Raw genomic sequence first — 138,265 nt, forward strand, 5'->3', positions numbered from 1 at the left:
CAACTCTCAGTACCTCCCGGCCTTACCTTTCCTTCTTGGAGACACTACCGGGTTTTGCAAGGTGGTGACCTGGTTGTGATGACCAGCCACAGTGAGCAATCTTAGCTTTGTCTTCTCAACAATACCGGTAATGCTAGTGTTTGGGGAGCCAATGTTTGACACTAATATGGGAGATTCCCGTAGATGGGGAGGGGGTAGAACCCCACCCCCAAAAACCCGTGTTAAGTGCCAGCGAGAGGGTTGCCTTGAGATCCGTCCCAGGTCCAGAGAGCGCAGCGGGTGGCTCAGCGTGACAGCAGCAGGGAAGGAAGAGCCCTCATGCTCCCTTCCTTTCTTCCTTGAGCCCTGGCCCTGGACAGTCCAGAGCCTCTGCCAGCAGAAGCGGAGAGGTGGGGAGGGCTTCCCAGGGTAGCTTCTCCGGAAGCAGACGCCGTGTGGGAGTTTGGCCTGCAGGACATTTCTTAGAGACATTTATCAGGGAAGGATGCCTGAACAAGGCCAAGGGCAGGAGCCAGAGTGGGCAGAGGGGCCAGGTGAGGTGTGATGTCTCCCAGGGGGCCTGCGGGCCTCTGGCCGGTCACTGGATGTGGGGACGAGCTGCAGCGGAGGCAGAACTTTGCAGTGGGGCAGCCCCTGCGGGAAAGGACCACGCTCCCAGCACCTGGGCCGCAAGTCCCTTCGGGAGCAGAAGCTGGTGGCGGGCCTCCGTCCCCTCCCGGCTTTCTCCAGGTTGGGGCCCCAGCTGGGAGAGCAGTGTCCTCCAAAGGCAGATCCATATTTCCACTATTTTGTGGAATTTGCTGTTTAATGACTAGCGTGACACTGTTTTGTGACTTGAAGGGGCTGGAGAAGGGGATGACCAGAGTTGCCAGGGGGCCCGAGTGGGTTTTCAGCCAAGGCAGGACAGAGAGGCAGTGGAAACCACTATAAAGCTGCTTTAGAATGGTGGTTCCATGGGCACCCCCACTTATTCGGTTTAAAAGGTAAACCTGTGATGAGTGAGAGGCCCTTGGATCAAAACCCACAGTGCCCTTAGGGAACCATGCTGGAGCCAGCCCACCAGTCCCTGCCTGCAAGACAGCTCACCCCACAGAGATCCAGTGAGGGGCTGCGCCTGTGACTGGAGCAGGTATAAGAGGAAGGAGGGAGGGGAGAACCTGATTTTGTATTTGCACACCTGGGTGCCTGGGTGGCTCAGTCGGTTAAGCGTCTGCCTTCGGCTCGGGTCATGATCCCAGGGTCCTGGAATCGAGCCCTGTGTCAGGTTCCCTGCTCAGCAGGGAGCCTGCTTCTCTCTCTCCTTCTCTCTCTGTCTCTCATGAAGAAATAAATAAAATCTTAAAAAAAAAAAAAAAAACACAACAGCCCCCACCCCCACCCACCAACAATGAAAGAGAAAAGGCGTCATCCCCTCAGCAAGATCGAGGGGCCTGTGGGGACAACCCCTAAGTGTTGTCTGCCTGGTACGGGACCAGATCTAAGTACTGTCCTTGTTGTGGGTTTTAAATTCCTTCTGCTGCTTAATTAGGGTGGGGTTTCTGTTATTTCCAACTGGAAGCGGCATTGGCGTGGGGATGAACTGAATGGAATCCATCCAGAAACTCCTGAGCTGGGACTGCGGAGAGCTACATCCCACTGCAATGTCAGGGGACAATCATGTGAAGGCCCCTCAATTCCTCAGGGGCCCGCCGCATCACCACATCGAATTGGGGGGCCGAATGTTTCCCGGCCACCTCTTCTGAGGATGTCAGGAGGAACTCTTTTTGACTGGCTTTCAGGAACGGAGAGGGGGTGGACATGGGGAGGGAAGGCACACAATATAACTTCTACTTTCTAGAAGAAAGTGGGGGGAGGGATCCCTTAAATCTAAAATCTTCCTTTAAAAAAATCTATTAATAGTAGGAAGCACAACAGGGGATTTTTAGGGCAGTGAAACTATTCTGTTTGCTATTAGAGTGGTGGACTGACGTCATTATACATTTGCCAAAAGCCATAGAACGTACAACACGCAGAGTGATCTCTAATGTAAATACGGACTGTAGTTAATAATGACACATCAATATTGGCTCAACTGTAACAAATTTACCACACTAATGCAAGAGAGCAATAAAAGGGGAAAGTGGGTGTGAGGGGAGCAGGGTATGGGGGAAGTCGGTATTTTCCGTTACATGTTTCTGTAAACCTAAAACTGCTCTAAAAAAATAAAGTCTATTAATTGAAACAAAACAGATCTACTAGCACAAAGTCATATTTCTAATCCCTTCAAATGAAAACTCAGAACACATGACTCTTTTCTGCAAAAAAAAAAAAAGAAAAAAAAAAAGAAAAAACTGAGATAAGCCCCAGTTTTCTCACACTTCCCATCAGTTATATATATATATACACACACACAAGCTTGAACTGACACAGACCCCGGACTTACACGTGCAGAATCCCTCAAAGTTTGCACAAGTACACATTTTCACAGTTTGAACAATTCCGTTATTTATCTTAGAAAAATCCCAGAGCCTTGGATAAATAAGCCGTGTCTGGAGCTCTGAGAAACGAAGCCACCTACATGTTCCTGTTTCGGGGCGGTCAGTCTCCTTCCCCAGGATGACATTCTTTGCCAAATAAGTCTTGGTTCCAACTTGGAAGTGGGGAAGTTTATAGACACACACAGAACACAGACCCACAGACTCACGCTTCCTGGAGTCTTAGGCTTTTGAGGTTGTCTGTGAGGCACCATTTTGACGGGGTTCCTGGGATGGGGAGGGGTGGACTACCAGGGAGGGAGTCTGGGGTCTCTGCCTGAGCTGCTTCTCCCCACTGCTCCCCCCTCGCCTTACCTCCAGCCCACATTGCAGGGCCCCTTCCAGGCAGGCAGCAGGGGTCTCCCCGCAAGGGCGGGCAGCCCCTCTCTGTTCTTCATCAGCCTGCCAGTGCCTCTCCCAGCCCGGATCGGCGCCTTGGCCTGTGTCCTTGGCGTGTCACGCCTGTCACGCAGCCCAAACCCCATCGGCTTTCCTCGTGGGTAACATTTTGTTCTCACAGGCACGGTTTCCAGTGTTTCCCAGCTCTGTCCGTACCTGGCCTAGCCGGCTCCCTGCAACCGTTTGGAGTCCACGGAGCTTACTGCCACTAAAATAGTCCTCTTCCAGCTCCGCCACGGGGCAGGGGAGGGACTCGTCTTATAAGAAATGTCTGAAGAGCCACACCCCCACCTCCCCAAGAAGCTCTTGCTGTTTGGAATCAAAGTCCGTCCCCCAGCATCAGGCTCCTACCCCAGCTGCCAGACACGGAGGTCCTGGGCCTGCCTCCTGTGTGCCCATCCCCAGCCCATGGGCACCTGAGCTCCACATTGGTTTGGGAGGCCACAGGGCACCCAGGTTCCCCTCATGGGCTCTGGAGCCAGGCAACGTGGGTCCTGATCTTCCAGGCGCAGCTGAGTGACCTTGAAGGAATGACAGAACCTCTCTGAGCGCGGGTTCTTATCTGTAGGGTGGAGATAAGAGTTACACCTACTACCTACCGTCATAGGAAGGAGGACACAGGGCCGGGCTCCTGCCAAAGCTGGGAGTCATAGTATCACCCCTACATTCTGATTTGTCCTCAGCCGACCGTTCTAGAGCCTCCCCTCCCCGTGTCGCCTAGGGCTGAGGGCTGGACGGGCCTGAGCTGCACCTTTATTGACATTCCCACCCCACTAGTGTACACACACTCCAGAAGGCAGCCCCTTCTCACAGCCAAGGGTGAAACAGCCAGGAGCCAAGGTCGTCCGCGGACGAGGGCTTCGCGAGGACAGCTGCCGTGGCGCCCTGATGGCGTTGAGCGTAATTCTCCCGGCAGGGGTGTGGAGGAGCATGGGAGGACCAGCCCTGGCTGGGCCTGTCCTCGGTGGAAAGCCAGGCTAGGCAGAGGCTCTCAAGAACACGGCCACACATCTGATCAGGAACACCCTCTGCTTGCCCCATCGGTGGGTTTGGGATGACAGCAGGTGATTGCTGTCTCTTTGGGGACCTAATGAAGACCATCTGAACACATCCCAGCTTGGGCTCTTCAGAGATACTGTTCTCCGCCTGAAACCTCTCTCAGACACATTTAGGCATGTGAACACACACACAAACACACACACACACTCAGAGCCTGTATCTAATAAACTACTACTTGGTCCTTCAATTCTTTTTTTTTTTTTTTTTAAGATTTTATTTATTTATTTGAGAGAGAGAGAGGAGAGAGAGAGAGCATGAGAGGGGGAATGAGCAGAGGGAGAGAATCCTCAAGCAGACCCCTGCTGAGTGGAGAGCCTGACACGGAGCTCAGTCTCATGACCCATGAGATCAGGACCTGAGCCGAACCCAAGAGTCGGACGCTTAACCAACTGAGCCACCCAGGCACCCCTTCTTTTATTTTTTATACTTTATTCTAAGAGCCATGATAAACCCTGGGTGGATTTTAAGCAGGAGCAACAAGGTTGGATTTGCGTTTTTCCAAGCTCACCGTGGCTGGTAACTGGATGGACAGTGGAGAGCAGCGTAGGGATGGAGGGGGGAGGCTTGACAGGACAAATGGACAAATGGCAGTTGTATGAGGTCAGGCAGGTGACAGTGCTGGCCTGGAGCAGGTGACGTAGCCTTCAGGAGGCCGCATCTGCAACAGGCAGGCCATGTCGCGAGAGACTCCGAGCCAGAATTACCCACCAAGCCACTCCCAGATTTGGACCCTCAGAAACACTGATAGGTAATAAAGATTTGTTGGTTGAAAGTGCTCGGTTTGGGAGTAATTTTGAATGCAGCGGTAGGGAAAGAATACACCCCTGACTATTCTTTTTTTTTTTTTTAAGATTTTATTTATTTATTTGAGACAGAGAGAATGAGAGGCAGAGAGCACATGAGAGGGGGGGAGGGTCAGAGGGAGAAGCAGACTCCCCGCCGAGCAGGGAGCCCGATGCGGGACTCGATCCCGGGACTCCAGGATCATGACCTGAGCCAAAGGCAGTCGTTTAACCAACTGAGCCACCCAGGCGTCCCACTCCTGACTATTCTTTTAGGCATTTTTTTTTTCATTTAGCAAATCCTCATTGAACAACTACTATTTCAAAACGGAAATCATACTTAAGAAGCAAAGCACACAGGATAGCATGGGGAATACAATCTGATTTGCATAAACATGGTGTGTGCAGAAGGATATTTATACACCACGATGTGTATCACTTTCTACTTTAGATTTTCTTATATTGTCTGGGTTTCTTTACAGTGAACGTGTAGACCCTGGGGATTTCCTAGGAAAGTCAGAAGCCCGTGTGTTCAACATCAGCACTTCACATACTCTGACACACATTACCGGTTGTCCGGGGGGATCTGTTAAAAAGCTGAGCCTGATTCAGTAAGCTTCCAGTGGGGCCTGAGATCCTGCATTATTCTAGCAAGCTCCCATGGGATGTGGAGGCTGCCGGGCTCAGACTATCCTCTGAGTGGCCAGGCTCTAAAGCAACCCTGGAGGGCGCCTGGGTGGCTCAGTTGGTTAAGCGACTGCCTTCAGCTCAGGTCATGATCCTGGAGTCCCGGGATCGAGTCCCGCATCGAGTCCCGCATCGGGCTCCCTGCTCGGCAGGGAGTCTGCTTCTCCCTCTGACCCTCCTCTCTCTCATTCTCTCTGTCTCAAATAAATAAATAAAATCTTAAAAAAAAAAAAAATTAAAGCAACCCTGGATTTTGCTCAGGGCTCCGGGTTCGAATGCTGACTCTGTCCCTAAGGTGTAGTTCAACCTTGAGAAAAACACATAACTGCCTTGGTTTCCTCTTTTGTAGAAGGAAAGGAGGGTACAACTGTCATTGTTGGGACTTCCTCCTTTGACATTGGGCCCTCTTTGGGCCTGAAATCGGCCTAGAAACCAGCTTTTCAAGCCAGGCTCCCTGCCTCTTCATGTGAGGTGCATGGCTGGCCTCGCTGGAGTAGGCCCTGGGTCTCCCAGTCAGTGGGAAGGGGGCTCGGTTCCTGCTGTCCCACCTCCCCGCCTGGCCCAGGGGGTCTCTGTCCCCCTGTGTCCCCGCAGTCCCTCCTCCCTCCAGACGATGGCAGCAGAGGACAAGGAGCCCCAGAGGGTGGCATCCTGCCAACCGATGACAAGTGGGCTTTTGAAACGTTTTTCCATGTTCTCTCAAATGCTTACGAGACTAACCGTGCCAGTTCTAATTCACATTTTTATTTGTTTAGGATTGAAGCATTATGCTAAGTGGGAGAATTCAAGATTAAAAATAGAACAGAAGCCAGGCAGACAGATCTCACCTTGCCCTTGAGCTGACCCTCGGGTCCTCAAGTTAGTTCTGAGTTTCACGGAAGGTGAGGCCAAAGGAGAAGCACGGGGCCTTCGGGGCCAGGAGTGGAGGGGGTGACCGCACGGGGCGAGCCGGCCTGAGTCACAGCCAGGCTGGGACAGGGAGGCTCATTTTTGCTTGCTGGCCTCACAATCCAGGGGATTCTTAGCTTGTTTCTCATTTTACAAAGGCGGGAACAGATCCAGCGAGGCCAGCATGGTGACCACGGGACCCTCAGCTTAAGTGGCAGAGCGGGGACCTCTCCCCTACCTCCCTCTGTCTCCCTCTAGGGACACGATATTCATTTTCTGGTCCAGCGGCCATACCCACCCTTGCAGAAAGGTTTTTTGGTTTTTGTTTTTATTCCTTGAGCATACACTCATCGGAGTGTGTCCAATGACTCAGCCTCACAATGAGCGGTGGTTTGCCCAATGGTCGTACGGATGGGCGTGTGGCACATGGCGTCAAGGGCCGAGGATAACAAGCCAACTTGGAATTCCTGGAGACTGAGAGAAACTGGTTCAGTCCTCTTGTTTTCCGATGGTTTCCTCCCCTCTGGCCACACTGGCCTCCTGGACGTTCCTCCAACATTCCAGACGCGCTCCTACCCCTGGGCTTTCACACCTGCTGTCTTGCCGGGACGCATTTCCTTGATAACATCAAAGCTCCTGTCTTCACCTCCTTCAAGTCTTCTTGGCTCTAAGGAGTCTTCAAGGGGCCTGCCTGCACCTTCTGATTAACAGTTGTACCCCCTCGGCCCCACAACCCTGGTCCCCCTGCCCTTGCCCTACGCTTTCCCAGTGCTCATCAGCTGGTAGCATACTATACTATTTATTTACGTACGATGCCTACTTATTTATTCATATGCTTACTCTGTTGCTGTTAGGATTCTATTGAATAATAATAATTTGCAATCGAATCTTTAGTGATTGCCATTTATTGTCTTGCCTTCAAGAAGGTAGGGCTTTTTGGTATTTTGTTCCCTGTTGTATTCACTGAGCCTAAAACAGTGACTGCCACGTTGAGTAGGAACTCAACAATGAATGAATGAATGAATGAATGAATGAATGAATGAGTTACCCTGATAGTTACATGTCAGACACACACTAGACCTATCAGGGAAATACTGCCCAGTGGACAAGTGACTCACATGTGAAATTTGTATGAGCACATGTGGCCAGCACGTGCGGGATGTGTCACCCACACTGGCGGGCGCTGGACCAAAACATGACAGAGGGAGCATGCAGTGCGTGTGCGGGCACATGTAAATCAAATGGCAGGACATAAAAGACATGGGAGGGGAAGGGGGTGGCCCAGGTCGAGTCCACCGAGGGACACGTGACGGATCAGAGGGGGCAGGGGGCAGATACATGGAGAGAGAGAGGCTCGTTGCAGCCCCGCAGGAATGCCACTGCCCATACCTCAGAGCTGTCTTCATCACCTCGCAGAAACAGATGCCCTTCCCAAACAGCTTTCACTTTCTCTTCAAAAAACAGAATTCCACCCCCCCACCCCCGAAATCTCTTATGCCTGGACCTTCTTCCCAGAGTTCAGAGATTTTATTTTTATTTTTTCATTTTCATTTTATTTTTGCTCTGGGCCTTTTTGGCAATCTGTGGAAGTCTATGGACCCCTTGTCAGAAAAATACATAAATGCACTTTGAATGTGTAACATAAAAGACGTTGGAACAAAGAAACAGATTGTATTAAGATGCAATAACCAAAATATTTGGAAAAAACTGTAATAAAATAATGCATATGCCTCTTTATAAAAATACTAAATAAAGAGATCTAGCAGTGAGTCTCATAACTAACTTAATCTTAAAGTAGTTCTGAGTATAAATGATATTTCAAGACACTGGCAATGCCTGGAGAGACACAGCCTCTGTGGTTTCTGTGGGACAGACACATCCACAGGTCCTGCCGTGTTAATATCTCCATGGCTCGTGGCCTACCTTCATGACAAATTGTGGGTGGAGGTTTGTGAAAATCAAGGTATAACAGCTTTCCCATTTCAGTTCGCAGATTCCCAGAATTCCACCCAGGAAACTATTGGGGGTCCGTGGACCTCATTGTTCAAACCTGCCTTCCAGCCACCTTACGGAACCGTAGGCAGCTTGTGGAAATAGTCCATCCTGGCTCTCGGAATTCGGCTTTAAGACTCTTTCCCATCGAGGAGGTAAAAGGTTTAAATCTTGGTGAAGAAGAGCGGCATACCGGCAAGGCTTGATTCTGGCTGGGTCTGGAAGGAGGAAGAAACAGAAGGTCTTCATCACCAGTCAGGCATTTTGCCATCTGCTTGCGAGCTGTGGACCCTGATCACGGCGGGAGGCCAGAGCCAGTGGGGGGCAGCCTACCCCTTGTGGCCAGGATTCGGAAGGGCCCCCCCATGGAGACTGAGCTGGAGTCCTCCATGAGCCTTGTGGGTCTAGTACAGAGGGCCTGGTGAAGTGACATCAGAGCAGAGCTACAAAGGAGGGGAAGCCCCAGGAGGAAGATGGTCAGCCTGGCAGGTTGTGTCCAGGTGCTCTGGGGAACCTGGCTGGAACAGATCACTGTCACTGAGGAGTTCTGAGGGACTGCCAAGCGCTCTTGACATTGAACCCATCCGGTTCTCACAGCTCATTGTTAGGATTCCAGAGGCTCCCCAAGCCTTTCTCCTGTGTCTGGGACTGAGAAGCTGCCCTGGGGAGTCCCGATGTTTCCCAGGTGAAAGGAGAGTTGTGCAATTGATCCATTCCCATTTCTGGTGTGAGCATGGTGTGATCCATGGAAAAATAAATATGACAGTCCATCCTGGATTTTCTAGGAGAGTTCTGCTGGTGTAGATTGCGTGCCATTATCAGAATCTACGTCCCACAGATGAATGGATAAAGAAGATGGGGTATATATATAATGGAATATTACTCAGCCATCAGAAAATGACATCTTGCCATTTGCAACGACATGGATGGAACTAGAGGGTATTATGCTAAGCGAAATAAGTCAATCAGAGAAAGACAATTATCATATGATTTCACTCATAGGTGAAATTTAAGAAACAAAACAGAGGAGCATAGGAGAACAGAGGGAAAAATAAAACAAGATGAAATCAGAGAGGGAGACAAACTTTAAGAGACTCTTTTTTTTAATTAATTAATTTTTTAATGTAGTGTTCCATGATTCATTGTTTGCATGTAACACCCAGTGCTCCATTCAATACGTGCCCTCTTTAATACCCATCACCAGGCTAACCCATCCCCCCACTCCCCTCCCCTCTAGAACCCTCAGTTTGTTTCTCAGAGTCCACAGTCTCTCACGGTTCAAAGAGACCCTTAAAGATAGGAAACAAACTGAGGGTTGCTAGAGGGAAGGGGGTTGGGGGATGGGGTAACTGGGTGATGGGCAGTAAGGAGGGCAAGTGATGTAATGAGCACTGGGTATTATATAAGACTGATGAATCACCGACCTCTACCTCTGAAACTAATAATACATTATACGTTAATTAATTTAATTTAAATAAATTTTTAAAAAAGAATATATGTCCCACTTTTGGGTATGGGAAGTGCAGTAACCACACACATGGATCAGGTTAATGTTTTGGAGATGGGGGACATTTGTTTTGCTATATGAAAACTTTTGCTCGGTTTTGTGAATTGTATCTGTTGGTCCAGAATCAAGCAGAATCACTTTTATAGAGACAATTACTCCCTGGATTAGGAAAAGCACCTTGACATTTTTGTTCGTGGAAAGCAAGACCTCAGAGTAACGGAGAGTCTTAGATAAAAAGAATTAAATGCTCTTCAGAGTGGGCTGCAGGCTGCAGTTTGGGCTCTTTTGGGAACACAAGGAGAAGAGAGACCCAGCTGCAGGTGGGGCCCAGGGAAACCCCACGTGAGGCAGACCCGAGCTGGGAGGGCTGGAGTCTCGAGGTCAGGGATGATTGATACGCATCATGTACGTGTTTGAAATGTAACCCTCTGGGCAGGTTCTGCGGGGTAGGGGGGCGGATTAGGGCTGCCCAGAACTTGCCCTCTGCCCTAGGAACCCATCAAAGTACCATGTGACTGTGGCAGGCTCGGAGAGCACCCGAGGCCAGCGGGCTGGGAGATTTCAGGGATTGTGGCTTCTCGGGGCACCCCGAATTACCGGAGTGTTGGCCAAGGGATTCTGCCTGTCCTGGGTAAACATCTGCCATGTCCTCAGTAGCTTTAAGTGAGGCTCACCAAGCAACTTGTCCTTCCAGCCACTTCTTCCTGAACCCCTCCCCTGCCCCCCCGGCACAACTGCCTCATGGGACTGTAAAGGCTGCTTCCAGCAAGGTCCCTAGGATGGAACTAACAGGTGGTTCTGGAGACAAATTCTTGCTTGTCTACACCCACCATCTTGCCACACGTTTCCAGTCCAGGCTCCTAGGTCATCTATGTAGCAGTGACCCCTGTGTTCCCGCATATATATCACGTGACCTGCCAGGGCCCATCACCCTTGTTACCCCAAACCTTCAGGGAACGTCGCATACACATGACTTTGTCAGTGGGGCTTGGGAGGTGGGAAGCAGGTGGGAGCTTGTCGAGGGTGAGGTGAAGGAACAGGAGGAGAGCGCCAACTACAGGACCTCACAGAGCTGGCGAGGTGGTGCCATCATGCAGAGACAGGCATCTGGACCTCCCCCCTCAAGCCATCTTATAAGGGTGACCTCAGAAGCCTGGAAGGCTTGGGGACCCATGAGCAGCCGACCCTTGAGTGGGTCTCGCATCTCCTGTAAACCTGGTTAGGAGGCTATTTATTGGCTCAGTTTAAGCTGAATCCTGCCTGAGAGTTTTGCAAAGAGATAAAGCTCTCCTTTGATCCGTCTTCCTTGTGTGAGAGTTCAGCCACAAATAGTGTGGTGTCGCTTTAGTTCCTACCTCTGACAAGGCTGACTTTGTTCTTCCCATTCTCAATTTCCTGTGCCGACCCTCCAGGTCCTAGGTCTCTAGTTATGTTTGGGTGGTCTTCTATTTTTATCCTTTTCCCTTTGTTCTGCCGATAGGAGGAGGTACAGAGGCATCTCCCTCCAACTGAGGGCTTTGGAACTCTCCTACAGGCTTTAGAAATGTCTCATGACACTGCAGTAGGAGCAGCTGGGCAGAAACACATGGGAGATACAGTCTGGAAACTCAAGATTTAATTCTAGCCCAGCCACTCACTCACCTCGTGGCCTTTGGGATGTCAGAGCCTTTCTCAGAATCTGTTTCTTCATCTGTAAAATGAGGGAGTGGGTCCAGTAGGTTACTCTGGGCTCTTTGGGTTGCAAGTGACAATAAACCAACTCACACTAGCTTGAGCAAAGTGGGGACTATTAGCTATTGGTTGCCAAAGAAGAATGAAGTAGCCAGGCTATGGGAAGGCAGCTGGACCTCAAGAACAAATGGAGCCGAGCATTTAATGGTCATCAGGACTTTCTCTCTGTCTCCTGTCTCCATTTTCTTTTGAATGTTGACTTCTCTCTTTCCTACTCACCAGGTTTCTTCACGTAGCGGCCAACATGGGCCCCGTGGTTCCAGGTCCTCCAGCTAACAGCTGAGCAATCCAGAAATTAGAGAGACAGCACTGAATTTCAAATCCAAAATTCTCATGGGCCCAGACTGGATCAGTGCCCACCCTGAACTGGTCAGCTGTGGCCAGAGAGGCAGAGCCACTTAGTGAAAAAAATGGCTGCTTCCTAGTCTCACGGTGATGATGTGAATGGGGAAGGAGGTGCAGGTGGAGACAGATTCAAGAAAATCTAGGGGATGGGACATATGGGAAAATATGCAGTATAATAAATTTGCAGTTTGTTAATGAAAGTTCTGTTATTGCTGTGTCAACACAGCAAAAACTATTCTCTTGAGTCTCAAAGTTCTTAACCACCTTTGGTCTGAGAAAATGTTGGCAGGAAACTAAGCAAGTTTTAAATAAGTTATTGGTCAAATCTCAGCTAACACAGCTGATTTTCTCAAACGGATACAATTAAAATATAATCCTGCTGAGAGGATTCTGGGAAGATCATGGAACAGGAAGCAACAGAAATCTATCTCTTCACCTAGACAACTGGGCTGCCAACCACTGTCTGATGTAACTGTTTTGGAACTCTGGAGTCCATTAAAGGCTTGTAAGTTCCAGGGGAAGGCTCAGGCAGTAAATTGCAGTTAATTTCAGTCAATTTCAGCTCTTAGCACAGTAGCAGCTGCTCATCCCCACCCCCATCCAGGTGGCAGGCAGCTGTGCATGTGTTCCCAGAGTGGCTTGCACACAGCTTGTGGGAATCCCGGTGGGCAAAAAGGACCCTGTCCTCCAAATATCAGAGATCTGTGCTCTGACTGCTGATTGCTGAGTCTGATCTCAGAGGCACAAAGAGGGCCCCTCCTAGTAACACAAAACCTACTAAAATGAAATCATGAAGAAGTAGAAACTTTGAATAGATCTATGACTAGTAAGGAGTTTGAATCAGTAATCAAAAATCTTCAGGCAAATCGACAGATGAATGCATAAAGAAGATGTGGTATATATATACAATGGCATAGTATGCAGCCATCAAAAGGAATGAGATCTTGCTATTTGCAATGATGTGGATGGAACTGGAGGGTATTATGTTGAGCGAAATAAGTCAAACAGAGAAAGACATGTATCATATGACCTCACTGATATGAGGAATTCTTAATTGCAGGAAACAAACTGAGGGTTGCTGGAGTGGGGGGTGGGGTGGGAGGGATGGGGTGACTGGGTGATAGACACTGGGGAGGGTATGTGCTCTGGAAAGCACTGTGAATTGTGCAAGACTGTTGAATCTCAGATCTGTACCTCTGAAACAAATAATGCAATATATGTTAAGAAAAAAAAAAGAAGAAGGTAGCGGGAGGGGAAGAATGAAGCGGGGGAAATCGGAGGGGTAGACGAACCATGAGAGATGATGGACTCTGAAAAACAAACTGAGGGTTCTAGAGGGGAGAGGGGTGGGAGGATGGGTTAGCCTGGTGGTGGGTATTGAGGAGGGCACATTCTGCATGGAGCACTGGGTGTTATGCACAAACAATGAATCATGGAACACTTCATCTAAAACTAATGATGTAATGTATGGGGATTAACATAAGAATAAAAAAAAATCTTCAGGCAAAAAAAAAAAGCTCTGGACCTGATGGCTTCACTGGTGAATTCTATCCCATACTCAAAGAATAACTAACACCAATTCTTCTCAAAAATTTCCAAAAGCAATGACGAGGAGGGAACACTTCCTAAGTCATTCTCTGAAGTCAGCATTACCCTGATACCAAAGCCAGACAGAGACACTGTAAGAAAACTACAGACCAACATCTTATGGACATTGATGCAAAAATCCTCAATGAAATATTAGCAAACTTAACTGAGCAGCATATTAAAAAGATTTTACACCACGACCAAGTGGGATTTATTCCTGGAGTGCAAGGATACATCAACATATGAAGATGGATTGATGTCATACACCACATTAACAGAATGAAGGGAAAAACATACATAATTATTTCTGCTGTTGCAGAAAAAGAATGTGACAAAATTCAACAGTTTTTCATGATAAAAACCTGCAACAAATTGGATTAAAGGAAACGACCTCAGCACAATAAAAGCTATATATTAAAACCCACAGGATTCACAGAACTAGAACAAAATGATCCTAAAATTTGTATGGAACCACAAAAGACCCCAAATAGTTAAAGCAATCTTGAAAAAGAAGAGCAAAACTGGAGGCATCATAATCCCAGATTTCAAGATACACAACAAAGCTGTAGTAATCAAAACAGTAGGGTAGAAATAGATCAGAGGGACAGGATAGAAAGCCCAGAAATAAACCGATGATTATATGGTCAGTTAATCTTTGACAAAGGAGGCAAGACTATGCAATGGGAAAAAGACAGTCTCTTCAACAAATGGTGCTGGGAAACTGGACAGCAACATGCAAAAGAATCTGGACCACTTCTTACACCATACACAAAAATAAACTCCAAACGGATTAAAGACCTAAATGTGAGGCCTGAAATCATAAACATCCTAGAAGAGAGCATAGGCAGTAATTTCTCTGACATCAGCTGAAGCAATGCTTTTCTAGATATGTCTCTTAAGGCAAGGGATTAAAAAAAAACCTATTTGGATTACATCAAAATTAAAAGCTTCCACACAGCAAAGGAAATAATCAACACAACAAAAAGACAACTTACTGAATGGGAGAAGATATTTGCAAATTACATAGAAAATAAGGGATTAGTATCCAAAATATATAAAGAATTTTACAACTCAATACCAAAAAACCAAAAAATCCAATTAAAAAGTGGGCAGAAGACATGAACAGACATTTCTCCAAAGAAGACTTATAGATGGTCAACAAACACATAAAATGATACTCAACATCATTAATCATCAGGGAAATGCAAATCAAAACTATGATGAGACATCACCTCAAAACTGGCAGAATGGCTAAAATACAAAACCCAAGAAACAACAAGTGTTGGCAAGGATATGGAGAAAAAGGACCCTCATGCACTGTTGGTGGGAATGCAAACTGGTGCAGCCACTGTAGACAACAGTATGGAGGCTCTTTAAAGAATTAAAAATAGGGACGCCTGGGTGGCTCAGTCGGTTAAGCGTCTGCCCTCAGCTCAGGTCATGATCCCAGGGTCCTGGGATCGAGTCCCGCATCGGGCTCTCTGCTCCTTGGGAGCCTGCTTCTCCCTCTGCCTCTGCCTCTCTCTCTCTCTCTCTCTCATGAATAAATAAATAAAATCTTTAAAAAAATAAATAAAGAATTAAAAATAGAATTATCATAGGATCCAATAATTCCACTACTGGGTATTTACCCAAATAATACAAAAACACTATTCACAAGAATATATGCACCCCTCTGTTTATTGCAACATTATTTACAATAGCCAAATTATGGAAGCAACCCAAGTGTCCATCGATAGATGATAGGATAAAGAAGATGTGGTATAGACACACAATGGAATATTACTCAGCCATAAAAAAGAATGAAATCTTGCCATTTGCAACAACATGGATGGATCTAGAGGGTATAATGCTAAGCAAAATAAGTCAGTCAGAAAAACAAATGCTATATGATTTCACTCTTTTGAATTTAAGAAACAAAATAAATGAACAAATAAAAAAGAGACAAACAAAAAAACCAGACTCTTAAATGTAAAGAGCAAACTGGTGGTTACCAGAGGAGAGATGGGTGGGGGGATGGTAAAATAGGTGAAGGGGATTAAAAGTGCCAAAAAACCCACTATTACATTGAGGCTTTCTTTATACTGAAGCTTGGGTGGTGATGTCACAAACACAGAATTGAGTCTAAATTTATAGCTGCATCCTGAAATGAAGTATGATGCTTTTGTTCCTTTTATTGTCAAATAGTTTTATCAAATCAGTTGAGTTTGGGAAAAAAAGAACCCACAGGGAATATCATATTCAATGGTGAAAGACTGAAAGCTTTTCCTTTAAGATCAGGAAGACGTCAAGGATGTCTGCCTTTACCACTTCCATTCAACATAGTACTAGAAGGTCTAGCCAGAGAAATTAGGGAAGAAAAAGAAGTAAAAGGCACCCAACCTGGAAAAGAAGTAAAATTATCTCTGTTCACAGATGACAGGATCTTATACGTAGAAAACCCTGAAGATTTCACAAAAATGATTATAACTAATAAAGGAATTCAGCAAAGTAGCAGGATAAAAGTCAATACACAAAAAACCGGTAACATTTCTATACACTAGCAATGAACAATCTGAAAAGGACATTACAAAAACAGTTCCATTTATAACAATATCAAGAAGAATAAAATACTTAGGAATTAATTTAACCAAGGAGGTGAAATACTTGTACAATGAAAACTACAAAACATTCCTGAGAGAATTTAAAGAAGATATCAATAAATGGAAATACATCCCACGTTCATGAGTTGGAAGACAAATATCTGTACTACTCAATCTGCAGACTCAACACAATCCCTATAAAAATCCCAATGATGTTGAGGCGCCTGGGTGGTGCAGTTGGTTAAGTGGCCAGATTCTTGGTTTCAGCTCAAGTCTTGATCTTAGGGTCGTGGGATGGAGCCCTGTGTTGGGCTCAGCACTTAGCATGGAGTCTGCTTGGGACACTCTCTCTCCCTCTCCTTCTGCCCCTCCCCCTGTGCTCACTGTCTCTCTCTCTCTCTCTCAAATAAATTTTAAAATCCCAATTATGGTTTTTTTGTTGTTGTTGTTGTTTTTTTCAGAAATAGAAAAACCCATCCCAAAATTCACACAGAATTTCAAGGGACTCTAAAGAGCCAAAATAGTCTTGAAAACCAAGGACAACCCTGGAGAACTCACACTTCCTCATTTCCAAACCTACTACAAAGCTATAGTCATCAAACCAGTGTGATACTGGCATAAAGACAGACATATAGACCAATGGAATGGAGTAGAGAGCCCAGAAATAAACCCTCACATACAGGGTCAAATGATTTTTGAGGAGGCTGCCAAGACCTTTCAATGGGGGAAAGGATAGTCTTTCAACAAATGGTGCTGAAAAACTGGATCTGCACATGCAAATGAATGAAGTTGGAGTCATACTTAACATCATGTGCAAAAATTAAGTCCAAATGGAGGAAAGACCTAAATGTAAGACCTAAAACTGTAAAACTCTTAGAAGAAAGCATAAAGAAAAAGCGTCCCGACATTGGCTTTGGTAATGATTTCTTGGATAGGACTTTAAAGGTACAAACAACAAGAGAAAAATAAACAAAGTGAACTTCCTGACAATTAACATTTTTTGTGTATCAAAAGACAATATTGGTTCTCCCTCTCCCACTCCCCCTGCTTGTGTTCCCTCTCTCGCTGTCTCTCTCTTTGTCAAATAAATAAATAAAATCTTAAAAAAAAAAGACAATATTGGGAGGCACCTGGGTGGCTCAGTCATTAAGTGTCTGCCTTCAGCTCAGGTCATGATCCCAGAGTCCTGGAATCGAGCCCCACATCAGTCTCCCTGCTTGGTGGGAATCCTGCTTCTCCCTCTCTCACTCCCCCTGCTTGTGTTCCTGCTCTTGCTATCTCTCTCTCTGTCAAGTAAATAAATAAAATCTAAAAAAAAGAGAAAATATTGGGGTGCCTGGGGGGCTCAGTCAGTTAGGCATCTGCCTTCAGCTCCAGTCATGACCCCAGGATCCTGGGATCGAGCCCTGCATCCGACTTTTTGCTCAGCAGGGAGCTTACTTCTCCCTCTCCCTCTGCCTGCCACTCCACCTGCTTGTGCTCTCTCTCTCTCTCTCTGTCAAATAAATAAACAAAATCTTTTTTTAAAAGGAGGAAAAAAGAGAGAGAAAAAAGAGACAATATGTCTCTATGTGTAAACACATAGGCACACAGATAAATAAGAGGCTTCCAGTACTGGGAAGCATGGTAAGGAGGAGAGTGGGGCGCTGTGAGTGTAACAGAGTGGGGTGGTCAGGGAAGGCTTCTTGGAGAAGGTGACAGCTGAACTGGAATGAAGATGATGAAAAGGTGGCCGCCATGTGAAGAGTGGGGGAGAGGCTAAGGGAAGGGGGACAATTCTAAGCAGAAAGGCCATCAAAGGCCCTGAGCCAAGCTGATTTGGGACAGTCAAGGCTCAGAGAGAGGGAATGCAGTGAGGAGGGAGGGGGAGAAGAGGTGATTTTGGAGGGTATGCGAGGGGCCACACCTGGTAAGTCCTGCAGGCCACAGTCAGGGATTTGGAGTTTATTCTGACTGCAGTGGGCAACCAGCAGCAGCTTCCAAGCAGGGGAATGAAGTGTCCTGTTTGGCTTTAGAAAGATCTCCCTGACTTCAGTGTGTAGGATGAACAGCAGGGGCAAGATGGACGCAAGAGCAGCGGAGGCAGGATGCCAGTTGGAATGTCACTGGGATGGCCTAGGCTAGACTTGACCATGTCTCAGGCTAGGGCTAGAACAGTGAAATGGTGAAAAGTCCTATGGGTCTAATTTGGAGGCAGGATGAGAGGGTAAGAGACAGAGGGAAGTCACAATCACTGGTTTTTGGCCTGAGCAGTGGGCCGGCTGCCATCTATCTATTTAGGGTGGGACAACTTGGCAAGGACTCGGATTTGGGGCGGGGTGGAAGGAAGTTAGAACCTAGCGGCGGCTGTGGTATGTTCCTTCGGTGTCCAAGTGGAGGTGTCAGGTAGTTGAACAGAAGTTAAAGGCAGAAGTCTGTAGTTCAAGGGAGAAGCCTTGGCCAGAGATGAAGATTTGAGATCCGTCGGACAGTAGATGGTCTCTGAAGGCACAGAACCGGATGAGAGCCACTACGGGAGGGAGTGAAGATAAGGACGGAGCCAAAGTCAACTTGGGTCCCTCATGCCAACTATCATTCAGAGATGGTGGAGGAGGAGGGGAAAGCGAAGGAGCCCGAGAGGGAGCTGTGGGCGAGTAGGAGGAAACCCAGGGAGGGTGGTGTTAGGAAAGTCCAGAAAAGAAAGTTTTTCGAGAAGGAGGAAGCAACCAACTGTGTCAAGTGTCACGGACAGACTGAGTACATGAGGCTAGAGAATTGACTTTTGACTTCGGCAAAATGTAGGTCAATGGTGATGTGGACAAGAGCCACTGCAGGTCAATGACGGGGACAAAGGGCTGGCTGGAGCAGGATGGGATGGGGTGGGGGAGGGCCATGGAACAGCAGGCCCGGGAATGAGGGTCTCAGGGCAGGGCTTCTCTAAGATGGGCAATGAGGCGTACTTATGCCCAGAGGATAATGACAAAGGTCCACTCATGAGGGAAAAATGGCTGATGCAGCATCACTTTGGGAACCAGGTCCTAAGAGGGTACGAGGGGTGGAGCCCAGCGGGGGGATGTCAGGTGTCAGGTGGTTCTCCTGTGACTGTATCCATTTTTGTCTCTGAAGTCTGTGGCACCATCACCAGCTGAAATTGAGGCTGGGAGTGTGGAAGATTCAAAGAGAGTAGAAGGTATAAATTGGTCATCTCAAGAGTGAGGATGGGAAACTTCGAAGGCATGTTGGAGGAGTTGAGGGCCCGCTCGGGATCTGCAGTTTTGATTCTAAAGTGAGTCCAGCTGCACAGCTGTGCTGCTTCTTGAGCAAAAGCTGGACCCAACCAGAGTCTGGGGTTTTGCCGGGTGAGAACGATGGATGGAGAAGGGGGTCGAGGCGTTAGAACCAGGACAGTGATGATCAGGCTGGATCAAGGGCTCCAGGCTGGGTAAGGAGGCCAGTGAGGATGTGGTGGATGGCACTGCAGGGGGGCTAAGCCTTGGAGGGCTCCTGGGCTCAGAGAATTGCTGCCACGGGGCTGATGCAGTGTCTGAGCTGGAAGAAGAGGAGGTGAAGTTCAGGGGGCGGGAGGTTTGAGGGATGACACGCGGGAGTGTGTGGCTGATATGGGGGTGGAGGCGAGGCTGTGGCAGTCAAGGGGGATCCTGAATTCTCTTACCTCCTTAGCCCTCCCCATGTGGGGGTCTGACAGCTACATCCTACCAGAGCTGGAACGGGGGACCTCTTCACTGTACAGAGAAACTGAGACCTGGAGATGCCGGGTGCAGAAACTTCCAGGTCGGAAGCCAGCGTTCCGAATCTCAGCCCCAGAGTGAGGGGAGATTCTTGTTGGTGTCATCCCTCCCCGCATCCCCCAGCCTGCCCCCTGCCCCGTAGCTTTCCCCTGCACTCCCCATCCTCTGGGGAGAGTCTCCTGCAGACAGAAGCCCACAGCCACAAGGAGCACCTTCTTGTTAACCACACCCCACGGGCCCTTACAAACGCCAGTGGCAGATCTGCACACTTGTTCTGTCGTTCATTCTCCCACTCAGTTAATCATTCGTCATTCATTCATTCATTCGTTCGTTCATTCATTTGGTGATTCTTTCACTCGGTTCAAGCTGTTAAACCAAGTGCAAAGGATGAGCTCTCAGTCACTGTGAAATTGTCATCCACCCAACCAACCAGCCAGACGCCCGGAGTGCCTGCCAGTCACAGAGCTGCATTGGTTAACATGTGGGCATCACAGGTCCTCAAACGTCTGGCGGGTGTCCAGGCTTTCCCCCGCCCGCTGCCGATCTCGTCCCTAACTGCATACGTCATATGTGTGCCAAATGTCGGAGCCCTTCCCGCCTCTCCCTCATAGCAGGGCTGATAATATATGAACAGCTGTCGGTCAAAGTCCACAAGGTGAGTCTTCATAAACTTCTAAAGCTGCCTCTATTTCCATTATTTTTTTTTTTTTTGATTCGAGGAAGCAATGCTTGCTTATTGTAAAAAAATACGACAAAGCATACAAAGTAAAAAACCTCCCTTACAATTGGCTACCTCCGTCCCTCCATCCCACAGTGCCAACCACTGTTAGAAGTGGGGCAGTGGGTGTGGTTTGGTTCGTATCTTTCTAGATCTTTTCTATACATTTGCAAAGGAAAAAATATATATATATATTGGGACGCCTGGGTGGCTCAGTCGGTTAAGCGTCTGCCTTCAGCTCAGGTCATGATCCCAGAGTCCTGGGGTCGAGTCCCACATCGGGCTCCCTGCTCTGCGGGGAGCCTGCTTCTCCCTCTGTCTCTGCCTCTCTATCTCTCATGAATAAAATAAATAAATAAATAAATATAAATATATATATATAAATATGCATGATCGAGTATGTATTTACAAATTGAGATCATAAGCTATTATTCTGCAACTTGCACTTTCTCTGTGACAGTAGGTGATGAGCGTTGTGACAGGTTGGTGCTGCAGATCTCCTTCATCCTTTTTAAAAGCTGCACTGCATTCACACTATGGATGGACCTGGCATATTTAATTGGCTCCCGTCAACGGACACGTAGGGTGTTTTGATTTACACCCCCCCCCCCACCCGGCTACAATGCTGCAATGGACATCTTTCTGAGTTCCTCTGTCTGAGCTTTTCTGAAGGCTCATTCCCAGAAGTGGAACTGCTGGGTCATGTGCATTTTCAATTTGAACGGCTACCCAGTGCCAGGCAGAGTGCCCGACACATAGTAGGAGCTTTGTAACATTCCGTGGCAGGAAAGGATGCTGCTAGATTGCCCTCCAGAGTCACACTATTTCCCCTCCCACCAACAAGCAGAGAGACCTAGAACTGGCGGTGTCTGCCACCAGGTCCCAGCAATGCTGGGTTTCAGGATGACCACTGACTATCTCTCCAGCCACTCTGCTGCTGTGGGGGGCTGAAAGGCCTCATGCCATCTTTGATGAAAAGAAGGTGGCGTCCAAGCTGAAGGGGATCCTCCTCCGGGTCTGCAAAGCCCATTGCTTAACGTCCTCCCACCCAGGTGGGTGTTTCCCCAGCAAGGGCAGCATCAGCCCTGGGACTTCTCTACCTGGGGACAGCCACGCTTGCACAAAGCAGACCTATCTTCCTTCTGCTCCCCCAGATCAATCCCTGAAACTCAAGGGAAACTTCTCGTGACTGTGCTCATTCTCCTAACTGCCAACTCTGACACGATATTGTCCCTAACTACTGTTGCCCCTCTGGAGCTCTGTCCCCAGCCCCAGCCAGGCAGCCCCTGTTCCTAGCATCTTCAGGGCTGGCTGTGCCATTTCCCTGCCCCTGGCCCTGCCACCTGCCTGGGTCGTGATACTCTAAGGCTGGGTATTATTAAGAGAGTGCTGGAGGAGGCATTCCCACCCGCACAGAGGGCAAGTCCTACCTCCGATCTTCCCAGGAGCTTCGGCCCGTGTTGTTGCTGTGCCCCCTGTCTGGGAAGGAAGGCTGGGCTGGTGGCATTTGTGGGCTGCAGGGGAGCAGGGCAAAGGCAGGGTCATGGTGGAGGAGCCCAGCCTTGCCTGAGCCCCAAGACACCAGCATGGTGAGGGGGTCTCTCATTCTGCGTTCCCCATGCAAGTCCCCCAGCTCCACACTTTGCTGCAGGCCCCATGGGGACTGATGCCCCCATGAAGACTCTCTCCCGTCATTCAACAGTGAATGCTTCTTTCCTCTTAGGGGTTAACCCCACAGATGAGCTCGGGTGGGGTGCCCGGAACCAGAAGGGGCTGGAAGAGTAGGGAGAATCTGTCCTTTCCTCTCCTCCCTCCAGGAGACTCCAGGGTGGGGCAGATCAAGGTCTCCAGAGGTCCTGCCCCATAGATGGCCAGCCTCCCCCACACCTCTCTCCTTTGCCCCCTTCCCACCGCCATGGGGAGAAAGGCAGGGAGCTAAGCTCCACATCCCCTGGGCAGAGCAGTGGGAGGATGGGATGGGGAAGAAAAGAACAGTCACTCTCACACCATCCCCAGTTCCCCGTCCAGGCTCTTTAGCACCCTGAGCCCTGAGTCTGGGTCAAATCATCTGCAAAGATTCTCTCCCAGAGGGTGGTTCACAGATGTACCGTCTGCCCAGGCTCATCATCAACACATCAATGGTGGGATTTTGGGTGCAGTGACCTACCCCCGCCACCCCCCCACCGTCCCCCGGCAGCGCCTGGGCTCACTCCCCATTACCTCCCCACACAGCCAGAGGCAGACTCTCAAGTGACAATCAGCTAAAATTTAGTGAGGACACATGTTGGGGAGGGGTACAATGGGGTCTTCTCTATTCAGGTAGACCTCAGAGCCCATGCAGTCCAATCTCCCATGGAACAGGAGTGCCCTCTAGAATATCTCGGAGCTGGCTGTCCAGTCAAGAGGTGTATACCCCACAGAAACAGGGTTCTCAGAGCAGCTCATTCCACCGTCAGGCACCTTGGGTGTTGACATGTTCCTCCTGGCAGCCTCTGATGTGGATGGGGTGGGGGTAGGGGGGACGCTGACCCTCCAGACCAGCTCTCAGGACGAGAGCAGCTGGGGTGGAACCAGGACAGGAAAAGCAATAAGTTAAAACCAAGAACAGCCCGAGACATGGCAGGATGGGTGGGGGCATCACAGGGGTCCCAAGTCTCTGGCTTAATGGAGGCGGCATTGGAGAGGAGGGGCTGACGCTGAAGTTGCAGGCAGGTGGGGGCTCAGAAGGCTGGGTTATCGATGCCCCTGGGCTGTCGGTGCATCCCAGCATATTCTTCAGGACTGAAGCTGTAGGGAGGGGGCGGCTCCGTGGGGGGCAGGACAGGCTTCAGAATAATCTGCAGGGAAAAGAGGGGACACAGAGACTTTTCAGGGCCCAGCACCAGCCATCATCCACCCAAGCGCTGGCTGGACAGGGGCGACCCAATGGTGGCTGCAGAGCCCTCTCTAGGTCCGGAGTCCTGGTGTAAGGAGGTGTAACTGTTACCTGTTGCTCGAAAAATCTGGACAATAGGGAGGTAGGACCAGCTGAGGAACAGAGCAAGGAGTGGGACGGGGATACCCACCTCGCTGTAGGGGGGTGGGGGCTCAGAGGTGGGCGTCCTGACCCTCTCTGGGGGGGCAATGGAGGGCGGCTCCGGGGGCCCCTGGTGATCCACTGGGGGGTCCTGCTCCTGATCTCCACAGCTGCGACAGAACCGCTTAGCCAGGCAGCAGATGCATAAAAGGGGTAGGATGATGAGTAAGGTGATGACGAAGATCCTGGGATGAGGAACCACCGACATCTCCCTGAGTCCCTGGGCTGTCCCCACCGCCCCTCCCACCCCAACCTAGACCAGCCCTTGGGCAGGAAGTCCCGTTCCCCCCCCCCCCCCGCCCCCCACCCCCCGACGAGTGTGGAGTGTGCCGGAGGAGCCGGGCCCTGGGCTCACCTCAGGGGACCAGAGAAGAGCTCATATTCTTGGCAGCAGTTATCACCACAGCATTTGAATCCTTTGGGGCAGGTGCTGGGGGGGGGCGGGGGGCGGGCAAAGAGGGTCTGTTGGTCCCAAGGTGGCAAGAAGATCCCAGCCTCCCCAAAACTCACCCATATCCTCAGGGCAGGAGCCCCGCCCCCGCAGGGTGGGGAGTAGGGGCCCTCCTTGGGCCCTGTGGGCGAGCTGGGGCTGGGACCCAGGAGCTGGATTCTAGGCTCATCTCACTGCTTGTGCCAAGTTACACTCCTTTCTGGGTCTCACTCTCCTCATCTATGAAATGGGTGTAATGAATGTCCTGTCGACTTCACTGGGCAGGTGTGGGCGCGGCGTGTTGCAGTGCCTGCAAGAGCCCTCGAAGGAGATGGACAGGGAGGGGGGCAGTGGGAGCTAACTCGAGGGGCCCGTGGTTGGCGCCCGTGGACTACGAGGTGGGAAGGAGAGGGCGTTCCTGGAACATCCAGGGCTGACTTGATGGAAACATTCGTCTGCTCAGGGACCACCCCCCTCAGCCCCTCCTCATCGCGCTCACGCCTTTTGGCATTTATATATTAAGATCGACACAGGCCGGGGCACCTGGGTGGCTCAGATGGTTAAGCGCCTGCCTTCGGCTCGGGTCATGATCCCAGGGTCCTGGGATCGAGCCCCACATCGGGCTCCTGGCTCAGCGGGGAGTCTGCTTCTCCCTCTTCCTCTGCTTCTCCCACTGCTCATGCTCTCTCTCTATATATATCTCTGTGTCTCAAATGAATAAATAAAATCTTAAAAAAAATAAAATAAAATAAAAATTAAAAAAAAGATCGACACAGGCCGTTTGCACGCCCCACCCCCCGGGGGGGGTACCCTCGGAGGAGAGACGCCTGAGCCCCAGAGGGCCAAAAGAGGGGCGGGGATTAGACTTCAGACACGCCCACAAGTGCGGCTTCGTCCCGCTTGGCTGGAGGAAGTGGGCGGGGAGTGGGGGAGTGGGAAAACCTCCTTGGCTAGAAAGGCAGTGGTGACTTTCTGCACCTCCCCCATGAAGGCAGACAAGGAAGGACTTGGGGTGTCTCCTCCCCAGACTGGACGTTATAGCCCAAATCCCAGACTTACAAGAAGAGTCCACATTTGGCTGCAGCCTGTGGAAGAAAAGAGGCAGAGGTTAGGGGGATCATAAACCAGGGGGGCGGCATCTCTACCCACCTGCAGCCCCGGTACCTGAGAGCCTGCAACGGGTTCCCAATGGCCCAGCATCCTCCCCTGAGCCTGCTGTCCACCTCACTCCAGGTCTGTGACTGGAGCCCCAGCTGACACCGGGCGCCCCCCAGCTCTCCTTTCTCTCCACACACCAGCTCACCCCCAGACCTGTAAGCTCACGCTTCTGACCACCCCTCCAGTCTGTCTCCTTTCCATGCCTCACCTACAATCAGGGACACCAGCAACTCTCTCCTGCTCACCCCAATCACTCCCCATACCTCAGGCAAGTTCCTATCCAGCAAATCTGATCATCCAAAAATTCGTTGGAGGCCCCCTTCAGTGGCTCCCTGGTGCCTGGACCCCCAGCGACCAGCCTCTTACCCCTTGCCCTCTTGCACACGCACCCCCTGGGAGTTCCCTGAACACTCCTGGCTGTTTTACACCTGTGTGCAAGGGCAGACCCTCTTCCTCCTGCCTTCATCCTTCATGGTCTGTCAAACCCCCATTCATCTTTTGGATCTCTGCCTGGGGTGGGGTGGGTGGGTTCCTTGCTCTTGGGAGCCAGGACTCTCCTCTCCGGGCCCAGCTTCACCCTCCCTCCCTTCCTCTTCTGCACCAGTTCTGCAGGGAATCTAGGGTACTGGTCCAGAATTTAACTGGATGAATAGCAATGATGTGTATAAGCCCTCCTTGGAACATTCTTACCCCAGGTATCTGCAAGGCTGGCGCCCGCCCCTCCCTCTCTGCCCATCTTACTGAGAACTACATCTACTCCCCCACAGCACCCCTCACCACGCTTTTCTGCAGCTCCTACCCACATCTAGCATACTATATGTTTCCCTTTGTCTTGTTCATTGTCTGTCTCATCAGAAGAATGTAAACTCCAGGAAGGCAGGCATTTTTGTCTGTCATCACTGGTGAAAAACCCAACCACCACAATATTTGCAGAATGAATGAAAGAGCATTCGCTGATTACCCGGTTTCATTTCCTCCCAGACAGTGGGGTGAGGGGTCTGGGGTGGGAATGCAGGGGTGGGAACAGGGGAGGGAATGGGAGGTTACCTGTCACTCCGCCCCAGCCTCGGGGGACGAACAACGGCCGCCTTCGTCCCCCTAAGAATAAGATGCCAACTTTGGCAAGACTACCACGTCTTCATACCTTCACTTGAAATAACTCAGTCACCTTTCAATTACTAACAACAGTAAAGCCAAGAAAACCTACAACGACAGCCAGTAACAGGTGGGCTGATTCCGCTCCACCTGGCTGATTCCGCTCCTCCTCCCTGCCACAAGCCTTAGCCCCTGGGGACTAGAGCAGGAATGAACCCCCGAAACCTGGCCCGGCAAGGGTGGGAGCTTCACAGCACACGGAGGCAACTGCAGAGAAGGGGACAGGTCAAGGGGTCCAGGCACTCAGGGGCACCCTCTCCCCGCTCTCCAGGCCCCCAACTAAGAAGGACTGAAAACGAACAGCTTCAATAAATTAATCCTGAGTTGTGCTGTTTGGGAGGGTTGATCTCCAAAATTCTCTTCCCCCGCTTTAACTGGGGGGTGGTCTTGTCTGCAGTGGCTCAGTCTGAGTTTTATTGAGCGTCCGTGTGGTCATGGAGAACCGCAGCTTACTGACCCGTGCAGCGGGGATATATCAGCACCTGCCGCCTGAAGTCGCTGGGAGCAATCAAGAGGATGCTCAGCTTAGTGCTGGCACCACCAGCTTGCCTAGTGGCTAAGGAGTAGCACCAAGGCTTCGGGAGCAGAGTCCCGCGAGGCAACACAGTCGTGTGACTGTGCCCTGTTCTGGGGAGGGGGCCCGGGATGTCGCACTTTTTTTTTTTTTTTTTAAGATTTTATTTATTTATTTGACAGAGAGATACACAGCGAGAGAGGGAACACAAGCAGGGGGAGTGGGAGAGGGAGAAGAGGCTTCCCACCAAACAGGGAGCCCGATGTGGGGCTCGATCCCAGGACCCTGGGATCATGACCTGAGCCGAAGGCAGACGCTTAACGACTGAGCCACCCAGGCGCCCGGGATGTCGCATTCTTAAACAGAAGGGAAAAATCCCTGTTCTAGGCCCATGTGAGTTGCCAGCATGATCTCCCATCCCAGGACTGGACAGATCTCCCCCAACATTTTGAGAGTTTAATGGAGGAACGGGAGGAATGAGGGGGCGCATAAAGCCTGCGCCCCGGTGAGAATCATGGACTTCAGAGGTCAACCCAGCCTTGGGTCAAGCAGCCAGATCAAATCCTGCACAGGCTGGAATCCTACTCCCACTCCCAGGAGGGGTGGAAGGAGCCTTCTCTCCCCTAAGGCACAAGCTGAGACACAGTCTCAGAGAGGGCCAGAGCTTCCTCCAAGGTCACCCAGCACTGGAGGAACAGAGTTAGGGTGACAGGCTGGTCAGGTGTCCAGCCCTCAGTCCCCGCTAGTCTCCGCTTTCTGACGCAGCGGGAAGAAGCGGGAAGGACGAGCCCAGGCTAATAGGAGGGTCAAAGTCCCCACTCACAGAGAGGCACTAGGTGTCAGATGGTGGTGGGCGGGGGCCGGGTCCCTACAAGGTCCCCCCCGCAGGCGTAAGAACCCAGGCCTTCTCAGGGCCTCCCTCCGCCGCCCCCACCTCCACCTCCCCGGCAAAAAGAGAAAGGAAGTCGCTAATTGCGTACAGTCACGAGGAAATCCTGACAATGGAAGGTGGTGACCGAGCTCCAGAAGTAGGCCCCTGACCCACAAGGGTAGGGCCCTGAAAGTTCTATAGCTTTACCTCCCAAGCGCTCACCTGTTGGGGGCCGGCCAGCAGGCCGAGCAGCAAGGTGGGTACGAGGCCGGGGACCCAGGTGTCGGACATCCTGGCACGGGGGCCAAGGAGCTTCCGTGTGTAGGGGGAGGAGGGGAGAGGCGGGGCCGCGACCTCTCCCACGTCTCTCCACCTATGGGGCCCCGCCTCGGGATGGGGGCGGAGCTTATGCACCCGCGAAGGGCCGGACTTGGGGCAGGAAGGGGGTGGGGAGGAGGGGGGAGGAGAAGGGAAAAGATCGGTATTGGGTCTAGGGAGTTGGGAGGTAGAAGAGATTAACTGGTAAAAAAAAACCCCAAAAAACAAAAACAAAAAAAACGTGGGGTCAGTTCTAGAGCTACTCCTTGCCAGTACCCGCTCCTCCACCCTTAAGTGGCCTCGGGCTTGAGGGAGGCAGTGCTGCGCGGGGCCGGGAATGGGGTGGCGGGCGCTGAGGGAAAGGATGCGGGCAGAGCGAGCCGCCCACTGCAAGCCCCTTCCCATCTGGGCTTGCGGGGCCCTGTGGTTGAGGGAGAGGGAGGGGGGGGCCCGGGAGTGGATTGAGGGGAGTGGGGGGGGGGGGGGGGGGGGGGCCCCTTTTTTTTTTTTTTTTTTGGCCAAGAAGAGAGGGACTGACGGCCTGGTTGATTTCAGGAGCACAGCATTAGTACATTCGTGTCCCCCCCAGGGTCCCCTGCAATCCTGGGAGGATGTGTTAGTACACTGCCTCCATTTGCCTCTAGGGGAAATTAAGGCCCAGGGTTCAGAGACTTGCCCCCTGGCTCGGCAGCTGGGGGGAAAAGCGGAAGCTAGGCGAGCAGGGGCGCGGCCGAGCGGGCCCATCCGGATTCCTGGAAAGACCCCGCGGAGGCGGTCCCAGCTGGGAGGGCCGGATTCCGACCCTCGGCGGCCGCGCCCCAGCCCTCCAGGCGCGCTGTGCTTCCCGGATCCGGCCGGCAGGTGGCAGCATCGCCCAACGCCGGATTCCCACGGAGCCGGGCGGCGCGCCGACGGGACCTGGGGCCGGGTCTCCCCGCGCTCCCGCTGGGGGAGGGAGCGGGCTGGTGCGCGGGGTGGAAGGCCGCCCCGGGGCGGGGTGGGGGCCCTAGGCGCCGGGCGAGAGCCAGATGCCCAAACGCGGAGGAGACGTGTGGGTCCCGTGCCGGAGCTGGAGAGATGGAGCCCGGACCCCTGGGAAGGGGACGCAGGGGGGATGGTGGGTGGGGTGCTGCTCCCGGCCCGGGGAGACAGGGGAGGGCTCCCGGAGAGGCTCAGCAACCAGCTGGTTAGGCGTCTCTTGCCGCGTCTCAAATCTGACTTTGCCACTGAAAAAGATCCCCAACTTAGTAGGGATGGACCGACTTCCTCCTCTGGCTGTCTTTTCTTTTTCTCTCACCGCTTTCTGTTTATCTCTGTCTTCGTCTCTGGCTTGTGCAACCTCTCCTTGTCTCTCCCCATTCCTCCCGGTCCGTCCTCCTGTTTGTTCTCCCCATCGCTGTGTCCACGCGGTTCCTCTCCATCTGCGTGTTTGCTTGTTTTCCCTTCTCTGTTGTGAATCACTGTCTCCCTTGGAGTCTGTTTCTCTGTGTGTGTGTTTCTATTTCCTTTGTCTCTGATTTGGTCCTGTGTCTCCCTGACTGAATTTCTCACCGACTCCCTGGTCTCTCTCTGTTCCTCTTTCCCTGTCTCTGTTTCTCATTATCTGTTGGCCTTTTTTTTGCCCCTAAGGACAGAATCTTCCATTCTCCTGATCCAAGTGAAATCAGTGTCTGGCCGCACAAAATGGCCTCTATTTCCAGTTCCTGGTGACTCTGAGTTTGGAGAAGATCATGGGCCTCTCTTCCCTCCTGCCCATGCAGCTGGCTCTGGCCCCAGCTGGCCCTTCTCCCAAGGGGGTTAAAACAGAGAGTGCTGGAACCTTCTCCCAGCAACACCCACACTGCTGTCTCCTTGGTGAGGCTGCTGCTGACTTGGGCTTCCCTCCTGCCCCTGCCCTGTCGCACCAACACCCATGGCTGGGATCTCCTGCCACCCTGCGCAGACCTGCAGTCCTACAGAGGCGTGGCCTTTAGGGGAGAGGAAGATGGGTGAGCTTAGGGGAAGAGGGTATCTTGGGGAGTGAAATGATGGAGCTGAGAAGGGGATGGAGGAGTTTGAGGGGTGGACGTGGAAGGCTGGGAGGACTGACGAGGTGAAGGGACCAGGCAGGTGCCAGGGCCCTGAGGAGGGGCAGGTGGAGGGCAGGAGGCTGGCATTACTCCCCTCCGGCTCTCTGGCACCCACCTGACACAGATCTGTTGTCCGTTGCCAGACAAAACACAGGATACCCAGTTAGACTGGAGTTTCAGATAAACTGAATAATGTTTTAGTATGAATATATTAAATATTCCCATGCAATATTTGGAACATACTTACACTAAAATTTATGTGTTGCTTATCTGGAATTCGAATGTAACTAGGTGTCCTGTATTTTTATTTGTTAAACCTGGCAACCCTACCCATGTTCCTAAAAATGTCATAGACGCAGACATTTGAGAACAGCTACTCCATGCCTTGTCCCACATCTCCCCAGGGGGAGAGGGAGGCTCACGGGGCAGAGTCCAGAGAGCCCCTGGCACCTGCCTCTTGGTCCCCAGTTTTTTTTCGTGACACCAACCTGCCTTTCTCTGCGCCTTCCGGCAATTGGGGACAGGGTGAGGGACCTGGAGGTGGGCGGTCCCAGCTCACTCAGGCCAAGAACACCAAACCTCACTGTCAACATCCATCGTGGCTTCCCGGGGCCCCAGCATTCTTGGTGGGTGAGGTCGGGGTGGGGGGCACCGTGGGGGCCCAGGCCGAGGAGACAGGGGACGTTCTTGTCCGGAGGCAGGGAGTTCCTGCACAGGGACACCATCTTCTGTCCGACACTGAATCTGGCTACGGAGGGAAGTGTGAGTATGCACGGACGTGTGTGCTTAGGCACGTGGGAGGGGAGGCCCAGGGGCCTCAGGCAGTCCGTGGGTCCCTCTAGATTCCGTGCCAGATTCCATCTGGGGTTTCCCAAGAGCAGCGAAGTCGGAATGTCTTCATACTCGCTAGCTGCCTCCCCATTCGCCCAGTCGCTGAAGAGCGGAGAACGAGCCGATTGTCTGCATCCTACGAGGGCCCAGCTGCAAGGGTCCTGAGGTCAGCTGGTCCACTTGCTCCCTTCTTAGAGAAGCCACGCGGGGCCCGGAGGGGTGGGAAGGCCAAGTCACAGGGGACGCTGGCGCTGAGTCAGGACCAGAACCATGCAGGCCTCACGACCCCACGCCCACAGGCAGCCTCGGAGGAGAAAGCTGCCTGCTTGCTGCGGTGGAGGGAGGGACTCCTCACAGGGGGTTGGGGTGGGGGAGGTCTGCCCAGTCCTGAGTGAGCGGAAGAGCCAGGCCGAATTCTGTGCCTCTCAGGCCCTCCCCGGCGCTGTGGTGGACGCTGATATCCATAATGACTTATGGCTGTGGGGCTGGATCTTTCTTTTCAAAGTCCGAGGAATGCTGTTCTGCCTCAGCCCCGCTCTGCATACAGGGAGGGACAGTGTTGTGTTGGTTAAGCGTGTCCCTTACTGCGGTGCGCTGTGTGATCTTAGTCAAGAAACTCACCCTCTCTCTGCCTCTTAGACCCTCTGTGGAGGGCGTTGGGGGTGGAGAACACCACCTCCTTCGTCACAGGGGGTCATCGTGAGGATGACATAAACTGTCCAGTGTTGGCATACGGTGATGGTAAATAAATGTTAGCTTAATCATAACAAGCAATAAATGTTTAACTCCCGGCAGAGGAAAGGGGCCCAAAGCTCCTTCTCTCCATTTCACGCTGAGGCTGAGTGAGGTGCCCAGGAGTGATGGGCCTTGCTTCCGTCTGAGACCCTCTCTCTGGATGGGCCCCTGCAGCGCAGCCCCCTCTGCTGCGCCTGAAGTGAGTCTGGGCCCCACGCAAGGGCCAGGTAAGGGAGGGCAGGGCCCGTGACTTGCCTCAGAGAGCGACCTGGTGTCAGGGAGCCACGGGGGACCGGTTGTAGCGGTGGTGCTGGGACCAGAGATTTGAGCAATTCTCTCTGTTCCCAGCTGTCCCCCGCTTCTCCGCTTCTGCTCTCCCCCTGCCGGCTGAGCACTGCCTGCGTTGGCTTCCTGGCGGGTGCCCCCCTCTCCCTCAGGCTCAGAGCCTGGGCGGACTACGCCTGTGCTTGTCACAGGTGTCTCCCCTGTCACCGCCTTCATGCACAGTGGCTCCCCCACCTGCCTTGCAGTGGGTGCTCTCTGTGTCCTGCCAGCCACCCAGCAGACCCCTGCGGGCCCCCTCTTGCCCTTCTTCCCCCTGCGTGGGCAGTTCTCCCCACCTAGAACGCCTGTCCCCAGGCCCCTCCCTGAAACCTAAGAAATTCTCACACATTCTTCAATGTGAGAGGCTCAGCTCAAGGACCATCTCCTCCAGAAAGCCTTCCAGGATTCAGATCTTCACACCCAGGCCTTTCCTCTGGGCCTCTCGGCTGGCCCTGCGCCATTCTCCCTAGAAGATGTGTATACATGTTCTAGTGTTCCCACCAGGCTGAGGGGGCTGGCCCAGTTCTGATTCATCTTTCATTTCCCCATGATGCTTTGTCCCAAGTAAACACTGACTCTGTTGTCACTGAATTGAAACTGGTTGGGGGCCTCCCAGGGTCAGGGGCCTCCCAGGGTCAGGGGCCAGATTTCTCTGAGGAGATAGGGAATGAATTCTCAAAATCCTTGGTTGGGTGGGGGGCTCTCATTTTGGGGAGGGGGGGGTTGTCCCAGGCTCACTGGGCTTCTCATCTCCACCGGCTGTGTGTTTTGGGGAAATCCATCTCTTCTGCTTCCCACCCCCGCTCAAGTGGACACATACCCTCTAAGTGAGTAAGATGTCTCCCTAGGGATGGAGCAACTCCTACGGAGCGAGCTGCAAGGAATGCTTGGCTCACTGTCCACCTTCCAGGAGGAGGCAGGATGCATGTTGAGTTGCCAACAGGAATTCTTGGCCATGGGACCAGGATCTGAGCCTCCTTCCCAGCACTGCTTTGGAAACTGAAGTCCACCGGTCCCTCACTCATTCTCGGGGTGATGGGCACGGGGTGGGGAGGTGACTTCTAGAGTTGATCCCAAGTCTGAGCCACCAACCTGTGGGTCAGGAGGGTGGAGGGAGGCGGGCCACCTGACAGTTAACGCTGCAGGGAGCTTATTATCCTAATGAGCGGCTGGAGGAGCTCCACTAACACTCACCTTCCCAGAGGCTTAGCAGAGACAAAAAACGGCATTTGGGAGCCATTATCCTTCCAAAGTGTAGGTTTCCGGGGCACAGCCAGGGGTGGAGAGAGAGAGAAACACCTCCAAGAGGTGGGAGAGAGTCGGGGCAGGGGTGGGGTGGCAGGGCAGGGGGAGGTTGATCTAGCGGGCTGGCAGCTGGAGCAGAGCCGCTGAGCCCCAGGTGGGAGCGGCTGAGGCCAGACCACCCCCCCCACCCCCCCACCCCTTGCCAGCCCTGGTCCCCTCTCTCTGGGGCTCCTTCTCCCCAAGGCTTCCCTGCCCCTCCCCTTCTCGGCAGCCCCACTCCCACCCTCAGCCTTGTGTTGACTGTTGTAGAGCCCTGTAGCCAGAGGGGAAAAAAAAGGGGTTGGGAATCCCCTAGTATCTCCCACTTTCTAGCTCTGCTCTAGTTGACCCCTTGAAAGAGGACCCTCCTGCACCCTGCTTGTGGGTGCCTTTGTGTCAGATCCAGATGTTACGGGGCATTGTAGTCAGACTTCAGAAGAACTTCCCAGTCCCAAAGAAGCTGGGAGTTCCGGCGGCCAGGGAAAAGAGGAGCCCCTCCGCGGGCTGGGCGCATCGGCGGGAGAGCCTCTCATGGGTCTGGGGGCTCAGGCTGAAGTGCAGAGAAGACACGGCTTTAGACACCCCTGAAGCGGATCACTTCTTAGGGACCTGGGGGTCAGGCAAAGAATGAGGGCAAGCAGAGGGGCGGCAGAAGTGAGGTGGGCAGAGGTCACATTCTTCCGCAAGCCATAGCTCCTCTCAGTAGCCACATCACCTGGCCCCCGGCCCAGGGCAGACTGGGCCCCAGCTGTGTGCGCGCACCCATGTGTGGGCGCGTGCAGTGGGTCTGCCTGTGTGTATGCACCCCTCCCCGCCTCCCCTGCTGATGTGGTGGCCCCCCTCCCCGCCTTATCACCAGGCCAGCCGTTAGGGGGCGGCCTCCAGGATCCCCCTCACCCCAGTGGCCCTGTTAGCACCTCCTCCCTCCCTTGTTAGCGCCTCCCAGCCCCTCTTCCGCCTGCGGCCCCTGCCATCCCTGGAGAGAGGCCCCATGGCTTGCAGCCCAGTTCTCGTCTTCCCATCGTCTTCCCACTCCTCTTGGGCTGCTATTTCCCTTCTTCTCCCAACGCCGAAGCCCCCTGCCCTCTCCATCCTCTCTCATCCACGTGGAGAGGTCCCTTCCCCGAACAGGGGAGCTGGGGGATGAAGGCAGGGCCCCGACAGTGGAGGCCGCCCTCCTCCTCCAGGCTGTGCCACCCCGGGAGTCCGGCGGCCGGTCCCGCCTGCTGGGTGCAAAGGGGCAAGTTTGGGAGGGAGCCCGGTTCTAGGGACCAATGCTAAGCCCGGGTGCCCGTGGTGTTCCCCTCCCCAGGGCCAATGCCCAGCCTGTCTGCAGCACTGGGGGAGGCGGAGAGGGGGTAGGAGCGACGTCCTCCTCGGCCCCGGGTCTCCGGGCCGGCTGTGGCCCAGCTGAGCCCGGGCTGCTGAGTGGGACAGGGTGGTCTGCGCCCGGAGCCAGGCTGTCAGGCTGCCAGGACTGCAGGTTTCCTCTACTGAAGGGCCCCTTCCTGGCCGGCTTTGATGTGTCTGCGAGGTTAGCGAAGGATGTTTGGCTTCAGGGCCCAGCGCCAGGATAAACTCCCGCTGCCTGCTGGGCCAAACCGCTGCCTCCTCACTGCCCGGCTCGCCTGCCTCCCCCAGCCTGGGGCCTGCCTCCCCCAAGGCCAGCGCCGCCCTGCCTGCCCAGTGCAGTGGGCACCAAGGGGCCGAGGGGCCTGCAGCTTGGGAGAGAGCTGGTGGTTGCTGAGACTGGCACTGGGGGGGCTTGCCTGCCTGCTAGGTGATCGGCCCGGCCCAGGTGGGGATGGGGGGGCCGGACCCCAGCTTCTGTGAGGGGTGGGAGTGAAATGCAGTTTGGGGGAGGGGTGTCCACGTGGAGCTGGCTGCACAGGCTTCAGCGCTTCCAGATGTGCTGAGGCTCCAGATGTGGGGATGACTCAGCCCGGAATGGGGAGGGATGAGCGGTCCATGCCGGGGGGGATGACAAGCAGGGGGCAGTGAGGCCCCCCCAGCAACTGCCAGTTCCTGCTCCCCTTCCTCTGGAGCCCCCAGACTCGGCTCTGGAGCTGCCCGGAGCTGCCCGGTGTGCAACCTGTGTGCAGATGGTGAGAGGAGAGAATGAGGCTCCAGGGCAAGGGGCCCAGCTAGGAGGTCGCCCAGAGACCCGAGACAGAGGCAGAAGCGGGGGGGGGGCAGGGAGAAGCTCAGGGCTGAAATGTTAGACCCCTCTTGGCTCATTTGGGGGTGTGGTGCTGGGAGGAGGTGTGTGTGTGTGTGTGTGTGAGACCTCGCTGCTGGAGTGTAGGTTCTATGAGGGGTAGGGGGTATCGGGGTGAACATCATGTGTCTGACACCTGCAAGCTGTATTTGTGAGCTGAGTATTAGAAGACCCCGTGCATGCCGGGTGCGGTGGGCTGTGTGATGGAGAGAGAACATGGAGACGGTATCTGCGTGGTGACTGGCGGGGCGGGGCACGGGGACGGTGCTTAAGTGAAGCTCCATGTGCCTTTGGGTGTGGTGGGTGGGCCAGTCCCTCGGAGCTGGGGAGTCAGGAGGCGTCCAGGCACACCGGAGCAGGTCTCCAAAGTCCTGGGGCTTCCTCCACCTCCTCCGGCCTCCCCACTCCCTGGGCCCCTGCCGGGCCGGTGAGACCATCTCTTGCAGCACTGAGCGGCCGCTGAGCTTTGGGGGGGCTAGCGCCCCAGGTTTGCAGCTGTGCTGATGTGCCTCCCTGCACACCGCACCCCCCCCCCCCCCCCCGCTCCGCAGCGCTGGCCTCCTTTCTGGCCTCCAGGTGGGTCCGCTGGCCGAGCCTCCGGCTGCTCGCTGAGAGCCCCACTTGTGTCAGCTGCCCATGCCAGAGTAAACAGGGCACTAAGTGTCTGGGCACTGCCTCTCCACTCCAGGCTCTGCTGAGGGTTGGGTTGCCTCCTCCAGCTGAATGGCAGGTCCGATGCCCCAGGCCCTGTAAAAAGGGTGCTCTGGGCAGGTAGGGGTTATGGGGACCTGGTGAGCGGCCGGATGATCAAGTTTAATAGCGAGACGACATGTGAGCCCCTATAAGGCGGGGGTTGGGGGGGTCTTGTAACTGGCACCCACCACGCTGTAGGAGTCCTCACCCCTCCCAGGCAGTACTGGTGGAATCTTCTATTCCCCACCCCCTCCCTCGCCTACCCGCTCCTCTAGGATCTCAGCACAGTTCTTGGCACCCATTTTATTTGTGAATGCAAATATCCCCTCAGGGGTGGCCCCCTGGCCCGCTCCTTCTGTGCTGTTCTGTTTGCTCTCTTCTCAGTCCGTGGGTGAGCCCTGTCCCCTAAATCACATGCATGAGGTATGAACTTGGATGTGTACCTGATCCTCCAGACACAGCCGTACCACACTCACCGCCCGAACCCTGGGCCATCTCACTCTCTCCTCCTGGGACTCAGGCCTGCAAGCCAGCTCCTCTGGGGTGGGTTCTCCTGGCCTCCCCACTTCCTTACCCCCCTCGGCCCCCTCCTTCAGCACCCATCCCCTCCCCTCCTCTGGGGTTGAGGCTAAGGGTGAGAGGGGGCACTTATGTACCTGTCCACCTTCGGAACTCACTGCTGCCCCCACCTGCAGGGCAATGGAGAGGCAGGAGAAGCCTCAGCCGCCACGAAGCCCTCTGAGGGGCAGGCAGTGGGGGTGGAAGGGAGGGAGCCCAGGGCAGGGGTGGGCCAGGGAGGAGCAGCAGGAGAGTCTCCGTCCTGGGCAGCCTGGAGGCCCTTCACCCACCCTACTGGAGAGCAGGGCAGAGGGGCCCAGGGGGGCAGGGGCCAGGCATCCAGGCCCACAGGGGCCACGCCGGAGAGGCCGGGTGCTGCCAGTGCCTGCCCTGTCCTCCCGGCCTCCGTGTTGTCACGCACCTTGGTGTTTCTGGGTCTGTGTCTTTCCTTCCTTCTGTTCCTCTGTGTGTGCACATCTCTCTCTATCTCCCACTTTCTTCTCAAGTTCCTTTTCTCTTGCCTTTTCCCTCCCCTCCCTTCTCTGTACTCCCTGAGAGGAGCAGCTCCAATCCGGAGCTGAGTTCCCAGAATGGCAGGTGGCTTTTCCAGGGAGGTCCTTGGCCTCGCCCTGTGGTCTCAAAATAACCATGTCCAGCTTCCCACTTTCTTTGCCCAGCCCCCCCCCCCAGGATCCCCCAGTGCTTGGGGTCCTTGGAGCCAGAGCAGTCTTGTCCTTGCCAGGTTGGGGTGGGGGAAGGGGCTGCCCATCTTCAGAACTGCTCACTTGGCAACCAGGCAGTGAAGGCACCTCCCTCTCTCTCTCTCTCTCTCTCTCTCATTCCTGAGAAACCTGCATTCAGGGAGAGTGCAGTCTGGGCCCCATTCCTGGGTGACCAGATGCCCAGTGTGCCCAAGATCCAGATCTATGCCCTTGCTTGGGTGTAATTATTAGCAGCACCCCCAAAGTATCCTGACAGGGACTATAAATATCCCCATGCCTGGTCAGACCCTGGGGAGTCTCACAGCCTCCCCCACCCACTTCAACCTCCTGGGAGAGCTGTGTAGCCTGCTTGGGCCTCACCCACCCAACGACAGCAGGGCCAGACAGCAAAGAGGGGAGCTGTATAAATAGCCATTTTGGGGGGAGGCCCCCAGCATTGGGCAGGGTGGATCTACTTGCTGGAGAGGGAAGAAGGAGAGTTGTGGTTGCCCCCAGGCAGCATGTAATTTAAGATTTATTTTGGGGCACTCTCTCCAGCTTGGGTGGGGCTGAGGTTAATTTAAGGGTTTAATGGGGTGGGGGGTTAGAGGGGAGTGGGGAGAGAAGCCTTCCCCCTCAGGCCTGTCTGGGAATGGGGGCTCCTTTCCAAGATTGCCGCCACCCTCGGATCCCGGGTCCGTCTGCGGAGCCCTCCCTGGACCCCCTGCACCTGCTAGCCGGGGCTTGGGCTCATGGGCCTCAGCCCTCCTCGAGCCACCAGGCACCCAGAGCAGGGCAGCTGAAGGAAGGGGTGACGGCAGCAGTTAGCACGTGAGTGCTGCCTGCCGGAGAGGGCCCTGCTGGGGGCTCGTGGGGCTGGGGAAGCAGCCTGTCCTGGCAGCTCAGCTCCTGCTCCCTGATGCTCCCTTCTCTGTCCTTCCTCAAGGGTGCAGGGCTCCCGGTGTGATGGATGGAGGAGTCACAAGCTCTGCCCGCACAGAGCCCTGGGTCACAGGCTCAACTCCCAGTGGCCGGTCATTATTGTCTTTGCAACCCCTATCATGATCTTCATTTTTAGTCTGTATTTGTTTATGGCTTTAGAGTCTGTGTCTCATTCTGGAACTTAAACTCTGGGACTGCAGGGACTTTATTCTGGCCCTGCAGTGTCTTCAGCACTTGCCTGGCACTGAGTAGGAGCACAATAACTACTTCCCGAATGAATGAATGGATGGATGGATGGAAGGATGGATGGATGGATGGATGGATGGATGGATGGATGGATGGATGGATGAGGAGGGAAACAGCGCCAGGTCGGAGAGCCCCAGGTCAAGATGCAGCGGTGGACACGGTCGGAGGTCTCCCTTGGTACCCCACACCCCCGTGCTCTGGCCCCTTCAGCTCACAGCCTCCTGTCCCCTCTTTGGGGCCAGCAGCCACCCTGAGCTGCGGGCTGCCGTGCAAACGTGGGCCCCTTTCCACGTGCGCACCCTTTCTCAGCCTCCCCTCCTCCTGTGATTCCTTTTGCTGCCATGGCCACTTGACCAAATCCCGCTAGTCCTTTCAGGCCCCGGGCAGAGTCAGTCACCTTTTCTGTGAAGTCTGCTAGGGTCCCTCCGCTGGATCCAAACCCCCAGAGCTTGTTCTCTGGGCCTCTCCTCTCAATCTGCATGGGCCCGCTGGGGTTATCGCTCCTCTCTCCTTTAGGCCAGAAGCCCCTGGGGGCCAGGCTGGCCTGGAGCTGTCCTGGAGCCTGGCAGCCCACCAGGGTCTAATCTTGGAGACTGTGAGCCACCCAGGAGGCCAAAGGTGGGGTGTGTGCTCCTCTCCGGCCCAGCTTCTGGATCTGGGTGATTCTCTAGTGAGAGGTGTATGTGATATGTTATTGGTGGTGGTGGTAGTGGGTGAATTCAGGAACCAGGGATGGCAGCCAGGACCCAAGTGGGGAAGGGGGGGCATGGAGTTCCTCTTAGAAAGATGTGGAGCCTTGGGTCAGAGAGAAGGAGTGAGGTGGAAGAAGGCACCTGGGGAAGAGTGAGGGGCAATGAAGGGTGGGGTAGGCTGGGGGATGGAGAGGATGGGAGATCTGGAAACGGAGAGTTGGGGAGGCTGGGGTCAGGGAGAAGGCATGACCAAGGCTCTGAAAAAGGCAAAGGCTTCTTGGTCCCTAGACCGTGTGTCCCTTCTCAGGCCTCAGCCTGCTTTACCTCTGTGGCCGTCGACATTGTTGGCCTTTAAGAAGACCTCCTCCTTTCGGGGCTTTAGGGGCCCCCTCCTCTCCTGGTTTCCTGCCTCCCTCTCTGGCTACTCCTTCTCCAGCTCCTCAGCAGACTCTGTCTTCTCTGTCTTCCCTTGGGCTTGGGCCTGGCCTCCTCTCTGCACTCTCTCCAGGGGCCCTTCACACCTCCAGCCTGCCTGGTGAGTAGCCCCACTTGGATGCTGCGCAGGTGTATCCAAGTCCCCACGTTGGGCAGAAAAACGCCCGGCCAGATGTTCAAACCAGAAAGCCAGGAGCCAGCCCTTATCCCTCTGCCCATCTGTCACCGAGTCCTGTGACTTCTGCCTCCTAAATCAATCTGGCTTCCTCTTTCCACCTTGCCGCCACTGGCCTGGGCCTGGCTGCTGTCATCTCCCATCTGGCCCTCTAGTGGCAGCCTCCTAGGGGCCGTCCCTCCTCCATTCTGATCACTTTCCAGCCAGTCCTCCTGAAATCTTCCTGAAATGCATATTTGATCATGTCATCTGACCCCCCACCACCCTAAGCACTCCTGCATCTCCCTCCTCCCCTGCTCCCTCCCCCCGCTCTCCCCCTGCAGCCTCTACACCTGCAGCTTCTGTACTGGGGTCTCTCTCATGCTGGGCCCTTGCAGGGGCTGCTTCTGAAGCCAGCCACGCTCCCCCTCAGGGCTCCAATCCGGGAAGTCTTTCCTGATGCTCTGCTCCCCGAGCTCAGGTCAGGACTGCTCTCCCAGGGGTCTCCCTTGGCTCTCCCACCCCGCTCCCTCTGCCAAGCCCACATTTGATTTTTATTGAGTGCATGGCACTGCACTGCACTCCTTGCTTCCAGAAGCTCTCCTGGGGCAGAGACCATCACTGCCCACGACAAGGCCGGGCACAGGCTCGTGGAGGCCCAGGAATTGCTTGTCGGTGGGACATTCATTCAGGGGAGGCTGACAGGGCAAGAAGGACAAAGGCAGAGGGCCTCCTCCCAGAGCGGGGCGTGAGGCAGTGGGGTGGGGGAGCTCCCAGGACCTGGCGACGAGCAGGAGGCCTTGGTTGGGGTGCTGGCCCTGGGGTCCAAGGGGAGGCTGCCCTGGGACTGTGCTACTTGTCGTGTGGAAACGGACCTCCTTGGGAGACATGAGACTCAGCAGAGGGCTCCCGCTCTGGGCCTCTGCCACCCAGGATGGGCCGAGGCTGCCCACCTCACCCAGAAGCATCTTCAGCCTGGGGTCCGAACAAACTGGCCACACACAGATATGCCCAGTGTCTCCTCCTACTTTGAGGCCAGGTCCGGGGGCTGGGGTGGGGGGAGATGCTGCTCCCTGGCGTCGTGGACAGTCCCAAGTGGAGATCTTTTCTGAGAACTTGTAAAAAAATTCCGAGGCCATTTTACTCCCTACCCCATGCTATGTCCTTGTATGTTTTAATATGAAAATAATGCTTTATTATTTTATTTTTTTATTTTTTTTAAAGATTTATTTATTTATTTATTTATTTGAGAGAGAGGATGAGAGGAGAGAGAGAGCACATGAGAGGGGGGAGGGTCAGAGGGAGAAGCAGACTCCCCGCCGAGCAGGGAGCCTGATGCGGGACTCGATCCAGGGACTCCAGGATCATGACCTGAGCTGAAGGCAGTCGCTTAACCAACTGAGCCACCCAGGCGCCCTGAAAATAATGCTTTAAATCACTTACCACTGAGGGGGGAAATGGACATTCTGGGGAGATGAGGCAAATGATCAGGCCTGAGCTGTTCTTGCCCTCTTCGTGGGTTTGGCAAGAATGCAGACCAGGAGCTGTGGCCCAGGTCCTAAGCCCTGCTCTGCACGCACTGAGCATGTCTGCAGCGCTCACACAGTGGGCGGTGGGCCGGTCACGCGTTGGCTGAAGACCGTGGCCACCATTCAGTGGGGCAGTGGGTGTGAAGACCCGGTGGAACCTTGGGTGCCAGGCTGGCCCTTTCCAGGCCCCCTCAGGGACCGGCAGAAGCAGAAGGGCGCATGTAAGCCCGTGCCCCTGGCCTGCCCCCCACCCCAGCTTCCAGGGAGCAGGCTGGGGGCTGGGGGTCCAGGCAGCGGCCGCCCCCTCGCCGGCTGGAGGAAAGGGTGAGCTCACCCTCTGGCCCCGGCAGAAGAGAGCGGGTAGGAGAATAATTAAAATGCCAGAGGTTAGGAGGTGAAGTTACAATGGAAAGAATGAAGCCCAGCTTTGCCGCCACTCGCTGCCGGCTCACCCCGCTCCCTCTGCCAAGCCCACATTTGATTTTTATTTCGGGAGCGCCAGCACAGCACTTGGGGGGAGCTGAGAAACCGCACTCCTGCGGGCCCTGCCACGTCTGGAGCTGGGGCCCGCGCAGGGGAGGGGCTCCTGGGGCCCCAAGGAAGAGCCTGGAGGACCCTCACCCCCAGGACCCACGAGGCACAGGGGAGGGCAGCAAGTGGGGCAGGAGTGGGACTGGGAGGCAAGGAGTGGAGACCCTGAAAGAGTGAAGGATATTCCTTCCTGTTTTCATTGGCCTTTGCCCCTTCACTTCACTCATTTGCAACTGAGGGAGAAAAAAAATCCTCCAGCCTCTAGGCTGTCTCCCTCCTTGTTCCAACTTTTGCCCCCCACCCCAACTCTGGGGATGTCCAATCTGTTGACATGTAAGTAGATATGGAAGGGCTCTCCCCTCCATCTTGTTCCTCATGACTTGCTGTGTGATCCTGGGGAAGTTACTATCCCTCTCTGGACCTCAGTTTCATCTGTGAAATGGGAGGGTAGGTAAGATAAGCATGTTGGTGTCCAGAGGCCCGGGCACTGTCTTCTGCAGGCCATCCTCTCCCGGGCCCATCTTATCTGCCCCCTCCAGGGACTGGGGAAGTGGGGAAGCTGCTGGCCCATCCTCTGAAGAGCACTGAGCCCCTTCTTCCTGTAGACGGGAGCCTCGGGGGCCAACTCACATTTTCCTGCTCTCGGCTTTCTCTACCACCCGTAATACACTCCAGATGGTTTCTCCATCCAAAAGCCGAAAGCCGAGGCAGCAGATTCCGAGGGAAAGTGGTTGGGCTCCTCTCTGTCCCCTTTCCATCAGGCTGGAGAGGGGGCCTGGGTGAGGGACAGGGGTGGCTGGAAAAATGGAGTGGGGAGTGGGGGTGGCGCAAGCTCCACAAGAGGAGGGTGGGAGATCTCCCTGGGCTCCTCTCTGCCAGATAAGGTGCTGGGGTCAGTGGGAGAGACTGAGAGGCTGCGTGGAGGCTGGGGCGCAGCCCAAAGCACCTCGTGGCTTCCTGCAGGTTCTTTCCCCGATGGGGCAGCCCACCAAGAGCTGTTCAGGGGAGTCTGGGCCCCGGGGAGGAAGGCTTTCCAGGGTTTCCAGTGCTGGGGAAAGAACACCATCCAATGAGCCAGACACAAATCCTGACTCTGCCACTTCGAGGCCCTGCAAACCTTGACTTCCTAGAGCCTCCGTTTCCTCCCCTATAAAATGGGGATGACTAATGCTGCTTGGTGTGGTCGTGAAGGTGACATGGCTCATGGACAGAAAGGCTTCCCAAGTCTCCAGGTGTCCAGACGTGCCCAAGGGCTGCCTGGGGGACCCTCTGAGCACACAGCTTGCCTCCCCCTTAGGAAAAAGCCCTGGACTATCCTGACCAGGCGCCCTCTTGCTGCAGCTGCCCAGTGGTTCCTTCTAGGACCCCAAGGGGACTTTAAGTCACCCTTTGGAGGCTGTTTTGGCGATAAACCTGGGGAGAGGGTACTATGGGCCTGAGGCTGAACCCAAGCCAGGCTGGCCTCTTCCCAGGCCCCACCCCCTCCACCTCAGCCTTGTAGGACTGAAGCCTGGGCCTGGAGAGCCACGTAGAACAAGGGGGCTGAGAAGGGGGGGCAGTGTCTCCCAGCCAGGCCCCGCCTGCCCCTCAATGTCCCAGCCACGCTCTAGCCTTCTCCTCTCCGCCTCAGCTGTACCAAGGGGAGTGCTTCGATTTTTCCACCAGAAGAGCCAAGAGCAAATGGGAAACAAATCCAGCCTGGTCCCCCTGCCTGACCCGTGGGGGATGGAGGGAGGCAGAGAGAAAGCCCCCAGCCCCTTCCCTACCGCCACTCCTATCTCCCCACCCAGGACACTGAGCTGCTCCAGGATCCTGGGGCCAAAGGCCTAACTAAGGAGGGGAGGAGAGAGGTGGGGAGGGACCCTCACTTCCCCACACCCACCATGAGGCAGAAAGTTGGGCTCACACTCTCGCTGCCCCCCCTCCCCGCCCTGGAAAAGAATGAGAAAAGAGGCCACCTCTTCACTTCCCATTCTGAGGCTGTACATTGGGACAAGTATCAGAGGGGAAGGGACAGTTACTGCTCTCAGGTGCTCCCTGTCTAGACAAAGAGATGGGACTTCCAAGCCCCCTTTCCAATGAATAACCTCCCCCAGGCTCTTCCCCTCATTGAGCTCCCTCCTGCACCCAAGCTCCCCTCCCTCCCTGACACCCCCCTCACTGAGTCGCTCTCCCCCCACTGCATCCTGTTCCTTCTCCCTCCTTCCCCCACCCTGGGCTACCCTTCTCTGCAGGGAGCTTACCTCAGCCACTCCAGGAAACAGCAGCCCCACAGAGACGCACAGAGATGCAGGCAGGTCCCAGCCAAAGTCCTGGACACCTGGGAGGCCTGAGCCTTTCCTCTCCTCACCCTATGAGATGGTCCCCTCTCCTGGCCAAAGCCCGCCTCCCTGGGGCTCAGGGCCCCCGCACTCCTGCCCCCACTCTCCTCCCTGGTTCTCCGGGTGCTGCCCACATCTCCCACTGGACGGGCTTCCTTGCCATCTGCCCACAGACACAGGCTAGTGTCTCTCACCACCCTGCGCTCCTGAACCCTCACATCACCTTCCTGGCCCTCTCCTCCCTTGTCAGCATACTTCTTATAAGGGCTGTCTCAGTGGCTAGTGAGCTCACTCCTCAACCTGCTCCAATCTGGCTTACCTTTGGGAACCTGGAAGGGACTCTGTCTGCAGAAGGAAATGAAGTTCTCTGTGGAAGAAGATGACATCAACTGGAGCCCCTACAACCTGTCACACACAACGTCCACCTTTCGATAAAAGACTACCAGGCCGCTGTCTTCCTCCTCCTCCTCCTCCTTGCCCTCCTCTTTCTTTTCCTCTTCCCTTCGGTTCCCTTCCCTTCAAGAACAATTCCATCCAGAAGACTTTAGATAGGCCAAGCAAGGTAGATGTCCCTGGGCGTGGGAGTGGGGATGGGGAATGCAGTGGTCCAACAATGGTTTTAGAGCTCAAGTGAAGTAAGGAGGGCTTCTCCACTTGGGGGGACAGCCAGAGCAGGACCAGCAGTGAGGCAGGGGAGAGAGAGAGAAAAAGAAGAGAGTCAAAGCTCAATCATGCAAGCAGATAGCCTCACCCAGATGTCAGAGCTCAAGCAGAAGAAGGAAGGCATCCAAGGAGGAAGGCAACCTGGAGTGAGATGTTAAAGCCCAAACAAGATAAGGAAGATATCCATGTGGGGGCCAGCTCTGTGAGGGAGATTGGTTGGACCCTGAAGGGGCATTTGACCAAGCTAGTGGCCAAGCACCAAGAAGGGGAGTCCACAGGGGATGAGAAGGGCATCCCTGAAAAGGGGGGGGGCAGGGCATCCAAAGGGTGTGGGATGTCAGAGCCTGTTGAGGTGAAGAGCACGTGCATGTGGGGGAGAGGGTGGTGGTGGTGGCCTGGGACAGAGTGTTGGAGCCCCGGAGGGCTCAGGAGGGGTCCGCATAAGGAGCAGGAGCAATGGGCCATTGGTTACCCATAGTGGGACCAATCCAATAAGGAAATCTATTGAGGGAATGAGCCATGTTTCTCAACGTTGGCAAAGGATGTTAGAAATATAGGAAGGGAGAAAACTAGAATGAACCCTACGATGTAATGTAGAATGATGTAAGTGTGTATATAGGTGTTTATGTTGTGTGTATGTGTCATTGCATGTATATTTATGTATATACATGCCTATATTTCCTAGCTTCTTCACCCACTGAGAGGGCTTGGGAGCAGTGACATCTTAATAATAATGAGCATAGCTAGCACCTGAGTCTTAATTTCTTTCCTTTTTTTTAACTGAAGTATAGTTGACACACAAAGTTAACATTAGTTTCAGGTGTACAACACAGTGATTCAACAACTCTATACATTATGCTATGCTTGAGTCTTGATTTCTAAATACCACTGTCCACCAGAAGAAACCAGGACTCCTTTCAGGAAATGGCTGATTACAGGGCTGGGGCAAGGAAAGTACAAGACAGCCTGAATCATCTTGTGCCAGAAAATAAAGAAGTACTCAGAAATGATTAAATAGAGTTACCATATGACCCAGCAATTCCATTTCTAAGCATATCCAAGAGAAATAAAACCACATGTCTACACAAAGACTTATGCAGGAATGTTTACAGCAACACTGTTCGTAACAGTCAAAAGGTGGAAACAGCTCAGATGCCCATCAACTGATGAAAACAAACAAAACATGGTGTATCCATACAATGGAGTATTATTCAGCCATAAAGAAGAATAGAATAATTACACATGCTACACCCTGGGTGAGCCTTGAAAACATTATGCTAAGTGAAAAAAAGCCAGTCACAAAACACCACATATTATATGATTCCATTCACAGGAAAGTCCAGAATAGGGAGCTGTATAGAGACAGAAAGTAGATTAGTGGTTGCCTAGGGCTGAAGTGGGGACAGGAGGATACGAAGAAGATGGCTAAAGATTACAAGGTTTACTTTTGAGACAATGAAACTGTTCTAAAATTGACGGTGGTGATGGTGGCACACATCTGCGAATGTACTAAAAACCACTGAATTGTACACTTTAAATGGGTGAATTGTATGGTATGTGAATTATACTCAATAAAGCTCTTCTAAAAATAAGTACTCAAAGAATGATGGAGACATGTCAAAAGAGTATAGAAGCCAGCTGGAAAGGACTTTCATTGGCTGGATATGGTTCTTTTGAGCACCAAAATAATTAATGATATGAATAGATTCTAACTTATTGAATAAAATGGGAATCCATGACTCCATACTGACATAAATAAATGAATACATGGGAAGTCTGTTGAGGAATGAGATATTTACACATTCTCAAAGTACTTTCCTACAAAATATTTATCAATTGTAAAGGGAAAAGGGTAACTTTACAGTGGAGAAGGCTGGCAGACACCAACTTAATCAAGTAGTCAAAGTGAACATCACAGTAATGGGACAAATGACAATCATGCACTACCCAATAGGGTGCAATGGTAGAGAGACGTAGTATCATTTCTGCGACATTCCTACATGAAATACTCAAGCTGAATTTAATCATGAGGAAACATTGGACAAGTCCAAGTTAAGAGACGGTCTACAAAACAATGGGGACCTATAATCTACAAGAGTGTCATCAAAGTTAAGGAGGGACTGAAACACCATTCCAAATTGAAGGAAACTAGAAATATCTGAGAACCACGTGTAACATGTGATTCTGTCCCGGATCCTTTTGCTACAAGGACATTATTGGGATCACTGGTGAAACGTGAATGGGAGGTGTGGGTTGGATGGTAGTAATGTTCCAGTGTTAATTTCCTGACTTTGATGATGGCATTGTGGTTATCCAGGAGAATGTCCTTCTTCATAGGAATCACACACTGAAGTGTTTGGGAGATGGTGGCAACTTACTCCCAGATGAGTCAGGGAAATAGTTTTTTGTACTATATTAAGGACCATTCTATAAGTTTGAGATTGCTTCAAATTAAATAAAATTAATTATCACGTATGTGAAGAAACTGGACTAATGCCTGAAATCTAAGAGAAAAACAGATCATAGAAAATACAACCTCACAGGAGATCCAGATGTTGGAGTTATCAGACACAGTTTGTTTGTTGTTGTTGTTGTTGTTTTTCAATTCTGAGCTCAGATCAAATGTAGAAACCTTCACAGTTATAAAGGTCAGTAGTAAATCCTTTTCATCATTGCTCAGAACTGATTAGCCTTTTATATACACACATTCCACCCCCAATTCTCATTCAACCATCAGCAAGTCCTCAGTTTTCCACTGTCATCTTTACAAACACACCCCCCCCCAGACATAAGCCTTATTGTTTTAAATTACTTTATATATTTGCTTCTCAGAACTCCAGAGATCATGTATTAGGTAGACTGGAAGGTCTTCTGATGCTCACATTTGGCTATTTTCATACGACACATTTTTAAAATAAGATTATACTGTGTAACAAAATGGATAAAAAGCTGTAGGGTTTCATAAAAGAAATGGGATTAATGAACAATAAAGAATCAAATGGAATTCTAGAATGGAAAAGATACAATAACTAAAATTAAGAATTTATTACACAGATCTAAAGGCATTGTGGATGGAGCAAAAGAGAGAATTGGTGAGCTGGAAGAGAGTTCAGTAGGAAATACCTAGACTGAAGCACAGACAGAAAATAAAAAAGACGGAGAACACAGACAATAACACTAATGTTACATGCAACACAATAAAAGTTCTAACATATGTTTCTGGAGTACCCAAAAAGGAGAAGAGAGAGATAATGGGGTAGAAATAATATTACTGGCCAAAATATACTAGCCAAAAATACTCTATACTTGACATAAGAATCAAACTAAATAAGGTAATTACAAAGAAACCATACTCAAGCACATTTGTAGCTAACTTGCTAAAAATTAAAAACAGAGATAAGTTTTAAGAGGCACATTACTTCAAGGAAACAACCCTAAGACTGACAAATTGAAGAGATGAAACATACGCAATCTAAATGTGTTTTGAATATAGTTTGAACACATGGGATTAACAGCATATTAGACATTGCAGAAGAAGAGATTGGTAGACTTGGAGCCATATGATGACATATCGGTGGAATGTTTCTGAAAGGAAGCACAGAGAGAAAAAAAAGAAGCACACGGAAGGGCGCCTGGGTGGCTCAGTCGTTAAGCGTCTGCCTTCGGCTCAGGTCGTGATCCCAGGGTCCTGGGATCGAGCCCCGCATCGGGTTCCCTGCTCAGCGGGAAGCCTGCTTCTCCCTCTCCCACTCGCCCTGCTTGTGTTCCGTCTCTCGCTGTGTCTCTCTCTGTCAAATAAATAAATAAAATCTTTAATTAAAAAAAAAAAAGAAGCACACGGAAAACATAAGAGAACCAGTGACCTATGAGAGGCTATCAAGTGCTCTAACATACTTATAGTGGAAGCGCTGAAAGAGAGGGGAAAATGGAACAATAGTGACCCCAAATTTTCCAAATCTGACAAAAACTAGAAACAAAGATCCAAGAATCTCAGCACTCACCACAGAATGATAGTGAGGTCCATTATAATCAAGTAGCTGAAAGTCTGTGATAATGAGAAAATCTTAAAAGAAACAAGAGCGGAAAAAGACATTACATACAGAGAGATAAAATTATCACAGCCTTATTGTCAGAGACTACACAAGCCAGAAGACAATAGACTATAATTTTTTAAGTTGTGAGTAAAAACGGTAGTATCAACCTAAATCTCTAAGCTTAGTGAAAATATCTTAAAAAGGAAGGTGAAATAAAAACTTTTCCACACACACACAAAAGTGAAGGAATTTATCATTAGTCTGCCTGCACTATAACAAAGTTTTATAGGGGGCGCCTGGGTGGCTCAGTTGGTTAAGCGACTGCCTTCGGCTCAGGTCATGATCCTGGAGTCCCGGGATCGAGTCCCGGGATCGAGTCCCGGGATCGAGTCCCGGGATCGAGTCCCGGGATCGAGTCCCACGTCGGGCTCCCTGCTCAGCAGGGAGTCTGCCTCTCTCTCTGACCCTCCCCCCTCTCATGCTCTCTATCTCATTCTCTCTCTCAAATAAATAAAATCTTTAAAAAAACAAAACAAAAAACAAAGTTTTATAGGCAGAAGGAACAGGATGCCAGATGGAAATTTGGATCTACACAAAGGAATAAATAGAATCTGAAATGGAAAATATGTGGTTAAATATAAAATATATTTTTCACACTTAAAAATTTGTTTAATAGACAACTGACTTTAAAAAAAGAGTAAAATGTATTATAGCGTTTATAACGTGTAGAAATGAAATGTATAACAACAATGACACAAAGTATTAGAGGGGAAAATGGGACTATACTATTTTAAGTTTCTAACTTTTACACGACATGATATAATGTTATTTGAAGGAAAACTGTTATAAGTTAAAGATCCATATTATAAACCTTAGATCAAGTGTTGGCAAAATTTTCCTGTAAAGGGCCAAATAGTGAATATCTTAGACGTCAGAGGCTATACAATCTCTGTTACAACTAATCAACTCTATTGTTGTCATATAAAAGCAGCCATAGACAATATGTAAATGAGTGAGCAGAGTTGTGTTCCAATAAAACTTTACTTGTGGACTCTGAAATCTGAATTTCAAACAATATTCATATATCATAAAATATTATTCTTCTTTTGAATTTTTCAACCTTTGAAAAATGTAAAAACTATTCTTAACAAATTGCCCAGGCAGAAGAACCCCAGATAATTTATGTAGATACTCTGTTCTCAAGGTGATCATAACTCTCCACTCCTTACATGTGGGCTGGGCATGGTGATTTCCCTCCAAACAGTACAATATGGAAAGGGATGAAAGGGTAATGTTAGAGAATCCTGACAAACACTACCTCAGCCAGATGATCAAGATGCATCTAAACAATGGTAAGTCATGTTGATAGTATGTACTATTGATGTGCTGTAATTAAATGACACTTCAGGGGCGCCTGGGTGGCTCAGTTGGTTAAGCGACTGCCTTCGGCTCAGGTCATGATCCTGGAGTCCTAGGATCGAGTCCCACATCAGGCTGCCCGCTTAGCGGGAAGCCTGCTTCTCCCTCTGACCCTCCCTCCTCTTGTGCTCTCTCTCTCATTCTCTCTCTCTCAAATAAATAAATAAATAAAATCTCTAAAAATAAATAAATAAAATGACACTTCACCTGTGTGGTCTTCCTTAAAAAAACCACAACCCTAGTCAAAGCATGAGAAAAACATCAGACAAATCCAAATAAAAGAATATTATACAGGGGCACCTGGGTGGCTCAGTCGTTGAGCGTCTGCCTTCGGCTCGGGTCATGATCCCAGGGTCTTGGGATCGAACCCCGCATCGGTCTCCCTGCTCCAAGCAGGTAGCCTGCTTCTCCCTCTCCCACTCCCCCTGCTTGTGTTCCCTCTCTTGCTGTGTCTCTCTTTGTCAAATAAATAAATAAAAATCTAAAAAAAAAAGAGTATTATACAAAATATCTGACCAGTACTCTTCAATATTGTCCAACTTATAAAAAAATGAATGAAAAAGAAAAGAGAGAAAGAATGAAGAGAAAAAAGAAAAACGAAAGTCTGAGAAACTGTTACCGCCCAGAGGAGCCTGAGAAAACATGATGCTTAAATGTAGCGTGGCATCCTGGATTGGATTCTGGACTGACAGAAGGACATTAGATAAAAACTAAGAAAATCTCCCAAGTAATCACTGATGGATGAGTGGGTAACAAAATGTAGAATATACATACAATGGGATATTAATCAAGCTTAAAAAGGAAGGAAATTCGGACACAGTTACAACATGGATGAACCTGGAGGACATTAGGCTAAGTGAAATAAACTGGTCATGAAAAGATAGATACTATGTGGTTCCACTTATATAAGGTATCTAGAGTAGTCAAATTCATAAACATAGAAAGCAAAATGGTGATTGCTAGGGGATGGAAGAGGGATAAATGGGGAGATGTTGTTTAATGGGTATAGAGTTTCAGTTTTGCAAGATGAAAAGACTTCTGGAGATTTGTTGCACAATGATGTGAATATACTTAGCACTACTGAACACTTAAAAATGGCTAACATGGTAAATTTTCTTTTGTGTATTTTATTACAATTTTTTTTAGGTTTTATTATTTATTTATGTATTTATTTTAGAGAGAGAAAGAGAGAGTGTACAAGCAGGGGGAGGAGCAGAGGGAGATGGAGAGAGAGAATCCCAAGTAGACTCTGCACTGAGTGTGGAGCCCGATGTGGGGCTCAATCCCACACTCAGAGATCATGACCTGAGCAAAATCAAGAGTCAGACACTTAACCAAAGGAGTCACCCAGGTGCCCCTTATTTTATCACAGTTTTTAAAAACTAAGAAAATCTGAATAAAGCATGGACCTTAGTTAATAATAATGTATCAGTATTGGTTCATTAATTGTAACAAATGGACCATACTATAACATAAGATGCTAATAACAGAGGAGACTGAACACAGGATATATGGAAACTCCATACTTTCTTCACAATTTTCTATACATCTACAACTGTTCTAAAAAATAAAGTTTGTTATTAAAAAGAATTATTTCATGGGCCATAAAAAACAGTCCATGGGCCATATGCTCCCTTTGCCCTGAAACAACCACTAAAAATATTTAAAATATAGATACTTGTAAAGGCATTTGTAAAGATCAAAAGAATATTTTTAAATAATCAATTAATTTTTAAAAAGGCAAGAAAAGAAGAGAAAAGAAATAAAGAATACCTGGGACTCAAAACAAATAACAATGGATGGAACTGGAGGGGATTATGCTAAGTGAAATAAGTCGGTCAGAGAAAGACAATTATCATATGATCTCACTCCTATGTGGAATTTAAGAAACAAAACAGAGGATCATAAGGGAAGGGAGGGAAAAATAAAATAGGATGAACTCAGAGAGGGAGACAAACCATAAGAGACTCTTAACTATAGGAAACAAACGGAGGGTTACTGGAGGGGAGGTGGGTGGGGAGATGGGCTAACTGGGTGATGGGCATTAAGGGGGTCATGTGATGTAATGAGCACTGGGTGTTATATGCAACTGATGAATCACTGAACTCTACCTCTGAAACTAATGATACACTATACGTTAATTACTTGAATTTAAATAAAATTTTTGAAAAAGAAAAAATATAACAAGATGGTAGATTTAGACCCAACCATACTGATCATTACATCACGGTAAATGATCTAAATACTCCAAGACAGATTATCAGATTGGATCTTTAAAAATCAAGCCCCAACTATATGCTATCTTTAAGACGTAAGACTGACACCTAATATTTCCGTAGAAATGATGGAAATGAGAAAACAATGAAATGACATATTTGAAGCACTGCAAAATAACTGGCAAACAAGTGAAAATATCTTTTTTTTTTTTTAAAGATTGTATTTATTTATTTGAGAGAGAGAGAGAGAGAGCACATGAGACGGGGGGAGGGTCAGAGGGAGAAGCAGACTCCCTGCTGAGCAGGGAGCCCGATGCAGGACTCAATCCCGGGACCCTGGGACCATGACCTGAGCTGAAGGCAGACGCTTAACGACTGAGCCACCCAGGCGCCCACAAGTGAAAATATCTTTAAAAGATAAAGATGATTCCCATCTGGCATGTGAGAAGCTTGGAAGTCATAATCCCATCCTAAAAACAACTAAAAAGCTGAACAAACTGAAAAAAATCAACAGTTCTTCTCAGATCCATGACAGGGTAAACTCCTGTTCCAATACTTGATAGACAGAGAGGCTGATATCGAGAATCACAACCTACCTGAGCAGAAATCTATGCAGGGACCAGTGCCAAGGTAGGAAAACCTGAGCTATAACTGATGAATTTCAGAAGGCTCAGTGTGGAAATCCTCAAAGTTAAAAATTTCAGGGGACCAGGTATAGAGGAACCCGACACTTCTGTGAATTTTACTTCCAAGAGCTCCAAAAGGGTTCAATCAGAGAAAAATCCCCTCATGCTTCCAGGAAGGAGAAGAAGAAAGAAACCATTGTGAAATATCTTGTGTACATTAAAAGGATAATAAGGGAATATGATGAAAAACTCTATGCCCACAAATCTGACAACCTAGATGAAATGGACCAATTTCTTGACACAATCTGCCAAAACTCACACAAGGAAAAATAGACAATTTGAATGGGCGTATATCTGTTAAAGAAATTGAACTGATAATTCATAACCTTCCCAAACAGAAAGCACCAAGCCCAGATGGGCTTTCTGGTGAAATCTACCAAGAATTTAAGGAAGAAATTATACCCATTCTCTACAATCTCTTCCAGAAGATAGAAGCAGATGGATTATTTTTTATCTCAATTTATTAATTATAATGAAGTATATTAAAACTTTGGGATGTAACTAAAACAGTTCTTAGAGGGAAATTTATGGACATACATACATACATTAGAAAAGAAGAAAGTCTGAAAAGTCATTTAAAATAACAAAATAGGGGCGCCTGGGTGGCTCAGTTGGTTAAGCGGCTGCCTTCGGCTCAGGTCCTGATCCTGGAGTCCCGGGATCGAGTCCCGCATCGGGCTCCCTGCTCGGCAGGGAGTCTGCTTCTCCCTCTGACCCTCCTACCTCTCATGCTCTCTGTCTCTCGTTCTCTCTCTCTCAAAAAAAAAAATCTTTAAAAAAATAAATAAATAAAAAATAAAAAATAAAATAACAAAATAGACGCAGGGCCTACCGGGGGAACATGAGGGACGCCACGAATTCTGTTTGGAGGCATCTTTGAGCTCGCCGAGTAGACACCATGAGCAAAGCTCACCCTCCTGAGTTGAAAAAATTTATGGACAAGAAATTATCATTGAAATTAAATGGTGGCAGACATGTCCAAGGAATGTTGTGGGGGTTCGATCCGTTTGTGAATCTTGTGATAGATGAATGTGTGGAGATGGCAACTAGTGGGCAACAGAACAATATGGGAATGATGGTAACATTAGAGGAAACAGTATCATCATGTTAGAAGCCTTGGAGCGAGTATAAACAATGGGTGTGTTCATCAGAAGAAATCAACTGCTTCCACATGTCCCTTCCATAGTACCTGTTTTACTATAATATAAAAATCAGGCCATGTGCATTTTCATATTGAACTTTTTTTTGTTAAATAAACTTTTATAATAGTCAAAAAATAAATAAATAAAATAAAATAACAAAATAAACCCCCTAACAAAACAAACCTAATAAAACAGAAGGGAGAAATGATAAAGACCAAGAATGATCATGAAAGAAATAAAGGGCACCAATTACCAACATTAAGAGTAAGAGGAGATGTGGTATATATATACAATGTAATATTATGCAGCCATCAAAAGGAATGAGATCTTGCCATTTGCAAAAACGTGGATGGAACTGGAGGGTATTATGTTGAGTGAAATAAGTCAAACAGAGAAAGACATGTATCATATGATCTCACTGATATGAGGAATTCTTAATCGCAGGAAACAAACTGAGTGTTGTTGGAGTGGGGGGTGGGGTGGGAGGGATGGGGTGACTGGGTGATAGACACTGGGGAGGGTATGTGCTCTGGTAAGCGCTGTGAATTGTGCAAGACTGTTGAATCTCAGATCTGTACCTCTGAAACAAATAATGCAATATATGTTAAGAAAAAAAAAAAAAGAAGAAGAAGGTAGCGGGAGGGGAAGGATGAAGCAGGGGAAATCGGAGGGGTAGACGAACCATGAGAGACGATGGACTCTGAAAAACAAACTGAGGGTTCTAGAGGGGAGGGGGGTGGGAGGATGGGTTAGCCTGGTGGTGGGTATTGAGGAGGGCACATTCTGCATGGAGCACTGGGTGTTATGCACAAACAATGAATCATGGAACACTTCATCTAAAACTAATGATGTAATGTATGGGGATTAACATAAGAATAAAAAATAAATTAATTAAAAAAATAAAGAGTAAGAGGTCATCACTATAAATCTTACAGACAATTAAAATATTATGAGGATATTTTAATCACTCTATGCCAATAAGCTTGAAAATTTTGATGAAATGGGTAAATTCATTGAAAAACATGACTTACCAATCTTACAGAAGACAACATAAAGAATAGTCCTGTATCTATTAGAAATATTGGTCAGTAATTAAACATTTTCCTACAATGAAAACTGTAAGTCTAGATGGCTTCACTGGTGAATTTTTCCAAACATTAAAGAAAGAAATTACACCAGTTTTACACAAACTCTTACAGGGGAGAGGAGAGAGAGAGAGAACTTCCTAACTTTTTGGATGAGGGTGACATAATATTGATATTAAAACCCAACTAGGACATTACCAAAAGAATAACTACAGAATAATATCTGTTAAAACATGGATATAAATTCTAAACAAAATAATAGCAATCATATCCAGTGTTATATAAAGATGATAATACATCATGACAAATTTGAGCTCATTATAGGAATGTGAAGTTGCCTCTACATTTGATAGCCAATTATGTAATTTACTACATTAAAAGTATAAAGGAATAAAGTCATATTTCAATAGATATAAAAAAGCATTCAATAAAAATTCAACATTTATTCATGATAAAAATTTCTTAGCAAACTAGGAATAAAAGGGAATTTTCTTAATCTGATCATATCAAACAAAAAAAGCTATAACAAATATCACACTTAATGGTAAGGTATTAGAAGCTATCTTTTTGAGACTGGAACAAATGAGGATGTCCACCACCACCACTTCTACTTAATTTTATGGGAAGTCCTAGCCATTGCAACAAGGCAAGAAAAAGAAATAAGATGTAAGATTTGAAAAGGAAAAAAAAGAAACCTGTGGTCATTTGTTGATGGCATGATTATGTATGCTGAGAATCTTAAAAAATCTATAGGTATGCTAGAAGAAAGAATAAATTTAGCAAGGTTATTGGGAGCAAGAGCAATACAAAAAAACCAGTTGTGTTTTTATAAGTTGACAATAAGCAATTAGAAAATGAAAAAAGATTTCATTGACAATAGCATTCTTTAGATTAAAAAAACCCTAAATATTTAGGAATAAAATCTGACAAAATATGTTTATAATTCTACAGAGTATTATGGAGAGAAAAAGAGACTATTTGTTTATTTATTTATTTATTTATTTATTTATTTATTATTTTACGTAGGCTCCACACCCATTGTGGAGCCCAACATGGGGCTTGAACTCACAACCCTGAGATTGAGACCTGAGCTGAGATCAAGAGTTGGATGCTTAATCAACTGAGCCACCCAGGCACCCCAGAAAAGAGACTTTTAAAAAAAAAGAAATAGGGATATACTATGTTCATAAATTGGTAGTGTCAATATTGTAAAGTGGTCAGTTCTTCTCCCAACTGTCCAACAGATTCAATTCAACCTTAATAAAACCTAATACACTGCTGGTAACAATTAAAAATGGTGAGACCTCTTTGGAAAACGGTTGGTTAGAAACAGTTGGTCAGTTTCTACGAAGGATAAATATAATGTTACTATGTGATCCAGCAATTCCAATCCTAGGTATATGCCCAAGAGAAATTAAAACATGTCCACACAGAGACGCCTGGGTAGCTCAGATGGTTAAGCATCTGCCTTCAGCTCAGGTCATGATCCCAGGGTCCTGGGATCGAGTCCCACATCAGGCTCCTTGCTCAGCAGGGATCCTGCTTCTCCCTCTGCCTGCTCTGCCTGCCACTCTCCCTGCTTGTGCTCTCTCTTTCTCTGACAAATAAATAAATAAATAAAATCTTAAAAATAAAACTATGTCCACACAAAAACTTGCACATGAATGTTCATAGTGGCATTATTCATAAAAGCTCAAATATGGAAACAGCCCAAATGACCATCAACTAATGAATAGATAAATAAAATGTGGTACATCTGTACAATGAAATATTATTTGGCCATTAAAAAAGAATGAAATACTGACACATGTTACAAAATGGATGAACTTTGTAAACATTACACTAAGTGAAAGAAGCAAGTTATGAAAGACCACATATTTTATGATCCCATTTATGTGAAATGGCCATAATAGGCAAGTCTATAAAGACAGAAAATAGAATTAATGATTGCCTAGGGTTGGAGTGGAGAGGAGTGACTGCTAATGGGCTTGGGGTTTTTCTTGAAGGGTGATGAAATTGTTCTAAAATTTATATGTATCTAAAAAAAAAAAAGAAAAAAAATTTATATGTATCTGACAAAGATCTTGTATCTAGAATATATTAAAATTATCCTATAAAATGAGAGAAAAAGATAGACAATTTGATTGTTTTAAATGGGAAAAGACAACATACTTTTCATAAAAGAAGGTATACAAATAGCTAATATATACATGTAAAGGCATTCAACAGAGTTATCAGAGAAACGCAAATTAATACCACAATGAAATACCACTACACATTCACCAGAATGACTAAAATTTAAAAGACTGATAATACTAAGTGTTGGCAAAGATGTGGTCACTGAATTCTCACATTGCTGGGAGAAGTGTAAATTTGTCCAATCACTTTACAAAAACCCTGGCAATAACTACTAAAGTTGAGCATATGCATTCATTATAATTCAACAGTTCCACTCTCAAGTACATATCCAATAGAAGTGCACACATACATGCAGCAAAAGGGCATTGCAGGTTTGATTTTAGCCACATTACTCCTAATGGTAAAAAACTAGAAAGAATCCAAGTAGCCATCGGTAATGGAATGGGTAGATAAATAGTGGTATATTCATTCAATGGAATATTATACAGCTACACCAAAGAACAATCTACTGCTACACGAAAAAACATGGACAAATCTCACAAACATAACACTGAGTCACTGAAGTCAGTCACAAACAAAAGAATATACTATGTGTTTCCATTTACATAATGTTTAAAAATAAACAAAGTTATTCCATAGTGCTAGAAGTTAGTTATCTTGGGGAGGGCAATAATTGGATGGTGTAGGAGGGAGACTTATAAGGTGCTGGTAAAATTCCACTTTGTAAAAGCTCATGAAGTATGCTCTTAAGATTTGTGCACTTTATTTATTTATTTATTTATTTATTTATTTATTTATTTATTCTTGAGAGAGAGAGAGAGAGAATGTTCGTGTGCTTCAGTAAGAACTTTGGGGGAACAGAATTCAGTCCACAATGGGGACAAAAAGACACAGATGCCAGCTTGAAGAGGTTCTCACTGGCAGAATCTGGACAATTTGAACATATTAATACTGATATGAAATGAAGGAATAAATGAAGAAAAGATGAGGCTTTCCATTGAGTAGAATAACAGAAGGGGTGGTGGGACTAGATAGTCACCATTTGGCAACTATCATAATAACAATATTTCAGCCAAGAGAGAGCAATGGTTACTAAAAGTAATGTCCAAGTTGGATGACGAATGAGAGTTTGCATAGTACTTTACAAAGCACCTCCCCGTGAGAAAATTTATTAATTAAAATAGGAGAAGAGATAATCTTACAATAGATAAACCTGGCAGACAACATCTTAAGCCATCAAAGTGAGCATCATCAGTGACGGGAGAAGGTGAAATCATGCATCACCCAAAAAGGTGCAGTGAGACCCCAGCACCCCTTCTGTGATGCTCTTGCCCCAGATGCACATCTTGAATCTAAATCATGATACTGGATTGGATCTTTTGGCTACCAGTGACATTATTGGGGAAAATGGTGAAATATGAATAAATTACAACAATGCATCTCTAATTTCTGTGGTTGCCTCGTGGTTATTTAGGAGAACGTCACTGTTTGCAGGATTTTTACTATTTGGGGGTGATGGGACATCATGTTGAAAATTTGTTCTCAGATGCTTTAGGGGGAAAAAAATGTCTTTGTGCTATTCTTGGAACTTCTCTGTAAATTTGAAATTATTTCCAAACACGAAGAAAAAAAATGGTGACAAAAAAAGCTTATAACAATTATGTGTATGGAAAAAGTATGTGCGTGTATATATGCTAGGAGCCAAGGGGTGGGATGTTTTCAACGTCTACGGCGTCTGCCTTCCCTTGCATTCATTCCTCCTTCCTCCAGAAACAGCGTCCAGATTTTATTTGGGGGAGCTGCCCCTCCCCCACACTCGGTCCATGTGTTGCTGGTGTGGGCACGTGCCCAGGTCAACCAGCATATCTCATCTGCCTGGCCACCATCCTTGGTTTAGGGCTCAAGTCAGCCCAATATAGGTCAACACTGGGATTTTTTTCTGAAACTATTGTGAAAGAGGCTGTTTTTCTCCTGGGGGGTTGCTTAACTTTTGGAAAATAAACCTGGGACTGCTTGAGACCCCCACATGGAGCTGGACTGTTTCAGGGCACAGAAAGCCATTTTAGAGGAAAGGAAAAAGAAGAGATAGAGAAACCAAGTCCTCTTGATTTCATTTTAGCCTACAGACACAGCTGTACTTGGACTTCTGGGTTCAGTAAGCCAAATAGCTTTAATTTTCTGCTTAAGCCACTTTGAGTTAGGCTCTTGGCACTTACCACTAAAATAATCATGACTAATGTTAGCAGTTCCTAATTCAGCTGGGCTAGAGTTCAGGGGGAGGAAGGGAGAGAGCTGGAGCTGCTAGCCAGACAAGACAGGGCCTCTGGGCATCAGGATTCGGTGGGAGTGTGGGGCCTTCAGGCGCACTTGAAGGTACGTTTGGAGAAGTGGTGAGCAGGTGGTAGGGAGACAATTGCCAAACAGAAGTCCTTCAGTGACTCTAGGCAAAGCTTCAGGGCTTAAGACTTTATCCCCAATCAACTCCACCTCATAAGAGCTTGCTGCCCAGCCCACAGCCCAGTGGCCACACCCTTGGCACAGTCCCGACCAGAGCCACTTGCAGACTTGGCCCTGCTCCCCACTTCCAACCCCATGGTGACTTTGCTTTGCATTTCTTCACAGAGCCTCCATTTACAAAGCACCTTGTCTCTGGTTTGTGCAATTGAGCATTGGGACAACCCTATGAGGATGGCAGGGCAGATGATTTCCGTTTTACAGGTATGGAAAGTAAGGCTCAGAGAGCTAAAGCAACCTGCCCAAAGTCACACAGCTGTTCAGTGGCAGAGCCAGGACTAGGGGACAGGGCTCCTCTCTCCAAGTCCATAGCTCTTTCTAGAGCTCTCTGAACTTTGGAATTTCTGAGCTGGGGCTGAGGGATGGCACCTCTACCCTGGTATGGGAGGTGTGTTGGAAGACAGAAACTTTCCCATTAGATTCTGGGACTGCCCTTGAATGATTGGGGAGGGGGTCAGGCTTTCAGGGGCACATGAACTTTCAGGAGAGGGGAGTCAAGTGGGAACACTGTCAGGGGTCAGGATGCTGACTGGGGCAGGGTAGGGGAGCTTCACAGAATACTCAGTGTATAGCCCCATGCCATGAACTGGGCAGGGCCCTGAGGAGTCCGGAATTGAGAAAGAAATTAGGTTGGACCCCACACGGAAGAAGCCTGCTGTTTGGTGGAAGAGACACGTACGTATGACATATGCTTACTTATGCCAAATACTGTTCTAAGTGCTTTAACTTCTCACAGCAACCCCATCAGAAAGATCTATCATTATCTCCATTTTAGAGATGAGGAAACTGAGTCACACCGCTGTTAAAGGAGGGGCTAGTGTTGGGACTGGAAGTCTGAGCCCGAGCTCTCAAGAGTTCCACTATTCTACCAGATTCACTGAGCATCTACTACACGCCAGGCCCTGTGCTACCGCGGAGCCAGGATGAACAGGACAGAGAGCCCCAGTCCTCCCAGAGCTGCTCTGCGGGGAGGGTGGGATGGGGGAGGGCAATCCGCCAGGCAGGGCCTGGGCTCTCTAGGGGGAGTGTGGGTCCTGCGGAAGCCCGAGGTGGGCTCCGCAGAGCCGGCTTCCTACAGAGATGGTAGCCAGGGTGAGTCTCTGAAGGATGAGGAGTCCAGGAGGTGGCGAGGAGAATGCTCCAGGAGGCAGGACGGCCTCGAATCACCCCTGAAGCCCTGGAGGGTGGGCAAGGTTATGGAGTTTCGGTGGTTCGGGGCTCCTGGACCTCACCCCGAGGGCCTGGGAGCCCTGTGTGCAGCCAGGCCAAGGGCGCGTTGCCTGAGAGCCGGCCTGGGGGGCGGTGGGTGCCGGTTTCCAAAATGCAGGCTGGACACTGGGGGCCTGGGGACAGGCAGGATGGGCCCCGGATTCTAGAGACACTGAAGAAAACAAGTCTACAGAAGTGACTGGGCAGTGACTGGCCAGAGTGGGGTGACGGTGGTGGAACCCTGTGTGTGTGTGTGTGTGTGTGTGTGTGTGTGTGTGATGAGCCAAGGGAGCCGTCTAGGCACAAGATTCAAACCAAGGAAAACTGGGCCCAGTGGGGCCATGGGGAGCTCACCGGGAGAGGCCATCCCCCCAGGGGTGCAAGGGGTCCGCGAGAGGCCATTCCCCGGGCCTCGGGCCCTTGGGGACCCAGGAAGGGAGGGCAGGGAGGTGAGGGGGATCCAGGTGGGCTGGATGCGGGCAGGGGTGGGGGGTTGAGGGCCAAGCGGGGGATCCAGGCGGGGATGGGGTGGGGAATCCAGCTGGGCAGGATGCAGGCAGAGGGAATCTGGCGGGGGACGCAAGCAGGAGGGACCCAGGCGGGCGGGACGCGGGCAGGACGCGGGCAGGAGGGATGGGGCGGGGAAGGGGAGCAGCGCCCAGGGGCCCACACGTTGGGAGCGGGGAGCTGGAGGCGTGGGAGCTGGGGAGGCAGGGCCCTGGGGAAACGAGGGCTAGGGCCCTGCCCAGGCGAGGGGGGCCACTGGCGGGGGGCGGGGCAGAGCGGGGAGGAAAGAGCAGACACGCGCCCAGACCACCCAGGCCTTTTGGAGAAGGGCTTGGACAGGAGCGAGAGAGGAATAGGAGGCTGTTGCAAAGAGGATTCGCAGAGGTGGCGGGCCAGGGCCAAGGAGAGCGCAGCGCGGATCAGAGCCCAGGGATCCAGATTTTAGAGGGAGAAGAACCCCGAGCTCAAGAGATGTCGGCCTGGGGGCGGGGTGTTAAAAGCCCGCTCTTGGCCGTCAGACCTCAGTTTGAGACCGATGTTGCCACTCCCCAGCAATGCAACCCAGGGCAAGTTACCTAACCTCTCTGAACTTCAGTTTCTTTGTCTGGAAAGTGTAGCTAACGATCTGTTTATCTTACAGAGCTGTTGTAAAGGTTGGAGCAACATAAGCAAGGGGCCTGGTACTCAGTAAGTCCCAAGTAAACCGTAGCCATGTTTAGTCTGTAGATTAGGTGGTTTTGCAAGAAAGAGCCTTTTGGGGACCATAAAAAGTCATAGCTTCTCGTCCTCACTCCTCCTCCACAAGCTGGGTGGGTTTGCGAGGCAAGCTCCCCAGGGCTTCTGGGTCCTCCTTTGTAAAATGGGAACACTCATACCTCCCACCCTGGACTTGGAGCAGAGCAGATGGGGCATTGTGTGAGCGGGAGTTTGTGACCCACTGGGAGAGACTGGGATGGTCGGTCCAGCTGGCACACGGGCCTGCACCGGACAAGCTGGGCTGCCAGGTCTTAGGGGCCTCCCTGCATTCGCTTTAGGGATTTCTTTATCTGCCCTGGAATGTGCCGGCAGTCTTAGGCAATAGGGAAGAATGTTTCTCACACTCTTACATCAGCAATCCCCTAATAGGCATTGAACTCACACACCAACCACCACGTTTAAGCAAATTTTAAAAGAACGTGGTGTTTCTAAAATAATAAAAATGCAACTTTGTAAAAGTAATATGAAAGATAACTGTTTTGTATCATGAGAGGGATGATACCTTCTGAAAATCTCCACCAGTGTATCTATGCCCTGACAAAAAGAGGCCATAAGGGTTTTCACATCCTGTCAGTTTCTTTTCTTACTCATTTGTACTAAATTAGAAAATCCTAAACCACAATTACAGGTCATTAGAAATGGCAGCACATGTTTGGTGGCTGTCAGATGGTTGTGGATTTGAACCAAACAAGAATCCAGAAATCACAGAGCCATTTCTCCCTGCAGACTGTTTTCCACTCTTCTGGACACTAGGTCAACAGGGACAAAGCTTCTAAAAGTTAGAAGACTGAGTATTTCACCTAGAGAGAGAGAGAGAGTAGCAGACAGAGTTGTAATCTTCTCTTTGGTTGAATTTGACTCTAGAAAGAATTCTTTAAGTTCTGATGTAATATTTGGATGTGGTTTTATATTAATCTTAATTATATGTCATTGATTCCATTCTCCTGCTCAGAAACTAAAATCACCAAGTGTTGAGACAGAATCAAACTCTCATAATGGAGCAGTCACACTGCTGTTTGGTTTTAAGAAATGTCATAATAGTTTGGTGATGTCTCGGCAATACAGAAATGGAACAGAGTGCCATGTGAGCAGGACGCTTAAGATCCTAGAACGGGGGGCACCTGCGTGGCTCAGTTGTTAAGCGTCTGCCTTCGGCTCAGGTCATGATCCCAGGGTCCTGGGATGGAGCCCTGCATCGGGCTCCCCACTATGCAGGAAGCGTGCTTCTCCCTCTCCTGCTCCCCCTGCTTGTGTTCCCTCTCTCGCTGTGTCTCTCTCTGTCAAATAAATAAATAAAATGTAAAAAAAAATAATCCTACAACGGGTCTTAAGTGGCATTATCAATGACACGAGAAAATGGTTTTATCTCATCACTCTTTTCAAAACTTCTTGTGGGAACCTTTTCCTCCAAAGCTAGAATCTCTCAGGGTGGAAGAGTAGACTCTTGGACTTGCTGCCCTTGTCTTGGCATAAGCTGCTGAAAAGAAGTATGGTCAGTGAATGAGACTGGATCATAGTCACGATTTTGACTATTTCCTTCAACTCTGTATTGGAGAGGATTTGGGTTTGGCCATTCATTACAGAGATCCAAAATAACAGGGGCCTAAACAAGACAGCAATCAATTGCTCTTCTGGATGGTAGTCCAGAGATAGGTGGTCCAGGGTGGGAAGGTGGTCATTCCCCATTAGTTTGTCCAAAGATACAGCCATCTTCTATCTTATTGTTCTGCTACCTTTAGGTCTTGCCCTCACTGGCATGCTCCAAGGTGGCTCACCATGACATGAGATTCCAATCAGGAGTTGAAGGAAAGTGGAGTGGAAAGGCATGCCCAGTGCCTATAAAGACCTGAAAGTCATACTTCAGCTCACATTTCATTGGCCAGAACACTGTCACATGACCACATCTAGCTGAAAGGGAGGATGGGAAATATAGTTTTTATTCTGAGTGGTCAGGCATCCTGCTAAAAATTGAGAGAGAAGGGGACAAGGGATATTGGGGGACAATAGCTGACATTGCTAAAATGTGGGGGGAAATCAGGAAACAGAAACTCACTTTCAGGCACAGCTTCTTTCTTCCTTGGAAGGGTGTCCTTCCTGGTGCTCCCTCAGTAGTGATTGCCAAACCATCTTTTCTTTTCTTTTCTTTTTTTTAAGATTTTATCTATTTATTTGAGAGAGAGAGAGCATGAGAGAGAGAGAGAGATCATGAGCAGGGGGGAGGGGTAGAGGGAGAAGCAGGCTCCCCGCTGAGCAAAGAGCCCCATGTGGGGCTCGATCCCAGGACCCTGGGACCATGACCCAAGCCGAAGGCAGATGCTTAACCGACTGAACCACCCAGGCACCCTCAAACCATCTTTTCAGTTCATATCATGATTCATGAAATAATTCATGTAAGCAAAGAATCTTTTCCTGAAGCAAGGATTTTTAGTGATAAAACTAAAAGTTATCAAATGCTTTTCTCAGATATATGAACCACACACATGCTGAGTGTGGTCGGATTCTGCACATTATTGATTTTAAATTGTTTTTTTTTTAAGTTTATTTATTTAAGTAATCTCTACACCCAACATGGGGCTCGAACTTGCGACCCCAGGATCAGGAGCCACACGCTCTTCCGACTGAGCCAGCCAGGCGCCCCTGCACATCATTGATCTAAGCCAATGTCACACACACGGACCCATATGAACGTTGGAAAAAAGAGATGAGTTGAAACTGTTTCTTCAAATCATTGATCATGCCACTTCAGACCAGTTCTAAGATCTTAAACAGCTTGCTCAGATGGCGATACGTTCATTTTTGATAGTCCAAACCTAACCTTAGAGGAGCAAAAATTGTTCGATTTTTAGAGAGGAGTATACGATGGCTGGGTTTATTAAAACCAAATTATTTTTTTAATGTATGTATCTGGTACTATGTGATGTCCAACACCGTCATTCGAGAAAGGAAGTTTGCCAAAAGCTGGTTCTGCTTTCTCTCTGAGAAACATGTGTCACGAATAAACAGTTCTTTCACAAGCTTCTCAGATAACATTACTTGTATCTGTTTGACTAAGAGGAGTGCAATTCTAAATGCTGCATGTGTCATTTTGTTTTTCTTCTTGCCTTTAGTGGGGGAAAAGAATCCATCAGTTTAGTCCTGGAAAGCTTATTTTACTCTTTGTTCTGGAAAAAAAAAAAAACCTCTAATGGTTTACCAGAAAGGTCACTGTGCTTTGTGTAAAAATGATATTAAAGTCTTGATGGCTTTAAGCCACTATTTGACAAAGTTTCATAACACATAACACACTAGGGATTAAGATGGGCTGGTTAGATGGTCCAGTGAAGTCCGGTGTTGGATATTCAACATCATACTCATTATTTACACTTTTCTTTCTCAGCTGCTTGTGCGAAATCATCACATGTGCCCTGGTTCTTAGAGATTTACATTCTTTCAAACTAAACTCTTGTTCACTATTTACTTTTATAACACTGTGCTCAGTTGTAGTATTTGGATTACTATTTTCATCACTCTTCTCAAGCTTTCCTTAGCCATTTTTGAGCCATTGACTTATTTGAGTTGAGGATATTACACATCACAAAACTAATAACCAAAACCCATAAATGACATGAAAATATATCACCTGAGACAAACTGCCAAGATGGATCAACCAAATGCAAACCTTGTAGCTCATGCACCATGTTGAAAAATGTGACAACTATTAAGGACATAATGGGATTGCTGTGAAAATCTTAATCAACTTTGCACTTGAATGTTATGAGTAAAATAATTCCATCCTTTCTTCCTTGGAGATCTCCACCACCTGCAGACCACTTGTAGACTTTTAGGGGACCCCCCACCCTGCCAATGGTCCATGGACCACACTTTAGGAAAATTTCTATAGCCAGCAAGCCTACTGTCTGAGTCATGGGATGGAGGGTGGGGGTGTCCTGGCCACTGGTCTCTGGCCACCTCCTGCTGGAAGTGAGTGTCCTTGGCTGAGTGACATGTTTCGTGGGAGGAACACTGATGGACACATCAGCAGACATCCAAGAGAGATCTAGGGCAATATAATGACCAGAAACCTGGGCAGCTCAGTTTGAAGGAGACTCATGGAAACAGGAAGTGTCTGTCAGAACCCAGCTCGTGATGGGCAGTTCCTGCCACATGGTCACCTGATGCCCCTGCTTAGGTACTCTGCCTTGACTGGGGCCCTGTGGCATAAAGGAAGCTGTTTTTCAAACAGTGTATAATCCTCCAATGCAGATGGCCTTTCTCCAAGAGCCTAGGGGGCTACACTGTGATTCTCCTATTGGGGTGTCAAAGTCTTTTTTGATGTCACAAATACCTCTGATACCATAGGGTCTGAGGGTCCGATTGTGCCAGTGGCCACGCCTGGAACTGTTACAGAGCTCTTTCCTGCTCTGGGTCTCACTTAAATTTGGGAGCCTTTCATGTCACCTGTAAATGGGTCGGAGCCGTATTCCCAAATATAGAATATGTCTTCTCCAGCACCAGCAAAGCTCTAAAGATGTGCTTTCTTATTTGTGCTGAGAAGTACAGGATGCAATTATTTCTCCCTGTCTTTGGAAGGATGTCCACGCATGCCCCAGACCTCTAACCCCCTAAGGACTTCACTGATGTTGTGAGCTTCTACACTTTGGCAGCGTTTTTTCCTTCCCATCTCCTGGAATGCACGTGTCTTATGAAAGCTTCCTCCGCTTCTTGCTGTCTGGTCCACTCTACATGATGTTAATTGTAGAATCAAATCAAATCATCAAAATAGTAGATCAATCTGATATTCTGTAGAATGTCCAGATGATCCAGGTCCCTTCAGACTGTTATCACAGAGAGTGGGAGTGTAGTATACTCTGGGACAAGACCTCAAACGTGTACCGTCATCCATCCCAAGTGAATGCAAATTGTTTCTGCTGCTCCGGATAGGGAGGAGAAAGAATGCACTTGCTGGATCAATGACCACATACCATGCACGCAAGGTGAGCTCATCTGCTTTAGTAAAGCTATCCCACCTGGCCCAGCAGCTGCAATGGGATTACTTGGTAGTGTCCACTGAGGTCCTCCAGCAGCTATCTGGGACTCTCTGGTTTTACAGGACATATCCAGTCTAGCATGCCCACTTCCCTGCGCCTTTCAATCCCTGTGTGTCTGCTATGGCAATTCTAACATTTCTACTTTACTTAGTGTGAAGTTGGCCCACAGTCGATCCAGGTCCCAAATCCTGTTAGAGAGTCTGCTTCCTGGGGCTCCTGGCTGCCTCAGTCAGTAGAGCATGTGACTCTTGATCTCGGGGTTGTGAGTTCAAACCCCACGTTTGGTGGAGAGATTACCTAAAAAAAAGAAAATCTTAAAAAGAAGTCTGCTTCCTTGGACCATTCCTGGTACCAACTGTCTTTAGGACAAGTCCCTGGGAAATGGACTCTGTAATGGAAATTTATGTGCAGGAATCTGTCGGGGAGTGAATGAACCAGGACTTAGCAGAGGGAGATCATTAACTGGAACACACTCCAAACAGAAGCCTCAGCCGATCCCACCAAGAGCTCTGGAGCTGAGGTGGCCCTTAGGAGTTGGCCCCCTTGAGACAAGGGGTTGGGGCTTTTGTACCCTCACGTCAACCAGTCATAGGTTGACTGCCTCTGTGGAGGGAGCATGACCTCTGGCGAAGAACATCGCTTTGGCTGACAGTGATTCTTGGAGAGGCCTGGGGAGCCAGCAGCCTCCCGCGTTGCTATCTGCGTGGGAAATGGGTGTCTCAGTCCTGTGGCAAGCATCAGGGCAGCACACCCTGGGGGTGCCTACAGCAGAGGCTGGGGGCAGGGCAGATTTCAAAGGCCTCTCCAGCCACCAGAGCTTCTTTGAAAGGTAGTGATGGCCCCGTCACCGGAAGTATGTGAGCCTGAGTCTATAATGACCTGTCCAGCGCTTTACAGAACAAAAGCATGGCCCGAGCAGAGCTTGGCCTCAATGGACGGTTTTCAAACGGGGTTCCGTGACACCTGAAGGGTTTCTTAGCGTTCTCAGGGGGCTGCATGGCAAGTCATATTCAGGTTCATCCACGCCCTTTCCCTTCACTACTGTGACCAGAACAGCTCTACCTTCATCTGTGCATATGCTAGGGCTCCGCACAAGGTTTTGTTTGCAGAAAGGCTTTTGCTGCTGAAAAATAACACTAGGCAATTTTACAGAATACCTAACCAGAACTCCTCAAGCTGGTGACAAATAAGGAAATACGGAGAAACTTTCGTAAGCCAGAGGAGACCAAGGAGACATGACAAAACCAAATACGATGTGACATCCTGGGTGGGATCCTGGGAAAGAGAAAGGACATTAGTAGAAAAACTAGTGAAATCCCAATAAAGTCTGGAGCTTAGTTAGTAGTAAGGTACCAACACTGGCTTCTTAGTTCTGGCAAATGTACCATGGTGCTGTAGGCTATGAACATTAGGAGGGACTGGATGAGGGGTATATGGAAAGTCTCTATGTTTCTTTTGCAACTGTGCTGTAAATCTAAAATTGTTCCAAAATAAAAAAGGTTGTTTTTAAAAATTGCATTGGGAGCCCATCAGACAGAGGAGTTCTAAATATTTCCAGAGATGAGGAGAAGGATGGTCTTTGCTGATGCAGGAAGGCTCCCAGGAAGAGGCCAAACTTGGATATTAGGTGGGGTTGGGATATCAGAACATTAGTGATTGGGTAGGATTCTTGCCCACAGATTTCTATGTGGAATGTTGGATATTCATGTTCCTGTTCTTCCTTATCTCCAGCTTCTCCAGGAAAGTAAGGACCCATCTGGGAAGGAGGGAACTGAAGTTGGGCTCACCCGAGTAGACGGGACGATTGAAACATTAAAGTTTGAACACACTTTGAAGGGAGATCGAGAGGCTGGTTTGTGCTTCGGTCTGTTCATCCCAGCTAAATACTCTCCAAAGCAGAGCCCAAGCTAAGCCCAGGAGAAGCCAGAGGAAGGAGGAGACACAGGCCCCCAGTCTGAGGGAGGAAACCTGAGTTATGACCTCAAGGAACCGCAGTGTGGTGGGGAAACACAGAGCCTGCCCTCAGGGAGCCCTCAGTCTAAATGAGGAGATGTAGTCCCTACCATTGGGAGCCTCCTGTCTGATGGGAGGGACACAGTCTGAAGGGGGAGGCAGGGTACATTCCAGACATGCCGACTAGTGATGTCTAGGCTGACTTTCAGATATTGGTATTCGGGGACAGGAGAACCTGGGAGGAAGGCTTGAAGAGGAGAGGACTGTGCCCTTTGTAGAAAGAAACCAGTAGGGGCGCCTGGGTGGCTCAGTCGTTGAGTGTCTGCCTTCGGCTCAGGTCATGGTCCCAGGGTCCTGGGATCGAGCCCCGCATCGGGCTCCCTGCTCCGCGGGAAGCCTGCTTCTCCCTCTCCCACTCCCGCTGCTTGTGTTCCCTCTCTCGCTGTATCTCTCTCTGTCAAATAAATAAAAAATCTTTAAAAAAAAAAAAAAGAAAAAAAAAAAGAAAGAAACCAGTAGGAAGGGTCCTGGGACTGAGCTGATGGGTCCCCTGGAAGTGGGTCCTGCTCAGACATGGATATCCGCTCAGATGGTGGGTAATCGAACCTCTGATCCATTGTCCTCACAAGGACTGAGAGCAGTTGACAAGCAGTGAAGGGACAGGAGAGGACAGGTGAGGGATAAGGGAGAAATACACACAGAAAGACAGCTAGGGATAAAATCAGCCAGAGACTCCCGGAGAAGATCTGAGATGGGGAGATACAGAAGAGATGTGAGCATAAGACCAAAAGAGAGGCAGAAGCAGAGAGCCCCTGTCCCGCCCCACCCCGCCCCTGTGCCTGCCCTCCCCACCCCAGCCCTGGCCCCCAGCTGACCCAGCCCTGGCCCCCAGCTGGCCGACCCCATTTGCATCTTCCTGCCTCCGTGCTCTCATTCAGGCTTTGGCACCACCCCAGTGTTTTCCCTCACTAGGTGTCAAATGCAACCTAGAGCCAAAGTCCACATGTCCTGGCTGGCTGGGGAGGAGGCTCCCTGGGAAGGAAGGAGAGTGAGATCAGGCACAGCCCTCATCTACTGTGTGGTGCTGGGCAGGGACAGGTGGAGGAGGCGGGGAGGACCTGTTCACCTCGATGTGCCGAGGGCCCTGCCCAGCGCTGGGCACAACAGGGCAGTCCGCAGTGGTTCCTGGCTGGCTGAATGAGTCGTACCTGGCCAATCTTAGAGAACAGGCTAAGGCATGGTGGTGAGAGCCTCGGGTCAAATGTCAGCTTCACAACTTCCTCGCTGTGTGGCCTTGAGCAAGTTACTTAACCTCTCTGAGCCTCAGTTTCTTCATCGGTAAAATGAGGCTAAGGACATTAACAAAACCCATGTCATAGGATTGCTGTGGCCATTCAGTGAGCTCACATCTATCCGGCCCTTAGGACAGTGTCTGGCATGCAGAAAACAGCAAATAACTCAGCCTGTAGCATGTGTATGATTTTCCTGTGTCTGTTACCTGCGTGCATGTTCAGTGTGGATGTGCTGTGTGCAAGGGGTGCTTCTGGGCTGGATCACGGTGAGGGCAGCGGCGATGGGGAGCAGTGGGGAAGAGTTCCAGCTCTGTGGCCAGGCCGGGCAGGCGTGGGATCTAGTCACAGCCTCACCACTTCTTGGCTGGGGGCGTCCCCAGCAAGGGGCTTCTCTAGAAGCCCCTTATACAGAATGGGCATAAGACCTTCCTTGGGGGATTGTCCCTGAGGAGGAGCCAACTGCCTCTTGAAACACGACCGAGGGCTGTCATTCTTCCCTGTATTGTGTTTTTTTCTTTTTAAGATTTTATTTATTTATTTGAGAGAGAGAGAATGAGAGAGAGCACATGAGAGGGGGGAGGGGCAGAGGGAGAAGCAGGCTCCCCGCCGAGCAGGGAGCCCGATGCGGGACTCGATCCAGGGACTCCAGGATCATGACCTGAGCCGAAGGCAGTCGCTTAACCAACTGAGCCACCCAGGCGCCCGTGTTTTTTTTCTTTTTTAAAGATTTTATTTATTTATTTGAGAGAGAGAGAATGAGAGAGAGCACATGAGAGGGGGGAGGGTCAGAGGGAGAAGCAGACTCTCTGCCGAGCAGGGAGCCCGATGCGGGACTCGATCCAGGGACTCCAGGATCATGACCTGAGCCAAAGGCAGTCGCCCAACCAACTGAGCCACCCAGGCGCCCTTTTCTTTCCTGTATTGTATGTGGTACTTTCCCGTCTGTGGTACGTGGCTATGCGTGTCTGGCGGTTGCATGGATTTGCAAATACGGGAGACATGAGGCAATGGAAAGAAGCCTGATCTGGCGTTCGGGGCACCTGAGTTCTCTCCTAGCTCTAGGAAGGGTGTCTCGGGGCCATGCCTCGATCCTTCTGGGTCTCGGGTTCTTCATCTGGACAAGAGAGGTGTTAAGACCGACCTCCCAGAGCTGTCAGAAGGATCCGATGAGATGACGTGTGAGGTGCCACCAGCAAACAGCACTTCTCAAGAGCTTTTCAGCCGCCAGGGTGCCCGTGGCTAGTTGCCAGCCACCTGGCACGGCGATCCTTCCCATACATGTGCACAGATGGAGTGTGCGTGTTTGTGCAAATAGCCACTTCTCCGGGCAGGGCAGGAGGGCATCCCTTGGCATCCACCCTGGGTCTCTTGGACCTGTCCGGTGGTGGTGAAGCCTGCGGGGCTCTGGAGCCAGGCTGCCTGGGTGTGAATCCCAGCTCAGCCACCTCCTAGCTTTGTGACTCCAGGCAAATGACTTAACCTCTCTGCTTCTCTTTCCTCCTCTGAAACTGGAGACAATAATAGCAGCCCCCTCAGAGAGCTTTGTGAGGAGGACACAGTTCAAACGTGCAAAGTGCTTACGGCCCAGCCTGGTACAGATGTTTGTGGTTATTCCCGAGTTGGACCGGGTCGGAGGGGTGCGCTCTGCTGCCCAGTTCCCACGTCTTTCCTGGCCAACAGATAGGTCATCCCCTGGAACAGTCCTTCCTGAGCTCTGACCAGTTTCCCTCAGGCAGAAGTTCCTCGAAGGGTGCAGCCTGAGGCATGGCAGCCAGCGCAAGCTGCTAAAATAATCACGTTTACAGGAGGCCCAGGATGTCGATGGGACAGATATTTTTGAAAGTGAATGTCAGTGAGTTTCAGGAAAGAGAGGCGGGCGACAGGCTTCTGCAGGTCCCCAGCTGGCTGGACAAAAGCAAGCTTTTCTGCGCTCCATTCCTCCCCCTCTCAGACCCCGTCTCACCCAGAACCTCACAAGGAGACGAGCGACCTGAGGGGGCGGCGTGGATCGGCTTTGACAGGGTCAGATCTCCCTTCCCACTGCTCCTGCTTTGCCCTTGCCCTGCCAGTGACCTCGGGAGGAGGAGACCCAGGAGTGGGAAAATGTAAAAGGGTGCTGGTGGGGAGGGGGCTGATAGGAATGAGAGAGGCAATGCGGGGCCATCAGAGAGAGGGAAATAGAAATGGGGCGTCGGCCAGACCGAAGTAGGCAGAGGGTCCTGTGCACACGCAGACGGATGTGTGAAAGTGTGTTTGCCAGAGCGTGTGAGTGAATGGGTGTGAGGCGGTGTGTATGTGTGTCAGGCGGTGTGCCTGAGCGTCCGTCTGACCGGGAAGAGACAGATTCACAGACCCACACCACCGGCAGGGACCGTTTCTGACCAGACTGCTGCGCCGCAGATGGGGAAGCGGGCTCAGGAATGAAATGCCCAGTCCCTGGGCAAGTCAGGAACGAGACCCTTGGTCTCCAGACAACTAATCCAGGGCTGGGGGGTGGGGATGGAGGGGGAAGATGAGGAGGAAGGCGGCCAGGGAGACACATTTTGGGGGGAGAAGATTGGGAACTCTTCCTAACTTCTGCGCTTGCCCTCAGTCTCCCCAGTGCTGCCCCAGAAGACAGGAGAGGACAGGGGCGGGCAGCAGCTTCAGAGGGTGCAGGGCCCCTGGGGGGGGCGGTCCAACATCGGGCCTCCCCCTTTCCTGCAGACGTGGACTCCCCACCCCAGCCAGCTGGGACGTGTCACCCCTGGAGCCCCTGGCAGAAGCCGTGGCCTCTCCAGCTTCCTACTGACCCAGCCTCAAATGTGGGGAGGGCCCTTCAGAAAGAGGTTTGGGCCCATTCCCAGTTTGGCAAAGCTGAGGCCTAAAATGGAGTGGGGAGGAGCCTGAGCCCACCAAAGTTCTGGCCCTCTCCTCCCTGCCCCTCCTCAGTTTCCCCTACCTGGGCAATGGCAGAAAGGACAGGACATTCTATCTGTGAGAGGTGAAGTGGAATGGGGGGGGGGGAGGACTCTCTGAGCAGGGCCTCACCGGCTCTTGCATATGGCTTCCCTGCTCCTCCTCCAGAGCCCCCTGCCTGGGAGGAGCACCCTCCGTCCTTAGGTTGAGGGAGGAGGGGAAAGAGGGTCCGCAGCCAGGGAAGGGAAACTGCAACCACAGCAGACATTCCCGATGACTCACGGGCCCGGAACGCCTCGAGAGGGGGCAGGACAGCCCTCTGCTCAGCTGGGGCAGCCGGAGAAGACCCAGGCCCCAGGGGTGGGGGGGTTGGGGGGGTGGGGAGGCAGGGAGGTGAGGGGAAGGCAGAAGGGCAAGAAGCAGAGCCCTGGAGAGGCTCAGGGAAGGTCGCTGAGAGGTGCCTTAGGGAAGAGCGACCTTGGGCCTCCCCACTTCCATCCTAGCCACAGATGGTGCTCCCGCTGCAGCAGGCACAATGAAGGCTGGCTGTTACCCCAGACACCCCCCTTCCCTGGCCTTCAGGGAACTCTCTCTCTGGAGAATGGCTTGAAAGGAGGAAAACGTTCTGCCCCTACCCCTTCCTGGGACTGAGCATCACACCTTCCCGCCCTGAGGAGGCAGGGGGATGGCATTGATGATCTCCACGGAGTACCCCCCATGTTCCTACCCACTCCAACTTCCTTCACTGCCATGCTCCTCCCGTGACCCCTCCATTTGCTGGGCCTCCTCTCTGGAGAGGGGAAACTGAGGCCCAGAGCAGTCTGGAGGTACAGGGCATACAACTGCTCCCTCCCAGGTCTGCCTGACCTGGCAGAGCTCTGGGCTCAGGGTGCCTGTGTCCAGTCCCTCCTCCCCCCAGCAGAAGAGGCAGTAAAGCCTTTAGTCTACGTGGCAGGCAGAGGGGGGCCTGCGAGGGAAGGGAGCTGGGAATGAGGTCAGCGGGTTGGATGGGCCAGGCTGTGGCTGTGAAGGCATCTGGGCTGCAGCAGTCTGGAAGGTAGGGGCCTCCGGGCCGGCCACTCCCAGCCCCAACCCGCCATCCACCCGCCCACCACGGCCTGTCTCCGGCTCCTCCCCTCCTTGCAGCCCACACTCCAGCCAGGCCAGATGGTTCCCATCAAGCCTCTTCCATGTGGCAGCTCCACCCTGCCCACCAGGCTCCCTTCCCCCTCCGGCCACACGGCTCAGCGGAGAGTCGGGGAACAACTCTCCTGCCCTGTCCTCCCCAGGCCTGGACTGGTATCATGTGGGATCCCTGCACATGCCGACCCCTTACGCCAACCCCAGGTCCTTTCCTGGCCCCTCCAGCTCTTCAGCAGCCGCCACCACTCAGGATCTTGAAGTGCACCAGGGATCTTACCTCAGACCCCTCCATCTCAGCTGTGTGACTGCAAGCAGGTCAATTCCCTACTCTGAGCCTTAGTTTTCTCATCTGGGCAAGGAGGGGGAGGGCGGGGAGAACAGGGCAGAATGAGCTCAAAGTTTCATTCTACCTGAACATCAGTTGTATTGTATTTCCACTTTAAAAAAATGTAAAATTCCCACATCTAGCAGCAATGGAACACCAGCTTTGGAAGGGTCATCTGGTCTACCTCTTTGCCTGCTCCCAAGTCCTGTTTCCTTGATGGTCTGAGACCCATAGATCCCACACACTTTCCTTGCATCTCCCCTTTTCCCCCAAGGGCTCCAGCCTTCTAACTTGAGCTCTGCTGCCACTGAGGTAGAGGTTTTCTGAGCAAGTCCTTGGCAAAAGGCTTATAACCATACCCTGCTCAAAAGCAGTCACTGGCTCTCTATGGCCACCAAATAGATTTTAAAATATTCTGCCAGAATTCCAGGCCTCTAGAAGTTGGTCCCTGCCTATCTGTCCAGCCTTATCTTCCACGTTTCCTCTGCCCAATACCTTCTCCCCACCACCTCTGTCTCTGTTGGAGTCAGGGGGAGGTTTCCCAGGTTTGGCGGGGCCCTCCCTCCCGTTCCAACCCTGCATTCAAAATCTGTCACTCACCTCCAAGGCTCAGCTCCAAAGCAGCTCCTCCCTGAAACCTGACTTACCTCCTATTGGCATTCTCATCACCTTTGCATCTCCCTGGAGACTTCCATTTACCAAGCATGACACAGGCCAGCAAGGTGGTCTCACTACTACCCCATTCCACAGACTGGGGAAATGAGGATCAGAGAGATGGAGAAACTTATACAAAATCACGCAGCCAGCACTGCCCTGGGTGAGAGACATTTCTGTCTTTCTTTTATTCCCCATCCAGACTTCCCATTCCCTAAGGACAGGAACTGTGGTCCCCAGAGCTCTCCTCAGCACAGGGCTGGCCCCAGGCGGTCTGCAGGAACCATCCACCAAATAGAATTGACTAGAGTGTTTGCAATAGGCACCAAACTCAGGATGTTCTTCCCTACACGGGGCCCTCACCTAATCTTCCCCCTTCCAGGGAACCACACCATCCAGCCTCTCAGAAGACCGGGAGTCATCCCTGCTCCTCACTGCCACACTCCCACATCCACCCACCCCGGCGCCTATAAAATCTGCCTCCCAAAGTGCTCCTGAATCTATTCTCTTCTCTGTTTCCATCCCCTTCAACCAGGTCCAGGCTCCCAGTGTCTCTCAGCCCCGCAGCGGCTGACTTCTACCAGAGACCCCACCCGCCGAGTGACAACAGCCATCTTCTACAAACACAGACCTGACTCCGCCCCTCCCTGCTTCAGACCCTCTACTGGGGCCCAGACCTCTCCGGACAGGACTGAACCCCCTGATGTGTCTTCGTTGGCCTTCCGGCCTTTGCTTCCTGTGCTCCAGTCACCCTGGCCTTCTTGGATTCCGTGGGCATCTAGAACTTGCCATGTTCCCCTCTGCCCCAGAGCCTCTGTATATGTGGTACCATGACACTCACTGCAAACCCCCACCCTGCCACCTACCCCTTACCTAAGGTGTCCCTAGCTCATCTGCCAACCTCTTCAGGACAGCCTTACTGGGCCCCCAGGTCTAGACTCCTTGGGGTACCTGCTACTGAGAGCGCCATGTTCCTTTCCTTCATGACCTTTACAGCCACAATGACGTGTTTATTTATGTGATTTCAAGTCTGTCTCTACCAGACATAAGCTCCATGAGGGCAGGCACTGACTGGCCAGGCCCCAGAGCAAAGTGCCTGACAGATAAATATGGTTGAATGAGCAATTCTGGATCCTTTCTCTGTCCAAGCCACACTCTGTCCAAAGGGGTGCTCTGCCCAGGACTGGTGCAAGTGAGAAGACTGGGATCCCCCATCCCCACTCAACCCCACCCCCAGAAACTCCAGAATCCTAGGTTTGCCAGGAAGACTTTGTGGCTGAGGTAGAACAGGAAGACACCAGACACCTGTGGCCAAGGCTTCTCTGCGGTGGGGGGGAGGGTGAGGGGGGGGAGAGATAAAGGGATCAGCTGGGCTCTGGACAGGTGCCTCTATCTCATAGAGGTTCCCCCTACCCCTTGCTTTTTTTCCTTTCAAATCCAAGCTTCAAAGGAGCCTTTGCACCCACCTCCTAGGCACTTGGACCTGACATCTGGCTGTGGTAGAGCCTCGGTGCCCTAGGCCCCGCCCCCTAGGCTAGCGGCTTGCCCCGGGGGGAGGCTTGCATGCAGCATCATCACAGCATCGAAGCATCATCGGAAGACAGCCCCAGGAAGGGACGGAGGAGCCAGAGATACCGGAAGAGAATATGAGAGAAAGAGAAGGAGGGAGGAGGAGAGTGTGGGTGGGCGGGCTGGAACAATGGGACCGGCAACGCAGAGGAGAGAAAGAAAGGGGAGGAAAAGATCTAAGAAAAGGAAGGAAAATACATGAACAGGAGAAATGGGCATGTGGTGGGGGGATAAAAGAATAGGGAAAAGGAGGGAAGTGGGGAAAGAGAACGGGGCTAAAGCAAGTACAGAACAGAACCAAACCAGAAAGAGGTAAATAGCAATTCAACGAAACCTGCTCTGCCCCCAGACCAGGTGAGGGCTAAAGAGGCAATCAAGCCCCTGCCAGATCCCTGACCCGGGAGCTCACGCCCAGGCAGGAAAGATGGGCGTTGCCTCCTCACTTGAAAGCACCACAGAGCAGAAGCAAGAGCCCATCCAGCACCTTATTCTCACTTGGGACCCGCTGGGGACCTGGTGAGGTGGCTGGAGTGGGCCTAGGGAGTCCTGCTGTCACTGATGGATCACGCTCCAGCCTCTCTCCTCCGGGTTGTCCCAGCCCCTTCCCTGGTTCCTCTGCCTCCACTTTCCCCTTCTTGGACTACGCGGCCCACCCCCAAGAATGGGGCGGACCCTGCCAGGACTAGAAATAAAGCCTTCTTTTCAAAAGCCTGGCCTGAGGGCACTCTCTAGAAAAGAATGAGCTGCTGGCTGGGCCTGGATGTGAGGTTGTACCTGAGAGGAGGGGGATCCAAAAGCACAGGGGGCCCAGAGGAAGAGCTCAGGCGAGGGAAGGGTGGAGAAAGGACCGGAGTCCCAGGGGAGAGAAAGGGGAGGGGGGCAGGGGACAGACAGACAGACAGGAGTGGGGGTGGGGGAGAGCAGGGAAAGAAAGACCGATAGGAGGGAGGATAGGGCATCTTCTCACTCTCCTCCCCTCACAGCTAAACTCATCCTCCAAGCTCTGTGCACTCTGACCCCATTTCCTGGCCTCCCACCTGCTCCTCAGCCCCCTCCAGTCTGGCTTCCTCACCCATCACTCCACCGAAACTTAGGGCACTAATCCATCACCACCGTGCTGCCAAACCCAGGGAGCATTTTGCCCCTTATTGTACTAATTCTCTCTGCAGCATCTAATTCTCCCTCCTTCTAGAACAATCTCCCCCTCCCTTACATGACACCCACCATCCCTCTTCTCCTTGCCCTTCTACTCTCACTCTTGTCCTGTCTCCTGTAAGGAGGGGCTCCTGCTCCCCTTCCCACCCCTTCAGCCCCCAAGGGTCCTCAGGCTCTGTCCCGGCCCTTCATCTGTCCTCCCTCCATGCAAGCTCAGGAGACAAGTCCTTCCACACCATCGTCCTGGGGGCCCATGTTTGTCTTTCCTCTGAGCTCTAGACCCAGACACCCAAGGGTTGCCCCCGCCTTTCTGCCTGGATGTCTCACAGGCACCTACCTAACACTCCACATGGACGAACTTCATTCTTCATCTTCCCTGAAAACCTGGAAAAGATGAAGAGACAGAGGGACATCTCTGAAGCCTGAGGGACTTGGGTTGAGGCTGAGAAAGAGCAGAGCTGTGCCTGGAAGCTAAGGAACTTAGCTGAGGACCCAAGGGCCAAGCCAGTGTGATGCTGAGCAAAGGAAGGGAGGGAGGACTGCATACACTTGGGGTCTGCCCCTGACTCTGCCCCCAGGGACCCTCAACAGGACCAGAGCAGACCTCCATGACAGGGATGTGTGGAGACCAAGCTGTCCTCATGCCTCATCCCTGAGAGCCACACTCTCAGACCCCTCTCCTTCTCTCTCCTCAACCCTCTCCCAGGGACCCTCTCTCCACAGCCCCCTTTGGGGCCAGGGTGGGGGGAGATGAGCATTCTGGAAGGTCAAGACTGGGGAGGGAGGGCAAGGGAACTTCAGAGCGGCTGGAAAGGGCTGATCTCCACCCCCCCACCACCAAGTGCCCTACTTCTCCCTAGTCCCACATCACAGAGTCTAGACTGGGGGCTTGGGGGGCTCCCGAGGGAGGGGGCACTGGGGATCACAGACCTGCCCCATCTCTCATGGAGGGAGGGCACTTGGGGAAATTTGGAGAGGGAGAGAACTCAGAGCTCAGCACTTTCCTCTTTCTGTTTTTCTTCTTGAGGAATTTTTTTCCCTTAGTGCTGATGACTTTACCATTGCTTGGGGGTGTGTAGGGGGGAGATTTTGGCTTTTGTTCCCCCCCCAACTCCAAATGCCCGACTAAGTCTAACATTCCACAAGAAGCCAGAGCTTCAGAGTTTCCTAAAGATGAGGTGGCGTCTCCTCCCCTCTCTCAGCGCCCTCCCTCATCCCCCCCCCCCCCCCCAGTCTCAAGCCCAAGGAGGCCCAGCCAGGCTGGGAGGAGACCCCAAGCACATTCTTCCTCTCACTGTCATGCTGCAGAAATTAAAGACACATCTTCGGGCTGGGCGCCCGCCAAGCGTTTCAAGTCGAAAGTGGCAGAGGAGGCCCTGGGCCTCAGCTCTATGCCACGTGTAAGGAATGCTTGGAAAGCCTCTGCCCACGACTCCTGGGACAGAGGTCTGAAACTGGATGTTGGGGCTGTGGCTGTCACACCACACATACGCAAAACCCACCCCCCCAACCCCAGGGTTCCCCGAACATCCTTCAGGACCCCAGGCCTGAGCTATAGCAGCTCCTCCTTGTCATCCGAGGCTCCAGCTCTTCTTTAAGATAGGCCTGGGATGCCTGGACCAGGAGCACCCAGGGAGTGGACTGGAGGCTGGAGTCCTGGCTTCCAGAACTCAGCCAGGGAGGTGGGCAGGTCACAGCACCCTCATCCCAAGCCTGTGACACCCGGCCCCAGACAGCCACTGCAGAGGGACAGGACACTTGTCCCCCTTGTCCCTGACCCCCAGGAGGTGGAGTGGGGGGGTGGGTAACTGCCATCTCAGCAGCCCAACGCTGTCCTGCCCTGCAGTCGCTGGCACTAGGCGGGGGCAAATCCTGGGCCACAAGTTGCTGCCACATGGTGGGGATAATTGATGAAGGCTCGTCCCTCCATTGCTGTCTGCAGCCCTGCCTCTCTGGAAACTCTATATTTTCCCTTTAATTATAGCCCCTGCACTCTCCCTCCGCCGCCCCACCCGCACCGCTCATCCTGGCTGCCCACGGTCTACGTGGCTCCCTCCCCTTCTGTTCCCTTGGTCTTTTTTTTCCTTTGCCTTCGTTGCACAAAACCAGCTGGGGGAGGGCGTGGAGAGGGGCGGGGGCTGGGGGGAGGCAATGGAATTTTGGATGGTTTGGGGGAGGCGGGACTCCCCGCTTCCACGTTTGCAGCTCTGGAGTGATGGGGGTGGGGGAGCTGGGCAGGAGGGACAGGAGTTGATGGACACTGCAAAGGGACCCCAACTGCCTTCTCTTGGGCCCACAGATTTCAGTAGGACCAAGAGCAGAGTGCTGTTGGGAGGTTGGGAGGTGGGGAAGGGGGGACACTGACTTCTGGGGGCATCCCCCAAATATAGCCTGTTGTTCTTGGGGTCTCCACCCCCTTTCAGGGTACAGATGATTCTCTCCTGGTTCCAGGGGCTGAGAGCAATTCCCTGGGTTTTCAAGAAAGAGGTGGGGCAGTGGGGAACATCCTCTAAAATAAGGTCACTCAACCGTCCGTGCAATTCCATCCCAAACCCCCAAAGGCAAGTCTCCCCCTGACACCCAAATTCCCCACTATGCTCCAACCTTGAGTCCAGGTACAACCAGGGAGGGGCTTTCTGCAGCTCCCAGAAGGAGCACCCTCTCTCTGGTCCAATGTCTTCCACCCAAGTGCTGCCGGTGTGACTCTGCGGGGTCGGAGGGTCTCTAACCAGGCCCTGGCCACCGCCTGGGCCGGCCCTCACACAAAACCCTTTTCTAGGTCACTAGTGATCCCAGCCCTCTTGTACAACCTCACCGCCCTGGGGGGGGGGGGCGCGGGGGGGGAAGAGTCCCAGCAACTTCCCACCACTACTCTCCAGCCCTACCACTTAACCCCCAAGCTTCCTCCTGGAGAGATCACACAGTCAATTTTCTCACCCAGTGTCTCAGCCTCCCTACTCCATCTCTCTCAGTCACACCTTGGGTTTGGGGGAGAGCATTTGAGTCCATCTTGGAACCTCAAGCAAGGCAGAATTGACGTCCTCAAAATAAACCCCTCTTGCCAACAACCCCCATCCAAGTATCTCACTCCTAATGTCTGTAAAGGAATCTCTAACTTGTTCCCAAAATATGCCTAAGCTAACACCAGAAGACACCCCTAAACAGGCACATCTTTGAAATTCTCTGGTTCTCCTGTTTTAGAGGAGAAGCCGGCCTCTTCATACCCATCCCTTAGCTCTTGCCAAGGATGTCAGTAAGGTGAATGAGGCATGGCCAGGACCACCCTCGCCAGATCACCCCCATTCCTTCTACCTCTGGAAGCTTCCCCTCCTAGCTCCCCAGTTCCAGTTCCTCCCGATGGGAGAGTCTTAGGAACAAAAGCCCAAGGGGCACCACTACCCACTCTTTAGCCCACACTATACTGAGGACCTAGCCGCACCTCGGCAGCAGCATCTCTGGCCCAGGCTGGGCTGGGGGGCTGGGGAGGCAGAGCAGCGAAGGGGGGAGATGTGCGGTGGACTCCCTTCCCTTCCCTCCTCCCTCCCCCTCTCCCTTCCAACTCCCAAATTGGGGGCCGGGCCAGGCAGCTCTGATTGGCTGGGGGACGGGCCGCCGGCTCCCCCTCTCCCTGGGGCAGAGTTCCTCCCCGCTCTCCGTCAGGATGGTATAAAAGGGGCCCGGGCCAGTGGTCGGAGCAGACGGGAGTTTCTCCTCGGGGTCGGAGCAGGAGGCACGCGGAGTGTGAGGCCACGCATGAGCCGACGCTAACCCCCACCCCAGCCGCAAAGAGTCTACATGTCTAGGGTCTAGACATGTTCAGCTTTGTGGACCTCCGGCTCCTGCTCTTCTTAGCGGCCACCGCCCTCCTGACGCGCGGCCAAGAGGAGGGCCAAGAAGAAGACAGTAAGTCGCAAACTTTCGGGGAGTCCAGGGCTACTTGGTATCTTGCCCTGCGCTCGGTCCCAGGGGTCCACGACGTAAACTGAGACTCGGGATGCTCCGGAGACTCAGGGATGGGAGGGAGATGGTGAGGGCTCTTCCTGGGCGCCGTGGGAGAGAAGGCAGGGCGCCGTGGGAGAGAAGGCAGTGCACCCCGGGTGGAGGGTGTAGACGAACGCCCCCGGGTAGTGAGAGGGGAGGATGGAGCGCCGTGGGAGTTGGCACAGGAGGGAGTCCTGAGCGCGCACTGTGGAGTACCACGGGGGAAATGGGCGCCGAGTGAGGGGAAAGTACGTCGAAGATGGGTCGGGGGCGCCGTGCTGGGAGTTTGGAGCCCGAGATGTAAAAGCGATCGGGAAGGCTGTGGGATGATTCATAAGGAAAGATTGTTTGCCCTCTCTGCAGGCTAGACAGTGTTCCTGGGGCCGCGGGGGTGCTGGGCTGAGGGGGGAGGGGGCGCGGAGAGTGGGCGGGTTGGAGGATGAGAAACTTTGGCGCGGACTTGCAGGGCGGGGTCCTTGCGCCCTCTGCTGAGCCACACTGGGCCCCGCGCCTCCCGGTCCAGCGCTTCCCCGCGCAGGACCTGCACTGAGTGCACGGGCGTTATTGCCGCTTGTGGACCCCACCTCTAGTCCTGGAAAATAAAGCTGGGGACTGGGTAGCCTCAGTGTCTAAAAGAAAGTGGCCAGTCCCTGGAAATTGCTTGGTGTTGCCCGCCACCTAGTGGCCATCTGAGTAGAAGCTCGCGCGGTGGGCGTGGTTAGCTAACTTCATTACTATTTGCGGACTTTTTGGTTCTCTGGCTAAGGAGTGACCCAGAGGCCCTGGCTAGCTTTAGGAAAGAGGGGTTGTCCCGAGAGAGGGCTTTTGAGATGTCTGGGCGCTGGATGTTAGGGTGTATCCTATTTTGGGGGTACAGTTCAAGTCTCTGGGCGGGACCTCAGGCCAATAGGCCCCGCCCCATCCTCTTAGCCCCGCCCACGCTATCCCACCTGCCCTGGGATGGGGCAGAATGGGGGCTGGACCTCCCTTCCCTCCTCCTACCGGCCCCCCCCCGACCCCACCCTTGTCTCCACCCATACCACGCCCCCCGAGTCGGCCCGCTTGTTGGGGCCCCTCCTGTTCTCTCTCCTCCCCAGTCCCCCACCTCCCCTCCCCCACCCCGTGGCTTTTTTATTTCACTTGGCTTCAGCGCCGATGGGCTGGGGTTGGAGTTGGAAGCAACTCCGGCCTAAAGCTTTGTTTAAATTCCTGAGGACTGGAAAGAGTTAGGGCCGCCCTGGCCAGGCGCCTCGGCGCTGTCACTGGCCCTGATGAGGAGCAGATGAGCTTTTAAGGATTTGGGGAAAGGAGCGGGCACGGGGTGGAGGAGGCGGGAAATGGAAAATCTAAAAGTGTCCTTACGAGGCGGGAACGGCGGGCAGGGCTGGGGTCCCTGGAGCCCCGCGGTGGGGGGCTCGGGCGCCGCTGACAGCCCCTCCTTCCCCCTCTTGCCCCAGTCCCACCAGTCACCTGCGTACAGAACGGCCTCAGGTACTATGACCGAGACGTATGGAAACCCGAGGCCTGTCGGATCTGTGTCTGCGACAACGGCAACGTGTTGTGCGATGACGTGATCTGCGACGAAACCAAGAACTGTCCCGGCGCCCAAGTCCCCCCGGGCGAGTGCTGCCCCGTCTGCCCCGACGGCGAGGGTACGGTCGGGGGCCTGGGGCTGGGGGAGGGCGGGGCCGCCGGGAGTACCCGGGGCAGACCCCGCCGCTCACCCGCGTCTCTTCTCCCCTAGCGTCTCCCACCGACCAAGAAACCGCAGGAGTTGAGGTAATCCGCTGCCCTCGACTTTTGCCACCCGCCCCAGGGTCCTCAAGCGCCTCCCGTCTCTAACCCGGCTTCTTTTGTTTCTTCTCCCCCCACAACCCTATAGGGACCCAAGGGAGACACTGGCCCCCGAGGTCCAAGGGTAAGTTAGCGTGGCCTTCGCTCGGCATTCGGGGCTGCAGGTGGGCGTGGCTCCAGGCCTGCGCTCACCGCTGACCCCCCCCCCCCCCCCCCCCCCCCCCGCCGCTGCAGGGACCTGCCGGCCCCCCTGGCCGAGATGGCATCCCCGGACAGCCTGGACTTCCCGGACCCCCCGGGCCTCCCGGACCCCCCGGACCCCCTGGCCTCGGAGGAGTAAGTGAAGACTTAAGACAGCCCTGGCAGGCCCTGTGTGCCCCTCACCTCCTGTTCTTCTTCTTCTTTTTTTTTTTTTTTTGTGGGTTTTTTGGCAGATGGCATACTTTATATTTTGAAATGATTTCAAACTTAGGGTAAAGTTTCGAGACTGGTGCCAAGAACTCTCACATACACTTCACAGTTTGTCACATTTGCTTTATCAGTCTCTGTGTATACATAGAACTGTCACTATTTTTCCTTCTGAACCATTTGTGCCAGAGTTCGTTGCTGATGTTACGTCCTTTGCTCCTAAATACTTTAGTGTGTATTTCCTGGGAACAAGGACTGTCTCTTATGCGACCGTTGCACAATGATTACATTTCAAAATTCTGACATTGATACATAACTATCATCTAACATACCGTCCCTGTCCAAATTTCAACAATATCCCGATAATGCCCTTTATAGCATCTTTTCTCCTGACCCAGGATCATGAATTTCATTTAACTGTCATGCGTCTTCAGTTTCCTTTACTCTGGAACATTCCTCAGACTTTCTTTGTCTTTCACGACACGGAAATTTTTTTAAGAAGCCGGTTGCTTTGTAGAGGCCAATTGTTTTTATAAGACGGTCCCTCAGTTTGGGTTGGCTGGATGTGTCCCCATAATTAGAGTTGGGCCCTGCATTTTTGGCAGGAATATCTCACAAGTGAGGTTGTTGTCCTTCTTAGTGCATCACATCAGGAGGCATATGTCAATATCCTGTTGTCAGTGACATCTTCCGCCTTTCTAGTCACTGATTTCTCATACACTCTCTCTTGTTTTTTCTAGAACTTTGCTCCCCAAATGTCTTATGGCTACGATGAGAAATCAACTGGAGGAATCTCCGTGCCTGGCCCCATGGTGAGCCACTGGGGGGTGGGGGTGGGGCAGAGATGACAGAAGAGCCAGTGGGGATCCAGATAGGATGGGCCAGTGGTGGCATATGGGGGTGTTATAGGAGGTCAAGACGACCTTCGGAACCTGAAGTCCACAGAGGAAGACAACTGGGTGGTCTCAACAGGAACCACTGGGAGATAGCAAGACCACACCCACATGGCACTTTCCTACAGAGGTATCACTATGGCCCCCCTTTTTTTTTCCTTCTGTAGGGTCCTTCTGGTCCTCGTGGTCTCCCTGGCCCCCCTGGTGCACCTGTGAGTATCCAGGATGTCATCATGTACCACCCTGGGCTTTGGTCTTTAGAAGGGAGGATCGGGATGAGGGTAGAGAAGGTGCTCTGAGAGATCTCTTAGTGATCTGGGGAAAGATTGGTAGGGACCTGTCCTTCTAACTGAATCCCTCTTTCCTTGTTCTCCAGGGTCCCCAAGGTTTCCAAGGCCCCCCTGGTGAGCCCGGCGAGCCTGGAGCCTCAGTAAGTGCCTCCCCAACTTGTACTCTATACAGGTACACGCTCTTTCTACAAATACGTGGATTCTCCCATTGAAGGACGCCTCCACACCTACTGTCTGGGGTCTTCCCTACCTCCTTCTTCTAATCCCAGCCTTCCCTTTCTTTTCTTTTTCTCCCTTATCCTGGTTATTCTAATATCCTTTCTTCCTGTTTCCTCTAGGGTCCCATGGGTCCCCGTGGTCCCCCTGGCCCCCCTGGCAAGAACGGAGATGATGTAAGTAGCCCAGGCGAGAAGATCCCATCTAGCCCCCAACACCTCCATCAGCTAGGTCCCTGTAATCTCCACCCCAGTGCCCCACCACCTTCGGGGGGTGATGCCCAGAGAAAGGAGGCCAAGTTCTCCCTGATGCGCGGGACTGCCCTTGAACAATGATCTTCACCCCTTGTGGGATGTTTCCCCATCTCCCCAGTGGAGGTGACTGGCCCTCCCCTCACCCCAGCCACCTTAAAGCATTCCCCAGCCCCGTCTGATGGGGTGAATGACTTCCTTAGGCTTAATGGCTCTGGGCATTAGATTTGCTCTCCATCTATAGAAATAAACAGAAATACCTTTGGAGGGACTCAAAATTCACCAAACAAGGATTTTACAGTAGATTTAAGCTGAACTCTAAATTCAAAGATAAGATTCTGGGCTCCTAAACCTGACTTTCAACAGTACTAAAGAAAACTCAGACCTTCCACGCTTTTCTAGCCCACGGAGGGGGGTGGGGGCAGGGGCATGATGGCCTTGTCTCTCCCTTTCAGGGTGAAGCTGGAAAGCCTGGTCGTCCTGGTGAGCGTGGACCTCCTGGACCTCAGGTGAGCGGGGATGCGTGGCTGGCCGTGGACTTCGCTACAGGTGGGCTTCGCTTGGGAGCTGGGTCCTCCGTGGCATCTTCTAAAGGCTCTGCCTTTCTCCTCCTTTTCTTTTCTCTCCAGGGTGCTCGGGGATTGCCTGGAACAGCTGGCCTTCCTGGAATGAAGGGACACAGAGTAAGTCCCCTTTGAGCCATCTAAGCTCCCCAAGTCCCAGCATCTGACAATTCCAGCCCCTTTCCCCAAAGGATCCTGTGTGCGCCCTGGAGGGTGGAAGCTACAGAAGTCCCAAGGGATAGGGAGTAGCCATCCAAAAGAACTTCCCTCCATTGGGAAAGAAATCTCAATAAAGGGATTGGGTGAGCTCTTGGCCCAGTTGGGGTTTAGTCTGGCACAGAGACAGAGCCTGTGGGGTGACCCCCTGAGGCACCTTCTCAGGTCAGAGTGGGGCTTCCATCGGTACTCACCTTGGCCCTTCCTATCTTAGGGTTTCAGTGGTTTGGATGGTGCCAAGGGAGATGCTGGTCCTGCTGGTCCTAAGGTAAGAAGATGCCTGAATGTCATGGGCCTCCTCCTGCCCCTCCCACTCCACCCCATGAACGAATTCCTAACTTTATTCTCCGTTCTCTAGGGTGAGCCCGGTAGCCCTGGTGAAAACGGAGCTCCTGGTCAGATGGTGAGTGTGTCCAGTTCTAGAAGGAAGAGAGGGAGCAGGGTATAGGGGCAATATGAGGTTTGGGGGGAAAGTGTGTGTCTCCCATCTCACGTGGCTTTTCTGGCTTTTGTTGTCAGGGCCCCCGTGGTCTGCCTGGTGAGAGAGGTCGCCCCGGAGCCCCCGGCCCTGCCGTAAGTACTCGTGGCCCCTTGGGGGGACGCCTGGGCTCTGGCAGAGGTTCCTGATGAGTCGTGGGTGGCCCGTGCTCAGCGCACGTAACTGGGGCTCCCCTCTCTCCGGCAGGGTGCTCGTGGAAACGATGGTGCTACCGGTGCAGCTGGGCCCCCCGTGAGTATGACCTCTGGACCCCAGTGTCTGAGAGTGGGGAGGGCTCTCAGCTCGGGCCGGGGGGGGCCGGGCCTAGGGCTCGGAATCCCAGGACCTCTTCTGTCCCAGGCTGTGACTTGCAGTTGCCCCCTTCCTTCTTGCTAACATTTCCATTTCATTCCCAGGGTCCCACTGGCCCCGCCGGTCCCCCTGGATTCCCTGGTGCTGTTGGTGCTAAGGTGAGCCCGCTGCCCTCCTCTGAGCACAGCTCCCACGGGCCAAGGGGTGCCTATCTCCCTGCTCTCCCAAACAGAGGGACCCAGAGCGGCCTATTCCCCAATACCTTTGTCCCGGGATCCCCTTCTCCCATGTGGGAGTCCTGATTCTTGGTCTTCCTGTCCCTGCCCTACACACACACACACACACACACACACACCCCGACATCCAAAGGTGAGGTTGGGCTCCCAGGCTGGCTCCTGACATGTCCTTTTTTTCCCACCCAGGGTGAAGCTGGTCCCCAAGGAGCCCGTGGCTCTGAAGGTCCCCAGGGTGTGCGTGGTGAGCCCGGCCCCCCTGGCCCTGCTGGTGCTGCTGGTCCTGCTGTGAGTGTCGCCTCCTCAGTGCCCCCGGGGCCACCCCCCAGTTCCCAGTCCTGGCCTGTCACTCACTGGCCCCTCTCTCTCTGTGCTACAGGGAAACCCTGGTGCTGACGGACAGCCGGGTGCTAAAGGTGCTAATGTAAGTACCCTGCGGGTCTCAGAGCTGCCCCCGTGCCCCCCTCCTGCACGCCCCATGCCCCCGGCTCCCAGGCTCAACCTCTTCTGCCTCCCACAGGGCGCTCCTGGCATTGCTGGTGCTCCCGGCTTCCCTGGTGCCCGAGGCCCCTCTGGACCCCAGGGCCCCAGCGGTCCTCCTGGTCCCAAGGGTAACAGCGTAAGTATCCCTCTGTCACTGTGGCCCGCCCCACGCGCTGGCTCCGGTGGGGCCCTCCCCTGGGGAGCAGGAGGACCCAGGCCAGCTGAGTACCCCCGACTCTCGGCCCATCCTCTTTTCCTCCCGCGTGCAGGGTGAACCTGGCGCTCCTGGGAACAAAGGGGACACTGGCGCCAAGGGAGAGCCCGTAAGTGTCTCCCCCCACCTCCCGCAGCTCAGCTCTGCCCTGGGAAGCCCCGGAGGGAGACCCCGGATGGGGGGGCATGGGCGCCCCGGGGGCGGGAGCCCCAGCCTCACACTGCGGGCTGCCCCCTGGTCTCTGCCCTCTCCAGGGCCCCACTGGTATTCAAGGCCCCCCTGGCCCTGCCGGGGAAGAAGGAAAGCGAGGAACCCGAGGTGAACCTGGACCCACTGGCCTGCCCGGACCCCCCGGCGAGCGTGTAAGTGTCCCCTTCTTTGCCCCCCAGCGCCAGCCTGGCGCCCCCGTGTCGGGGCTCACCGGCCTCTCCTCCTTCTGCAGGGGGGCCCTGGTAGCCGTGGTTTCCCTGGGGCAGACGGCGTCGCTGGTCCCAAGGTAAGCTCCCCTCATGGCTGGGCTGCGCCCCTGCTGCGCCCCGAGCATTCCCTTCCTCTCTCACGTCCAGCCCCAGTCATTACTGCTCCAGGCTGTGACTGCAGACTCTCTCTCCACACTGGGCTTCCCCTTGACCTTCGCCCTGCTACCAGCGCCCCGGAGAGCACCCCCCGCCCTCCCCACTGGGAGGAATAAGACGCTGGCCCATGGTAAAGAAGCCCAGACCCGAGACCCTGATTGTCCCTGTGACTCCCCCAACCAGGGCCCCGCTGGTGAACGTGGTTCCCCCGGCCCCGCTGGCCCCAAGGGTTCTCCTGGTGAAGCCGGTCGCCCTGGTGAAGCTGGTCTGCCTGGTGCCAAGGTGAGCCCCGGCCCCTCTGCCCGTCCTGTGCAGGTCTGAAATGGGGCACCCTGGAGCAGGACTTCGGATCTGCCTCCTGAGGGGCCCCCTCCCCTCCTCTGTCCCCTTCTCCCCACCTGGCTCACACCTCTCTGCCTCCCCCTAGGGTCTGACTGGAAGTCCCGGCAGTCCCGGTCCGGATGGCAAAACCGGCCCCCCTGTAAGTATTGCTCCCCCCCGCCGGGGGCCCCTCCCGCCCTCCCGACCGCCCACCCTCCGTCCTCACCTCCGATTCTGTGCCTTCTGTCCTTAGGGTCCCGCTGGTCAAGATGGTCGCCCCGGACCCCCAGGCCCCCCCGGTGCCCGTGGTCAGGCTGGTGTGATGGGATTCCCTGGGCCTAAAGGTGCTGCTGTGAGTATTCACTGAGGAACGTTCCAGAGCCAGAGACAGGCACTCCTAGGAGATGAGAGTCCTGGGCGCCAGTCCCAGCTTTGCCACTGACTTGCTGTGTGGCCTCAGGCCACTCACTGCCCCTCTCTGGGCCTCAGTGTCCCTACCCATAAAATGAGAGACCTCTCCCGACTCTACTCCCATTGCTCTCTCCTTGGAAATAAGTATTGTGGGAGCCGCCCCTCCCCCCACAGGGGTAGAATGGGCCTTTTATGTGATAGTCACCCCCAAATCCTGGTGGGTTCTTTCAGGCTGAAAAGGAGGTACCGGAGGACATGGAAGCCCTTTGCAGCTCAGGTCACCATAGGCGTATGGTGGCGAGAAGGAAGGGTGGGGGTGGGGGCAGCAGCCTCAGGGACACATGGTCTGGGGGAGGGGGCTCAGGGAGACACCAAGGGACCAGCTGTAACAGCCAGCAAAGTGTTTCCCCAGGACCAGAGCTGGGAGAAAAGAAAACCCCTTAAAAAGTGTCACTTGGGGTAAACCGGAAGGACCCGGGAGGCCTGGTCCCCCACGTAAGCCCCGTTGACCCTGACTCTCTTTCCCCACAGGGAGAGCCTGGCAAGGCCGGAGAGCGAGGTGTGCCTGGGCCCCCTGGTGCTGTTGTAAGTATCTCCCCGTGGTCCCTGTCCCCTTGCTGCCCCTGCTCGTGACACCTCTGCTCTGTCCCCTGCCCAGCGCCCCACCTGCCCCTCCCCGCTAGCAGCTGCCCCCCTCCCCACCCTGAGTCCTTTGCTCTCTCTCCACAGGGTCCTGCTGGCAAAGACGGAGAAGCTGGAGCTCAGGGAGCCCCCGGCCCTGCTGTAAGTGTCCCCGACAGGCAGCCTGGGGAGGGGACGCTGGGGAGACACCCCGTCCCCCTTTGCTCCTCGCCCTTCCAGTGACTACAGCGTGCTCTCTGTGACAGGGCCCCGCTGGTGAGAGAGGTGAACAAGGCCCCGCTGGCTCGCCCGGATTCCAGGTGAGGCCTCCCGCCGGGCAGGGGCTGAAGGGCTGGGGTCCCCCTGGCTCTTTTTCAGATTCTAATCCCACCCTCTCCCTGCCTCCCCCGTTTCCCACCTACAGGGTCTCCCTGGCCCCTCTGGTCCTCCCGGTGAAGCAGGCAAACCCGGTGAACAGGTAAGAGGGAGCAGGCAGCCAGAGAGATGGGGAACGCAGGGCATTTAGAGGAAGAGGCCAGCCCTCCTAGCTAAACGGGATCCAGGTTAGACACCCTGCAGGACTTCCCGTCATGAAGGGAGCCACCCAGAGGGAGGCAGGGAGCAGAACATCTGCATGATATTCTGGACGGCCCTGCAGGGCTGCTGGTCCCGGTGACTTCTTCTTTTTTTAGAGCCACAGGCATAACTCTGACTTTGCCCTCCGCCCAGAGTTTGGGGAGGGGGCTCTCTCTGGCACATCCCCAGGAGGACGAGAGGGATAAGCCCAGTTCAGTGCTGAGAAGGAGTTGGTCTCTAATGACAGTCCCCAAGGGCCAGCCCCCGGGAGAACAAGAGTGCTTTCTAGCGCGGAGGGTCAAGGTGCAGTCGGCTCACTCTCTGTCCCTCCTTCCCCCTCAGGGTGTTCCTGGCGACCTTGGCGCCCCCGGCCCCTCTGGAGCAAGAGTAAGTAGAGCCTCTTGCCGCTCCTGCCCAGATGCCCTGCGCCTGGCCCTGCCTCCGGAGCGGCCGTCACGCGCCCTGTCCTTCCCTTCCAGGGCGAGAGAGGTTTCCCCGGTGAACGCGGCGTGCAAGGCCCCCCCGGCCCCGCAGGTCCCCGGGGAGCTAACGGCGCCCCTGGCAATGACGGTGCTAAGGTGAGGGCAGCAGGGGGACCAGGTCCAGCCCCTCTTGAGGCGGGGGTGCCCGGCTGTGGCCAAAGCCCCCTAGATGTGGGTGAGGGGTGGCAGGGGGACAGGGCGGGATGGGGTCCATGTGCAGCCCAAAGTTCTGGGCTGGGAGACTTTCCTCTTAGCTGGTGCTTATCTTTGTCCTGGGCACCGAGACTGGGAGGTATCGAGAGGGGGCTCGGGGCTGTGACCCACTCCTGGGACCCCATGCCTCATGCCAGTCCTCTTGGTTGTCACCTAGGGTGATGCTGGTGCCCCCGGAGCCCCAGGTAGCCAGGGCGCTCCTGGCCTTCAGGGAATGCCCGGTGAACGAGGCGCAGCTGGTCTTCCCGGCCCTAAGGGTGACAGAGTAAGTTAACCCCCTTCCCCTGAGCCGTGTAGGGCTCCCATCTCTGTCTCCCTCTGCTTCGGATGCTCTGGCCTCTCTCTCTTTACCCTCCCTGGGATCGTTACCTCGTCTCCTTAATCCTCCCTTCTTCCCCTCTGGCCTCTTCGCTGATAAATCCTCTATCATCCTATCCAGGCTCTTCCCTCCCCGTGACTTACCATGGGATCAGGAGGAAGGGTGACCTCCTGGATGGGGGATCCCTTATACATCCCTCTACACAAGGCATGGGCCTCTTACCCTAAGTTCCACCAGAGCCCCACCGGAACTTTGTCCTCTGAAAGATCTTGAGTTCCAAGCACAGGTCGGGGCAGGATAGAGCTGGGGAGGAGTCCCAGACATGCTCCAGGTCACCACCCTGTCCCCCACTGGAAGTCTCAGACTTTCCTGTGTCTTTAGGGTGATGCTGGTCCCAAAGGTGCTGATGGTTCTCCTGGCAAGGATGGTGTCCGTGGTTTGACTGGCCCCATTGGTCCTCCTGGCCCTGCTGGTGCCCCTGGTGACAAGGTGAGGTGGCCCCACCATCTTCCCTAGCACACAGCCTTCCCAGCAAGCCTGGGCATGGCTCTTGGGGGGAGGCAGGTCCTGCCATTCTGAGCTGGTGACCTAAAGGTGGGAGGACCAGAAGGGAGGGGAGGCTCTCCTGGGGTCATCTGCTGGGAGTACTCAGGGTGTGTCCCTGACCTGAGCCTCTTGTCCTCCCTCTCAGGGTGAAGCTGGCCCGAGCGGCCCTGCTGGTCCCACTGGAGCTCGTGGTGCCCCCGTAAGTACAGAGGACCCACGCTCTGCCCTGGGCTTCATACTTCCTGCCTCTTCCACCTTCACTGTCACCTGCTCTGGGCCCTGGGGAATGCTCCTCAGGGCCCATCTTCCCCTCCAACTCTGTTCCACCCCAGCCCAGGGCCCCACTCCAATCTGCCTCCTTTTCTTCTAGGGAGACCGTGGTGAGCCTGGTCCCCCCGGCCCTGCTGGCTTCGCTGGCCCCCCTGTGAGTACCAAGACCCCCATTATTTTCGATCACCCAATGGGACCGGGACCTTGGGAGGCTGCATAAGGACAGAGGCGTGGGCCGGAGTCAGGGAAGGAGGGCGGGGAGGGCATGGTGTCCCATTCGAGCATCTTCCTTCCCGGCTGGTGGCCCTTCCCAAGCCCCGTGGAACCACCTGATTCCCCGCGCTGCCGTCCCCCGCTCCTCCTCCACTCACCGCTCCCCCTCCTCCCCCAGGGTGCCGACGGCCAACCCGGTGCTAAAGGCGAACCCGGTGATGCGGGTGCCAAAGGCGACGCTGGTCCCCCTGGCCCCGCCGGCCCCACTGGCCCCCCTGGCGCCATTGTGAGTATCTCACCCTCTGGGCCCCCAGCTGCAGGCAGGCCTGGGCCTGGGCCCGGCCCGGGCTTAAGGGCGCTGTGCTCTCCTCCAGGGTAACGTTGGTGCTCCTGGACCCAAAGGTGCTCGTGGCAGTGCTGGTCCCCCTGTGAGTATCTCACTGTTTCTCTCCCGGGGGTCCTTCCAACCTGTGTTCGGAGGGAGGGAGGGAGGCCGGGACAGCTGAGCGGGCTGTTCTCCCTCTGACCTCTCTGTCCTCTTCTGCCAGGGTGCTACTGGTTTTCCTGGTGCTGCTGGCCGAGTCGGCCCCCCCGGCCCCTCTGTAAGTAACTGTGGTGGAGAAGCCGCTGCTCTGGTGGGGGCGGTGAGGGGCCCAGGTGAGGGGAGGGCGGTGGGCCTCTGTGGGCCTCCGTGGTGCTCCAGAATCCACTGGAACCGGACAGCCTCTCTTCTTCCTGCCCAGGGAAATGCTGGACCCCCTGGCCCTCCTGGCCCTGCTGGCAAAGAAGGCGGCAAAGGCCCCCGTGGTGAGACCGGCCCCGCCGGACGTCCCGGTGAAGTCGGGCCCCCCGGTCCCCCCGGCCCCGCTGGCGAGAAGGGATCCCCTGGTGCTGATGGACCTGCTGTAAGCGCGCACTCTGCAGGGGTCCCGAGTGGGGGGGGTGCTCTCTGGCGGCTGCAAGGTGCCTCACCTTCATCTCCCCCTCCCCCCCAGGGTGCTCCCGGCACTCCCGGACCTCAAGGCATTGCTGGACAGCGTGGTGTGGTGGGCCTGCCCGGTCAGCGAGGAGAGAGAGGCTTCCCCGGTCTTCCCGGCCCTTCTGTGAGTGCCCCCTCACCTCGGGGAACCCCGAGAACAACCATCACTGGGACTGTGGACATGGAGGCCCAGGGCCCTCCCCCACCCCGTCTCTGGCCTGACTCTCTCTTCTCCCTCAGGGTGAACCTGGCAAACAAGGTCCTTCTGGAGCAAGTGGTGAGCGTGGCCCCCCTGGTCCCATGGGCCCCCCTGGATTGGCTGGACCCCCTGGCGAGTCTGGACGTGAGGTGAGCAGTCACCACCCCCTGCCAGTGCCCTCAGCGAGGCCATTTTGGCCTTTGCCTGAGCCTCCCTTCCTTGGCTGATGCTCACCCATCCCTCTCTCTCTGCAGGGATCTCCTGGTGCTGAAGGTTCCCCCGGACGAGATGGTTCTCCTGGCCCCAAGGTGAGATGGTTGCTCCCCAGGGCCACGGGCCCACCTGCCGTTCCCCTGCCCCAGCCTGTCCCCTTTAGCGGGGACTGACTCCTAGTCCCCTCCTCTGCCGCTCTCAGGGTGACCGTGGTGAGACCGGCCCTTCTGGACCCCCTGGTGCTCCTGGTGCTCCTGGTGCCCCTGGCCCCGTTGGCCCTGCTGGCAAGAATGGCGACCGTGGCGAGACTGTAAGTAGCTGGACTCTAGCCGGCCGTCTCGGGCCAGACACTCTCCGGGCCGGCCCATGGGCATCTGACTTCACTGAGGCTGGGGGAGGAAAGGGGGTCTTGCAAGATGGCCTCTGGCCTTCCTGAAAACCTGAGCCACAGCCTGGCCTCAAGGCCCCTCTCCCAGATGGGCCCTCGCTTCCCCTGGGGAATGGGGTTTGTCCCCAGGTGCTTGCCCCAGCTCACACGAAGCCTGAATTCACCTGAAGGTTCAGCTGGGGCTCAGGAGGGATGGACGTGGCGGGAAAGGTTGTGAGGAAGGATGGCCATGGCCGAGGGGTGGTTTCATCCCACAGCTCAGGCCGTAGCAGGATCTAACACGCTCTGTGCTCTCCCCAGGGTCCTGCTGGTCCTGCCGGCCCAGTCGGCCCCGTTGGTGCTCGTGGTCCCACTGTAAGTGCCCAGCTCTGGCCCTCATGTTCTCGTACTTGGCCCAGATATGGACTACACCCCACTCGGTGCTAATGAACCTTTCATCTGACAGCCTGTCCCTCTTCTCTTCTAGGGACCCCAAGGTCCACGTGGTGACAAGGGTGAGACAGGCGAACAGGGTGACAGAGGCATAAAGGGTCACCGTGGCTTCTCTGGTCTCCAGGGTCCCGCTGGTCCTCCTGTGAGTATGCTCAGCAGCCCCCAGCCCCAGCTGCCATTGAGCCCTGTTATACAATGAGGGGGGATGTTGCCTCAGTTTCCCCTCTGGATAGTCATTCTCACTCCTCCCTAGCGGGGGCCGAGGTATAAAGATTTATGGACATTTCCAAGGGGCTTCTGGGAGGGTGCGGGACACAAAGAGGGGGTGGAGGAGGTCTTAGCCTGTGGACACCTTGGGACTAGAGGTCCAGAATAATGGGGCAGGGGGCAGGTTGCTGGCCATGTTTGACCCACACGGGGTCTTACTGCCTTTGCATCTGTCCTTCAGGGCTCTCCTGGTGAACAAGGTCCTTCTGGAGCTTCTGGTCCTGCTGGTCCCCGAGTAAGTCATGCCTCTATCTTCCCTTGCTAGGGCCCAAGGCCAGGCTCACTTCGGGGCCCTCTGCCTGGGACACAGGTGTCCCCATCTCTTTCTAGAAGGGTCTGGGGGCAGGGGTTGGGAGAAGGGAAGAAGAATGCTGGACAATCTTGCCTGACTGTGAGAATGAACAAGGATGAGGCCATGGAGGCCGAGCCAGGCAGGGAGGTTGGTGAGCTTCTCCACAGAGTTGGGCTGGTGGCCCTGTGCTTTCTAGCAGGTTTCCTCCAACCGTCTTCCCCTTTTCAGGGTCCCCCCGGCTCTGCTGGTTCTCCTGGCAAAGACGGACTCAACGGTCTCCCAGGCCCCATCGGCCCCCCTGGTCCTCGTGGTCGCACTGGTGATGCTGGTCCTGTTGTACGTAGCCCCCCATCCCATCCACCTGTGGCCCTCAGCCCCAAGGGCACTTGGACCCTGGTAATCCCGGCTCTTCTTGCTCTCTGTGCAGGGTCCCCCCGGCCCTCCTGGACCCCCTGGTCCCCCCGGTCCTCCCAGCGGCGGTTTCGACTTCAGCTTCCTGCCCCAGCCACCTCAAGAGAAGGCTCACGATGGCGGCCGCTACTACCGGGCCGATGATGCCAACGTGGTCCGTGACCGTGACCTCGAGGTGGACACCACCCTCAAGAGCCTGAGCCAGCAGATCGAGAACATCCGGAGCCCTGAAGGAAGCCGCAAGAACCCAGCCCGCACCTGCCGCGACCTCAAGATGTGCCACTCCGACTGGAAGAGCGGTGAGGGCCTGCCCCAGGGGTGCCCCTCCTCCTCGTCCTCCTGCTGCCATGACAGCGCTGAGCCCTGAGGGGCCCAGATGCCCACGTGTGCCCCACTGCCCATACCTCCCCTGACTCCATCTTGCTCTGTCCCACTGCAGGAGAATACTGGATTGACCCCAACCAAGGATGCAACCTGGATGCCATCAAGGTCTTCTGCAACATGGAGACAGGCGAGACTTGTGTGTACCCCACTCAGCCTCATGTGGCCCAGAAGAACTGGTACATCAGCAAGAACCCCAAGGACAAGAGGCACGTCTGGTACGGCGAGAGCATGACTGACGGATTCCAGGTGCGTCAGCTGGACCTGGAGCCGCTCTCCCGAGATGGGGCTGACCCAGAGCTCAGAAGGGGCAGGAGGGGAGGTCCTGGGTGGACTAGACCTCTGCTAAGGGGGACGGACAGAGCTGGGCTGGGAGGCAGGAGTCCTGGGTCCTTGATCCTGGCTCAGACACAGGGTGCCCATGGATGAGCAAGGGGTGCTACTTCTGGATGGGAGAGGGGCCACGGGGATGCTCTTAGTGGACTCCAGGGAGGGAGGCTGGGACTAGAGGCTCCAGCGTGGTCGCTCACTCGCTTCTCCCCCCGCCCCACACCCCCCTACAGTTCGAGTATGGTGGCCAGGGCTCCGATCCTGCCGATGTGGCCATCCAGCTGACGTTCCTGCGCCTGATGTCCACCGAGGCTTCCCAGAACATCACCTACCACTGCAAGAACAGCGTGGCCTACATGGACCAGCAGACTGGCAACCTCAAGAAGGCCCTGCTCCTCCAGGGCTCCAACGAGATTGAGATCCGGGCCGAGGGCAACAGCCGCTTCACCTACAGCGTCACCTACGACGGTTGCACGGTGAGTCCCAGGCCGGGCCCCTGTCTGGGCTCTGGCTTTCCTGGCAGACCATACTTGCCCTCACCCCACCACTCCCGCCCAGTGACACCCCTCCCCCCTTGTCTCCCCAGAGTCACACCGGAGCCTGGGGCAAGACAGTGATCGAATACAAAACCACCAAGACCTCCCGCTTGCCCATCATCGATGTGGCACCATTGGACATTGGCGCCCCAGACCAGGAATTCGGCATGGATGTTGGCCCTGTCTGCTTCTTGTAAACTCCTTCCCACCCTACCCGGCTCCCTCCCACCCAACCCCCTCACCCTTGACCCTGGAAACAGACAAACAGCCCAAACTGAACCCCCCAAAAAGCCAAAAAATGGGAGACAATTTCACATGGACTTTGGAAAATATTTTTTTCCTTTGCATTCATCTCTCAAACTTAGTTTTTATCTTTGACCAACCGAACATGACCAAAAACCAAAAGCGCATTCAACCTTACCAAAAAAAAAAAAAGAATAAATAAATAACTTTTTAAAAAAAGGAAGCTTGGTCCACTTGCTTGAAGACCCATATGGGGGTAAGTCCTTTTCTGCCCGTTGGGCTTATGATACCCCAACACTGCCCTTTCTGCTCCTTTCTCCATCCCTCCTTGGGGCCTCCCCTCCACTGCTCCCCAAATCTAAGTCTCCCCAAAAGGCACAGGAAACAATGGATTGTCTGCCCAGCAACCAAAGGCAATGCTAAAACACCCAAGTGACCCCCCACACTCCCAGCCCACTCCCCTCACCCAGCACCCCCAGACCCTGGGGGGACCTGAGGTTCTCAGACTGCCGAAGAAGCCTCACCATCTGGCATCCCTGTGGCTCCTGCAACAACCCCTCTTCGTTTCCGAGGGGGCATGCTGGGGGACCACGGGCCCCTCGCTGCCTGCCGGGTTTGGAGGAAAGTCAGGAGGGGCCACGACAGAGCGGAAGGAAGCATCGGATCATTCGGGGACACGTGTCAGTTCCCCCCACCCCCATGCGTGCGACAGGGCTGGGTGGGAGAGACTGCTCTGTTCCTTGTGTAATTGTGTTGCTGAAGGACTACCTCTTCTTGTCTCTGAGTGTCACCGGGGCAACTGCGTGGGGGCGGGGTGGGGGCAGGGCCGAAGGGGCTCCCCATTTTATATCAAAGGTGCTACATCTCTGTGATGGGGTGGGGTGGGGAAGGATGACTGGTGCTATAGAAGTCGGGGCGCCCCACCCCCCAGGCCAGCAAATGTTCCTTTTTGTTCAAAGTCTTTTTTTTATTCTTTGGGGTTTTTTTTGTTGTTTTGTTTTGTTTTTCCTTGCGGATGGGGACTTGTGAATTTTCTAAAGGTGCTACTTAACTTGGGGGGAGAGAGTGTCGCAACTCAGTGCTCCCTTCCACCCCTCTCCGTGCCACCCCCCCACCTGCCGCCTCTCTCCACCTCTCTCTCTGAAACCCGCTCCTCAGCTGCACCCCATCCTCACGGCCTCTCTATCCTGTGTCCTCTCTCTGGGTTTCACAGCACAACTTCCCAAAGCACAAAGCAGTTTTTCCCCCTAGGGGTGGGAGGAAGCAAGACTCTGTACCTATTTTGTATGTGTATAATAATTTGAGATGTTTTTAATTATTTTGATTGCTGGAATAAAGCATGTGGAAATGACCCAAACATATCTGCAGTGGCCTCCTGATTTCCTGCCTTGGAGTCTGGGGGGTGCGGGGTGGGGAGCCTGGGGTGGGCACTTTGGCTGGGGGCGGGCGGGTTCTCCTGTTCTTGCCCCTTCCCTCCTCCTCCTCTTCATCTAGCACCCTCCACAGTGGCTCCCCCCTTCCTCTTGCCTTTCTTATGCCTTAACCCTTTCCCCCTCCCTCATGCAGTCTTCCTGGCATGTCTCCCCAATGCCCTTCTTCCTCACAGTGCCACACAGACCACCCCCACGGGCCGCAACATGCACGTGCGCACACGCCTCGCTTCAGATCCTGGGCTGCCCAAACCTCAGGCCCACTCTCCATCAACACCATCAACTCCGCTCTCCATGGCTGTGGGCACCCTGCAGGGTTGGTGGGGGCACAGGGTTGGGGGGGCACCGGGAGGCCGGCCCATGGCTGAGGGAGGTGGGACTGGCGAGGACCACCCGGGAGCCCCTCAGCAAGGCCTCTCCCTGGGCATACATGGAGGGTCGTCTGGCCTCTCCTCTCTCTTCGCTCACTCTGAGCTCCCCCAAAGGAGCAACAAGCAGAACAGCTCAAGAAGGGTCCCTCCCTGAGTCTGCCTGGAGCTACGGAAGGAGGGAGGGAGCCGGCCTGCCCTCAGAGGAGCCTCCCCAGGGCTCTCGGAGAACTGCAGTCAAGGCACTTACAGGGTGCTGTCCTGCCAGCAACAGGCCTTGACCCTACTGGGCAGGTACCAGGTCCCTCTTGGCCTTCTAAGTCCCCATAACACCTGGGTGCCGGGTGGCCTAGGAGGTCCTTTTGCCCAGCCTCGCCTCCTGCCCATGCCTGATCTTTTTAAAAAATTCTTGCTTCCTCTGCCTCCTTCTTCTCCCTTCCTTCCCTTCTCCCTTCCCCTCTGCCTGCCTGAGAACCTGAGGCCCCTGGAGGGACGGTGACTGGCCAGCTCCCCAATCTCAGGGAAGGGGAACAGCCGTGAGCAGTCATTGGGGACACAGGTTTCCAGAAGTCTGGAGCATACCAGACACCCAGAGACCTGGAGACAGGGAGACGTTGGAGCTGTGCCCCCACCCACCCACCCACCCAAGGTCTCAGGGCCTAAACATTCAAGGCAGGAAGGGCCCCCCCCCCCACTTCATCCCTCCCTCGGGTCTCAGGGAAACGGGGTGGAAGAGGCCATCGGCAGTGACGCTAATTCCATTGTTGTCAACAAGTGGCCACAACGATTAATTGTGCTTTAATAATTCATCATTAGCTCTTCTACCACAATCTGGACAGTGTAGAAAGGGAATTAGTCTCGAGTGGTTAAGAAATTATGACACGTAAATGAGGGTTTCATCGTAGGCGAACTACCCGACCTGTGCGGCGATGGGTGGGTGATGCCTTGGTAACCCCCATCGACCCCGGCCTCCAGCAGGCCGCCCCCCGCCCCCGGGGGCAACCGAGGCTCTACCTGGCTGCTACCCACCTGTCCCTTTTCACTGTCCCCTCCCTTACCCACACCTATCACACCAGCCAGAAAGGGTGACCACAGTTCTCATGTATGCACCCCACTCTCCACGTCCAGGCTTTTCTTTATGCCTCTTCCTCAGCCTGAGCTGACAGCCCTTATCTCTGCCTGCTCAGCCCCCCACACTCCAGGCCACGTGTCCCCTCATTTCCCCGCCGCTTTCCACGTTTTCCACCGTTATGCTCCCCGGGCCCAGCGGGAGACTAAAGCGAGAGCGTGAGGTGGCAAGGGGGGCTTCCTAGGCCGTTGGGAATAGGAGCGAGAGGTGGAGCAATGAAAAGCAGCCCCCCTGGGGGAGCAGACGGCGGTGGAAGGCCCCAGGCCAGTGCTTCCTGCCCCCGCGTGGCGTGCTCTCTCGGGGGCCCAGCAGCGTAATCACTAGCCACACGTGGCTCGGGAGCACTTGACACGTGGGTAGTGCCACTGAGGAATGCAACTTTAAATTGTGTCTCACTGTAATTAATTTCAATAGCTGCAAGCGGCTAGTGGCCGCCGTGTCGGGCATCTCTAGACAAATGAGTGAATATGCCTCTTACTAGGTATGCACAAATCTCCACACGGGGACACGAACGTGTGCGTGCGTGTGTGTGCGCACGCCCGGGGGAGGGCACATGAGGTGACACCGTGTGGCCGGGCTGTGCTGTGGTGCGAGGCCAGAATGCGGTTTCGGTGTGTGTGCAGGCTGGAGGGGAGCGGGACAAAGGGGCCATTGTACCACATCCCCGACTCAAGCCCTCCTCTCTGCTGACATCACGGCGGCCCTAAATAGAGCTGCCCGGACCCGCTGCCCCAGACCCCGGCCGCCCCCGCTCCCACCGAGGCTCCACGGGACTCACCTTTGTCTTCTCTGTGACGAGATGGGCCACATTCCTAGGGCGGATTTCTCAGTCAAGTTCAGATGGAAAATTCTAGAAAGGAAGGAGGCTTCTTCTGGATTTTTTTATTGTTGCTGCTCTCTCAGAATCCTGGGTCCCTTTTGTGGGGGGAGCCCATCTCCTGGCAGGATTTTTTCCTGACTGAAACGTGGCAGATGTCCCCTCCTCTTTGGGGTCAGCTCTTTACCCCCAGCTGCCCTGGTGCCTCCAAGACTTTCCTGGATGGACATGGGTGAGGGTGAGGAGGGGAGAGGTTGCTGGGGGGGCTGCCTAGCTAGAGTGTGGGAGCCTCAGGTGAGGGGGACAAGCGGGGTCGTGTGTAGGGCGGGAGAGGAAGTGTGGGGCTACTCTTAAAACCGGGAGCCACAGGGGAAGGCTGCTCGGCGGCTGTGAGTGTGGGAGGCTGTGTCAGTGGGTGAGGTGCGCGAGAATGTGTCTGCCCACCCATAAACAAACGTGGCCGTGTTCAAAGGGGCCCCCCACGCGGGCGGGTGTGTTGGGGATGGGTCGGGGTGGGGGGTCTGTGTACGAGGGGACCGCTTCCCCACACACATGGGGGCGCAAGAGATGCTGCGTGAACTGAGAAGGTAAGGGTCTAGCAGCAGGGACGTGTGCGTGCATAGGCGGGACAGAAGGCACGGGAGGGCCTGCGGATGAATGCAGGCAGCTGATCGGGGAGGATGTGGGGGGAAAACCAGGAGAGGCTGGGTGTGGGGAGAGACCACCGTCCTAAAGTGTCAGGGCCCGTGGAGCCCTAGCGCTGGTGAGCACGTGTCTCTGTCCCCTTCCCGCTGCGCGCTCCAGAGGGTTCCAAGTAGAGCTGAGAGATGTCCACGGACCAGGGGGCAAGACCTGGGGAGAAGGACAGCCCTGGTCTAGCAGGGTCATGAGACCCTTCCGCACGCGGAGACTTCAATGCCTTTGCAGAGCACGTGCGCAGCAAGCCCCGGAGGGAGGTGAGTTTGGTGCCTGCAGGTGCCGGAGAGTAGGGTTTTCTCGGCGGAAGGCAGTGGGAGGAAGAGGAGGATGGGGCGGGATGGCACATTTTAGAACAGAGGCCACATACTCACGCTCTAGGTGACTTCACTGCTGTGGGGCAGACCCCCACCCCCCTCAACTCCTCCAGGCTTTGGAAAATTCATGCATGCACAGAGGTCTGGTACAAGCAGGTGTTCTGGAGAAAGCGAGGATAGGGGCCGAGTTCTGGGTTTGGGTCGATCTGGAGTGGAGATAAAGGAAGAGCCGTGAAACCAGCGCTGCCCAGTAAAAATAGTATGCGAGCCACAGATGTAATTTTTCATTTCAGCCGTATTAAGGCAATAAAAAGAAACAGGTGAAGTTAATTTTAATAACATGTTTTATTTAACCCAGTATACCTCAGAACATCACTTCACTGGCCAGCAGAGCGGCACCAGGAAGCAGGAGAATTTCAGCCTCCACCCCAGACTTAGAAGGAGAGCGTGAACCCTTCACAGGGCACAGGGTGTAAATGGAGCTCATTTAAGCTGGACCTCAGGGGGCAGGGGGACCCCACGGGCCTCTGGTTTGGCCGTGCTCACGCGAGGGTTCATGTGTAATAATGTCTCCTTTCTTGGGAGCTGTCAGATGCTGGGCACTCGTCCGGGGCTCACAAATCCTCCCAACAGCCCCCAGGCAGTTATGATTAATGTCTTACGACTAAAGGAACTATCAGAGCTGCAATTCGAGTCCTGCTCGCTCTGAGCCCAAATCCCAACAAACCCACCCTGTAAATGTGTGTGTGTGTGTGTGTGTGAAGAATCGGGGAGACACAGGCCCTGTGGGGACTGAAGCCAGCTGTAGGTAGGGCCCTGTGTTCCCCTTGGGCAGACATCCTCCTCCCGGACTGAGAGGTGCTGAGGGAAGGTTGAGAGTCAGGCCACGGTGGGGCCCTGTTTAGGGTGAAGGTGGAGGCCCCTGGGTCTCCGGGCAGCGCTGGCCGTGGGGCTGGAGGAGCCGAGGGTGGGGCAGGGCATGAGGCCGCATCTCAGGGTGGAGGGCACTGGGGGGCCACAGGGGCTGGTTTCCCGTGGCTGTGGAGGGTTGGGCGTGACTGCCGTGGGAGCTCGCCCCTCGGCGAGGAGAGAGGTGCTGCGTCCGGCCGCGCCTGTCCCACGCACTGCCAGGGCGCCTGGGTGAGCGCGTGTGTGTGCCCAGGCTCCGTGTCCTCCGCAGTCACGCCATCCTCCCAGCTACTTGTCTGGGCCACTTCCTCCCAGGCCAGCAGCCAGGCTCCCGTGTGCTCCTCGGAGCCAAGATCTCAAGGCAAAGCCGTGTGGTGAAGGGAAGCGAGGGCCCGGCCGGGAACGCTCCCAGCCCTGGCTGCCCCGGGCAGGAGCGCAGAGACGCGGAGAGGGCAGCCCCCTCCTCAAGGGGGCAGGGATGGAGGAGGGGCACCCCGGAGAGCAGGCTGGCGGCTCAGAGCCTCCAGCCAGGGCAGACTCTGTGCAAGTCCAGATTTTGGCCAGATGAGGGGCCTCGAGGCAAAGGAGGAAATGAAGAGACAGAGACACCATCTTGTCAGAGGACCCATGTGGGTGGGGGGTGGCCACCCCTACAGACACTCGGTCAAAAACATCTACTGAGCACCTCCTCTGTGCCAGCACTGAGCCTCTGCCCGCCTCTGGAGATGCTTATGGGATAACTAACTAACTAATAGGGATGGGATGCCCAGCAGGCAGGGCAACCCCAATATAACAGCAGACGTTCTAGCAATGGCCTTGTGCACCCCCTTTGCTCAGAGAGGAGGAGCAACTTCCGTAAGAGCTCTGAGCACACCAGACCCCAGCATCAGAGCATCCTTCCTGAGCACCTCCTGTGCTCAGGCGCTGCCCCCATCTGCAGAGGGCCCCCAGAAACCTGCCCTCCTGGAGCTTCTATCTAGGGTGGGAAGCCAGCCTGAACAGGGCACGAGGGGGGTGCAGGGTGCCCTGGAAGCAGGGGGGCCGGAGGGGGCTCTCTGAGGAGCTGCCACTTGGACAAAGACCAAAACAACGGCAGTGGGGGGGGGGCGGTTATGTGGATGGGGGGAGGGGGCTGGGGGATCCCGGCAGAGGAAAGGGCAGGGGCAAAGGCCCTGAGGCAGGACCGGGTTATGAGGCAGGCTGCAGTGGCCATGTGAAGAGTAGGAAGGAGATCAGAGGGCTGGGCACGGCCGGCACGTCCAGTCAAGAGCATGGATCTTACTCTCAGTGTGACCGGAAGGCATTGGAGGGTCAAAAGCAGGGGGAGTGATACCCGATCTTTCTTCTGAAAGGATGGGCCCCGGCTCCTGCTGGAGCTGAGACTGGAGGGGCAGAAGGGACGGGGTGCCACGGGGAGGCTGTTGCAGGGGCCCAGGAGCCAGATCCTGGTGCTGCACAGGGAAGGTCAGAGTGGAGGCCGTGAGAAGTGGATGGATTCAGGCCGTACTCGAAGGGGGGGGATTCCGGGGAATGAGAGAAAGGGGAGGGGCCCAAGGGGACACTCACCACCCCCTTGCCTGTACATTTCTGAACACCTGGAAGCAGTATTCAGAAACTTAGCCATCCTCAGAGGCCCTTGGCCTAGGAGGGGCCACCACCAGACTGGGGGCTGCCCTCCCCATCAGCCCCAAGCCTGGGCCCCTGTCTCCAGGTAAGGGGGAAAATTCCATGTGCAGCCCCCCATCTCCACCGCCCACTGCCCCCTGGGGGAAGGGAGAGGGATGGTTGAGAGTCAGCCCCAGGACCGTGGGTGGATCCCAGGCCTGGTGGGTCAAACTCAAAAAGCGATTTTGAGGTCACCACGAAGCACGTCTTGTCCTTGTTTGGATTTTCTTGGAGTTGCCACCCAGATCTAGAGGCCTGAGACCTAGGCCATAAATCCCAGCTCCTCTGCCATCCCTCCTTTATCTGGGTCCCCTCTCGGGCCTGATCTCTGGCTTGGCCTCCCAAGGCAGTGGTCAGATGTGAGACTGGGTGCGGCTCAGGACGGCAGTGGGCAGGGGCCCAGCTGGTCTGGTGTGGTTGTATCCACCTGGGAGAAACAAGCTCGGGCGTCTTCCTAGCCAGCTGAGCTCTCCAGGGCCAAGCTGGTGAGTGACATTCAGCTCAACAAGGGTGCCAGGTCGTGCTGTGTCCCCTGACCTCTGCCCGGCCCCTGGGGAAGCCCACCAGTAATGGGTCACTGAGCCCAGGCATTCAGGGTCCCCTATCCCAACCCCTCTCTCCATATACAGACTGGACTCCCTCACAGCATGAGTTACAAAGGGGCTCTTCCTCTAGGGGATCCGGACAGATAAGAGCCCGGACCTCTTGCTTCCAGAACCCTTCAGCCCTGGCAGCGTGGAGGTAGACATACCAGGTTCTAACCCAAGCTCTGCCACTCGCTTGCTCTGTGACCTTGGGTAAGTTGCTTACTCTCCTTGGGCCTCGGTTTCCTCCTCTGTAAAGTGGGGATGAGGAGCCAGTAATACCGCACTGTCAGGTTCTGTCCGAGGATTAAGACCAGGGCCGCAGATAGCAGGTCCTTCGCTCTTTCTTCCAGAGAAGTTGAGAAAACAGCAAAATGCCAAGAGTCCAAAGGGCAGGCTGGCAGCCCCTGGCTGCCTCTGAGGGCTCCCGGAGGCAGAAAGGGAAACTGAGGCAGCGAGTGCTGGTGGGAGGCTGCTGAGAAGAAGGAGCTGACAGCCACAAGTGAGCAGAGCGGCATCTATTTATTCTGGGGGTCCTGACCCCAGACACCCTCACCTCCCCCGCTGCCATCTCTCTGCTTGTTCCCAGCCTGGGGCCGTCCGGCCAGGGCCCGGGATCCTGAGGAAGGATGTGGCTGTGGGCCAGCTGCTCTGTGCCTGGCGGGAGGAGGAGGAGGCTGGGTCTGGGACCGGAACAGCAGAGGGAGGGTGTGAGGGGCTGTGATGCCCAGGCCTCCGACTGGTCCTCCTGCCTCCCCAGCCCAGCCCTCCGACCCCGAGTGTTGGGCCTGGGGGGCATAGCCCTGGCCCTGCTGAGCAAACCCCACAGCTGCCTCAGAGGAGCAGGCGGGGCTGGTGCCCCTTCCCTGGACCTCGCCCTCCCCACCATCTGCCCCAGCCTCGAGCCAGAAGCCACCTTGTTCCCTGAAATGAGGCTGGCACCGCCCCGCAGGCCCACCTGGCTGTGCCCTCAGTGCTGGTCCAGGATGAGGGGCACCTGGGCGCTGTCCACTTGTGGAGGCAGCCGCTCGCCTGTGCGCACGTTGAACATGGGCAGCGTGGACAGCGGCCGGGGCACCTCCCGGCTGGATGCCATCTGCCGCAGCTCCTCTGTGTTCCCGCGGATGGTGCAATGGTGGACCATCTGGATGCTGGGTGCACAGAGCCGGCAGAGTTGTCAGCTCTGGGAGTCAACCCCCCCCCCCACCGAGGCCCAGGGTGGCCCTGCCTGTCCTCCCTACCTGCTAGGTAGGGGGACACTCACACACATGATGCGTGGGGGGAGGACAAACAGGAAGGTCTTTGGTGCCAGCTCAGCGTCCAGTGACTGGCATAGGCTGTGGGTATAGACAGCCTGGATTCAAAGCTGTGTGTCCCTGGCAAGGTACTGAACCACTCTGTGCCTCGGTGTGCTCAACTGTAAAATGGGCATAATACTAGAACCTACCTCCTAGCACTGTGGTGGGAATTAAATGAGAAAAATGTTTAGACAAGTGCTTGGCGCATGCTAAGAGCTCCCGCGATACTCGGCATGAATAGATACCCACAGTGGATCCATATTTCCAGAGGCCAGCATTTGCTGGGCTTTATATTCCCATGACCCTCTAGGTCCCTTCTAGCACTCAGTTCCCTCCCCTAATACTCTCTCCTACCATTGACCATCCAGTCCTCCCTGTCTCATGCCTGCCTTAGTCTGGCAAACCTCCCCCCCTCCATCTCTTCCCACCTCCTGCTTTGGCTCCTGCTGTTTCCAGCCAGACCTCTACGGTCTCATCTTCCTGCTTCTCCCAGCTGGCCTCCCTGGCCTTTGTACCTGGACCTCTCCCACCCGACGCCAGGACTAGCTCTGGACACTGAGTCTTTGCTCTCTGGCTTTATTCCGGACCACAGCTCCCCTGGCTCCGCCCTCAGTGGGCCTGAAATCCCCAGGGCAGTCAGGAAGTCCCTTCTGAGTTCTAGTCTTTCTAGAAGAAGATTTTCTTCTTTCTTCTCAGAAAGCTCAGCCGCATTCTCATTTGAGATCCTCACGAGCTTGCTTTCTGCTGTGGGGGGCAAGCTTCAGTTCATTCTGGGACGTAGGGTAGCACAGTGTAACCAAGCAGGAGGACTTGCTTTGGGTTTGAATGTGAGTTCTGCTACTTACTGCCTGTGTGACCGTATGCAAGTCACTTAACTTCTCTGTGCCACTATTTCCTCAATTACAATGCGGTTTTTGTACAAATGAAATGAGTTAATACAGGAAATACTTCGATGTCTCCTGGTCAGCCTCACAGCAAGTGGTAGCTAATATTACAGGGAGCCTGACATGGCTATCAACATCATCAGTGTTATTTTATTATAGTAGGTTCATTGATGTACTTGGCCTCCAGTAGTGGGATGTTTCCAAGCCCCTTTACATGAACCCACCCACATTTGTGGGTCCAGCCTGGAGATATTTTCCCGGACTACCTGGTTGCCAGGTGAGACAGATAGCAGGGACTCTTCATTACAAACAATAAGAATTAGTTTCCTTGGGGGGTGCCTGGGTGGCTCAGTTAGTTAAGCGACTGCCTTCAGCTCAGGTCATGGTCCTGGAGTCCTGGGATCGAGTCCCACATCGGGCTTCCTGCTCCACAGGGAGTCTGCTTCTCCTTCTGACGCTCCCCTCTCTCATGCTCTCTCTCTCTCTCAAATAAATAAATAAAAATCTTAAAAAAAAAAAAGAATTAGTTTCCTTGGGACGCCTGGGTGGCTCATTCGGTTGAGCATCAGACTCTTGATTTCTGCTCAGGTCATCAACTCAGGGTCCTGAGATTGAGCCCCGAGTGGGGCTCCACGCTCAGCTGGGAGTCTGCTTCTCTCCCTCTTCCTCTGCCCAGCCCCCCACCCGACCAACTCTCAAAATAAATAAAGTCTTAAAAAAAAAAGAGGGCTCCTGGGTGACTCAGTTGGTTAAGTGTGTGACTTCGGCTCAGGTCATGATCCCGGGGTCGTGGGATCGAGTCCCACATCGAGCTCTCTGCTCAGCAAGGAGTCTGCTTCTCCCTCTCCGGCTGCCCCTCCCCCTGCTTGTGCTCGCTCTCTCTCTTGCTCTCAAATAAATAGTCTTAAAAAAAAAAGAATTCATTTCCTTAAAGGGGTGGGGGCCCAAGGCAGGGCCTGGGTTGACTTGATCAAATGGGGGAGGGGCAATGATCCCCACCCCTGTCCAAGTCTCAGTTAGTGGATACCAACACCAGCTAGAGCCTGAGAGATTAGATGACAGGTCAGACTTTCTGGCTTCCTGCTGAATGGGCCACACTCCTTGGTGGGGGCGGAGAGCAGGACCAGGTCCTGTCTGGTTGGCGGGAAGAGGTGGAGTCAGCCTCTAAGGCCAGGGGAGGATCAAGATGAGCTCTTGAGACTGGAATTTGGCAAGCAGAGCTGTCCAAAACACAATTTTCCATTCCCAGGCAAGAGGAGGCTGAGGGAGTAAGGAAGCAAGAAGCATGTGGATGCTTAGGGCCAGAGGCAGCCAGGCAGGTAATGCCCTGGCAGGGGAAGGCCCCCTCCCCACCCCCAGCCCCACATCTGGGTCTCATTACTCTGGCGACACACACAGGTGGAAAATGTTCTGGGGATGTTTTTCCAGAGCAGGAGCAGAAGGAGCAGAAGCCAGCCCCGCTGCTGCCTTCCCCTACAGCCCTTCCACATCAGCACCTGGGCAGACAAACGAATAGGCGGGCATTCCTACACACACACACACACACACACACACACACACACACATTCTCCACCACCAACACACAGCCCTTGAGCCCTGTTTCTGACACACAGACCACAGTAAAGGGTCAGGCTGGAGGACCTTCTGACCAGCAAACTCTGATACAGGCAGCAGAATCACAATTTGTGGATAATTTGAAAAATGGTAGACATTGAACAAGAAAAAAAAAATGGAATCTGTAGAAATAAGTCCACTCAAAATCCAAACCAACAAGGGCTAATATGGCACACGGTAAGCCTGGTGATTGAGTCAACATTGATGGAGGAAGCAGATTTTCCTGAGAGCTTCCAAGCTCCAAAACTGAGCCAGCAGAACCAGGCCGTGCTCAAAATCACTGGTCAGAAGAGAATTTCCACAATGGCAGAAGGTATAATTGATCAAATTTGGCACAGGCCAAAAAAATTGAGGAATGAAATGTTCCTTGAAAAACTGACATGGAAAATCATTCATCCCGATGGGAAAAAGAATTCTATCAAATAAAAATGAAAATAGGAAAAAAAAAAGCAAAGCAGAGCCTTTCCATTGCTTTGTGATCAAAGGTGACCCAGGAATCAAATCGACCTGGGCAGAGCAAGGAATTATAGTTTTGTTCACTCTGGAAAATACTTTCCCCATAACAATTCAGAAATGTGGGTATAATTCTGTTGCTAAAAATATTTGTATTCCTCAACCCAATGGGTTGAGATAGGTCAAGATGGTGGGTTTAAAACTGAGGTCTCAGGGGGTACCTGGGTGGCTCAGTCGGTTAAGTGTCTGACCCTCGATTTCAGCTCAGGTCATGAGCTTGGGGTCCTGAGATGGAGCCCCATGTCACACTCCACACTCAGTGCAGAGTCAGCTTGTCCCTCTCTCTCCCCTCTCTCCCCACCCCCCACCTCTTGCTCTCATTCTCTCTCTCAAATAAATAAATAAATAAATAAATAAATAAAATCTTTTTTAAAAACTGGGGTCTCAGAACACCCTGAAATCAGCTGGTCCAGGTGCATACGTTTCTAAACACACATGCACGTGCATGAACACACCACATGAGTCCACCCATCCACCCACACAGCCTCAGCCCTTCTTCCCAGGGTACCTGGCTTGTCAAATGCCCACACTTATCTGCAACTCCTGTCTGCACCTCCCGGGAGGGAACAATGGGACCACTGTGACCTTCACAGGATTCTGGTGGCCTCACAATGTCCCCCTGAGGTCACCACAGAGGTAACCTTGCCACCCCCTGCCCCTGAGGCACAAGTCTGCTGAGGCCAGCCGTGGGTGATCATCCTTGGTCCTACTTCTGGCCACCCAGGGGGAGGCTGGGGCTGGAGCTCTCCGAGGAAGCCTCTGAGGGAACCAGGACCAGAGACTCGCCTCACCCACCGAAGAGCAGCCCAGTGGAGACTTCCAGCCGCCACCCTGGAGGTCCCTGCACCTAGTTCCCTTCAACCGCCCCAGGGAGAGATACAGAAAGACACTTCGGCTCCTCCCCCATCTGCACCCTTGGTCTCCAACACTGCCCAGGGTGCAGGCAGGCAGGCCAGCGCCCCTGGGGCCCCTAGCAAGAATGAGAGTGGGCGCCGCACCAGCCCCCAAACCCGCCAGAAGCCCAGCATATCCAAGGTGATCCTGGGGGTTGTGGCGGACAAGGGCATGCACAACCGCGTGAGTCTAGCCACCCTGAAGAAGGCGGTCACCGCCATGGGCTACAGCACGACCCGGAACGCCTGGCACTTCAAGCGAGCGCTCAAGGGGCTGGTGGACAAGGGCGTCCTCAAGCAGGTGACCGGCAAGGGGGCCTTGGGCTCCTTCCGCATGGGCAAGAAGTTTGCCTCCAAGTTCAAGCTCAGGGACCAGAGACAACGCCAGTCGGGGCAGCGCCGGCCTCGGAAGCGCCGGCCTGGGCAGCGCCGGCCTCGGAAGGGCCGGCCTCGGAAGGGCCGGCCTGGGCAGCGCCGACTGCTAGTGGGCTCCCGAAGGGGGCGCAAGCGGCTACGCAAGGAGGTTCGCAGGGTGGCCAAATGCCGCCGCAGTTAACGAGGCAGGCCAGGCAAGCAGGCAAGGGTGCCAGGCCCACCACAGGCTCAGTGCAGTGGAAATAAAGGGAGCCTAACTTATCTCACACCTGCCTCCTGGAATCTTTGGAGCTCAGGGGAGTGGGAGTGGAAGGAAGCTGGGGACAGAGGAGGAGTAAGGCCGTTGGGGGTGGGAACCTGAGCAAAGGAAGAGTGAGATGGATTTGGGGAAAGGGCTGGAGGAATTGAAAGCATCCACAGACATTAGCTAGTTCACTGACCCCGTCATCAGAAACCAGGGCCAGAGAGCATCATGCTGATTGTGGGGCAGAAGCCAGGCTGGAGCCATACCTAATGTCTGACACAGGGAAGTGTGCGTGTGTGTGCGTGTGTGTGCGTGTGTGCGTGTGCACGCAGCCTCTTAAGTGGCCTCTCGAACCTTTTCCCCCAGGGTGGCCGCAGGCCCCCACACCTGGCCGGGTCCCCTCCTGTGCCCCATCCCAGGTTGGAGTCCTCCACGGAGACGCAGAAAATGAGAAGGCCGGGTCAGAAGAGGTCAGACCCAGCAACCAGCCAGCCCAGACCAGGAGCTCGGAGGCCAGGCGTGGCCCCCATCAGCTCAGAGTAATCTGGCTTGTCTGTGCTGCTCATGGAGGTTAGGGAGGGGGGTCTAGCTTGGCAGTCTAGGGGTGCTCCCACCCAGCCCCCCCCCCCAGCTTTCCCCTACTTACTCCGAGGTGGCTAGGTCTCTCTTCAGCCTGTGGAAAATCGAGGGAGGGGGTTAGCTATTATCCACACCCCTCCCTCCTGGTGCCAGGCGAGGCAAGAGGTCCCCACCCCCTTCCTGGCTGAGGACCCCGCTCCCTGAGGAGTCTGTGTCCCCAGGCAGCACAGCGCCCCAAAGAGCCCCATGGGGGTGAGCAGCAGTGCCCTCCCTGCCCATCTGTCCCCCACACTCACCGTCCTTCCCGCCGGCAGCACATGACATAGGCCAGCCCCAGAGTGAGCAGGAGAGCCACCAGCAGGGGCACCAGGAGGGTGACCAGCGCGTCGGTGAGGAAGTCTCGGGCCGTGGCCTCAGTAGGTGGGCAGAAGAACGGGTCATGCTCCAGGATCCCATCGCCTGGGGTGGGCACCTCATCTGCGGGCTCTGGCACTGACTTATCCACCTGCTCAGAGAGCCCAGGGCTCACTGAGGAGCCGTTGGCTGGACACAGAGACCCCCTGGGGGGACGGGGCAGGGGTGCCCATACAACCACAGGGTTTCCTCCTGCCTGTCTCCCCCAGCTTGGGTGACCTCTCAGGACAAGCACTGGACTAGGAACCCAGAGAGAAGGACGAGGAGAGGCAGGTCCATACAATGGTTAGAGCGCACTTCTAGGGCCCGACTGCCTGGGTTTGAATCCCGATTCAGACAAGTGCTGTGCTGGATGTCTTCCCTCCAGGTGCCTCCTTTCCCTCACCTGGAATGTCAGAACGCTAATAGTGGACCCTGTTTCTGGGGTGGTGGTGAGGGTAAAGCATGTTGATTGGCTAGAGCCTAGCACACAGCAAGTGCTCGAGGATGTTGATCTGTCCCTGGCTGCACTGTTGGTCAATTCACAGGAACAGAGTACTCCAGGGGTTCCCAACCTGGGGAGTCAGGGTCTCTAGGGACCCCAGATAATTGTGCTCAACATCCCAAAGAGCAGTAGTGAGCATCTTTGGTTTATAACTTGGAGGTGAGAGGTATCTGTTCCTTATTGCAGGCCGATTTGCTAGGTGACACCTTAGAAGGAAGCAGAGCTGTCCTAAAGAGTCCCCTGGTGGGGAAAGGGTTTTTAGAACTGCCCTATTGGAGTGATTGTTCTAGCTGTTGGGTTGTGCGCATCAAGGACTTCTGGACCCTGGGATCCCTTTTCTGGATTATGGACTCTGTCGCCCTCTTGTGGGATGAGGTGGAACTTCAGAGCGCGCAAGCGCGCACGTGTGTGTGTGTGTGTGTGTGTGTGTGTGTGAGCGTGCTCGCCACCCTGACCATAATCAGAGAAAGAAACAGGATGGGGTGGGAATAGGGCTAGGCAGGAGACTGTGATGGGGGTCATGCCCCATCCCCACACCCGGATCCAGGGTCCCTCCTCACCAGGGACACATTGCACCAGTCAACACGGAAGTGAGGTGCCAAGGTGTCATAGCAGGACAGAAGTGGAGGCTGACCCTGGGCACAGCGAGCATGGCTGTCGGGAGATGCCACCATCTTCAGGCAGGTGGAGAAGGGTGAGGCAGAGCCCACCTTGATGTAAACCCTGGGCCCAGATAGAAACCACCATTAACATATGGGGGGGGCACTGGGCACTGGAGATTTGGGGTTGCAGGACCACCTTGAGACCTGGGTTATGGTGAAAGTACACAGAACACCCCAGCCTTCCTGGGGGCCTTATACTCCCAGGAATGTCTTTTGATAGCTGGATCTTTTATGTCCTCACGGGGCATCAGGGAGTATAGAGTTCAGGGTAACTAGGGTTTGGGCCCAGGAAGGGCAAGAAGATGAAGGGGTGGCTGGAGGGAAGTGGACGGTGATGTGAGAGATACACATGGTGTGAAGGTGCACAAAGGTGCTCCATGCCCGCCCACCCGGCCAGCTGCCGCCACCTCCTCCAGGAAGCACTCCGGGGTTGCACACTTACCCTTCCTTGCGACCCTCAATGGGAAGGGGGACGCGGCCCCCACGGTCCAAGGCGGAGGTAATGTTGAGTAGCTGGAGCTCTCCCGGCTCCCAGAGCCCCCCCAGGGCTGTGAGGAAGCGACTGGCAGGGGTTGAGGGCAGCACCTCCTCCACATCATGGCTGCACACCAGGAATTCAGCTTGGTATGGCAGCAGGGGGCCTGGAAATGCCAGGTTGGCACTTGAGGCTCCACACCGAGTCCTGCACGAATCCTTCCCAAGCCTTCCCCCCCCCAAGCTCCTCCCCACGCCCCCTCAGGCTTCTTCTTTCCTCCCTAACTTCCCATCCCTCACAGCCCCAAATGCCCTTCCCACAGCCTCAACAACTTCCCAAGGCCCCAGAGACTGTCAGCAGGACGGCCAAGAATACAAATCTAGAGCCCTTCCAGGACGCCCTGCTCCTGCTACTCCCAAGTATGCCCTTCACACCCCCCTCCCTCCTTCCAAGAGAAACCCCCAAGACTGGAGTTGGGGGAGGGTGGAGGTGGGGCAGGGTTAGGCGGGGCTGACGGTACCTTCTGGGTCGCCAATCAACAGCACCAGCGTCTGTCGGGTGGTGTCAAAGCTGTCCCGATTGTAGGCTGTGACCTGGGGTGGGGAGGATGCAGAAGAGAGCTGAGGGATGGGGCGAGGGGAGAAACGTGGAGGGGACTGAGACACCCTCCAATTAGAGGCATCTAAATTATGTAAATGAACATGCACGAATGCCCACATGGGACACAGCCACTGGGGTCCCTGCTTGTACCTCGATGACCTGGCGCCCACGATCTTCGGGGGTGGGGGCGCCGTAGAGGAAGCCAGGCTGGTGGGGGCTGCGCTGGGTGTAGTGGAGCCACCGAGGCAGGTCTGGGTGTCCCTGGAGGTGGGCGTGGTAGGTGACAGGGGTGGTGGGGGGCACATCTGGTGGAAGGGAGGACAGGGGATTGGAGAAATGACAGGAGGCTCCACCGGCCCCTGGCCAGGCACCACCAGCCCGCTGATGGCCTTTAGGCCCCTCTCACCGACATGTTCGGGACGACGCAGGATGGTTTCCCGGTCCAGGGTGTGCACAAAGATGTGGCCCACAAGAGGCTGTAGGGTGGTCTGCTGGGCCTCGGCGTCCCCCAGCCCTGCCAAGAGACCTGTGGGGACCCCACAACCCCCAAAACACATGCCTCAGCCTTAATCCTGGACAGGGGAGAAGCTCCTGGTGCCCCTAAGAGAGAGGAGAAGTTGTGGGGGGCTCCCAGGAAAGGACAGGTGGAGGGGTCCTCGCTGTGCCACACAAACTTAGATCAGTGACAAGTCCCAGACCTTTGTTGGGTTTGGATTCATGGGAACCCCCTCCTCCAGGCCTCATTTTAGGCTCCCTTTGAGGGGTCACCCCGGGCAGGGACTGCTGTCTGGCTGAGAAGGGTGTGGGGTGTGTGGGGGTGGATGCGTGTTATGGGCACTTGTAAAACAGAACCCTTAAGAATGCGGTGTTAGGGGCACCTGGGAGGCTCAGTCGGTTAAGCATCTGACTCTTGATTTCGGTTCAGGTCATGGTCTCAGGGTCTTGAGATCGAGCCCCGGTCGGCTTCTGCCACTCTGGGCATGGAGCTTGCTTAGGATTCTCTCTCTTTCTCTCCCTCTGCACCTCCCCACCCCTAAGGGCACACTCTCAGTCGCTCTCCCTGCTTTCTCTCTCTCAAAATAAATAAATAAAAACAATTTTTAAAAAAGAATGCTGAGTGTCTGGGAAGCTTGGAGGGGAGGGGGAGAGTGAAGGAGGAGGTGAGTAGCCATTCTGGGACTCCCTCCCAACTCCCCTAATACACAGGGGGAAAGGGGCCCACAGTAGAAACCAATAGAAGCTGAGCAAATGGGATCCTGAGCCCCAGGGAAAGGACCCGCCCCAGCGGGCCCCCACACCCTCCCAAGGCCAAATTTAGCCTGGGCCTAGAAAGAAGGCAGACCAGCCAGCCCATTAAAGGGCCAACGACACTCCAGGCCTGTGCCAGCCCCACCTCGGCCTAGGACACCCCGCCCTTCAGAGCTCCCCGTCCCCCACATCCCAGAGCCCCGCTCCCAGTCCCATTTCCCTGGACCTCCCCCTGGATACAGCATGAACACCCCAAAGTCCTTCTGGGCCCTGGGCCCAGACCCCTCCCCTGAGGGACCTCTGTCTGTCCACCTCTTCACCCATAAATCCCGTCCCTTTGTCCTGGGCCTCTCCCAGAAGAAGGCCCCAACTTGCCCACAAGAAGAATCCAGATTAGAGCTTCAGCCATGGCTGCCCCAGCCTGCCCGGCCCCTGTGAGTGACAGAGACAGGAGCAGGGGGGAGGAGAGAGGGAGGGAGGGATGACGGGGGAGGTGTCCCAGAGCAGCTGACCCCAGCTTCTGCCAGTGGGTCCCTCCCCATCCCCACCCAGAGCAGGCACTGAATCTGGTGTGAACACTCTCCTCACATGACCGGGTCCCTCCAGTGATCCCCTCCCAGTGGCCAGAGAACGTTCTGTAAACCACCAACCTGACTACCTCAGTCCCCCCTGAAAACACTAAGGGATCCCCTTGCCCTGAGTCCCCAGCTGTTGATGGCTTTCCAACCCTGCCTGGACTTGGCCATCGTGTCCAGAATCCTCTCCTCTCACCTCTGCCAACCACAAACACACACACACGCACACACACACGCACACGCACACACACGCACGCACACTACCCCAGGCTCCTGCCCAGCCTCACTCTGCGGCCACCCCTCACCCAACTGACATGCTCACTAAGTCCTTTGCACAAGCTGTTCCCTCTGCTTGGGGTTCCCTTCCCGCTCTCATCCCCCCAGCCAACTGCCACTCACCAGGCAAGACTCAACACAGGCCTCCTCTCCGCCCTGCGGGCTTTCTGTGCTGCCTTCCTCCGCTAGGCCGAGCTGGGTGCCCGCTTGGCCCCTGTGCCCAGCACTGCAGGGCGGGGCGTCTAGAATCTTACTATCTTCCTGTCCCCGGACCTGGCACAGGGCCCGGCACCCCGCAGGTGTAGGGGGGCCTGGGCGACAGCCTCCTTAATGGCACACAGAACAGCCGGGTGCCTATTCACCCAGCCCTCATCCCCAGAGCAGGCACCCCCAGTGTGTACCCCAGGTCTGGGAAGAGAGCGGGCCCTGGACAGGACTAACCAGGGAGAGCCAGGGCTGTAAGCCAACCCAACACAAAGCCCACCTTGACCCCTCGCTGGAGACGTGGCCTTGAAAAACTCAACGGCCCTGCCTCGGCTCTGTTCCCACAACTACAGCCTGGCAGGATAGTGCTCACCTCTCGATGTGCTTGTCACGAAGCCACAGCCTCATGAACTCAGCGCGAACTTACAGGCCACCCCCTGTGTGCCGGGCCCAGAGGAAGTGGGGGGGGACAGACACCTGTCCCACGGAGCTCACACGCGGGCGGGCACTGCCAAACCCCCGCCTGCCACCGTGTGCCGGGCTTTACATTCACGGACGTGCAGTGACTCCTTCCGTCCCTGCAGTTCCCAGGAGTGCTTTCCTCCCCATTTTCAGATGAGAAGAGTGAGGCACCAGTGCTTCGTGACCCCCCCTTCCCCCCAAAGCCGTACTACCTCCCGACCAGCTGAGGCCAGTCCCTGGCTGCCGGGGCACCCCGCCCCCTCCTTCTTTTTTTTTTTTTTAATTTAATTTAATTTAATTTTTTTATTCTTATGTTAATCCCCATACATTACATCATTAGTTTTAGATGAAGTGTTCCATGATTCATTGTTTGTGCATAACACCCAGTGCTCCATGCAGAATGTGCCCTCCTCAATACCCACCACCAGGCTAACCCATCCTCCCACCCCCCTCCCCTCTAGAACCCTGTTTGTTTTTCAGAGTCCATCATCTCTCATGGTTCGTCTACCCCTCCGATCTCCCCCACTTCATTCTTCCCCTCCCGCTACCTTCTTCTTCTTCTTTTTTTTTCTTAACATATATTGCATTATTTGTTTCAGAGGTACAGATCTGAGATTCAACAGTCTTGCACAATTCACAGCGCTTACCAGAGCACACACCCTCCCCAGTGTCCATCATCCAGTCACCCCATCCCTCCCACCCCACCCCCCACTCCAGCAACCCTCAGTTTGTTTCCTACAATTAAGAATTCCTCATATCAGTGAGATCATATGATACATGTCTTTCTCTGTTTGACTTATTTCACTCAACATAATACCCTCCAGTTCCATCCACGTCGTTGCAAATGGCAAGATCTCATTCCTTTTGATGCCCGCCCCCTCCTTCTTGCCTCAGTCAAGGATCTGGGTCCAGGTGTGAAGGGGGTGGGATGCCCTTCTCTTTGGTGGCTTCTCACTCAGAGCAGGCAGAGGGGACTCTCCCTAGATGTCCTGAGGAGAAAGCGGGGACCCGCAGGTGCCAAGGTTCCAAAATTCCTGGTGTGTGCGTGAGCATCCCTCCTGGGCATCGCCACCTCCCCACCGTACCCAGCACCCCAAACATGGACGCCTGGGACCCGCTCTGGTCGGGCCTGAGGGGCATGATGTGGGCCTGCCAACTGGAATGACCAGGGGCAGGTTACTTAGTCCTCACCTTTTTTTCTCTCTCCCTGCCTGACCATCCCACCCATCCCTGGAGAGCCACCAAATTCCAGAGTCAGCATCCACTCAGGCTCTCAGACAGGGCAGGGTTTGTCCCAGAATCACCTTGGCGCCTCTCCGCCTTCTCAGAGACGGAGATGGAGGGCATGAGGGAGGAAAATTCTCAAGGCAGAGCGAGAGTCAGAGGGTGCTGAGGGAGCAGGCAGAGCTGCCAGAGTCTGGCTGGCTGCCCAGGCCTCAGCCCCTCAGAGGCTCCATGTGACTCCCCTGCTCTTCTTTGGAGTCCCCCACTCACACCCCCAGCTGTCTTAAGGTAGAAGTGCCCAAACCCAGTGCCACCAGGCCCCCAGAGGCGCGTCTCCTTATGAATCCTTCTTTCCCCCTCCCTGCAACCAGGGACTGTGCCAGCAGCCAGCCCGAAGTCCCCTGGAAGTCCCTGTGGCCGACTAGAGGACCTCCCCACCTCAGAGCTGACCAGATTGCAAGCTGCTGCTAGAAGACTCAGCATCTCTGTTCGTTGGGGCCTGGGCATAGAGAGTGGGGTCACAGGGCCCTTAAACTTCTTAGTTTGCACATTTTATTTTATTTTAAGTAGGCTCCACACACCGTGTGGAGCCCATTGCGGGGCTTGAACTCGACCCTGAGATCAAGACCTGAGCTGAGATCGAGAGTCAAATGCTTAACTGACTGAGCCACCCAGGTGCCCCTTAGTTTGCAAATTTTAAACAAAACCAAAGCCTACAGAATAAAAGAATGAAACCTCCATATATCCATCCCCCAGCTTCAACAGTCAGCAACTTCTGGCCAATCTCCTGTCACCTGTACCTCCCCCCCAACTTTCCCTCCTGTTTCATTTCCTCTATCAATATTTTCGCATGTATCTTTGAAAGATGATGACTTATTTATTTATTATTTTTAATAGAATGACTCTTTTTTAAACAATCACGATTGTTACACTTAGTCCGTTAGTATACCTTAAAGTTAATAATAATTCCTTAATATCAGACCTATAGTGTTCAGATTTCCAATTTCTCATAAACGTCTTTTTTTTTTTAAGTGTATTTGTTTGAATGAGGATCCAAATAAGGCGCACACACTGCAACTGATTGATGCGTCTCCTTTAAATCCATAGGTTCCCCATCCAAACCTCTCTCTCTCTCTGTCTTTTTCCTTGAGAGAACCAGACCATTTGCCGTGCAGTTTTCCAGTCTGGGTTTTGCTGATTGCATCTCTAGGGTGTTCTTTAACACATCTTTCTGACCTCTGCACTTCCTGTAAATTATATTTCCTGTACATTGTTATTTCCTGTAAATTGTAGTTGGATTGAAAGTCCTGATCAGTTGTAGGTTCTATTTTCTTTGGCAAGACCACTTCACAGATGGTGGTATTGCTTCTTCCATCCAGAAGCACAGCAACCGTGGATGCTTTGTGCCTCATCCATCAGTCTCCCCCTCCAACCCCAAATGGTGATACTTACATCCAATCATTCCTTCCTTTATTAGCCAGAATAATTCCCGACACAGAAACTGCCCCTCACTTACTGTTTGGTTACTGAGTGTTATAGCTCATATAGGAAAGATAGGATAAATACCTGATTCTCTTCCTGTATTTGCCAATTTCTAAATAATGAGTTGATTCTCTAACATCCCTCAAACTTCAGCCTGTTAGCTTTTCAAAAACAGTAGCATAATTATGAATTTATGGCTTTAAGCATATTTGATTGCTTTGGTCCATTGTGACTAGTGTCCTCCTGGTCCTCAAGCTGTCCCCTTCTTGAGCTCCCAAGGCGGCTCTCACCAGTCAGAGCATCCGTCTGGGGGGACAGGTGGGTCAGGTCTCTGTCTCCCCAGCTTTCTGCCGGATTTCCGCCTGTCAGTGTCCCAATTTAATTCCTCTGGTCCTTTGTCCCTGGCTCTTCCCACTCAGTGAATATCTGCTGAATGAATGAATGGTTGATCGAATGAATGCATCATCTCCCCAACTCTCTCCTTCCACTTCTGTCTCTATGAACCTCCTGATTTCTGAGGGCCATATTTTCTTCATCTGCATCTACAACGGGGGATTATATGTTGTCATGAGGGACAAAGGAAAGGGATTCTCATCATTGTGATCTGATTGTCGCATCTGCCTCCCAGACTCCACCCCCATCCTCTCCCCCCCTTCGCCGCCCCCGGTGCCGCAACAAAGAATGCGATCTGTCAGTCAGCCACGAGAGGGCGCGTTCGCGGCCGCAGCCTGGACCTGCGCCTGCGCAACATTGGGGCGGGGCGGGGCGGGGGGTGGTTGGGTGGAGGGGTGGGAGCGCTCCGCCCCGGGTTGGGGTTGCGCGTCAGAAGTGTTTGCTGAGCGCTGTAGCTAGAGGGGGCGACGCAGGAGGAGGCCCACGGCCCCGAGTCTTGCTTCGTCCTCCCCTTCCGGGTCCAGAGGATGTCCTACCAAGCGGGGAGGAGAACCCGCCTGGAGGCGGGGGGCTGGACACAATGCCCTCTTTCCCACCATCCCCATCATTTGTGTCAACCCTCCGACTTCCAAGGACATGTCCTTATTTCCCCACCCTCCACGACGTTTGAGGGCACGAGTCTGAGGACCTAAGTGTACCCAGATTCCTCCTCCCTTTTTTTTATCTTTGGCCTTCAGCGCTCAAAGAGGTTACTTGAGCCTTGTGACCGCCCAGAGCAATCAATCATGAGTCTGAGAATACCAGAGACCGTCCCTGGCCAAACTTTCTAGCTTACAGGAGAAGCAGAGAAGGGGAGGGACTGTCAGAGGGCTCACAGCACAGTATTCTGCCCAGCTAGATCTCTGGACATGGAGAAGAGACGCTCCGTCTTTGTAAAGTGGGGGTAATGAGGATCCATGAGATAATGAAAAACAAAAGTGCTTTGTAAACTGTAAAGCTCTGGAGAAAGTAAAGGGTCTTTTATTTATTTAGAACTGAAGGTGCAAGACTGTAGCTGCCCAGGGCCAAGCCACTGGCACAGCCTGAGAGCTGGGAGAAGTCCGATTTAGAAGCCACCGCTCAGTGATAGGAGGATTAGGAAAATAAAAGAAACAAAATCTCTGACAGTTTTTTGCAGATGGTATGATTATTTATATAGAAAATCCAAGACATTCTACAGGCATGTTATTAGGGTTGTTAAGGGAGATTGGCAAGATTGCTGGACAAAATTTAGTATCCAAATACAAATAAAATACAAAATCCAACAGTGTTTCTATACACTAACAATAAGTTATTAGAAACTGTAATATCTTTTTAAAAATACATCATTAACAATAACAAAATTGTACAGAACCCCGAAAAAACTCACAGATACTTATGAAGCAAAATGATAGATTGTAAAAGTATAAAAACTATAGGCTTTAAAAGGAATAAGTGGAGAGATGTATTCAGTTTAGGGATGAGAAGCCTCAATGTCAGGAAGGTAATTCCCTCCATATTAATCTTCTGATTCAGTGCGAGTCCAATGAATATCCCAATAGGATTTTTCAGAGAGTTAGGCAAGCCGATTCTAAAATTCATACAGAAGAGCCAAGGACCAAAAAGAGGCTAGACAATTCTGAAAAAGAATAAGCCCCTAACAGATACCAAGACCTATTTAGAAGCGATAGTAATTAAAACAATGTGGTATTGGTGCTGGGCTAGACAAAGAGATCAATAGAACAGAGTGCCCAGAAACAGATCCAAGCATATGTGGGAATGTGATTTATGATGTCCGTGGCACTGCGACTCAGTGAGAGGGGACAGACTAATAGAAAGTGTTGTGACAATTGGCTTTTCAAATGAAAAATCTTCGCACTATCCATAAATATTAATTCCAGATGGATTAAAGACCTAAAAGTGAAAGAAACAAAACTTTAAAATACTCAGAAGAAAATGTAGGAGATCTCAGGATACAAAAAGATTTCTCAGATAAGAAGAGATGCAACTCACAAAAGATTGATTTTACTACATTACAAAAAAAAAAAAAGAAGAAGAAGAAGAAGAAGAAGAAAAAGCTTTCTGCTGTAACATTATAAACAAAGTTACAAGACAAGCAACAGCCTGGGTGACAATGTTGGCAGCATGTAAAACAGATAAAAGGACCCGAAAATAATGTAACATGTGTCAACTGTACTAAAAAAATTGTTAGAATTAAAAATACATAAATAAACAACTAAAAGGTTAGTATCCAAGATATATAAAGGATGCCCTACAAATCAATAAGGAAAGCACAGACCTTTTGCGTGCCACCCCAAATAGCATTCCTTCCCTTCTTCCCTGCTAATGGAACCCTGGTCTGATTCAGGAATCCGGAGTCTAGGCTTTTGGGGAGGTTGGGCCTTCCCCAGCTGCATCAGGTAAATGATGATCGGTCTAAAAACAGCATGATAATTCAGTTCCTCCGGTCAGTGGTTGGTTTAGGTGTGGACATGTATGGAATTCTGGCCACCAAGACGGGAAGGGAGATCTCCTGTGGGGCCTCTGGGAAAGAGACACTGAGAAGAAAATGACCACTTTCTTCTACATCTGGACATTTGTCTGCAAAAGACACCTGAGGGGAGGCCACCATTGTGGACCTTGAGGGGGCCGGTCTAAGAGGCAAGCCAACACGATGAGGAAGATTTTGTGGAAAGATGGTTCTTGACGGTCCCAGCTGAGATTCTGAATTTAACCAACCTTAAGACTTCTTGTTATGTGAAATCATAAAATTCCTTTTTTGCTTAAACCACATTTAGTTGGGCTTTCTATAACTCATATCAAAAGGTGCACCAGAAAAAAAATGATGCAACAGCTAGCAAAGGATATGGACGTAAGCATTTCGCCCAGAGGAACCCCGGATGGCCCCTGAGCATGAGAGGAAGCTCGACCTCATAGGCAGGGAATGCAGATTCAAATGAGGTATCACACTTCACACCCATCAGACTGGCAAAAATAAAGTCTCACAAGAGCAGATGTTGGAAAGGATGTGGTCAGAAGGGACACCTTGTACAATGCTGGTGGCGAGAGCATAAAGTGGCGCTGTAGCCGGAGAGAGTAGTCAGGCAGAACTAGAGGAGTGGAAGAGAGGAGTAGAAAGTGTGCCTGCCCACAGCCCTGGCTCTCTCTACTCCGAGGTATCTGCTCTCCCGGTGGATTCACACCAATACAAGGATGCTCACCGCACCCCTGTTTATAATAGCAGAACACAGCAACACCTCAAATGCCCTTCAGTAGAGGAACTGATAAATAAATTGTAGCTTATTCCTATGATGAAATACCAAACAGAAGTTAAAGTGAAGGAATCCACATGTATCCGTGTGGCTCCATTTGTGAAAAGACACCGAATGGAAAAAATGTTGCAAGATGATCCACACAGGAGGATGGTTCTTTTGTACGTATTAATAATACAGAAAGCATTACTGTCTGCTATTTTTTTTTTAAGATTTTATTTAGTTATTTGACAGAGAGAGACACAGCAAGAGAGGGAACACAAGCAGGGGGAGTGGCAGAGGGAGAAGCAGGCTTCCCGCTGAGCAGGGAGCCCGATGCGGGGCTCGATCCCGGGACCCTGGGATCATGACCTGAGCCGAAGGCAGACGCTTAACGACTGAGCCACCCAGGCGCCCTACTGTCTGCTATTTTATGAATACTTCAACGTGTAGGGAAAAAATCCAATTATGGGCTAGACTTATAAAGGAAGAGAATTCTGATGCTACAACACGAATGAACCCTGAGGATATTATGCTAAGTGAAATAAGCCAGGCACAAAAGAACAAATGCTGTATGATTCCCCTTGCATGCAGTACCAAGAGTTGTCACATTCATAGACACAGGAAGTAGGATGGTGGTTGCCAGGGGCTGGCGGGGAGGAGGACGTGGGGAGTTAGTGTTTAACGGGGATGGAGTTTCAGCTGGGAAGATGAGAAAGTTCTGGAGATGGATGGTGGTGATGGTTGCACAACAATGTGAATGTACTTCGTGCTCCTGAACTGGACACTTAAAATGGTTAAAAGAGCAAATTTTATGTATTTTACAATTAAAAATAGTTATAATAGGGGCACCCAGATGGCTTGGTCGGTTAAGTATCTGACTTCAGCTCAAGTCGTGATCTCAGGGTTCTGGGATGGAGGCCCTCATTTTGTGGGGCTTCCTGTTCAGTGGGGAGTCTGCTTGTCCCTCTGCCCCTCCCCCACTCGTGCGCACGCACTCTCATAAATAATAAATATAATCTTTAAATAATAATAATAAATTATGGACTATAAAGGGTGCATCCCAAATTTGTGACAGTGGGTATAGTGGGCAATGGGACAGAGAGAAAGAGAAAGAACCAACTTCCATGTCCTTTCCTATGAAAGAACTTGAAGCAAAAATGACACAATGCTAGCATTTATAAATTCTTTTTTTTAAGATTTTATTTATTTATTTGGGAGAGAGAGAGAGAGAGAGCACGAGCAGGGGGAGGGGCAGAGGGAGAAGCAGACTCCCTGAAGAGCAGGGAGCCCGATGCGGGACTCGATCCCAGGACTCCAGGATCATGACCTGAGCCAAAGGCAGATGCTGGACCCACTGAGCCACCCAGGCGCCCCAGCATTTATAAATTCTGTTTGTTATGTGATTTGCTGAACTTTTCTTATTTTTGAAGAAACTTTTCAAACTAAAATGACATATATAACATATATATATACATTATACATGTATATATATATGTATATATATATGCATGCTTTTTTTTTTTTTAAAGGAAGAAAAGTTTTCTCAAAGAGAGCTGCTCTGAAGTGGCTGGATTTGTCCCCTCAAGGTCACCTCAAGTGCAAGGGGTTGAGTGTAGGAGCCGGGAGAGCTGGCCTCTGGGGGTTGTTCCTGTGCAGGTACATGTTAGGCTGAGCCCGGCAGAGCCAGTCGGGAAAGGAGATGGCCTGGGCAAGATGCTCTTTTCCCTGCCCCAGAGCAGGTGAGACAAAAGGCTGGGGGAGGAAGGTAACTCAGAGCCAGTCTCCTCCTCAGGCACCCACTGCACAAGATCCAGAGAGCAGATGAAAAATAGAAACCACCATCGAAACACAGGAATGTATATTATTAGCAGTTGGAACCGGCAGTAGAAAGAGTCCTTCGAATCTGCTGATGACAAACTACATTGCCCAATCTTTCCGGGTAGTTTTGTCTCTGACCTCCCTGCATATCTCCAGAGCTCCCACAGCTATGGCTGTCTGCGTTGCAAAATACATATTTACAGGCCCTGTAAGCCTGGCTAAATATAGGCTTTCTTTTAAGGCAACTGATGACTTGGAGAAATCTTTCCTGTGTCCCACCCCTTCCCCACATCCCAACACACACACACAAAAAAATACACACACACACACACACACCCTGACTCCTCCTTCTGTGGGTGGGTCTCCAGGGACCCCTGTCCCTGCACAGGGAGTGGGAGAATTGAGGCACCAAGAGGCAGGAATGAAAAGCCTTTGGCAAGTAGAGAAGAGAGGTTACCTTCACTCCAGGGATGACCCCCAAAGATTTGGAGGAACTGCAGGCAGGGGATGTTTCTGTCTCCGATTTCCATATAATTGACCTTACAAGGAACCAAGAGGCTGGAAGTCTCATGAAGACCCACACAGAGATGCAAACACTGACGCCCATTTTGGCCACACCTGCTCACACATGGGCACACACCTCCATGCGTGTTCAGATACACACGCAATCAGTAGCAGCTGGCTCACCAAGCTCCTGCTTTGTGCCAGGAGCTGTTCTAAATGTATAAGGCCCTCACAGAACTCATTTAATCAATAGCACTATGAGGCTGCTCCGTTGTCTCCATTTTACAGATGAAGAAATTTGTTGCAGTCCCTTAACTGGGGAGTGGCAGGTTGGGAACAAAGTCTGGCTTCAGAGCCCTATTGTGCTCTGCCCCACATAGAGCAGCCGAGACCCAGGGTCTCTGCACTCAGAAGACACACTCAGACATTCAAATTGAGCTTTTTGAGGAAATTAGGCTTGGGGAGGGGAAATGACCAGCCCCAGGTCACCCGGCAACTGGGTGAAGCTATGATTCAGTTCAGACCTTGTGAACCACAGCCTGGTCTTTCCTCTAAAACTGGATAAGTCACTTCCCTCTGCACGTCTCAGCCCTTCTCATTCCCCCTGGGAGCGGGTCAGCTAAGGGCCATGGAAGGCCCCTCCGGCACTGACATCCTGGACTTAAGTTTTCCTCTATGCAGTCATGTAACAACACATAAGCCTTTCCAGCATCTTCTTACCTGCCCAAGTCCCTGGCCGAGGAGGACAGATGAAGGGGAGTGATTGGGGCAGGGACCACTGGCTCCCCACAAAGCGGTCGAAGGGCAGGGTCCAGGCCAGCTCTGCTGAGATGACTATGGCCACAGAAACACAATGTTCAGAGGCCAAGTCTCAAGGCCCCAGGGCTGGGAAGAGAAGCCAGCCTGGCGCCCAGCCCAGGCCTGAGCCCAGGGCACTGTGGGCTTGGGACTTATCACAGATCTCCCTTCCTTCATCACCCAATACACCTGGTGTTTAAAACTGGCAAGCCTCAAGGAACAGTGTCAGAGGGCCCTCATCAGATCTGGGGGGTAGGTGGGAAAACAGGGAGGGGCTCTATCAGGAGAAGGGTCGAGGGCCTCTAGCCTTTTTAGCAAGGACTGGGAAAGGCATCTCCTTCCCCACACCCCCTACCTTCTGTGTTCCAGCCACTTTCCTCAGTTTATCCTCTCGGGGCAGAGACACCAAGTGACTTTTCAAGGTCACACAGCTAGCAAGTGGTAGAGCCATGATTTGAACTCTGGCAACCTATCTCCTGGGTCAACTTTGGGAACCTCACCTTCTCTTCCAGGGCCAGGTGAGGAAGGACCACCATTTATTATTTTTTTTTAACTTTTTAAAAAGATTTTATTTATTTATTTGTCAGAGAGAGAGAGAGAGAGCACAAGCGGGGGAAGAGGTAGGCAGAGCAGGCAGAGAGAGGGAGAAGCAGGCTCCCCGCTGAGCGAGGAGCCCGATGTGGGACTCCATCCCAGGATGCTGGGATCATGACCTGAGCCAAAGACAGACGCTTAACCGACTGAGCCACCCAGGCGTCCCAAGGACCACCATTTAAAGACCATCAGGCAACTTGGCCATCAAAGCCTTCTCCACAAAGGGCAACAGAAAGGATGGTTAAGTCACTGTGGGTTGCTGAACAGAAGGAGAGGTGAGGATCACAGCCAGAGGAATGAAAATTAGGTTTAAACCTTTCCAGTTGGATGATGACCCTCCCAACCTGCTCTCCTCACCCTCCTAGCAGGTGGGATTTCTGCTCTAGGCAGGCAGGGAGGGGATGAAGGAGATAATACCCCATTCCCCACCCTAGTCTTGCAGGCCAGCCAGCTTGGTGCCTGACCCCAGGGAAGGAGTGATGGTAAAGCACTTATGGCTCCATAAAAGCTTCTTTGGGAATTCTGGCTGGGGTGTCGCTGAGCTAACCAGGAGCCCATGAAATAATAATCCCACTCATTAGCCTCAGCCATCCAAGCTCAGGCGACTCCACCCTCCCGCATCCCAAAGCACTTAAAAGGGTTTCTCCTTTGGAAGTCTCAGGACAAGGGAGATCCAAGCATCCCAGCAATTCCTGTTCACCCCGAGCTGCTGCTGGAGGTGTCTGGGGTCCCAGGGTCACTAGGCCTGACTGCTGGTTCTCAGCTCCTCCCCCCACCCTTAGGAGCTGGCTTTCCCACCTGGCCAGAAGCGTGGGCCCAGACCCTTGGGCTGCGACCAGTTAAGATGACTCACTAAAGGGTGTGGGAGATTCTGGGCAGAACACCCAGGGGCCTGCGCCCTCCTCCAGTCCACACAAGAACTTCTGGGGACAATGCCCAAACTCCCATCCCTCAACTTAGTGAGGTTTCTGTCTCCCCCAAATTCCACAGTGGGGTTGGGGGGCCTGCGGGGAAGGCAGGTTTCAAGCCCCAGACTTTGAACTTGGAAACCCAAGTCCCAAAGCTTGTTCCTGAAAGATCTTCTAAAAAGGGTTAGGAGGGAGGGGAGGTTGAGGATGGCTTCTTCAGTCTGTCCCATCCCAAAGTATAAAATCAGGAAGGGGGAAGTGTCCTGTGCAGCTGGGCAAAGAGGCAGGTGGCCCAGGGAAAGCCTGAGGTCTGGGTTCATTTCCGGTCTCTGCTCAGAGCCCAAATCTTCCCTCTCTCTTAGCCTCGGGATCCAATCCTGTGGTTCCAGGCCCCTCCCCGTCCCAATATTCAGGATTCCCAGGCAGCTTCCCACACCCCATCCCCCACACTCTTTTGCACGTGCTAACCGGCTTATATCCCGCAAAACCCACAGACACCCCTACAGTGGAGTAGTGGGAGGATTCCCTACAACAGCAATTCTAGGCAAGCTGGGGAGAGAGTGGGAGATTGGGATGAAGAGGAAGAGGATGGAAGAGAAGAGGGCGGGGGAGGAGGCAGAGACCGCAGGAAGGCCGAGATGCAGGAAGCAGCTGGGAGTGGGGGGAGGCTTTGTGCCTGAGTTGTTCTCTGGGTCCTAGGTTCCACACTGTTCATCATTTCCTGGGATCTGTGGAGTGAAGCCGCGCATCTGGACCTGTCACGGTCTAGGGGGTGGACCTTAACTCCCAGCCCTGGCAGCTGGGGACGGGTAGGGAGCAGCCCCAGGTTCCCTGCTGTGTATTATATGGGGGTTGGGAAGAGCATCACAACAGCTTTCTGGGTTGCCAGGACAGGGGATGTGTAGGTCACTACCATCTTTCCCCCTGCCTCCCTAACACACACTTGCACAACAGTGGCCAGGAACCTTTAGATCAGAGACCCAAGCTAGAGCTCTCACTGGTGAAACTTTGGCCCCAGGCCTCCAGAATTCCTCCGCCCAAACTCCTTCTTCCTGTTTAAGAGGCAAGAGTGCCCAGGTAGGGGCTTGAAGACAGGGATTCCACCCCCTCCCTGGGTGCAGGGCAGGCTGGCCACAGGACACCCCCTTTCAAACTGCCAAGGGGCAAAGGCCAGCTTTGGGCTGCCGCCTGGGGGATGAGGATCATTTCCTTTCTCTGTTTTCCTTCCTCCTCCACCACAAGGCCAGAAACCCTGGGCTAAACTTTCACACCTTAGAAGATTGCAAAAGGTTCTCCATGAGAAATCGTTAAAATGCAGATTCCTGGGCCGGCCTCTGAGATTCTGCTTCCCAAAGTTTGGAGGAGGGCCCAGAAATCTGAATTTAAAAAATTTTAAAGTGCCCAGCGACTTTGAGGCTGGTCTTGAACCACAATAGGGAACTCCAAGGGCCTTGAAGGCAACGATCCTTTGCCCCGCCCCACTAATCTCCCTTCCCATTTGGGGAGGAGAGGGGCCCACACTGAGACCACTGGGGCTGGATTGCCTCCCCCAGTGTTTGGTGGGGCTGTGCTTTTGTGGGTTGTGAGAAGCCGCAGTCAGAGGTTGGGATGGAAGGGCTGAAGACGACAGGCCAGGACCGGAGGGGTCAGCGTCAGGCAGTCGAGAGGGACGGGCAGGGGAGGGGATACATTCGGGAGGAGGGGAAGGGGAGGGCTCACAGACTCCGGCCCCGGAAATCCGATCCCTTTAGGACCCAGAGGTGCCAGTCCCCCAGCGGCGGCGGCGAGAAGGGCAGCCGCTCGGTCTCGGGCAGCCGCCGCTCGGGCAGAGCCAGAGAAAGACCGAGGCTCGGGGCGCGGGGGGGAGGGAGGGAGGGAGGGTGGCGCGGCGGTGGAGCGGCCCGGGCCGGCGGAGCAGCCATGGGCGCCGGGGTGCCGGGCCCCCCGAGAGCCGAGGCCCCCGGCCGGGGTGGGGGACGCCCGGGCTGCCAGCCCTGCTGACACCGCCTCGGACGATGTGAGCCGGCGCCTCCGCCGCTGCTTCGCGGGCAGGGCGCGCGGTCCCACCGGCCCCGGCCGCCGCCGCTTTTCTAATTTGGGTGGGGGCGACCGTAGCAGGCCGCTCGGGCTCTGAAAGAGGGGCTGGCTGTCTGTGGCAGCTGGATTGGGGGAGGCGACCCACACAGGGCGCTCGGAGATTCCCCCCCCCTTTTTTAAGCGGGGTTAACTGTTTTTGGCAGCTTGGTTTGGGGGGAGCCTAAAAAAGGCCTTCCGGGGTTTCTTTTCTCGGGGGGAGGGGGCGGTGGTCCTGACTTGGCCAGCCGCCTGTTGGAGGGGGGGAGCGGGAAGCGAGGGGATGCGCCCCCGTCTCCCCCCACCATGATGAAGACGGAGCCGCGGGGGCCCGGGGGTCCCCTCCGGAGCGCCTCCCCGCACCGCAGCGCCTACGAGGCGGGCATCCAGGCGCTGAAGCCGCCCGACGCGCCCGGGCCCGACGAGGCGCCCAAGGCGGCCCACCACAAGAAATATGGCTCCAACGTCCACCGCATCAAAAGTATGTTCCTGCAGATGGGCACGACGGCGGGGCCGCCGGGCGAGGCGGGCGGAGGCGCGGGCCCCACCGAGGCCCCGCGGGCGCCCGAGCGCGGCGTGCGCCTGTCGCTGCCGCGGGCCAGCAGCCTGAACGAGAACGTGGACCACAGCGCCCTGCTCAAGCTGGGCACCAGCGTGTCGGAGCGCGTGAGCCGCTTCGACTCCAAGCCCGCGCCCTCGGCGCAGCCCGCGCCGCCGCCGCACCCGCCGTCCCGGCTGCAGGAGACGCGGAAGCTGTTCGAACGGAGCGTCCCGGCGGCCGCGGGCGGCGACAAGGAGGCCGCGGCGCGGCGGCTGCTGAGGCAGGAGCGCGCCGGCCTGCAGGACCGGAAGCTGGACGTCGTGGTGCGCTTCAACGGCAGCACCGAGGCGCTGGACAAGCTGGACGCCGACGCCGTGTCGCCGACGGTCAGCCAGCTCAGCGCCGTCTTCGAGAAGGCCGACTCGAGGACCGGCCTCCACCGTGGGCCGGGGCTGCCCAGGGCCGCGGCCGCCGGGGCTCCCCAGGTCAACTCGAAGCTGGTCAGTAAGCGGTCCCGGGTGTTCCAGCCGCCGCCGCCGCCGCCGCCCGCCCCGTCGGGGGATGCGCCGGCCGAGAAGGAACGCGGCCCCGGAGGGCAGCAGCCTCCGCAGCACCGAGTGGCCCCTGCCCGGCCGCCCCCCAAGCCCCGGGAGGTGCGCAAGATCAAGCCGGTGGAGGTGGAGGAGAGCGGGGAGTCTGAGGCCGAGGCGGCGCCCGGGGAGGTGATTCAGGCGGAGGTGACGGTCCACGCGGCCCTGGAGAATGGCAGCACCTTGGCAACCACTGCCAGCCCCGCGCCGGAGGAGCAGAAGGCCCAGGCGGCCCCCGAGGAGGCCACGGCGACCGTGGCGGCGCCTGAAAGAGGGGTAGGCAACGGCCGGGCCCCGGACGTGGCCCCGGAGGAGGCGGATGAGTCCAAGAAGGAGGACTTTTCGGAGGCAGACTTGGTGGACGTGAGCGCCTACAGTGGGCTGGGGGAGGACTCTGGGGGAAGTGCCCTGGAGGAGGACGACGAAGAAGACGAGGAGGATGGGGAGCCCCCCTACGAGCCCGAGTCGGGGTGCGTGGAGATTCCGGGGCTCTCGGAGGAAGAGGACCCGGCCCCGAGCCGGAAGATCCATTTCAGCACGGCGCCCATCCAAGTAAGTGAGCCCCCCTCCCCGCCCCCGCGCCGCCCCTGCCACGTGCACGCCGTCGCCCCCGCCTTGCCAGCCGGGTTTGGCAGGCTGAGTCAGCCCCTGCCACCCAGCCCCCTTCCCAGAAGTTACCACCCTGAGGGGGGCGTGGGGGAGTTCCAGCTGTTTGTCAGAGGGGGACGATTTTCAGGCCCCAGACGAGGGCGGCCTGCCCCGACCTGCCCTCGGGTTCCTGTGCCTGCTGCCTCGCCCTGGCTCCGCCGCACCCGCATCCCGGACACCTGCTTCCCCTTCCTCTCTCCCAGGCTCTCTTCCTCCAGAGGCTGCTTGAGGCTGGGGCTTGGGTGGGGGGAAGGTGTGTGTCTGTGTGTGTGTCCTCAGGAGACCCTCCCCACATTGGTCCTTACTCCACCCCGGGGGGGGGGGGAGTGGGGGAGCTTAGAAACACCCCCTGCGTTCCCCCTGTAGAGGAGGGAGGAGCCAAGAACTTCCTAAAACGAAGGTGTAGGGGACCGTAACCCTCCTCCATCCTGTCTGTAGCCCCCACCCCAAGTTTGCAGAAGTGAAAGAGGGAAGCAGGTCTTTGAGGGTGAGCTGAGCTGGGGCCATGTGACTGGCGGTGGGGGAGAGGCCTGGTGCTGGGGCCCTGTTCCCTGGGGTCTGTGCCGGGCCAGCTGGGGAGGTGGAGGTGTTGGGTTCCGCAGGCAGCAGGCGCCTGGCCTGGCCCATGAGGGGGCTGGGCCTTGGGCAGGGCACAGAACAGAGGGGTGGGGCCGGGAAAGCCCCCAGGATGCCCGGCAGCTACCACATGCCTTTGCTCTTGGCTGCTCAGTAGGGCACACTCCCATGGCCTTGGCAAGCTCCAAGCGCTCTTGCCACATTCTCTGGGTGCCCTGAAAGACGGATGGGAGCTGCCCCCTTGGGGGTCTCTTCCCCCATCCCCACCACCACTCTTGGCGATTGGTCCGTGGCTTGTGCCAGCGCCCTGAGATCCTCAGAACAGTGCCAGTGTGGGTGGTGGGGACATTCCCGGGAAGAATTAGGAGCCCTAGGTCACCCCTGCTTCCTGCCACCCTCCAATCTTGGCTGGCGCATCCAGCCTAGATGGCCCTTTCTCAGTGCCCCAGGCTCAGCTGTGCCCAGCACCGGGTCCGCTGCAGGAGGGTGTCCAGGCCCCAGACTCTCCTAGGCCTGGACCCTGCCTTTACCTCTCCCCAGCCAAGCCCTCGTCTGTCTGCTCAAAGTTTCCGTAACTGCTCCTGGACACTGAGGCCGCCCACGATTCCTCCCGGCCCTCCTGGAGTATCAGCGGCTGCCCCTCTCCCCCGCCCCCACCCCAGCCAAGGCCTGAAAGATGCTACTCTGCCAGGCCAGCCCTCCCCCTTCTGGGGCTGCGACCTTATAAGTCCTTCCTCCTCCCTCGCTGTCCTGAGGGCTAGGGGATCCTGGACGGGATCCTGGATGGGATCCTGGACGGAATGGAGGATGAGGGCGTTTCTTGGGACCTGAGGAGTCAGGGCCCCCCTCGCCCCTCCAAATCACCAGTTCTCTGAGCAGCCTGATCCAGAGATGGAGTTTGTTGGTCTTTCAGTCCTGGGCCTCTGACTGTCTATATTTGACACCTTACCCTGATTTTTGGGTAAAAAATAGCGCATGATTTAGAGCAGTGCTCCCTGGTCCCTGGTGACTCTTGCTCGCACGAGTGCGGGAGCCAGTGGTCCGTGGTGCTGCCTTGGCGTGTCTGACTTTTGACCTCGCTGGGGATTTCCTCCTCCCCACCCTGGACAGTGGGTTCCAGTTTTTCCCCCTCCCTGCCCCCACCCTGCATTGACACTGATTCCCAGGTCTGGTGCCCTGCGGATGACCCAGTTGTTGCCTTTGTGGAGGCTTCTGCTGAGGACAGAGAGCCCAATTCCATGTTGTCACTTGGGGCAGGGGACAGGGCCCAAGCCGCTGATCGGCTGGGCACGTCATGGTGGGCAATGTGAGGGGCGGTCTGGGGCCTCTGAGCCCGAGGGTTTCCTGCAGGGGGCAGGATTTGATCAGCTGAGAAGAGAGGGGAGGGCAAAGCCCGGGGCAGGCTGGGAGGGTGTTTTGGAGGTCACAGTGTGTTCACTGCCTCGCACACACGCATCGGGGAGGGCACCACAAAGACTGAGGGATGAAGGGACCCTGTCCCTTGGAGCAGAAGGTGAGGGGCAGGGGACTCAGATGCAAAAGTGGGCCAAAGCCGATTTGCCAAGCCCAGGGCATGAGTGCAAGGGGGGGGACAGAGTCACAGGTGACCCACCCACCAGGGCCCAGCTGGGTGCAGTCTCATCCTGCCCTGCCACGGGCTGACCCAGGTGACCTTGGCAGCAGACCTGGCATCTTATGCTGTGTGCAGACTGGATGGCGCATCCCTCCAGGGGCTCGGAGGCCAATGGCCAGATGTCAGGAGGGTAGTCCGGCCACTGCCCAACTGACAACGAGCTCTAAGGGCCCGAGCTTGGTTTCTCTAATGTAGTGAAATCGAGGGCAGTGAGTGAAGTGACCACATAGGCCCCTCCCAGCTGCACTTCTAATCCTGTGAAACCCCACTGTGGGAGCGAGGCTCTGGTGGGGGGGAGTGGAGGATGACACTGAGTGAGCCCAGACAAAGGCTGGGACACAAGTCTGCTGCCTGCCAGGGTGCCCATGGGCCTGCTCCTGGAGGAGAGGGGGCCCTGGCAGGGGCCTCGGGGGACACGGAGCTCCATTCCAGCTGCTCAGGCCTCAGGCCCAACTGTCGGATAGAGCTGCTCCCACCCTTTCTCGCCCCTGCTTGGCTCCAAGTGGTGCCAACCTGTCGCTGCAGGCCATGAAGCATGAACGCATCATGGTACCCCGAATGGTGCTCATTAACCTCCCACTGGGGGTACCCCCGCCTGGACCCAAAATTAGGTACTCCCACAGAGCCCCTGCCCTAGCCTCTCTGTTCTCTGGAGGAGGTTTGGAATTCCCCTTCTCACTGAGAGACACAGGAAGGGGACAGCAGAGGGGTAGAGGGGACAACAAGGTAGGGCTGGCCTTAGGGCCCCCATGCAGACTGGGTTCACTGGGGACAAAGTCAGAGAGGCTGCCACCTCCCTGAGCTCCTTGCTTTCACCAGGGTCCTGGGCCTCTGGCCTGGGCCTTCTAGTGCACTGGGGATAAGGGGCACACCTCAGAGCTGCTTCTCGGGAGGGAAACTGAGGCCTGGTCATGCAGGCAAAGCCACGTGGGCCTGGCATTCTCCCCCATCCACCTTCTGCCACCTGAGGGACACCTCAAGTGGAGGGCTGCCCTTTCTCCGTGGGAAGGTGGAGGTGATCTTTTCTGCTTCCCTCCCCCACCCTGGCTTCAACTTCAGGTTCAGGTCAGCTGGGTCCTGGGTGCCCCCGTCTTCTTCTGTTCCTCTCTCTCTCCTCCTCTCTCCCCTGTCCCTGCGTCTCACACCCGCTCCCCCCTCTCTCCCCATCTGGCATCCTCCAGGATCTTCTCCATTCTTACTCCCCTCCTCCTCTGCCCCTCTACTCCTGCTCAGCCTGTTCTTTCCACTCTCCCGCCGTCTGTCTGGCTCTCTGGCTCCCTGTGTTTCTTTCTGCCCCAGTCTGTTGTTGGTCTGTCTCTGACCTGAGGTCTGGCTTCCTGAGTCGGCTGGTTTCTCGAGGATTGCCCTTCCTTTCTTTCTACAGCAGCCACGCGCACGCCAGTTGGGGCTGTGGGGGAGAATAATGGTGTGGATGGGGCAACTGCGCCCCTTTCTCCGGGGCCCTGCGGGCTCGAGCAGCAGAAGGGCCTGCCGCCCGAGCTGGGGTCACACTGGGGCTGGGGGAGGCCCGGAGCAGTAGAGGAACGCCGGCGGGCGCCGGGCACCAGCCCTGCCCCTGCCTCTGACGAGTGGCCCCTCCGCAGGTGTTCAGTACCTACTCCAACGAGGACTACGACCGGCGCAATGAGGACGTGGACCCCATGGCTGCCTCGGCTGAGTATGAGCTGGAGAAGCGTGTGGAGAGGCTAGAGCTGTTCCCTGTGGAGCTGGAGAAGGGTGAGAGGCCGGGGGCCGGGGCCAGGCCGCAGGGGCGGCGGGGGCGGTGGTGGTGGTCGCCTCTCTGGCGCCAGCTCTGCCCTGGTCCCCTGTCAGTGCCCCCAGCCAAGCGGACTGCAGCAGCCCCCGCCCCCCCTCCCCCGGGCCTGCCGTACCCTGTGCTCCTTCGGGTGCCGGGTCCCCAGGGCCACGCGCTGAAGGAGCCGTCCCAGCTCACTTAGACGCTGCAATAGGGGCGGGGCAGGGAACGGGGGGGGGGCCGCTAGGACAGTACGTGGACTCAGGTCAGTGGGGTCCCCAAGGAAGTTATGCTGGCATTGAGCTCTGAAGATGGGAATTCAGGGGAGCATGTGGGAAAGAGAGGAGAGGCTTGGCTACATTTTGATCACGAGGGCAAGAAGGGTATGCAGGGCCTAATAGACCATGTGGAGGACACTGTTCTCTAAGATGGACAGGAAACCATGGCAAGGCGTGGGAAAGGTATTCTAGAAGGACCACGTGAGGCTGTGCTGGGGGGAGAAGGGTCATAAGTGGATGGAGAGAGATCACAGTGTGGACAAGATGATGGCCATGTGGGAAGTGCATGTACTTGAGAGATCCTTGGGGGGTAGAATCTGCAGGATCTGGTGGTTATTTGGTTCTGGCTGAGACGGTGAGGGGGAGGGAGGAGTCCAGGCGACTCCCAGGCCCCATGAGGGAGTAGCAGACAGGAAGAGGCTGTTTGTGGGGGAAGATAAGAGTTGGGATGTCAGAGACCCATGAGACAGGAGGGGACAGCTGTGGAGAGAAGAGCAGGAGGTCTTGGGTCATGGAGACCCTAAGTATGGATGAGTCTGTGTAGAAAAGAAGACCCCCCCCCGCCTTTCCATCCCTCTGGATCCCTTATCTGTGTGTACAGTAGACTCTGGCCCCCCCAAGACGCCTGGGCCCCCCTCAGCATGCCCTGCTGCTCATCGGTTCTTGTGAGGGGCAAAGGGCAGGGGGTGACCCAGGAGCTTCCCAGTTGGCTTGGCAAAGAGGGGATAGACAGAACAGTGTCTCTGCCCCAGTTGTGGACCTCTCCTAAGCATGGGGACTGCTGCCTGAGGTCGGGCCGTGCCCTGGGGTGAGGTTGGGGGTGGGGGGTGTCTCTCACTCTGTCCCCTGCAAGCCCTGGCTGGGACGCCTCACCTCACCCCCACCTCCCAACACCAGCCTGTCCTGATTTTCTGCTCCACAGACTCCGAGGGCCTGGGCATCAGCATCATCGGCATGGGGGCCGGGGCGGACATGGGCCTGGAGAAGCTGGGCATCTTCGTGAAGACGGTGACCGAGGGTGGTGCGGCCCACCGGGACGGCAGGTACCCCTCTCCCCCATCAGCCGTCAGCTGCAGGCCAGGCCACCGAGCCAGGATGGGCCCCTGTCTGTGTGGGGTTCAGGTGTTCGTGGAGCCTTACTGTGCCAGGTGCTGGTCCAGGGGGTACAGCGGTGAACAAACCCACTGGGAACCCTGCCCAAATGGCGCTTACGTTCTTTGTGG

At 53.8% G+C, this 138,265-nt stretch overlaps 4 protein-coding genes, 1 long non-coding RNA gene, 2 other non-coding genes and 1 pseudogene across 8 annotated transcripts in view; 4 read left to right on the forward strand and 4 right to left on the reverse strand.

Annotated features, from left to right (window-relative positions):
• Positions 1–22,789: 22,789 nt before the first annotated feature.
• TMEM92 (transmembrane protein 92) lies at positions 22,790–28,089 on the reverse strand. The gene is made up of 5 exons (XM_035027379.1): positions 27,945–28,089; positions 25,084–25,109; positions 23,950–24,024; positions 23,584–23,779; positions 22,790–23,355 (listed from the first exon to the last, which is right to left on the reverse strand). The coding sequence occupies exons 1-5, from the start codon at positions 28,011–28,013 to the stop codon at positions 23,239–23,241; spliced, it is 483 nt and encodes a 160-aa protein (XP_034883270.1). The 5' UTR covers positions 28,014–28,089; the 3' UTR covers positions 22,790–23,238.
• A 19,485-nt stretch (positions 28,090–47,574) lies between these two features.
• On the reverse strand, positions 47,575–47,644 carry LOC118025389. Its single transcript, XR_004683320.1, has one exon. It is a non-coding gene; the product is annotated as a small nucleolar RNA U2-30 (small nucleolar RNA).
• A 148-nt stretch (positions 47,645–47,792) lies between these two features.
• On the reverse strand, positions 47,793–47,872 carry LOC118025341. Its single transcript, XR_004683280.1, has one exon. It is a non-coding gene; the product is annotated as a small nucleolar RNA U2-19 (small nucleolar RNA).
• A 6,262-nt stretch (positions 47,873–54,134) lies between these two features.
• Positions 54,135–54,515, forward strand: LOC118025045 (annotated as a pseudogene).
• A 5,240-nt stretch (positions 54,516–59,755) lies between these two features.
• LOC118024770 lies at positions 59,756–77,084 on the forward strand. The gene is made up of 3 exons (XR_004683200.1): positions 59,756–59,842; positions 60,310–60,405; positions 76,501–77,084. It is a non-coding gene; the product is annotated as an uncharacterized LOC118024770 (long non-coding RNA).
• A 5,286-nt stretch (positions 77,085–82,370) lies between these two features.
• Positions 82,371–99,596, forward strand: COL1A1 (collagen type I alpha 1 chain). Its single transcript, XM_035026877.1, has 51 exons — positions 82,371–82,592; positions 84,128–84,322; positions 84,415–84,449; positions 84,553–84,588; positions 84,699–84,800; positions 85,613–85,684; positions 85,933–85,977; positions 86,142–86,195; positions 86,394–86,447; positions 86,978–87,031; positions 87,152–87,205; positions 87,516–87,569; positions 87,660–87,704; positions 87,821–87,874; positions 87,987–88,031; positions 88,196–88,249; positions 88,514–88,612; positions 88,704–88,748; positions 88,845–88,943; positions 89,077–89,130; positions 89,276–89,383; positions 89,464–89,517; positions 89,780–89,878; positions 90,024–90,077; positions 90,171–90,269; positions 90,860–90,913; positions 91,058–91,111; positions 91,216–91,269; positions 91,374–91,427; positions 91,868–91,912; positions 92,005–92,103; positions 92,378–92,485; positions 92,921–93,028; positions 93,231–93,284; positions 93,456–93,509; positions 93,747–93,854; positions 93,943–93,996; positions 94,117–94,170; positions 94,312–94,473; positions 94,564–94,671; positions 94,788–94,895; positions 95,001–95,054; positions 95,162–95,269; positions 95,648–95,701; positions 95,814–95,921; positions 96,228–96,281; positions 96,567–96,674; positions 96,766–97,048; positions 97,189–97,379; positions 97,694–97,936; positions 98,047–99,596. Exons 1-51 carry the CDS (start codon positions 82,502–82,504, stop codon positions 98,191–98,193), a joined length of 4,383 nt encoding a protein of 1,460 aa, XP_034882768.1. The 5' UTR covers positions 82,371–82,501; the 3' UTR covers positions 98,194–99,596.
• A 7,061-nt stretch (positions 99,597–106,657) lies between these two features.
• SGCA (sarcoglycan alpha) lies at positions 106,658–116,915 on the reverse strand. 2 transcript variants are annotated; one of them, XM_035026879.1, is made up of 10 exons: positions 116,813–116,915; positions 115,596–115,715; positions 115,340–115,494; positions 115,110–115,182; positions 114,557–114,755; positions 114,013–114,175; positions 112,851–113,059; positions 112,622–112,648; positions 107,113–107,305; positions 106,658–106,811 (listed from the first exon to the last, which is right to left on the reverse strand). In XM_035026879.1, exons 1-9 carry the CDS (start codon positions 116,844–116,846, stop codon positions 107,125–107,127), a joined length of 1,161 nt encoding a protein of 386 aa, XP_034882770.1. In that variant the 5' UTR covers positions 116,847–116,915; the 3' UTR covers positions 106,658–106,811; positions 107,113–107,124. The 2 variants fall into 2 exon arrangements, with proteins under 2 accessions (XP_034882770.1, XP_034882769.1); XM_035026878.1 differs by having other exon boundaries at positions 106,658–106,837.
• Positions 116,916–130,829: 13,914 nt separating this feature from the next.
• The window catches only part of PPP1R9B (protein phosphatase 1 regulatory subunit 9B), a 16,194-nt gene continuing 8,758 nt past the window's right edge, over positions 130,830–138,265 (forward strand). The window contains exons 1-3 of the mRNA XM_035026880.1: positions 130,830–132,703; positions 136,613–136,745; positions 137,965–138,085. Coding sequence (XP_034882771.1) covers positions 131,327–132,703; positions 136,613–136,745; positions 137,965–138,085 — 1,631 coding nt within the window. The 5' untranslated portion in view covers positions 130,830–131,326. The remainder of the gene's footprint in view (positions 132,704–136,612; positions 136,746–137,964; positions 138,086–138,265) is intronic.

This window comes from Mirounga leonina, unplaced genomic scaffold (assembly GCF_011800145.1).
Source record: "Mirounga leonina isolate KUSES-001 unplaced genomic scaffold, KU_Mleo_1.0 Mir_200, whole genome shotgun sequence".
Classification (NCBI taxonomy): domain Eukaryota; kingdom Metazoa; phylum Chordata; class Mammalia; order Carnivora; family Phocidae; genus Mirounga; species Mirounga leonina.

What these genes read in the sequence shown, in the direction of transcription:
- TMEM92 (XM_035027379.1), bottom strand. Translation starts at nt 28,013, where the DNA reads ATGTCCGACACCTGGGTCCCCGGCCTCGTACCCACCTTGCTGCTCGGC. An exon ending in TGCTGGCCGGCCCCCAACAG is followed by an intron (nt 25,110 to 27,944) that starts GTGAGCGCTTGG and finishes TTTCTTCCACAG; the next exon opens with GCTGCAGCCAAATGTGGACT. An exon ending in CCCCACCCCCCTACAGCGAG is followed by an intron (nt 23,356 to 23,583) that starts GTGGGTATCCCC and finishes TTTTCCCTGCAG; the next exon opens with ATTATTCTGAAGCCTGTCCT.
- COL1A1 (XM_035026877.1), top strand. Translation starts at nt 82,502, where the DNA reads ATGTTCAGCTTTGTGGACCTCCGGCTCCTGCTCTTCTTAGCGGCCACC. An exon ending in TCTCCGTGCCTGGCCCCATG is followed by an intron (nt 85,685 to 85,932) that starts GTGAGCCACTGG and finishes TTCCTTCTGTAG; the next exon opens with GGTCCTTCTGGTCCTCGTGG. An exon ending in CCGGCGAGCCTGGAGCCTCA is followed by an intron (nt 86,196 to 86,393) that starts GTAAGTGCCTCC and finishes TGTTTCCTCTAG; the next exon opens with GGTCCCATGGGTCCCCGTGG.
- SGCA (XM_035026879.1), bottom strand. Translation starts at nt 116,846, where the DNA reads ATGGCTGAAGCTCTAATCTGGATTCTTCTTGTGG. An exon ending in GTGGGCGCCAGGTCATCGAG is followed by an intron (nt 115,183 to 115,339) that starts GTACAAGCAGGG and finishes TCCCCACCCCAG; the next exon opens with GTCACAGCCTACAATCGGGA. An exon ending in AGAGACCTAGCCACCTCGGA is followed by an intron (nt 107,306 to 112,621) that starts GTAAGTAGGGGA and finishes CTGTGCACCCAG; the next exon opens with CATCCAGATGGTCCACCATT.